The sequence below is a fragment of the Hibiscus syriacus genome, unplaced genomic scaffold (genome assembly GCF_006381635.1).
Source record: "Hibiscus syriacus cultivar Baekdansim isolate YM2019G1 unplaced genomic scaffold, ASM638163v2 tig00111372_pilon, whole genome shotgun sequence".
NCBI lineage: Eukaryota > Viridiplantae > Streptophyta > Magnoliopsida > Malvales > Malvaceae > Hibiscus > Hibiscus syriacus.
The window spans coordinates 233,127-355,022 of record NW_024063072.1 but is presented as its reverse complement, the minus strand read 5'-3'; the positions used below and the strand labels follow the sequence as shown (position 1 = coordinate 355,022).

Sequence of the window (121,896 nt, the reverse complement as noted above, 5' to 3'; positions counted from 1 at the left end):
AATAGTCAGAGTTAACCCTGAATGAGAAAATACTTAGAGGATTCGTACTTAACTCGATTAAGTATGGATTTGATTGTTAAAATCCTGACTTAGTGCAGGAAAATTCCTGATGTTCCGTTTGTAAAATCTGAGAAGACACTTGACCCGGAAATATCCGAGTTATGAGTAAATACCTGAAGAACAATTTGTCGGGGGTGTTCTGTTGTCAGAATTGTTCAAAAGGACTGAAATAAATGATAAGATTGACTTTAATAGTAAGATCAGACGAAAGGAAATGATTAAAGTACACTGAATCTGTCCAATGACCAAAATACCCATGTAATGAAAATGACCCAAGAATATCACCAATCTCAGGAATGATTGGATATCCTCGAGCTCTGAAATAAATAGAATAAAACTAAACACCAAAATTACCAAAATAACCTTATGGCATAAACTAAGTAAATACCCTGAATTAATTAAGGAATCCAAATAAGCATAGGTATTGGACTACCTTTAAAAGTTATGGAACATAACTTAAGTGAGCCGATCAACCTTAATAATATTTCAGTACCTGAACGATATAGATATTACTTGAATGCATGTTCGTCTACTCAAGTTTAGCTCAATGATAATTTTTGAAGTATTCAGCCCAGCTCAACTCTAGATCGCATTCAATACTAAGAATTGGACATTTGTTTGACAAATCAACCACGAAGACCAAATTGAATAGAACAAAAATAAAATATGTATATGAAATTCAGGAATGTTTGAATTACTCTGGAAAATCCCTAAGTAACTGGAATGGACATGACTGTTAAATGAACTAGGTAACTTCAATGATTGAGGATTTAGTAAGTGATTTGGATAAGTCTGAAAACTCTGATGAGTTTACATAGTGTATAATTACAATGGGTTATGAACAAATTAATCAAGTACGTCAGTATTACATGATATTGTGGAAGCGTGGAAATGAAATTAAAAGCATTGGAATATTTTTTAGTCTCCTTAAGATCTGTTCAGTGATGACTCAGAAGATGATCTATGGATAATAATATTTGGTATTAAAGAGTAAATACCATGGAAGGTTAATGAATTGACAAGTTGATAAGTATTGTTTTTGGGAGCTATTCATTTGGAGTTGTTCGATAAATTGATTAATCAAAATAGATTGTAAATGTCTTGAACCTTCATTTATTCCTTATCAGCTCAAGTCATATTCTGAATAATTAATGATTTTGTTAGTTATTGAACTCTTTCATTAGTGATTCTGAATTCCGATATTCTATCAGTATACTGAAGATCTGTATTTTTCTGTTTGATAAGATTATCCAGTACCTCTGAATAATGTCTGTAAACTCTGGTGTGTTCCCTGATTATATAAATATTTTATCTGATTTCTGACTTGAATTCTGTTCTGATACATTACCTGAATTCTTTTCTGATTTCTTATATGGATTCTGTTCTGATATCTGATCTGAATTCTGTTTTGATTTCTGATATCTCTGTTTACCGACGGAGAAATATTTTATCTGGGGGTTTATTGTTGGAGGAAGATTATCTGCAGGCTTCTCGGCTGTGTGCTCAGGGCCTTACTGGTCGTGCGGGGTGTATGGTTCCGGGGAACCTACACAAACAGATTGTGAAATGATGGGGGTGTATATATATATATATATGTTTTAAAATAAAAATCTGTATCTTTTTACTGGTTTTATGGGAACACACTAGATAACCTATTCTGATCTCCTAAACTCAGACATTCGAAATATTTGTCTAAATTGAAAGCTCATTGTCCGTTACCACCTGAAATATCAGTAGGATCTCTGCTCAGTATAAAAATCTATAAATGTTCAGAAACAATAAGGAATTATATATTTATCTGTATCTACACGTTCATCAGCATCATCTGGTAGTTCTGTATTACTGAGCTTTTCAAAGCTCACTCTATTACTCACATTTTCAGGTTAAAAGAATTGTACCAGTGCAGCTATCGACTTCAGTAAGGGAGTTCTTCTGGTGTTGCAGAGTATGGTACATGTGATTAGGGGGCATGTAATTGTATTTTGATTTATATACGAGTTTGGAAATATGTTTTATTTTTAAATAGTGACAACTGATTTTATAAGTTATACGTTTCAATTAAAGTTTTAAATTTTCCGCTATTTTTACAGTGGGTCGCTCCGGTGGCCCTAATGTGACACCCCGGATCGAATCGGGTTACCCGCATCGGTCTGTGGGGGTTCCATTTAGTGGTATCAGAGCTATGGTTTGAGTCAAAATTTTTCAAGATAGACCGGCCGGTCGAATGTCAAAATATTTCTGATCAGTACATGCCCCTAGACTGCAATCGTACCTCTCTGAGCCGGAACTCTAGGGCTGAGTCCCTATCTATAACGAGTAATCTAAAATTTCTATCCGTTAAAGCTATACTTGTACAAAAAGGAATGGCAGTAACATCTATCTAAACACTGTGAAGTACCTCACGAGCTATGTGAGAGTTATTCATCTGAGAAATTCTGACTCGACTCTGGAAATGAAAGTGGGATATGCTGCTGCTCTATGAGCCTATTCACATAACCAATGCTGAATTGATTTCACAAGGATAAAGTTGTTTTGATTATTTACTTGGACTGAGAGAGAATTCTGATGAGAATGTATACTCAGCTGGTTAAGGATTAGTGGAGAATCCGTACTTTTGTAAAAGCTACTTAAAGATATGAGAGAACTGATGAAAGTTTTATTTCTGCAATTATTTGACATGAATGAATTTCGAGGACGAAATTCTTTTTAAGGAGGGGAGAATTGTAACACCCCATTTTAGGGGCTAAATTTAAGAAATTATAAAGTGGTGAATTTAATTGGAATTTTGGAAGAAATTGAGGATTAAATTGAATAATTTCAAAGTTGGTAGATCGTTTTAAGAAGTGAAGAAAATTCAGTGGCTAAACCCAAGATTTAACCATTTTTTATATATGTTGAATTATAAATCTCTTCCCCCGTCAGTTTCCAGAATGATTTTTCCAGTTTTTCCCTCTCCAACAACACTTCTTTCAACTCCGATTAACTCACCGTCCGACGTCCGATCGACGAGCCAAAACCACCATCGTGTTCATTGTCAACCAAGGAACAAAACCCCTCAAACCTTTCGTCGTGAATCGTCGCCGTTCGTCGTTAATTTCAGTCGGAAGTATCGTCGGTAATAACTCGATTTTAGTTGGTTTTTCATCGATTCACGACGATCGGGTCATCCGTTTACGACATCTCCCGCACCATCGTGTTCATTGCATCGTTCCGAGTTCGCCGGTGTCATCCTTGGTCTTCGTCGACGGCGGCGCGTAAGGAGGTGAAGCGGTCAAAGTTTTCGATTTGTTGAAATCGAGCTATCCGCCGTTCAAAATTGTGAACCGAGCTTTGTAAGTATCTTGAAATCGCTCAAAATAATTTTTAAGAATTTTTTCGTGATTTTTAGGTAGCTGTAAAGGGCCCCACGCGCCGCCACTGCGCGTGGGGATGGTCCAAATGACCGGTTTGACCGGTCATAACCCGACCCGACCCGACCCGACCCGTTTACCCGACCTGCTGACTAGACCCGTTGATTGTTGACTCGTTGACTATTGACCGACGTTGACCATCGTTGACCAAAACTTTGACCGACTTTGACCGGGCATTAAACGACCTTTGACTTCGACCGAGTATACATATCCTGACATTTTTCGACGTTCCAAATCTGATTCCGCTGTCCGTTTTTCGAAATTCAAACCCGGTGACTTTGATTTTGACAGAAAATTTCAAATTTCCGAAAAGTCATATTTTATACTTTCAACGTCTTGAATCTGAATCCGAAGTCCGTTTCGCCAAATTCGAACCCGGTAAGCTATCTTTCACTGATTTATCACCTGATTCGATCCATTTATCGCAATTAAGCTTCGTTTATGATATAATTTATGTTGATATGTATCTGAGGAATTATTGGAAGTTGAATTGAAGATCAAAGGCGTTCGAATGTAATTTTTATGGTCGATCAGTATTGCACGAAAATCGAGGTAATACTTTACTACCTCTTTATGCTTTTTGGAACATGTGAATATTGGTAAATGCATGATTAAGATAATGCTGGTCTCATTTGTGTAGTTAATTAGTTTCTACACTCGATATGAATGTGGTAGAAATTCAGTATCTGAATACGGATCGAATTATTAATATAAGAGATTGAAAGATTGTTAGAATTAAATTACAAGTTTGTGATTAGTGATAAAGAAATCAGACATGGATTTGTAAATTATATTTTATATCATCAAAGGTTAAATGTTAAAGGTACTTGGATGGGAAATTATGAGAATACTTCGGTAGGGTAAAAATACGAAATTACCCTTATATTGGAAAATGATAAGAATTGTCCCTGGAAGTGGATTAATAAATCTGAAAAGACATATTGATCTGATAAATATATTGATGTGCATTAGAAATGTTAGTTGTACTTGGAAACTATGGATAACCGGTTTTTAACCCCAAGAGGGCTTATGCAAGATACTAGAAGTCTGTTCAGCGAGTTATTTCAAGATCAGAGAGTGTTCAAGAAAGCAATTAATCATAGGATCTCTAAATTATATTATTTTCGTTAAGAGATAATATCGAAATTATATGGTTAAGAAATTACGGAAATGCCTTAAGAGGTAGAATAGTCAGAGTTAACCCTGAATGAGAAAATACTTAGAGGATTCGTACTTTTCTCGATTAAGTACATATTTGATTGTTAAAATCCTGACTTAGTACAGGAAAATTCCTGATGTTCCGTTTGTAAAATATGAGAAGGCACTTGACCCGAAAATATCCTAGTTATGAGTAAATACCTGAAGAACAATTTGTCGGGGGTGTTCTGTTATCAGAATTGTTCGAAATGACTGAAATAAATGATAAGATTGACTTTAATAGTAAGATCAGACGAAAGGAAATGATTAAAGTACACTGAATCTATATAATGACCAAAATACCCCTGTAATGGAAATGACCCAAGAATATCACCAAGCTCAGGAATGATTGGATATCCTCGAGCTATAAAATAAATGGAATAAAACTGAACACCAAAATTACCAAAATAACCTTATGGCCTAAACTAAGTAAATACCCTGGATTAATTAAGGAATCCAAATAAGCATAGGTATTGGACTACCTTTAAAAGTTATGGAACATAACTTAAGTGAGCCGATCAACCTTAATAATATGTCAGTACCTGAACGACATAGATATTACTTGAATACATGTTCGTCTACTCAAGTTTAGCTCAATGATAATTTTTGAAGTATTCAGCCCAGCTCAACTCTAGATCGCATTCAGTACTAAGAATTTGACATTTGTTCAACAAATCAACCACGAAGACCAAATTAAATAGAACGAAAATACGATATGTATATGAAATTCAGGAACGTTTGAATTACTCTGGAAAATCCCGAAGTAACTGGAATGGACATGACTGCTAAATGAACTAGGTAACTTCAATGATTGAGGATTTAGTAAGTGATTTGGATAAGTCTGAAAACTCTGATGAGTTTACATAGTGTATAATTACAATGGTTTATGAACAAATTAATCAAGTACGTCAGTATTACATGATATTGTGGAAGCGTGGAAATAAAATTAAAAGCATTAGAATATTTTTTTAGCCTCCTTAAGATCTGTTCAGTGATGACTCAGAAGATGATCTATGGATAATAATATTTGGTATTAAAGAGTAAATACCATGGAAGGTTAATGAATTGACAAGTTGATAAGTATTGTTTTTGGGAGCTATTCATTTGGAGTTGTTCGATAAATTGATTAATCGACATAGATTGTAAATGTCCTGAACCTTCATTTCTTCCTTACCAGCTCAAGTCATATTCTGAATAATTGATGATTTTGTCAGTTATTGAACTCTTCCAATAGTGATTCTGAATTCTGATATTCTATCAGTATACTGAAGATCTGTGTTTTTCTGTTTGATAAGATTATCCAGTACCTCTGAATAATGTCTGTAAACTCTGGTGTGTTCCCTAATTATATAAATATTTTATCTGATTTCCGACTTGAATTCTGTTCTGATACATTACCTGAATTTTGTTCTGATTTCTGATCTGGATTCTGTTCTGATATCTTATCTGAATTCTATTTTGATTTATGATATCTTCGTTTACCGACGGAGAAATGTTTTATCTGGGAGGTTTATTGTTGGAGGAAGATTATCTGCAGGCTTCTCGGCTGTGTGCTCAAGGCCTTACTGGTTGTACAGGGTGTATGGTTCCGGGGAACCTACACAAACATATTGTGAAAGGATGGGGGTGTATATATATATGTTTTAAAATAAAAATCTGTATCTTTTTACTGGTTTTATGGGAACACACTAGATAACCTATTCTGATCTCCTGAACTCAGTCATCCGAAATATTTGTCTAAACTGAAAGCTCATTGTCTGTTACCACCTGAAATATCAGTAGGATCTCTACTCAGTATAAAAATCTATAAATGTTCGGAAACAATAAGGAATTATATATTTATCTGTATCTACACGTTCATCAGCATCATCTGGTAGTTATGTATTACTTGTCGAAACGATTTTTTCTTAAAGGTGAAAAGGTGATATTTTAAAAACCACATTAATTTTTAATTTACCTCTTTCAACTGATTTTTAATTTAAAAACAAATGCGATTTAAAAACCTCTCGTTTCGAAAAATTTTGGATTTCCTTTACGATCGAAAAAAATACAGTTCAAAGAGTCGCCACCAATCTTTGATTAGGGTGTGATTGAGCACCCAAAATTGTTTGTTATTTTAAATAAAAATTAATTTTTATTAAAATAACAAATTAAGGTCTGCGTTACCAAAATCCGAGTTCGGGAGTCGGTTATGTGCAGGGAAGGATTAGCACCCCCACAACGCCCTAAAACGGTACCTAGTCGATTAATTAACGTCTTTGCAATGAACTTTACAAATTCGAATTTATTTTGATTTTTGATCCCATAAAATAAAAATGTAAATTTAAAACATTCAAAAGAACTCAAATAAATTAAATTAAAATTACCGAGTCATTTTAGAAAGATAAAGAATGTTCGATTATTTACAAATATCGAGACCAGATCTTAAAAGATATAACAACCTTTTCTCGATAAATTTAAATAACCGAACATTTCTTTTTCTTCCATTCCCAAATTTTAGGTGAATAATCGATTTTTAGGTTTCACTTTCGGGATACACTTTTAACTTAAAATGGTCATAAGGGCCCTCTAATCAGTTAAGACAGGCCACTCAAGACAATTTTAAATTAAAAGGGTATTACCCTTAGTCCGATTATGTAATAGGTCGAGTTATGCACGTGAATGTATCATACAAATTGTGCAAAAAATGGATGACATGCCAAAATTAATTATACAAAATTAAAAATATCACACAACGTGACATACAAAAAAAATTACGTATATTTTAATTAAAGATCGTAAACCATGCATATTAACTTATAATATACAAATGTGGCTCAAATATAAAAACAAAAACATAAAATGCAATGTTAAATTTGACCTATATAATGATAAAAAGAAACCGTGCATATATGCACATATAAACTATAATGGTCTCGAATGTAAATGTAAAACATGGTAAATCAAAATACAATTAACTTAGACTAACATATTTAATAAACTATAGACTAAACTAAAAGAAATCTAAGTTCAATGACTAAATCTAAAAAATAAAATAGTCTAAACTAGGATTAAGATATTTAATGGTCAAAAGAAAAATATTACAAAAGAAAGAACCTTAGACAAGCAAATAACCCAACAAGAATGGCAGTACATTTGTGTTTTACTAAGCGTGGTTTAAGCTTTTAAAAAGAAAAAGAAGAAACCTAAAGCAACAGTATATTAACTCATCTCTCGGCCATTTACTCTTTCTCGCCTCTATCCTTTTATTATTTGAGAGAAACAAACAAAAACCCAAAATTATTCATGACCATCATCTCTTTTGAACTCTGATGAAGAGCTTACCACCTTCAAACACCCTCCTTTAACCTTCATAAAGCATGGAACGAGAACTTAAATCACATATATCCCTCCTAATCACGAACCCGAAAATAAAGCTCGCTAAATCGACCTCTAGAAGACAAAAAACGGTCCTTATGCCTCTCGAAACCAAACCACCATCGCTCCACTCTAGACACTCTGACTCGCACTTCGCCGGTGACCTACGACAAGGAATCAACGAGACCCTCTTTGCATTCTAACAGCCCAGGTAAATCCCCAAATTATTCTATTATTATTAATTTCGAATGAAAACCTAAAGTTATGATTCATAAGAAACTTTTTAGACATGTAAAATGTAATTTATTTACTAATTTATTCAAAAAAAACATAAAAATTGAAAATTGGCGAAGGAAATGCTAATGTACATAATGATAAAGAAAATAAACCTTGGAAGAATTTGCTTTGAATTGCCTTGGTTCGTTGAAACGAGTGAATTATGTTTCTTTTGATCTCCAAAATAGAAGTAAAATCCAGTACAATGCTCTTTCTGTTTTTCTATTTTCTGAAAAGGTAAACAAAAATAGAGGTCCTTTTTTTTCCTTCTCTTGTGTAAAAAATAAAAAATGCCAAAGACCCCCCACAATTTCCAGTAGTTAATCCCTTAAAACTGACCCCTTTCCTCCACTTTGCTTTGGTTAACTCCCGATAACCGCCTTTTTAATTGTTTAGGATTTCACGTGAACTGGGCTTGATCATTGGATTGGGCCTCCAACTGCTCTGCTTCGGGTCTGCTCCGACTTAGCCCCGGACAAAATCGAGCATCTACAGCTGCCCCTCTTTCCTCATTATCGTATAACGAGAATAGAGCAAAGATCAAAAGATGATCGAGTTTGTCCGGTCATGAGAACTTCAAAAGATTAAACCACTCACTGTTACTTCAGGATAAATGAAACTTGAAAAATCTTCAAATGATAAGTCTGCTCCCTATTTCTTCAGAGAGTATAAGACTTGATCTTCAACAAACGTGTCCGCTCTCTATTGCTTCAGAGAGTATGGAACTCAAACGTCTTCTTCTTACGGGTTCGCTCCCTCTTTCTCTAGGGAGTATGGAACTCGAACATCTTCTTCTTACGGGTTCGCTCCCTCTTTCTCTAGAGAGTATGGAACTCGAACATCTTCTTCTTACGGGTTCGCTCCCTCTTTCTCTAGGGAGTATGGAACTCGAACATCTTCTTCTTACGGGTTCGCTCCCTCTTTCTCTAGGGAGTATGGAACTCGAACATCTTCTTCTTACTGGTTCGCTCCCTCTTTATCTAGGGAGTATGAAACTCAAACATATTCTACTTACATGTTCGCTCCCTCTTTCTCTAGGGAGTATAGAACTTGAATATCTTCTTCTTACGGGTTCGCTCCCTCTTTATCTAGGGAGTATGGAACTCGAACATGTTCTTCTGCTTTACTACTTTCTTGTGAAGACTTCTAGATGATTTGCTTCACTACTCTCTCGTGAAGACTTAAGTTTGATTTGCTTCGAAGGTCGAACCTGAAAATCAAACATTATCAATCATTAATGTGTGCTTGAAATTGAAAATCATTATACTCAAAAATTTAGAATTTAAGAGAATCTTTTCGAATTCATTTCTCTTGTGAGAACTCGTCTCGCCACAACTAAATGCGAGAGTCTTCATTGACTTGACTGTCATTTGAACCCCTCCCTTCCTGGGACATTGAATCGGTTAATAACTCCTCGCGCGCGTTTCCTTTGCTTTGTACGCGAGAAATTTTGCTTTTTCTCCTACATCTGATAGTCTGATGGTTTGCTCCAACACTCTTCCGAGAAGGTTTAAAAAGGATATGCTTCACTACTCTTCGATGAAGGCTTAAGATGGTTTGCTTCACTACTCTTTAGTGAAGGCTCAAAATGGATTTGCTTCACTACTCTTTTGTGAAGACTTGGCTTTGCCCCAATCTTCTGTGTTCAAGTCACTTTAATCGAGTGATTTATCTTTTCATACGTGAACATCTATGTTTTTCTTCTATATCTAATGGTTATCACTTTAGAGTATTGCTTCTTCTGTGGATTAGACCTCTCAATTCTTCAGGGTATACCTTTCTAAACGTGATTTCTTGCATTTGAGGTTTGAAATCTTCCTTTCGACTTGTCGGGCTTCTGACATCATGCATCTTCTCTTTTCACTGGAAGATCTGTCAAAGCCATGTGTTTATGCATGAAACACGAACACAAATGCAATTAAATGTATTAGTGTAATGCATTTTATTTTATGCAAATGATGTTCTCATGAATGCATAAATTCTGATTCCATCTTCATTTGACTTCAAAGTGGTGAACTTAGTCTTCTTATACTTGATCATTCCTTTCCAGGATCTGCTTTATATACCCGTGTAGCAACTCATAGTTTCCAACTTGCATTTTTGACGAGCCCTCTGATATTCTTCTATCTCATTGTCGTCTTTATTATCTATCTTTATTTCGGAGAAAATGTTTTCTCTCTCAACTTCTTGCTATGGTCAGAAGCATGATTGTATTGCCCCGTTTTTGGAGACTATGTACATGACTACGCCAAACTCCACAAAGGTCAATGCGATAGTTGCATCTATTCTGCTTTAACTCATATCACAAGGAGGATTTATCCCAATTTTTCATGTCACCACATCATTTTTCATTTTAACCTTGGAGTTGCGTATGACAACCTTCATCTCGGATAATGGAAACAAAACATGATCGCAACATTGATTCAGCATCATATTTACTGGTTCGTAAATCATTTGTCAACACATTCATCTTTTCTTGTGGCTTCTGCCTATATCTTTTAACCAGGGAAGTTCTTTGCATAACGTCCAGAGTTTTTGTATGGGATTACAAGAATACCAAAACTCAATGAAGATTAAAGTGGGATGTTTTGGCTCGCCAACATTGATGCATGTGACATCACCGGAATAATGCAACTGATGATGGACAAAATTATCATATATGGTAAACTCCACTGTCACTGTTTCACCATTTTCATTCTTCATACATTTTTATCCCCTTGGAACCATTTTTCAATTCAATGATCGTTCCACAGGTCTTCATTGGCTTCTAAAGATGCCCCACAATAATATCATTAGCTAGAATAAGCCTTCAAAATGCCCCAACATTTCAAGTTGTAAGACTCACTCTCAACGTCCTCTTGGTCTGAATCTTGTCATTTCATCATGATGTGGGTTCAGTCATGCCCCAATATTATCTTTTACTGGTACGGGTCTTCAAAATGCCCCAAAACCTCAAATTGTAAGGCTTATTCTCAATGCCTTCTTCGTCCGAATCATGTCATCTCAAAATGATGGGGGTTCAGTCATGCCCCAATGTGGGTATTCACGGCTCCATTCGTACCAAAATCTCTTGACTTTGAATGCTCAAATTCTAGTGCCGCTACACAACAGTATAGCCGAATATCTTGAGGGATTCTCTTCATTTTGCCCTAAACACTTAATAAGTGATCAATTTTTCTAAAAAAATGTCTTGTGCTTTTATACAAGTCGTAAAATGTGCCTATTCTGAATGATGATATCATCTTCTTCTTGATGGGTTACTGACAACGTCACAAGGAAACACTACAAGCTCCATTCCTTACTCCTTCTGATTTCTCAGACTATTTGCTTTCAATACTGTGGAATGCTTCATGTTCTGGCATCGCTTATTCTTTCTTCAATGGAGGCAAAAAGAGCCTCGTCAACCTCAAGGACCTTTCACATTTAAGACTATCCTGTTTGAAAATATATTTCCCTTTTCTCTTATTTTAGGGATCAAAGAATGAAATAATTTTGTAAAACACTGCCCCTTAATTCAGGCTCACAATTGAATCAAATCATAAACAAGAGTTCACAGAATATCAAAAGAATCAATAGCTCTTTAATATTTTCAGGGTTATAGCTCTTTGACAAGTGTCAAAATTGAGGGGTTGGCTTACTATTTTCTAAAGTTTCAACCACCGAAATATCATTTCCTTCTCAGTCATCGTGAATATTGCAACATGCCCTTCTTTTTTTTTGGCTTGGTATTTTAATCGGATGCGGACAAAATGACGCAACTAGCATAATCCATTACTAGACTTTCTAGAACACTTCCATTTTAGTTCTCTGAAATCTTTCATTTGTTCAAGCCTTGTAGACTCCTCTAACCAAGGCAATGCAGAAATATCGATCTAAAAATGAAATTTCTGAGTGCACGTGTGAAATTGACTATAACAGGTGTTCCTTATCTCCCTTAGTCCATTTTTGCCGTCACTCCTTATTTATAAAATTGATTTAATTTGCCATTGTCTGGCTAGCTGAAATCAGCTTTATTGTAATTTGCCTTTATCGGGCTAGCTGAAGGATTCATCTCATCACAAAGTCTTTGACTTGACAATCACAGTGGAGCATACACCGAATTGCCAAGTACCCGATTAAGGTCATGGTTTGAATATAATCTATTCATAAAGCCAGGGCTTTCGAGTTTCCTCTATAACCAATTGCTTTAGCGGAATAGCTCAGCTTTATTGTATACATATAATATAATCATCTTTATCAGGGTAGCTGAATTCTATCCATAAAGCCGAGGCTTTTAACCAATTGCTCTAGAGGGACAGCTCAAGCTTATATATACATATACTATTATATCTGGGTATACGAATCCAATTTCTTAAGCTTGTCAAGAAGAACCTGTCATAGTCTAGGTGTTGTTGAAAGTCAGAAAATTTCATCGTTAGAGTTCAATTCCCAAGCAACTGACCTAAACTAGACTCATCTACTCGACTATTCCATCCGTAAAGATCATAATCATCATCAAACGTCGTCAACAAAAGTATGGTCTAGATAGTTTTGTAATGTCATACGCAAAAGATGCCCCATGTTGTCCGCTCCTATGCATATCTGAATACTAAGCCTATGGTTCATTCTATTATGATAGAAAAAGGCTATATCGGTCCCTGCAATAAAAAGGTATGGTGTTCAATTGTATCTTATGGGGATAAGGTCAAGGTCCTTGTTTTATCATGTTTCAACCTTGCCATTTTGTCAAAAACTTATAACTCTAACCATTAAAGAGCTTTTAATTCAATTGATATTCGAAGAATTTCAAATCATGGATTTGATTCAATGATCACCATTCTTAAAAAAAACATGAGTTCATTTAAATATCATTATATATATATAAAAAACTGAGAAATGATGAAAAACAAGTTCAAACATAATGTTGCAAATGGGAAATGCGATTGTGGTGGAGCACAACCTTCACTTGTTCAACCAAAAGGCCCTACTTTCCCTAGAATGGCAGGTGCCCCATTGGATTAGGGTTTTTATCCGCATTCTCTCCCCATATCTTGATCATTTCTTGTGTCAGGACTCCTTTATCAACGAGATTTTCTATATCTTCCATCAATGGTATGCACTTGTCAGTGGGATGACCTAATGCCCCCATATGAAAATCACAAGCACTATTTGGGTCGTAGCCATAAGCGGATGGGCTAGTCTTCATTCTTAATGGCCTTGGAGTGAGGTACTGATTCTTGATTAAAGGGGATAACAAGTCAGAAATGGGCACTTGAAAAACCTTGAGGGTCGTATTTTCCCAAGACATCTTCTGCGGCCAGTCTCGGACTACCCCCTCCTTTAACTTTCTTCTTGTTATTTCCCACTTCTATCTTCTTTTTTAGCATCAAAGAGGTCTCAAGAGTTGAGTCCTTTATCTCTGCTTCACATATCTCACTTTCCTTGATTTTATTTTTCTCCTTTTCAACACTCTCTTTGGCATGTACTTCACTTGTTTCAACCCCATCAACTTCATTCTGGCGATTAATTTTCAACTGCTGAGCATCCACCTCTATAACTCCATGAGCCAAAAGATCTCGAACCTGTCGCTTGAAGATGCTACAATTCTCGATGGAGTGTCCTCGGGCTCCAGTATGATATTCACAAGTAACATCCTCATTATACCAACTCGGATAAGGGGGTAGCAAAGGCTTGGCCAGACGTGGGACAATCAGTTGGGCTTGGAGCAACTTTGGATATATCTGGCTATATGAAAACTCTTTTGATCCCACTTTCTTCTTGCCGTTATTATGATCATATTGAAGACCTTGTGACTGACCACTGGAACATTCGCTTTGAAGGTTTAACGTTTGACCAACATCTTGGGAGAGACATTGATTTGCAAATCTCCCTTCATCGATAAGTTTTGAACTTCCGGGGAGCTTAGGTTTTCCATTTTCAAAGCATAACAACCTTTCCGTGATGAAGTTTTGAACTTTAAATCTCAGGATCGTACAATCTTCTGTAGAGTGGCTAAACTCATGAGAATGATAACCACATGATTTCTTGACACCTTACCAGTCTGGACGCAAATAAGTATTGTACCTCGGAGGAAAAGGCTTTAGAAGCCCACTTTCAAAGAGAAATAGTAACAAGTCTGAATATGAGATCGGAACCATAAGTGTCCTCTTCTTCTTCTTTCTATTATTTTTGGCCTTCTTTACTGACACTTGAACCTCCTCTATGCCTCTTTTCTTTGAGTCCGGTTCTACTTTCGTATTAGAAGTTTCACCCTTAACTTCTGCTTTTCCCAGTATGATCTCCGTAGCATCTTCTGGAATCTTACTTAATTTTTGGAGTTGACTTGAATTACCAAATCCCCTAACAGGTTCTTGATCAGTTGCTATCATCACATTGGTTGCACCACTAACATTCAGATTCTCACTCGAAGTCTTCATCTGTTTTTGCTCATTTGCTATCATCACATTGACTGCACCACTAACATTCAGATTCTCACCCGAAATCTTCATATTTTCTTGTGTAATAGGGTCATCTGATGATTTATCCCCATATATCACTGTAATCATCATGCTCATCAACTTGGACATCTGTCCCCTGGATTCAACTTGGAACTTCCTTGCTTCATCAATCATTTCTTGTTGGGTCCTTACGAGCTGTTCTTGAATTCTCTCGATCTTACTAACTCGTGCTAAGATCTCATTCATTGTTGTCTATCTTTCCATAAACACGTCTCAGGGTAACTTCAATTTAATTTCAGAGCTTCTGCCACATCATCCTTCACGAGTTACTCTCATATTTTCATGATTTATGCATGTAAAAATGCTTAAATTAAAGCGATGTGAATGCAAATGTGGATGCAAAAATGCAAATGCAAAAGGTGTTAATCCCAAAAGTGACCACTATAGAACAACCTTCATTTAGACAACAAGATTTCATTACACCATGTAATCAAAATACAATTGTGATTCTTCATTTCCTTGAATCATACTCTTCATGGAATCTGGCATTGCATCTCCAAAATGGTCGGCGTATTTTATCACATTTGATGAAATCAATTGTCCTTGAATTGAATCTTGGGATCTCCATCTCCACTTTCAATGGAAAGTGCTCTTCACGTCTTTATGAAGGGTCTTTTCGTCCTTGGCATTACTGCATCTATCTCCTGAGGGAAGATCTTCATGATGTCTTTCTTTGTGGATCAGTCTTCAATCAGTTTCAAATTTCTTCATTCATCGGATGCCCTTCTTCATGAATCATCTGAACGCCTCTGGATCTCCCGATTTTGATTACATGATTAAGAATTTCTTGTCTCATTATGACCAGTCTTCTTATTAGTCAATCACTTGCGAATTAACACCTTTGGTTGACATGAAGATGCAAATGCAATAAAATCAAAATAAAATAGACATATAACAAAATGGGTTAGTACACATAATATAAACAACAAAATAATAAGTATCAAAGTCATTAAATAAAACCTACCCTCACATGCTGGCTACCTAATCATGCTTTAGCAAATCCTACCCAACATGATATCTACCCCCATGCCTTGTCATTCACAAAAAAAATCCTAACCGCATGATATCTAATTTGCATGCTTGCTCGAGAAAAATAAACCTAGCCGCATGATTTCTAGTTCGCATACATGCTCAAAAAAATAAACCTAACCGCATGATTTCTAGTTCGCATACATTTATTCAAAAAACAAAATTAAATGACTCAAAAAGCTTTTCCTTGTGTTCCCTCCTCACGGGACTCTTAAGGTTTAGGTTAGGCTCGACCTAAATTTGGGCTCTATGTTCACTATATGCTGAGTTCGGTTCTAAAATAATAGGTTCTCGAATTTTCCTTGCTGGTGCCCTCTTGGGCTGCCGAACCCTCAATCCTGGCCCATCACAAGCTTTAGGGGATTAAGTTCAATTTCGAGGGAACACACCTCCTTATGTCCATGCGGAGGTGAATACCATCACGAGGACCATAAGGCATGAGCTCCAGGAGCGATCCACTATCCCATGCGGAGGTGAAAACCACACGAGGGCATAGTCTCTCACTCCTACTTAAATAGGACGGAGCGGGGTTTTAGCTCATGTTATGATAATGCAACTGTGCAGTGTGTGAGGAAAAGCGAAAAAACACATAATAAAAGAACTCAAAAATCAATTATCAATTCACAAATAATCTGAAACCATTAGCAAATAGATCAGTACAACTATTTAATTGTTAATCGAATTAAATCAAAATACAAACAAAACTTATTAAAAACCAAACAAGGGATAAAAAACCAAATTAAAACAAATTTATAACTTTCAATTGCAAAGACATTTAATTAATCGGCTATCGGCCTGACTCTCTAAACAAAAGTCCCCAGCGGAGTCGCCAAGCTGTCGAAACGATTTTTTCTTAAAGGTGAAAAGGTGATATTTTAAAAACCACATTAATTTTTAATTTACCTCTTTCAACTGATTTTTAATTTAAAAACAAATGCGATTTAAAAACCTCTCGTTTCGAAAAATTTTGGATTTCCTTTACGATCGAAAAAAAAATACAGTTCAAAGAGTCGCCACCAATCTTTGATTAGGGTGTGATTGGGCACCCAAAATTGTTTGTTATTTTAAATAAAAATTAATTTTTATTAAAACAACAAATTAAGGTCTGCGTTACCAAAATCCGAGTTCGGGAGTCGGTTACTTGCAGGGAAGGATTAGCACCCCCACAACGCCCTAAAACGGTACCTAGTCGATTAATTAACGTCTTTGCAATGAACTTTACAAATTCGAATTTATTTTGATTTTTGATCCCATAAAATAAAAATGTAAATTTAAAACATTCAAAAGCGCTCAAATAAATTAAATTAAAATTACCGAGTCATTTTAGAAAGATAAAGAATGTTCGATTATTTACAAATATCGAGACCAGATCTTAAAAGATATAACAACCTTTTCTCGATAAATTTAAATAACCGAACATTTCTTTTTCTTCCATTCCCAAATTTTAGGTGAAGAATCGATTTTTAGGTTTCACTTTCGGGATACACTTTTAACTTAAAATGGTCATAAGGGCCCTCTAATCAGTTAAGACAGGCCACTCAAGACAATTTTAAATTAAAAGGGTATTACCCTTAGTCCGATTATGTAATAGGTCGAGTTATGCACGTGAATGTATCATACAAATTGTGCAAAAAATGGATGACATGCCAAAATTAATTATACAAAATTAAAAATATCACACAACGTGACATACAAAAAAAATTACGTATATTTTAATTAAAGATCGTAAACCATGCATATTAACTTATAATATACAAATGTGGCTCAAATATAAAAACAAAAACATAAAATGCAACGTTAAATTTGACCTATATAATGATAAAAAGAAACCGTGCATATATGCACATATAAACTATAATGGTCTCGAATGTAAATGTAAAACATGGTAAATCAAAATACAATTAACTTAGACTAATCATATTTAATAAACTATAGACTAAACTAAAAGAAATCTAAGTTCAATGACTAAATCTAAAAAATAAAATAGTCTAAACTAGGATTAAGATATTTAATGGTCAAAAGAAAAATATTACAAAAGAAAGAACCTTAGACAAGCAAATAACCCAACAAGAATGGCAGTACATTTGTGTTTTACTAAGCGTGGTTTAAGCTTTTAAAAAGAAAAAGAATAAACCTAAAGCAACAGTATGTTAACTCCTCTCTCGGCCATTTACTCTTTCTCGCCTCTATCCTTTTATTATTTGAGAGAAACAAAACAAAAACCCAAAATTATTCATGACCATCATCTCTTTTGAACTCTGATGAAGAGCTTACCACCTTCAAACACCCTCCTTTAACCTTCATAAAGCATGGAACGAGAACTTAAATCACATATATCCCTCCTAATCACGAACCCAAAAATAAAGCTCGCTAAATCGACCTCTAGAAGACAAAAAACAGTCCCTATGCCTCTCGAAACCAAACCACCATCGCTCCCCTCTAGACACTCTGACTCGCACTTCGCCGGTGACCTACGACAAGGAATCAACAAGACCCTCTTTGCATTCTAACAGCCCAAGTAAATCCCTAAATTATTCTATTATTATTTATTTCGAATGAAAACCTAAAGTTATGATTCATAAGAAACTTTTTAGACATGTAAAATGTAATTTATTTACTGATTTATTCAACAACAAAAAAACATAAAAATTGAAAATTGGCGAAGGAAATGCTAATGTACATAATGATAAAGAAAATAAACCTTGGAAGAATTTGCTTTGAATTGCCTTGGTTCGTTGAAACGAGTGAATTCTGTTTCTTTTGATCTCCAAAATAGAAGTAAAATCCAGTACAATGCTCTTTCTGTTTTTCTATTTTCTGAAAAGGTAAACAAAAATGGAGGTCCTTTTTTTCCCTTCTCTTGTGTAAAAAATAAAAAATGCCAAAGACCCCCCCCCCCACAATTTCCAGTAGTTAATCCCTTAAACTGACCTCTTTCCTCCACTTTACTTTGGTTAACTCCCGATAACCGCCTTTTTAATTGTTTAGGATTTCACGTGGACTGGGCTTGATCATTGGATTGGGCCTCCAACTGCTCTGCTTCGGGTCTGCTCCGACTTAGCCCCGGACAAAAACGAGCATCTACATTACTGAGCTTTTCAAAGCTCACTCTATTACTCACATTTTCAAGTTAAAAGAATTGTATCAGTGTAGCTATCGACTTCAGTAAGGGAGTTCTTCTGGCGTTGCAGAGTATGGTACATGTGATTAGGGGGCATGTAATTGTATTTTGATTTATATACGAGTCTGGAAATCTGTTTTATTTTTAAATAGTGACAACTGATTTTATAAGTTACACGTTTCAATAAAAGTTTTAAATTTTCCGCTATTTTTACAGTGGGTCACTCCGGTGGCCCTAATGTGACACCCCGGATCTGATCGGGTTACCCGCATCGGTCTGTGGGGGTTACAGATATAATTATGAGCAAGGTTGACACTTATAATAATCTTATCGATGTAAAGACTAAGTTATCTCGTGTAATCAAGTTTGGACTAGGGGTGTAAACGAGCCGAGTCGAGCTCGAGTATTGCTGAGCTCGACTCGACTCGAAAACTTTGAAATGAAGCTCGACTCGACTCGAAAACTAGCGAGCTTAAAATTTTCAAGCTCGACTCGAACTCAAAATCCTAAACTGAAGCTCGTGAGCAGCTCGAAAAGGCTCGAAATGAAAAAAAATTATTAAACTTAACTCGATTGAAGCCTCAAACTCAAACTCGAACATGAACCTTAAATACAAGAAATCTTACTATATTTTTTTTTATAAAAAATCAATACATAAATATTAATATTATTAATAATTTATTTCTAAAAAATAAAATCTTAATATATTATATTTTCGAGCTGCTCACGAGCTTTTCGAGTTGATTATCGAGTAGCTCGTTTCCATTCGATCCGAGTATTTATCGAGCTTTGATCGAGTCAATCTCGAGTAGCTCGCGATATGTCTCGTCTCATTTATAGCCCTAGTTTGGACAAAGCTTGAATTACTTGACAATCATTATTGAATGATACCCCTTTAAGGGGTTTCATAAAAGAAATGGAGAATATATGTTCTCAAGATAACTTATTCGTCGAGGTGAAGAATTGATTTTTTTAATTCAAAGTATTTCATTGAATTTGATATTTTATCTTAAATTCATCTCACTTTTAGAATATGCAATAAGATGGAGATTATTAAAGATTAATCCGAATTTGATCTACTTAGTTCGAAGCAGGGTTTTAAATCACAGTCGTATTTTCGGTCATTTCGGGTTTATCGTGGTTGCAGTCATTGCGGGAGCTATTACGGCCATCGCGGGCGCTATTGCGGGTAACTTGGACGGCGGCAAAATCGCTATTTCACAGGCGTTGTCACATTTTCAGACTGTGATTTGAAACCCTGGTTCGAAGTAAAGAGATTATTCTATTTTATGTTAAAAAATGAAGATGGTGTGACTATGGATAGGGGTTTGCAAACGAGATATAGATGGCAGGGTGAAGATTATAATAATGGATTCGTTCAATCTTTACATGAGGCTGTTAGGGGTTTTTTAGCTATCAATCGTAACAATTAAAAGTTGAATGACAAAAGTCTGAAGAAATGAAACAAAAAGGACATGTGCTATAGTTTATCCTTTAAATAATGGGGACAAGCATTAGGGATGGCAATGGATCGGGTCGGGTCGGGTTTTTGGGCCACCCGACCTGATCCGAGAAGAAAGGGTTTTTCACCCGTGACCCGACCCGACCCGACGAAATTAAGGTTTCACTCGACCCGACCCGACCTGAATATATGACTTAGAAACCCAACCCGACCCGAAATAATAAAAAAAAAAATTTTATTCAATGAAAACAGTGACTTAATTGAAAAAAATTATATATTGAGGGACATTATTGTAATTATCCATAAATATATATGATAAAATTATATATATTTTTCGAGTCGGGTCGGGTCGAATTTTTTTCACCCTAAACCCGACCCGACCCGAACCCGAAATTTTTTTAAAAAAATCCGATCCGATCGAGTCGAATCAGATCGAAACCCGTCAGATTCGGGTTGAGTTGCCATCTCTAACCGTACATTTCAACCCTTGTTTTTTTTTGGCCTTATAATTTCTGTCTCAATGATCATTTCCCCGAAAACCTAAACTTTTATTTTTCTGAGAAAACGGTCCAAAGAAAAGAGGCTATTCCGAGTTTCTTTTTCTACCGGTGGCGCGTATACTGCACCCGCCACAATGGGCCAATCTCCTGCCGCCGCTTTAAACAGGGAAAACTCCTTCAGCGATCGCTTTGGCTTTTTTTCTTCTTCTGGTTTTGTTTGCAGGGACGTATTTTCCGATGAGTTCATGGAGAATCAGGATTACACCGCTGGGATTCCCGACAAGTGTTTAGCTTATGTTTTTCAATTCCTTGGACCTGGCGATCGGAACCGTTGTTCGCTCGTCTGCAAGCGGTGGCTGTGCGTTGACGGTTGGAGCCGCCACCGTTTGTCTCTCAACGCCCAATCCGAGATCTTCTTCTCTTCGCCTTCTCTCTTTACGCGCTTCGATTCCGTAACGAAGCTCACTCTGCGTTGTAGCCGTAAATCGGTCAGCTTAAACGATGACGCTTTGGTGATGATCTCAATCCGTTGCCGAAACCTCGAACGGTTAAAGCCCCGCGGCTGCCGCGAAATCAGCAATGAAGGAATGTTGGCTTTTGCTCAGAATTCTAAGAATCCGAGGAAGCTTTCTTGCGGGTCTTGTATGTTCGGCGCCAAAGCTTTAAACGCCGTCCTTGATTATTGCACGAATTTAGAAGAGTTGTCGGTGAAAAGGCTCAGAGGGATCCACGACGGAGCTGAGGCGATCAGGCCAGGAGCGGCGGCTTCTTCACTGAAAACGATTTGCTTGAAAGAGCTTGTTAACGGTCAGTCGTTTGAACCGCTTGTTGTTGGAGCTAAAAACCTTAAATCTTTGAAAATTATTCATTGTTTGGGTGATTGGGACAGAATCCTTCAATTACTTGGGAATCAAGATCGATACCGAAAAGAAAATCTATATGTTAATAACAATGAAAGCAATGGTAACAGTAATCCTTTGATGGAAATTCACCTTGAGAGGCTTCAAGTAAGTGATATAGGCCTATCTGCTATTTCCAAATGCACCAAAATTGAGAATTTGCATATTCCGGACTGTTCGAATTATGGGCTTGTTTGTATAGCTGAGCATTGTAAGTTGTTAAAGAAGCTTCATGTTGATGGATGGAGAACTAATAGAATTGGAGACGAGGGCTTGGCGGCTGTAGCCAAACACTGTCTTAATTTAGAAGAACTCGTTTTGGTTGGTGTTAATGCTACTTATTTAAGCTTGGAAGCCATTGCTTCTAATTGCTCGAAACTCGAGAGATTAGCACTTTGCGGAAGCGGGACTATCGGTAATACTGAGATTGCATACTTTGCAGCCAAATGTAAGGCTTTGAAGAAACTTTGCATCAAGGGATGTCCTATATCGGATATTGCCATTGAAGCCCTGGGCTCTGGTTGTCCCAGTTTGATGAAAATTAAGTTGAGGAAATGTAGAGGAGTGAGTTGCGAGGCCGGCGAATGGTTGCGCGATCAAAGGGAATCACTAGTGATCAATATGGATGCTTGTGAGGTAGATGGTGGTTTCGAGGCTAGTGTCAGCAACGGTGGAATTCTTGAAGTCGGGTTGGATTATCTGCAGGTGGTTGGCCAAGTAACCGGCGGAGATGCTTCGACGAGCAGCAATGGCAGGTTAGCATTGTTAAGGTCCAAGTTTGGGGTTTTTGCTAATAGGAATTTAGTGGCATGCACATTTAGAAGGTGGTCTAACGGTGATGATAGTTTCAGTAGCAACTTGTGAATGATCTTTTAAAGAGTTGGAAACAATACTCTTTTCTCTGATCATAATGCAACCTTGTAAGTTTGTGAGATGAATCATTTTTTAATGCATTATGTGTATTGTATCTCCCCTTTCTTTTCTGAAATTGGAAATTTTTTTTAGCAGTGTGTATTGTATTTTATCCCCACTTTTAAATGCTACTTTGCCGTAGAGATTTCAAGAATGTTATATGTATGAAAATGAACGAAAAATAGTACTAATAAATTGGGAATATGAAGTCAACTACCAATTGATGTCCCGGAAGATGGCACGGTAGGTCCTTTAACAAGGTATTATAATGTTCTAAATGGAATAATTTTTTTTATTAATTTGAGGTAATTACAAGGTAATATTAATTTTCTTAGTTAATTGATAACAAACTTATACACATCTTGTTAGGCCTGTAAACGAATCGAACCAACACGATTGATAGTATGTTCATGTTCGTTTGCTTAACTTCAACTGAACAAACGAATGAACAGGACTAACTAAACGAATAAAATTTCTTGTTCGTGTTCGTTTGTTAAGGAATATAATTTGTTCGTGTCCGTTCGTTAAAATGAAAACATAAAATTAATTGAGTTTATATTTGAGAAGAATTTTATTATTTCTAAAGAATTTTAGGGTTTATATTTTCTTTAATTGATTTGGATGTTTTTTAAGGCGTGTTTGGTTCAAGGATGGGAATCCCACATTCCCATGTTCAGTTAGCCGGGAATCTCATTCCCGGTAATATTTTATTACCAATAGTAGATTTTTTGGGGTGTATTACCAGGAATGTCATTACCTCACTTCCCTTAGGTATTGTAACATTACCAGCGTTTTTGACTAAAATGCCCTTAAATTTTTATTTTTTTTTCAAAATATCATTCTTCTGTCATTGAATAATAAAAATTCTACGAATGTTAAATTACAAATTTATCCTTCAATTATTTTAGATTTACAAAAAAATATATATAATTAAAATTTTATATGAAGTTCAGGGGTTAAAATTTTTTTTACCCTTTCATTAAACCTTTTTTATATTTTTAATTTTGTAAAAAAATTATATAAATATTATGAATTTAATTTTTTAAAGAAAATATATAAATATTTTACAACTTGTAATATTATACAAATATATAATAAGGACAATTTGGTTAAATATACATTCTAATAATCTTTTATTCCTTTAACCAAACACGGTAATCTTACATTCCTGCTAAACCAACCAAACACAAAATACAACATTCCCAGCAATCCTATTCCCTGGTAATCTTTTATTCCCACTTGTAATCTTACATTTTGTGAACCAAACGCACCCTTGGAGTTTAAAATTAATTGGGTTTAAAAATATTAATGGGTTTAAAGCTAAAATTTATCATGTCTTAATATTTTAAATAGGTCTAGAGATTGGGTTGAATATGAACGACAGAACATAAACGAACGAACATAAAAGAACAGACTATCGAACGTTCACGAACGTAAATGAAAGAACAAACATTTTGTTCTTTCATTCATTCAATCAAACGAACATAAAATATTGTTCATATTTGTTTAAACAAATATAAATGAACTTCTCGCCGAATGATTCACGAACTTTTCGTTGAACATTCGGTTTGTTTACAAACATCCATCATTTAAATATAATTGTTCGAATCTAGAACTTTTAGGCCATATAACCGCCTTTAGATCGGATGGATTTCATTCTTACCCAACTTTACAGAGACCTCAATTGCTAAAGTATGATACAGTTTAGTTATGCTAAATACTTACCAAAACCCTAAAGAGTCTCTACTAATATAATTCCAGTGAGTTCAATGCACAAGTAGATAAAACAGGATAGTCTAAGGAAAATTTATTTGATAAAAGTCTGTTATTTTTGGTTGAGGGACCTTATTTAGGGTTTAAGGTATATATGATTTAAAATGTAAGGTCTAAGTTTAGAATTTAGAATTTAGAATTTTATGAATTAAGGTTTATGATTTAGAATTAAAATATACAAGTCGTGTAGCCTATGTATTAAACAACCACCCTAGGATAGTTTATATGTTTTAATTTTATTAAATTAAGTATCTATATTATATTTTAGTTTAAAATTTTACTCTCCTTTAATTTCTATCTTTAATCGTCATTTGGCAGTTGTAAAAAGAGAAAAATATTCTCTTAGTTACTTTTATTTATTTATTTATCTATCTATCAATTTGGTCCTTAAAATGATTTAAAAAATATTCTCTATTTATTTATTTATCAATTTAATCTCTATTATTTATTTATTTAAGCTTCATCAGTGCATTTGCAGACATTATGAAGTCAAATGTACAATCAGAGAATGGAAAGTTCAACCTCAAACTCCTACATAACGAAGTTTGTTTGTACTTTGCTAACTAAATGTTCGCCGTAAACAGCTTTTTCGAGCTTCCGAGTTCCGCCACTCTTCTGTACACAGACTTCCAAAGGTTCCACTGCTGCATCGTAATTTGGCTGTGTAACACCCCCAACCCGTATTCGATCCGGATACGAATTTGAGGTGTCACATTGACCAGTCAAAGCATGTTCTTTTATAAAAACCATAGAAAATTTAAAATTTCTTTTCTATAAAGTTAATATTTTACATAAACAAGTTTAAAACATTATCAAACTCCATCAGTGCGTTCATTCATAATAACTTGGTTTACATGCCAACATACTAATTTACTAACAGAACATACTTTACAAATATTTCTGATCTGAACTTTGAGCGGAGATATGCTGCTCTACTGATTCGAAGCTTGATCTTCTGACTTATCTACACCTACGTGTAAGACACTTACACACTAAGTCATAGACTTAGTGAGACGTGAAAACCATGTAATATTACTCTACTCATGTCAATGCATAAACAATTAATATTATCATATCATATAAAAAGCATATATCATTTCATATGACCAATACACACATATACATATATTATTAACATGCTTATCATTACTATTTTATTATCATTAATTCCTTTTTATCATATAATCATATACTTAACATAAACATATTATATAATCTCTAAATCACCTCAATCCATGAATAATTACTATGATCATATCATACACAAACACATTGCATCTCATATCACAATTATACATATGCACTTATTATCCTATGATCCTAACTTATCACTTATACATGTCATATATCACATATACCATTTCATGAGAAACACACATATCATCATATCAAATTATTTATTCTTTTTAAAGCCCATGCACACTTCTGAGAACTTAAGGTATGTGAGTACAATATAGGTTGTGCACTATGCTGTCACCACATCTCGTATAATTCCTACTAGGGGCATGTAGAATGTCCCGTAGGACCACTATCTCCTGAAGGACCACTTATAACACATATCACATATGTCGGGAAGGACCACGTAGAACCCTCGACTCTTGGCATGCCAACTATACCCCTAGCTCTCATACATATAACATGGACATTATAATTATATTATCACATTTTCACATATTCATATCATATACACATATAAACTCAAGGCTTCTTATCACATATATCATGTAATACTCACTTGGAGTTTCATATCTTCTTATCACCTATCACATAGCTTTTTACTTTTACTTGTATTCTTTTCCACATATTTCATAGTCATGATTCTTATATCATAACGTATATTCACAAATATACATGTTCTCATACAACCCCTTCATTCAATTATAACATTTAATCTAGCTTATTACACTAACATGTATTCACATCACTCATTTAATATACATAGCATATCATGTACATTCTAATAAAAGCACATATGAGTCATATCACTTTCACATATATTTTATCCTATATCTTATCTATTATTATCACATAACCTATTAACACACACATACATGCATTTACATAGTTCACATATAAAGATGCATTCAACAATTAGACATATGCGTTTACTCATATACAATACATCTATCACCATATCATTACATGTTTATGCTTCAATACTCATATCACATAATATCGAAATTAGACTCATCGCAAGTCTTAATTCCCTAATATAACGTACACTTAATATCATGTACTCACCTGGTCACAATGAACACTACCAAGTTCTTGTTCTTTCTTGCGAATCTTACTCTGACGACTTATCCGAACTTTACTTTCGATCGATGTCTACACAATCATGTATTGATACTTATCAGTATCCAATTGATATACTTTAATCTATTATTCTTAGACTAAAAGAAATATCCATTTCTATTTTCCCCTTAGAAGTGTATCGATACACACTATATGTACCTTCGATATTTTGAGGGTATCGATACACTCCTCAATATACCGATACACGCTCATACTAATACACATGTTCAACTCATGAGGTATCGCTACACTCCTTAGTGTACCGATACACTAGGCCCTGAATGGCCATTTTCAACCCAAAAATTTAACACTTTACCCCTAAATTTTACTTGTTAAGACCTTCTTATGCCTTAAAACTTATCTATACATATTTAAACCTTCTTATAACCCTATAACACTTCACTAATTCTCATAACTAACCATAATTATCGAATCAAAGATTTTAATCAATTTCCATGTGTTCTAAATTCATTTCTATCACCTATAACTTCTTAATTATACCATTGACTTAGAAGAGTTGTCGGTGAAAAGGCTCAGAGGGATCCACGACGGAGCTGAGGCGATCAGGCCAGGAGCGGCGGCTTCTTCACTGAAAACGATTTGCTTGAAAGAGCTTGTTAACGGTCAGTCGTTTGAACCGCTTGTTGTTGGAGCTAAAAACCTTAAATCTTTGAAAATTATTCATTGTTTGGGTGATTGGGACAGAATCCTTCAATTACTTGGGAATCAAGATCGATACCGAAAAGAAAATCTATATGTTAATAACAATGAAAGCAATGGTAACAGTAATCCTTTGATGGAAATTCACCTGAGAGGCTTCAAGTAAGTGATATAGGCCTATCTGCTATTTCCAAATGCACCAAAATTGAGAATTTGCATATTCCGGACTGTTCGAATTATGGGCTTGTTTGTATAGCTGAGCATTGTAAGTTGTTAAAGAAGCTTCATGTTGATGGATGGAGAACTAATAGAATTGGAGACGAGGGCTTGGCGGCTGTAGCCAAACACTGTCTTAATTTAGAAGAACTCGTTTTGGTTGGTGTTAATGCTACTTATTTAAGCTTGGAAGCCATTGCTTCTAATTGCTCGAAACTCGAGAGATTAGCACTTTGCGGAAGCGGGACTATCGGTAATACTGAGATTGCATACTTTGCAGCCAAATGTAAGGCTTTGAAGAAACTTTGCATCAAGGGATGTCCTATATCGGATATTGCCATTGAAGCCCTGGGCTCTGGTTGTCCCAGTTTGATGAAAATTAAGTTGAGGAAATGTAGAGGAGTGAGTTGCGAGGCCGGCGAATGGTTGCGCGATCAAAGGGAATCACTAGTGATCAATATGGATGCTTGTGAGGTAGATGGTGGTTTCGAGGCTAGTGTCAGCAACGGTGGAATTCTTGAAGTCGGGTTGGATTATCTGCAGGTGGTTGGCCAAGTAACCGGCGGAGATGCTTCGACGAGCAGCAATGGCAGGTTAGCATTGTTAAGGTCCAAGTTTGGGGTTTTTGCTAATAGGAATTTAGTGGCATGCACATTTAGAAGGTGGTCTAACGGTGATGATAGTTTCAGTAGCAACTTGTGAATGATCTTTTAAAGAGTTGGAAACAATACTCTTTTCTCTGATCATAATGCAACCTTGTAAGTTTGTGAGATGAATCATTTTTTAATGCATTATGTGTATTGTATCTCCCCTTTCTTTTCTGAAATTGGAAATTTTTTTTAGCAGTGTGTATTGTATTTTATCCCCACTTTTAAATGCTACTTTGCCGTAGAGATTTCAAGAATGTTATATGTATGAAATGAACGAAAATAGTACTAATAAATTGGGAATATGAAGTCAACTACCAATTGATGTCCCGGAAGATGGCACGGTAGGTCCTTTAACAAGGTATTATAATGTTCTAAATGGAATAATTTTTTTTATTAATTTGAGGTAATTACAAGGTAATATTAATTTTCTTAGTTAATTGATAACAAACTTATACACATCTTGTTAGGCCTGTAAACGAATCGAACCAACACGATTGATAGTATGTTCATGTTCGTTTGCTTAACTTCAACTGAACAAACGAATGAACAGGACTAACTAAACGAATAAAATTTCTTGTTCGTGTTCGTTTGTTAAGGAATATAATTTGTTCGTGTCCGTTCGTTAAAATGAAAACATAAAATTAATTGAGTTTATATTTGAGAAGAATTTTATTATTTCTAAAGAATTTTAGGGTTTATATTTTCTTTAATTGATTTGGATGTTTTTTAAGGCGTGTTTGGTTCAAGGATGGGAATCCCACATTCCCATGTTCAGTTAGCCGGGAATCTCATTCCCGGTAATATTTTATTACCATAGTAGATTTTTTGGGGTGTATTACCAGGAATGTCATTACCTCACTTCCCTTAGGTATTGTAACATTACCAGCGTTTTTGACTAAAATGCCCTTAAATTTTTATTTTTTTTTCAAAATCATTCTTCTGTCATTGAATAATAAAAATTCTACGAATGTTAAATTACAAATTTATCCTTCAATTATTTTAGATTTACAAAAAATATATATAATTAAAATTTTATATGAAGTTCAGGGGTTAAAATTTTTTTACCCTTTCATTAAACCTTTTTTATTTTTAATTTTGTAAAAAAATTATATAAATATTATGAATTTAATTTTTTAAAGAAATATATAAATATTTACAACTTGTAATATTATACAAATATATAATAAGGACAATTTGGTTAAATACATTCTAATAATCTTTTATTCCTTTAACCAAACACGGTAATCTTACATTCCTGCTAAACCAACCAAACACAAAATACAACATTCCCAGCAATCCTATTCCCTGGTAATCTTTTATTCCCACTTGTAATCTTACATTTTGTGAACCAAACGCACCCTTGGAGTTTAAAATTAATTGGGTTTAAAAATATTAATGGGTTTAAAGCTAAAATTTATCATGTCTTAATATTTTAAATAGGTCTAGAGATTGGGTTGAATATGAACGACAGAACATAAACGAACGAACATAAAAGAACAGACTATCGAACGTTCACGAACGTAAATGAAAGAACAAACATTTTGTTCTTTCATTCATTCAATCAAACGAACATAAAATATTGTTCATATTTGTTTAAACAAATATAAATGAACTTCTCGCCGAATGATTCACGAACTTTTCGTTGAACATTCGGTTTGTTTACAAACATCCATCATTTAAATATAATTGTTCGAATCTAGAACTTTTAGGCCATATAACCGCCTTTAGATCGGATGGATTTCATTCTTACCCAACTTTACAGAGACCTCAATTGCTAAAGTATGATACAGTTTAGTTATGCTAAATACTTACCAAAACCCTAAAGAGTCTCTACTAATATAATTCCAGTGAGTTCAATGCACAAGTAGATAAAACAGGATAGTTCTAAGGAAAATTTATTTGATAAAAGTCTGTTTATTTTTGGTTGAGGGACCTTATTTAGGGTTTAAGGTATATATGATTTAAAATGTAAGGTCTAAGTTTAGAATTTAGAATTTAGAATTTTATGAATTAAGGTTTATGATTTAGAATTAAAATATACAAGTCGTGTAGCCTATGTATTAAACAACCACCCTAGGATAGTTTATATGTTTTAATTTTATTAAATTAAGTATCTATATTATATTTTAGTTTAAAATTTTACTCTCCTTTAATTTCTATCTTTAATCGTCATTTGGCAGTTGTAAAAAGAGAAAAATATTCTCTTAGTTACTTTTATTTATTTATTTATCTATCTATCAATTTGGTCCTTAAAAATGATTTAAAAAATATTCTCTATTTATTTATTTATCAATTTAATCTCTATTATTTATTTATTTAAGCTTCATCAGTGCATTTGCAGACATTATGAAGTCAAATGTACAATCAGAGAATGGAAAGTTCAACCTCAAACTCCTACATAACGAAGTTTGTTTGTACTTTGCTAACTAAATGTTCGCCGTAAACAGCTTTTTCGAGCTTCCGAGTTCCGCCACTCTTCTGTACACAGACTTCCAAGGTTCCACTGCTGCATCGTAATTTGGCTGTGTAACACCCCCAACCCGTATTCGATCCGGATACGAATTTGAGGTGTCACATTGACCAGTCAAAGCATGTTCTTTTATAAAAACCATAGAAAATTTAAAATTTCTTTTCTATAAAGTTAATATTTTACATAAACAAGTTTAAAACATTATCAAACTCCATCAGTGCGTTCATTCATAATAACTTGGTTTACATGCCAACATACTAATTTACTAACAGAACATACTTTACAAATATTTCTGATCTGAACTTTGAGCGGAGATATGTGCTCTACTGATTCGAAGCTTGATCTTCTGACTTATCTACACCTACGTGTAAGACACTTACACACTAAGTCATAGACTTAGTGAGACGTGAAAACCATGTAATATTACTCTACTCATGTCAATGCATAAACAATTATATTATCATATCATATAAAAGCATATATCATTTCATATGACCAATACACACATATACATATATTATTAACATGCTTATCATTACTATTTTATTATCATTAATTCCTTTTTATCATATAATCTATACTTAACATAAACATATTATATAATCTCTAAATCACCTCAATCCATGAATAATTACTATGATCATATCATACACAAACACATTGCATCTCATATCACAATTATACATATGCACTTATTATCCTATGATCCTAACTTATCACTTATACATGTCATATCACATATACCATTTCATGAGAACACACATATCATCATATCAAATTATTTATTCTTTTTAAAGCCCATGCACACTTCTGAGAACTTAAGGTATGTGAGTACATATAGGTTGTGCACTATGCTGTCACCACATCTCGTATAATTCCTACTAGGGGCATGTAGAATGTCCCGTAGGACCACTATCTCCTGAAGGACCACTTATAACACATATCACATATGTCGGGAAGGACCACGTAGAACCCTCGACTCTTGGCATGCCAACTATACCCCTAGCTCTCATACATATAACATGGACATTATAATTATATTATCACATTTTCACATATTCATATCATATACACATATAAACTCAAGGCTTCTTATCACATATATCATGTAATACTCACTTGGAGTTTCATATCTTCTTATCACCTATCACATAGCTTTTTACTTTTACTTGTATTCTTTTCCACATATTTCATAGTCATGATTCTTATATCATAACGTATATTCACAAATATACATGTTCTCATACAACCCCTTCATTCAATTATAACATTTAATCTAGCTTATTACACTAACATGTATTCACATCACTCATTTAATATACATAGCATATCATGTACATTCTAATAAAAGCACATATGAGTCATATCACTTTCACAATATTTTATCCTATATCTTATCTATTATTATCACAAACCTATTAACACATACATGCATTTACATAGTTCACATATAAAGATGCATTCAACAATTAGACATATGCGTTTACTCATATACAATACATCTATCACCATATCATTACATGTTTATGCTTCAATACTCATATCACATAATATCGAAATTAGACTCATCGCAAGTCTTAATTCCCTAATATAACGTACACTTAATATCATGTACTCACCTGGTCACAATGAACACTACCAAGTTCTTGTTCTTTCTTGCGAATCTTACTCTGACGACTTATCCGAACTTTACTTTCGATCGATGTCTACACAATCATGTATTGATACTTATCAGTATCCAATTGATATACTTTAATCTATTATTCTTAGACTAAAAGAAATATCCATTTCTATTTTCCCCTTAGAAGTGTATCGATACACACTATATGTACCTTCGATATTTTGAGGGTATCGATACACTCCTCAATATACCGATACACGCTCATACTAATACACATGTTCAACTCATGAGGTATCGCTACACTCCTTAGTGTACCGATACACTAGGCCCTGAATGGCCATTTTCAACCCAAAAATTTAACACTTACCCCTAAATTTTACTTGTTAAGACCTTCTTATGCCTTAAAACTTATCTATACATATTTAAACCTTCTTATAACCCTATAACACTTCACTAATTCTCATAACTAACCATAATTATCGAATCAAAGATTTTAATCAAATTTTCCATGTGTTCTAAATTCATTTCTATCACCTATAACTTCTTAATTATACCATTGACTTAGAAGAGTTGTCGGTGAAAAGGCTCAGAGGGATCCACGACGGAGCTGAGGCGATCAGGCCAGGAGCGGCGGCTTCTTCACTGAAAACGATTTGCTTGAAAGAGCTTGTTAACGGTCAGTCGTTTGAACCGCTTGTTGTTGGAGCTAAAAACCTTAAATCTTTGAAAATTATTCATTGTTTGGGTGATTGGGACAGAATCCTTCAATTACTTGGGAATCAAGATCGATACCGAAAAGAAAATCTATATGTTAATAACAATGAAAGCAATGGTAACAGTAATCCTTTGATGGAAATTCACCTTGAGAGGCTTCAAGTAAGTGATATAGGCCTATCTGCTATTTCCAAATGCACCAAAATTGAGAATTTGCATATTCCGGACTGTTCGAATTATGGGCTTGTTTGTATAGCTGAGCATTGTAAGTTGTTAAAGAAGCTTCATGTTGATGGATGGAGAACTAATAGAATTGGAGACGAGGGCTTGGCGGCTGTAGCCAAACACTGTCTTAATTTAGAAGAACTCGTTTTGGTTGGTGTTAATGCTACTTATTTAAGCTTGGAAGCCATTGCTTCTAATTGCTCGAAACTCGAGAGATTAGCACTTTGCGGAAGCGGGACTATCGGTAATACTGAGATTGCATACTTTGCAGCCAAATGTAAGGCTTTGAAGAAACTTTGCATCAAGGGATGTCCTATATCGGATATTGCCATTGAAGCCCTGGGCTCTGGTTGTCCCAGTTTGATGAAAATTAAGTTGAGGAAATGTAGAGGAGTGAGTTGCGAGGCCGGCGAATGGTTGCGCGATCAAAGGGAATCACTAGTGATCAATATGGATGCTTGTGAGGTAGATGGTGGTTTCGAGGCTAGTGTCAGCAACGGTGGAATTCTTGAAGTCGGGTTGGATTATCTGCAGGTGGTTGGCCAAGTAACCGGCGGAGATGCTTCGACGAGCAGCAATGGCAGGTTAGCATTGTTAAGGTCCAAGTTTGGGGTTTTTGCTAATAGGAATTTAGTGGCATGCACATTTAGAAGGTGGTCTAACGGTGATGATAGTTTCAGTAGCAACTTGTGAATGATCTTTTAAAGAGTTGGAAACAATACTCTTTTCTCTGATCATAATGCAACCTTGTAAGTTTGTGAGATGAATCATTTTTTAATGCATTATGTGTATTGTATCTCCCCTTTCTTTTCTGAAATTGGAAATTTTTTTTAGCAGTGTGTATTGTATTTTATCCCACTTTTAAATGCTACTTTGCCGTAGAGATTTCAAGAATGTTATATGTATGAAAATGAACGAAAAATAGTACTAATAAATTGGGAATATGAAGTCAACTACCAATTGATGTCCCGGAAGATGGCACGGTAGGTCCTTTAACAAGGTATTATAATGTTCTAAATGGAATAATTTTTTTTATTAATTTGAGGTAATTACAAGGTAATATTAATTTTCTTAGTTAATTGATAACAAACTTATACACATCTTGTTAGGCCTGTAAACGAATCGAACCAACACGATTGATAGTATGTTCATGTTCGTTTGCTTAACTTAACTGAACAACGAATGAACGGACTAACTAAACGAATAAAATTTCTTGTTCGTGTTCGTTTGTTAAGGAATATAATTTGTTCGTGTCCGTTCGTTAAAATGAAAACATAAAATTAATTGAGTTTATATTTGAGAAGAATTTTATTATTTCTAAAGAATTTTAGGGTTTATATTTCTTTAATTGATTTGGATGTTTTTTAAGGCGTGTTTGGTTCAAGGATGGGAATCCCCATTCCCATGTTCAGTTAGCCGGGAATCTCATTCCCGGTAATATTTTATTACCAATAGTAGATTTTTTGGGGTGTATTACCAGGAATGTCATTACCTCACTTCCCTTAGGTATTGTAACATTACCAGCGTTTTTGACTAAAATGCCCTTAAATTTTTATTTTTTTTCAAAATATCATTCTTCTGTCATTGAATAATAAAAATTCTACGAATGTTAAATTACAAATTTATCCTTCAATTATTTTAGATTTACAAAAAATATATATAATTAAAATTTATATGAAGTTCAGGGGTTAAAATTTTTTTACCCTTCATTAAACCTTTTTATATTTTTAATTTTGTAAAAAAATTATATAAATATTATGAATTTAATTTTTTAAAGAAAATATATAAATATTTTACAACTTGTAATATTATACAAATATATAATAAGGACAATTTGGTTAATATACATTCTAATAATCTTTTATTCCTTTAACCAACACGGTAATCTTACATTCCTGCTAAACCAACCAAACACAAAATACAAATTCCCAGCAATCCTATTCCCTGGTAATCTTTTATTCCCACTTGTAATCTTACATTTTGTGAACCAAACGCACCCTTGGAGTTTAAAATTAATTGGGTTTAAAAATATTAATGGGTTTAAGCTAAAATTTATCATGTCTTAATATTTTAAATAGGTCTAGAGATTGGGTTGAATATGAACGACAGAACATAAACGACGAACATAAAAGAACAGACTATCGAACGTTCACGAACGTAAATGAAAGAACAAACATTTTGTTCTTTCATTCATTCAATCAAACGAACATAAATATTGTTCATATTTGTTTAAACAAATATAAATGAACTTCTCGCCGAATGATTCACGAACTTTTCGTTGAACATTCGGTTTGTTTACAAACATCCATCATTTAAATATAATTGTTCGAATCTAGAACTTTTAGGCCATATAACCGCCTTTAGATCGGATGGATTTCATTCTTACCAACTTTACAGAGACCTCAATTGCTAAAGTATGATACAGTTTAGTTATGCTAAATACTTACCAAAACCCTAAAGAGTCTCTACTAATATAATTCCAGTGAGTTCAATGCACAAGTAGATAAAACAGGATAGTTCTAAGGAAAATTTATTTGATAAAAGTCTGTTTATTTTTGGTTGAGGGACCTTATTTAGGGTTTAAGGTATATATGATTTAAAATGTAAGGTCTAAGTTTAGAATTTAGAATTTAGAATTTTATGAATTAAGGTTTATGATTTAGAATTAAAATATACAAGTCGTGTAGCCTATGTATTAAACAACCACCCTAGGATAGTTTATATGTTTTAATTTATTAAATTAAGTATCTATATATATTTTAGTTTAAAATTTTACTCTCCTTTAATTTCTATCTTTAATCGTCATTTGGCAGTTGTAAAAAGAGAAAAATATTCTCTTAGTTACTTTTATTTATTTATTTATCTATCTATCAATTTGGTCCTTAAAAATGATTTAAAAAATATTCTCTATTTATTTATTTATCAATTTAATCTCTATTATTTATTTATTTAAGCTTCATCAGTGCATTTGCAGACATTATGAAGTCAAATGTACAATCAGAGAATGGAAAGTTCAACCTCAAACTCCTACATAACGAAGTTTGTTTGTACTTTGCTAACTAAATGTTCGCCGTAAACAGCTTTTTCGAGCTTCCGAGTTCCGCCACTCTTCTGTACACAGACTTCCAAAGGTTCCACTGCTGCATCGTAATTTGGCTGTGTAACACCCCCAACCCGTATTCGATCCGGATACGAATTTGAGGTGTCACATTGACCAGTCAAAGCATGTTCTTTTATAAAAACCATAGAAAATTTAAAATTTCTTTTCTATAAAGTTAATATTTTACATAAACAAGTTTAAAACATTATCAAACTCCATCAGTGCGTTCATTCATAATAACTTGGTTTACATGCCAACATACTAATTTACTAACAGAACATACTTTACAAATATTTCTGATCTGAACTTTGAGCGGAGATATGCTGCTCTACTGATTCGAAGCTTGATCTTCTGACTTATCTACACCTACGTGTAAGACACTTACACACTAAGTCATAGACTTAGTGAGACATGAAAACCATGTAATATTACTCTACTCATGTCAATGCATAAACAATTAATATTATCATATCATATAAAAAGCATATATCATTTCATATGACCAATACACACATATACATATATTATTAACATGCTTATCATTACTATTTTATTATCATTAATTCCTTTTTATCATATAATCATATACTTAACATAAACATATTATATAATCTCTAAATCACCTCAATCCATGAATAATTACTATGATCATATCATACACAAACACATTGCATCTCATATCACAATTATACATATGCACTTATTATCCTATGATCCTAACTTATCACTTATACATGTCATATATCACATATACCATTTCATGAGAAACACACATATCATCATATCAAATTATTTATTCTTTTTAAAGCCCATGCACACTTCTGAGAACTTAAGGTATGTGAGTACATATAGGTTGTGCACTATGCTGTCACCACATCTCGTATAATTCCTACTAGGGGCATGTAGAATGTCCCGTAGGACCACTATGTCCTGAAGGACCACTTATAACACATATCACATATGTCGGGAAGGACCACGTAGAACCCTCGACTCTTGGCATGCCAACTATACCCCTAGCTCTCATACATATACATGGACATTATAATTATATTATCACATTTTCACATATTCATATCATATACACATATAAACTCAAGGCTTCTTATCACATATATCATGTAATACTCACTTGGAGTTCATATCTTCTTTCACCTATCACATAGCTTTTTACTTTTACTTGTATTCTTTTCCACATATTTCATAGTCATGATTCTTATATCATAACGTATATTCACAAATATACATGTTCTCATACAACCCCTTCATTCAATTATAACATTTAATCTAGCTTATTACACTAACATGTATTCACATCACTCATTTAATATACATAGCATATCATGTACTTCTAATAAAAGCACATATGAGTCATATCACTTTCACATATATTTTATCCTATATCTTATCTATTATTATCACATAACCTATTAACACACATACATGCATCTACATAGTTCACATATAAAGATGCATTCGACAATTAGACATATGCGTTTACTCATATACCAATACATCTATCACCATATCATTCATGTTTATGCTTAAATACTCAATCACATAATATCGAAATTAGACTCATCGCAAGTCTTAATTCCCTAATATAACGTACACTTAATATCATGTACTCACCTGGTCACAATGAACACTACCAAGTTCTGTTCTTTCTTGCGAATCTTACTCTGACGACTTATCCGAACTTTACTTTCGATCGATGTCTACACAATCATGTATTGATACTTATCAGTATCCAATTGATATACTTTAATCTATTATTCTTAGACTAAAAGAAATATCCATTTCTATTTTCCCCTTAGAAGTGTATCGATACACACTATATGTACCTTCGATATTTTGAGGGTATCGATACACTCCTCAATATACCGATACACACTCATACTAATACACATGTTCAACTCATGAGGTATCGCTACACTCCTTAGTGTACCGATACACTAGGCCCTGAATGGCCATTTTCAAACCCCTGAATGGCCATTTCACCCAAAATTTAACACTTTACCCCTAAATTTTACTGTAAGACCTTCTTATGCCTTAAAACTTATCTATACATATTTAAACCTTCTTATAACCCTATAACACTTCACTAATTCCATAACTAACCATAATTATCGAATCAAAGATTTTAATCAAATTTTCCATGTGTTCTAAATTCATTTCTATCACCTCTAACTCCTTAATTATACCATTGACAAGTCAAATTCATCAATAAAACTTCAAAAACCTCTTTACATCAAGAATTCATTTCTAAACCCTTAATCAATTTTCCTCTCTAATTCTCTTTTCTTAATGTTTTAAGCTTATATAAGTTTTCCTTAAGCTTATATAACCCACAAAGACTCAAAACCAATTTAAAAATTCAAGAAATCACCAGCTAAAATCAAACTTACCTTTAAAATGGAAGCCAACGTGAAGAAGGAAGAAGAAGAAGAAATAAGTTTTCTAGATAACTCTCCCATCCCCACGTGTTATCTCCCTAAATAAGGGAGATAAAAATATCCTCCAAGCTAAATTAACATAATACCCTTATAATCCTTTCATATTTACCCTTTTATCCAATATTGAAATATTTCTATTTAAATCCTTGAACTTTTCAATTTTCCTAAATTGATCCCAAATTTCAAAAATTCTCATTCTAGTCACTGACTCGGATTTCAAGATGTTACAGGCTGCTCGGGAAAACATGAATATTCAGGACAAAACCGAAAAAAGATAGGAGGGAACTTGTAATTTGTAAATATTAACCTCGTAAAAGTATGCGACACAGAAGCGATATGTCGGAGATGTGTTGATAACTCGGTGAAGTGTTGAGTCGTATAAACCATTGGATAGTATCTGCGGTTACACCCAACATTTTAGCAGGATATAATAAGAAAAATGGAACTACAGACATTTGAAACCACTCTTAGCGTTGTGTTAATGTACCTTCAACATATCACCAATGTTGCATACAAATGTTCCGGGAACCGGATGAGCTGAGATCCACTCACAAGATCGGTTTCTCACCTGCATAACTTGTTTAGATAAGCTGTCATTGAAAGTTAAAGCGGTGGGATTTAAAACTGCAATATAATAGAAAACATAGACTAGGTGAAAACCGGAAGCCGGAAGTTGAGAAAATGTGAATCCATCCACCATGAACTATTGGGTATCGAGAAAGAAAGGAATAACCCCAAGACAATAAAAGGTTCTCAGTTCTCACATTTGATGGGTTATTTTCTTAGATAAAATTAATAATTTCTACAAACGTTAGAGAAACTAAATAATCCAAAGAAAAAAACTTTAAACACTAAACTGAAAAACAAGTCATTATTAACGGTAAATAGATCAGTCATTATTAACGGCAAATAGATCAGTCATTATTAACGGCAAATGATCTATAAGCCATCTAGAAATAAGGAAGGAGAAAAGCAAAGAGAAAGCTAAAAACTTCAACCCGAAAGAGATATGACTTATTCATTTCATTTCGTTAGCCATTATTGATATAAAAACCTGCCCAACAAGAGACAATATCCCTTAACTCAAACAATCCACCTCTCCCCTTCATAGCTTCTAGCTTTAGCTAACTCTTAAACCCAACCCCTTCATTCATTTATTTTTAGCTTTATGTACAGAAAGAGGAAGTAAGAGCTTTTTAGCTCCCTCTCACTTTGTATTCTTTCGTCTTCTTTTTTGGCTATTGAGAAGATGGTGGTGATCATGATTGTTTTTGTCTTGAATTATGTATCGTTTTGGTTGAGAGAATTTGAAAAAAAGGATGTGGGATCTTAATGACTGTCCTTATAAGCCAAGGGCGATGAATCCGAAGGATGTTCATGGCGGAAAACATCCAACGACGGAGATGAAAACATGGGTAAACGAGTCGGATGTCGAATTCGAGCTCTCAGCTGTGGTGCGAGGATGATCCGGAGAAGAAGAGTGTGAAGAATTAAAACAACTTTGAACATGAATCAAGATTTTGGTTCTCGATGCTCATCGTGAAGAAGAAGAAGAGGAGGAGGAGGAGGAGTTCATGGAAAGCGGTGATCCACTCCGGTAACCCGGCAGTTGTTCCACTCGAAGAAGTAGACTCGGAAATGGAGAGCGCCACTTCGGGCGGAACCGAACCGGGTTTCCCTGGGGCTCACTGGGTGGGTGTCAATTCTGTCAACCGGAGACCCATATCTCAGGCGGAAAAATCCTTGAATCTTCACGGCCGATGAAGAAAGCCGGCGAGGACCGAGGTCGAGAAGCTCTCAGTATCGAGGCGTTACCTTTTATAGAAGAACCGGCCGATGGGAGTCTCATATTTGGTTAGTTTCTGATTATTTTCTCATTTTTTTATACAAAGAATTTAAGGTTGTTTTTCTGTTTCGTCATTACAGGGATTGTGGAAAACAAATTTATCTAGGTATGAATGACTATAACTTTTATTTAATTTTCAGACAATTTTTTTTTATATTTTTCAAAAATTATTATTAATTATTTTTATTTTCTGATGGAACAGGTGGATTCGACGCAGCACATGCAGCATTCGGTAAAAAAAAACATTGCAAAATAATAAAAGAAAATAGTATTAAACAAGTTTTTATTTATTTATAAATATTTGCCCTTTTTCTAATTTCTTTTCAGAGCACATAGAGCAGCTATAAAGTTTCGGGGAGCTGAAGCCGACATAATTTTAGTATTAGAGATTATGAGGAAGACATAAAACGAGAATTTCTGAAAGTAAACTCGTAAGCCATGTTAGAGGTTTAAGTTATGAATACTGTAAATTATGTTGGAAGAGGTTGTCCTTATAATAAATCTATATAGTATTCGATTCAGTTTAATCGATTGATAAATCAAATACAAATAAATACAATATTATGGTTGTTGTTGTTGTATAACAGATGAAAAATCTAACAAAGGAAGAATTTGTGCACGTACTTCGCCAACGGAGAACTGGATTTCCTAGAGGAAGCTCCAAATACAGAGGAGTCACCTTGCACAAATGTGGAAGATGGGAAGCTAGATTCGGCCAATTTATAGGCAAAAAGTACATTATACGAACTCGGAATTATTAGATATCAAACGAGTTCTTCTTTCTTTATCCATAAGGTTTAATTTTCTTTTAGAGGTACGTCTACTTAGGCTTGTTCGACGCAGAGATCGAAGCAGCAAGGTGTGTGCTTTTACATTCTGTGGTCTTGTTTTAGTTTTGATTTTTAAAATTTTGGTCCCTTATTTTTTTGCAGGGCTTACGACAAAGCTGCGATTAAGTACAATGGCAAAGATGCCGTCACCAACTTTGATCCCAGCATTTACGACAATGAGCTCAACAAAGGTGGTCGATAAATTTTGCCCATTCTTCATATTCCTTTTTCAGAGTTTCCATAACTTCTCGAGTATTATTGTTGTTTAGAGACTCCTGGCAATGGTGGAGATCACAATCTTGATTGAGCCTGGGGAATTCGATCCCGAACCCAAATTTCGTCCTCCACACGTTGTCAATACATCAACTTATCCGGTTTGTGTTTAATTATAAGAGAATTTAAAATTTTCAGAAACGAAAAAGTTGACAACTCGCATTAATAAATTTCAGCTAAATGAACTTTGTGTAAATATTTTAGAATCAATTTGCAGGCAACGGCGACAGAGTTCGAATTGGGAGCGATCTTTCGCTTTCGACGATGCTCAACAACGGCAACCGGGTCCTTGCAGATGGATTGCAACACAGCGGCATCATCAGGATTCCATCGCAGATTAAACCAACTCACCGAACATGGCAGCTGAGAAATGGGGTTCATTCGTTCACGAGACCCTTCCGGTATATCTAAAATAGTTATAGATCTTCGTTAATTAAAACCTCTTTTAGTCATAGACGAAATGTCGAACTTTAGGCTACTTGCCATTTTTTATATTGTTTTACCTTCCTTTCAATGCTTTAGCTTCTATTTTATGTTATGGGTAAAATACACAAATTACATTCCCAAATAAGACATTATTTTATTGTTTACTAATTAAAAAAAAGTTAAAAATTAGTGTCATGATTATAAGATGTTGTTTTGTTAGGTCATTCGACATTAAAAGATACAAAAAATCACTCATTTTTTCGTATGTTATAAATTAACTAGTTCTTTCTTATTAAAAGATTGACAAAAGTCTAAGCTAGACATTTGTTTGTAATTCTGGCATATTCCAGTTATACGCCCGTGGCATTTTCTTTTCTTCGGGGACTTTTTCTTCTTCTTTTTCTTCTTCAGGATTATATGAATTACAGAATGGATGTTCAACATGTTCATCACAGTCGTAACTTCCTCCTCATTATCATCAACATTACATTCTTCGGCAACGGCTGTTTCATCATCAAAATTCGGGTATTGACCAATATCAATATCATTACACGCATGGTCTGTTTCTTCTTCTGAAACATCATCAAATCCGTGTATTGACCAATATCAAAGTCCGGATATTGACCAAGACCAAATTTCGAATACTGACTAGTACTCACAATTTTTTCTGTTGGCTCATCGTCTAACTGGTCAATACGAAAACCGGAATTTGGTGCTGAAAGTTGATTGGGATTTGGATTAGAGAAAGGTTGTGGGTTTTGAGAAAAACTTAGTTGATTACTACCCGCTACTGACCCAACAATACTACTTCTAGGTTCAACACATACAATGTAACATCATCTTGTGAAACACTAATGTAAGCAATGAATCGTTCAACATCTTCATTGTCGGTTAACAAATAAACTTTACCATTTCTCTGATAGATAGCCTAAATCCACTTAGGGGCTCTAAATTCAATTTATTTGAAACACGTAGCATTAGAGTTTCATAAGTTAACTTTTGTAAAGACAATTTTAGTTGAAGATTCATGGGTAAAGGCATATTTGTAAAACACCATGAACATTATCCCATGACCCTCCAAAACACAAATCTATCCAAACATGATCAACATTAGATGATTCATGGTTGTAAATTAATTTACTAACAGACGAGCTGCGAAACTAAACTGTTGCCGATTGGGAAGGATGTCGTTGGATATAGGAAGGATGTCGCCGGAGAGAGTGATAGATGGAGATGGAATGAGTTGCGATTTAGGGATTTAGTTTATGATTTCAGTGTTATATACCCAAAATTTAAGTGTTGTGATTTACAGATTCTCGTTGCGATTTACGGATTATCGTTGCGATTTACAGATTCTCGTTGCGATTACGGATTATCGTTTGCGATTTACGGATACGCGTTGCGATTTACGGATTATCGTTGCGATTTACGGATACGCGTTGCGATTTACGGATACGCATTGCGATTTACGATACGCGTTGCGATTTACGGATACACGTTGCAGTTTACGGATACGCGTTGCGATTTACGGATACGCGTTGCGATATACGGATACGCATTGCGATTTACCCATACGCGTTTGCGATTTACGGATACACGTTGCGATTTACGGATACGCGTTGCGATTTATGTGTTCGCGTTGCGATTTTCATTCGCGTTGCGATTATGGAAAATCGCAATGCGAATTTGTACTATCGCATCGCGATTTTCAAGAATCGCGTTGCGATTTTGGAAACTGATTTGCGATTCTGGGGATCGCGTTGCGTTTTTATTTTCGCGTTGCGATTTTGTGGTCATTTTGGGCAAATCCAAAAAAGTTGGTTAAAATCGTATATTTAACTTTTTTTTGGTCACTGAGGCGATTCTCTCTTATTAATATATGTGTGTTCATCCTAAAAAAATATTTCTATATTCATCATTGTCAGTATACATAATTAAAATATAATTTTATTATATCTTAATCAATAAGTTAACATCTAACTTAGAATACCATCAATTTTTTTAACAGAAACATATGAGTTTATAACACATAAATAGTTGATGACAATTTTATAATTTTTAATAGTTAGGAGAGGATTTCCTAACTTTTTATAATCGAATGACTCAATAAAATATTATCTTTAATAAGAGAGCAATATATATTTTACCCTTATATTATTCGGATTTGGAATTTAAAAGAACGATGAACAGTGAAATAAACTAAAGAGAAGTAAATTTTTTTTTGAAGAAAAGAGTGAACCGACAGAAGATTTGGGAAAATGACCTAAAAATATTGGAAATATGAACGGTCACACCATTTGATATCGATCTAAAAATGTTGGAAGTTTAGATAGTCACACCATTTTATTATTTTTGTCGAACCAAAATCAATCAGTAGGATGGGCTATAATTGCGAGTGAGACTTCTTATATTCATCATTGCTTTCAAAAAAATATTTAATCATTATATTTATAATATAAAATTCGTTCATTTTATATATATTTAAAATCAAATAAATAAAAAAACGATCGACATTAATTGCACAAATAACTTAAATCAAGCATTTGGCATTTAAACTCTTTTTTACCCAATAACTACGAGCTAGATTATGCAATAACTTGATTAATTTTTTTGGAATAAAAGAAAAAAACTTGAAAATAAAAATATCTTATTTTCATCCTTATTTTAATATTTACAGCAACCTAGGAAAAAAAAGGGGGGAAAAAAACTCTGACCGATATAGCTTTTGCTAGGATCTACAGTACGTAATTCAAACCGGAGTGCCACGTTTCTTTCCCACCAAAATTTTATTTTATCTTTTGTCCAATTAAAATTAGGAAATTAAAATAGAAAAAAAGGAAATTAAAATAGGAAAAAAGGACCCTACGAGACCACGAGAGAGGGAAAGAGATTTATTACAATTAGGGTTTGAAGATCGACCCGCCAAATCTTCTCCGCCAGAAAGACCTAGTTTTTCTTGTTTTGCTCCTCCTTTTCCGGCATTGTCTTCTTATGAATCGGATCCCGATCCGGATCTTCCAACCTACTTTTTCGGACTCTATCCGGTTCTCTTTCCGACTATGGCAGCGAAACCTTGCCATCTAATTCGCCGGATAGATCGGAACCTCTTAAGGATTCCTCGGTAACTCTCGCACTTCTCGATTTCGCTTCTTCTCTCTGACATGAGTCAAACGAATAATTTATTTTAGTTATGATTCCCATTTGAACTTTTATTTTTTTGGTTTTGTCTCGATTTTGGAATTTTGATTGTAGGAGCTGGCAGCATTTTGTTTCAGTTTGGCTTATCTTATGGATTATTACGTCATTTAAATTTAGCGTACAATTGACAATTTATAAGCTGAAAATGTGACTAAGCTATATTCATTTTAGTCTTTGCTTTTGAGGTCAATTTGTTCTTATTTTCATTTTGTTTTGTTAATTTTGAAAGTACTTGTTCAACATTCTTTTGGTGCATATAACATATTTCTCTTATGAATTTTGTATACTTGATAATAACTAATAAGCCTGGATTGTGTTTTTCACTTTTACACAGATGACACAAGTAGAAGAAAAAACCGTGAGTTCTAAGGAGATATTATCATAATCGATTCATTAAAGAAGCAAGTTTCAGCTGATCGATCTCTTTCTGTAAAGGTGAATTCCTGGCTGATTATTTGGCAGCTTAAATGAAGGTCAAACATACTAATCTATTTCAGTTCATTTATTTCCAGAAAAGGCTGGAAGAAAACAAGAAAAAATTAGGTGGTATAACAAGCCGTCTTTATAAATTGTCAAATGAACGAAGAAGCGATTGGATTGGTGATACCGATAGTGCTTCTGATCTATTGACAAAGAGGCAAAAAGATGCTATTGGTATGCAAAATGGCATTGACATAAGTGATGGGGATAAAGATGGTTATAGCTATCAAGAACCTTCTACAGCAGTCTTATGGGGTCTAGTATTCCTGTTAAGAATGCTGTTCGTCCTATTAAGCTTACAGAAGTGAAAAAGCTGCCACCTTATACGACATGGATATTTCTAGACAGGTTGTGAGCTTAACTAGAATTTTCTAATTTTCTAATATTATCTTATGCTCTTTCTTTATTATATATAGAGTGCTAGTCAAAAAGAGAGTTTCAATCACGTTTCTAGGATAATTATTGTGTTTATCCATTTAGAAAATTAATAGGAGAAGTTAAAGGATATGCTATTAAGTACTAAAATGCCCCTCCCCCTTTTAATTCTATGAAAGGATAAACTAAATTCATTTATTTTCCGTAGAAATCAAAGAATGACAGAGGATCAATCAGTGGTGGGTCGAAGGAGAATATACTATGATCAAATGGTGGTGAAGCACTTATCTGCAGTGACAGTGAGGAGGAAATAATTGAGGAAGATGAAGAAAAAAAAAGATTTTGTTGAATCTGAAGACTTCATTCTCGGTTGGTGTAGTCATATTATCTTTGTGATCATCATGTTATGTTCTCTTTGTTTTATTTTTCTATCTCTCTACTATTCAGTTTGCCTAGATTTGTGAATGTTCTTCTGCTTTAGGAGTTCTTTGCACCTTTTGAATGTTTGATCGCAGAATTGCTGCTATTTACTTCATATCCCTATAAGCTATCTTTGCATGATGTTTCATAACGTGTTATGTGAAATTTAATTCAGATTGTACTACAGGTTTGTGTATCTTCTTGTTCTATTATTATTTGTATCGACTTATGGACCAGTAATATATAACATATCTTACAGAGATTGTTAAGATTGATGTCTGAACTCAATCTAATTATAGCTAATGTTTCACACTATAAAATTGACAGAATGACTATCAAGGAAGTTGGTTTGTCTGATCGGGTGCTGGAATTGCTAGCACAATGTTTGTCTAGAAGTCCTTCTGAAGTCAAGGTATGCACCCTTGTTGGAAACTGCAGTGTTGGCCTTTGATTTTATTTTGAAGTAATAGCGACCTTTTTCCTTTCATTTTTGGCAGCTAAAATTCTTCTTGATGGGATAGTTTTTTCCCTCTGTTTTTTTATAAACTGGTCATAGACTCGTACTGTAAACTTAGATCCAGCTGTTCCCTATTTTTTTTCTGCTGGCTTTACAGAGATATGAAACACAATCAAACATTTTATACAGGCAAGATACGAAACTCTTATGGAGGAGAAGGATGTTGGACCCTCTAAGAATAGGGATACCGAAGCACAAAATTGGAATTCCTTTCTTGAAAAGGATCTTGAAGCAGCACTTGATTCTTTTGACAATTTATTTTGCAGACGGTGCCTTGTAAGCATTTTTCTTGCTCTTTATCATATTCTGTGTTGTTTTGTAGTCTTCTTTAATTTTATCCATTTTTTCTTGTATTTGGCAGGTCTTTGATTGCAGATTACATGGATGTTCTCAGGACCTAATCTTTCCTGTGAGTTGTTCATGCAATTCTAAATGTTTAATATTGTCAGAATATGTTGCTACGCTCCTAGATTCTTATGTTCGCTGGACATTATAATTTTCAGGCAGATAGACAAAATCCATGGAACCATCCAGATGAAGAGAATGCACCTTGTGGTCTGCATTGCTATCGATTGGTATATATTTTGCTGATCTCTTATCTCTTTATATATTGAATTCCTTATACTTATATGGGATTGATTTTTTTAATGGTAGCTGCTTAAGTCAGAAAGAAATGACACAGTTAGGTCTGCAATGAATCCTGAAGACAAGTCAAATTCTTCTTCTGATGGTGTTGCAACAAAAATATCATCTAGTAAGAAATCTGCTAGGAGGAAGGCAAAGTCGAGCCAAAGTGAAAGTGCTTCATCCAATGCTAGAAATCTTTCAGAAAGTAGCGACTCTGAGATTAGACCTGGGCACGAAGAATCCTCCCCTATTCCTCAGTTATCACCTTCTAAAAATAAAATTGCCAGAAAATCTGGCATTCTTAAGAGAATAGCAAGCGAGTTGCTGAACGTGTTTAATTGCATGCGCAAGAGGCAGAAGAAGATGGCAGCTTCTGAATCTGATTCTCTTGTGAGCGGATGTGTTTCACCTACAGATATGAAACACAGGTCTAGTCCACGAAAGCAAATGAAGATGCAACGTCTTCTTCTCATGAGGATGTAAAATCTTCAAACATAGGAAGCTCTAGGAGGAAAGACTGGCCGTTAAAAGGAGTGCAAGGAGAAGTTCCCTCTAGTGAGACTATTAATGATCTTGCTTTGACTAGTAGTAACGATTGCCCGAGAAAAGAAGAGTTTGTGGATGAAAATTTACGTAAACAAGAACTAAGTGATGACAAATGTTGGAAAGCTATTGAAAAAGGTCTTTTTGAGAAAGGTGTGGAGATTTTTGGCAGGAACAGGTAAGTTTAAGGACTTTACTACTTTGCATTTTAATGAACTGCTTTTGTCACTGACTTAGATAGACAATTGTTTTTAAAAGTTGCAGTTATGATGTTCATTCTTCCTCCATTTTCTCAAAATTCAGACAATAATCCAGATTCACACTCTAACAGTTACTTTATGTAGTTCGTGGATCACCCTCTCTCTTTGCAATTAACCCATTTTTTGCATTTTGTTTGCAATAAGAGCTTTTGGGTTTCCTTCCTGTAAATTAATGGTGTCTACTTAGTACTTATACTTTACTCTGTCATCCAGCTGTTTGATTGCCAAATCTTTTAAACGGATTGAAGACATGTTGGGAGGTTTTCCGATACATGACGGTTCTAACAATAAACTGGCTTGCCATGCAGCCGATGGTGTTCTATCTCTTGAAGGGTGTTCTAAATATGACCTTAATGGAGCTATGGTTAGTAATTTTATTTATCTGGTTTTGACATGAGAACCTTTTTTCTTGTAAGCTTCAAATAATGAGAGAGTAATTTTTTTCTTGTATGATTGACATCAATTGTATAGGTATATATACATGTGTAGAGTCCCTATACTGGATAACATATTATTCTATTTTAATTAGTATTTTAATATAAGATTTAGCCTATTACTTAGTAACACTCCCCCTCAAGCTAGAGCATAGATAATAATCATGCCCAATTTTTTACATTGATAATCAATTCGAACCCGTTAAGAGCCTTGTGAACATATCACCTAATCGTTTTCCAGTTTTCACACCTGTAGTAATCAAATCATGCTGAATCTTTTCACTAGTGAAATGACAATCAACCTCAATATGCTTTTCGTTCATTTATAAAAGACTGGATTAGAAGTGATGTGAAGTGCAACTTGATTATAATACCATAGCTTTGTAGGTACCGACACTTAAATTCCTACTTCATTGAGGAACTAATATATTCAAATGATTCACATACAGATTGGGCCATAGCTCTATATTCAGCTTCCACACTTGATCGTGAGGCTACATTCTATTTCTTACTCTTTCACAAAACTAAATTTCCCCAACAAAACAAAATATTCTAAAGTAGATTTCCCATCTTCCTTACATCTTGCCCAATCCGAATCTGAAAAACATTCAATCCTGGTATCACCATGATTGTCATATAGATTCCACGTCCAAGAACACTTTCTAAATAATGTAGAATTTTTCTACTTCCTTCTAGTGATCAATAGTTGGTGATGACATATATTGGCCCAGCATACTCATCGAATAAGTAATATCAAGACGTGTTACAATAAGATAATTCAACTTTTTCATAAGTCTTCTGTACTTAGGATTTGCAAAATTCACTTTCTTTGGTAAATTTTAAGTTTGGAAAAATTGGAGCATTATATGGTGTAGCGCCCAATTTTTTTTACCTCTACATTAAATCAAGGGCATACTTTTGAGATCGGAAGATTCCTTTCTTACTCCTGATTACTTCAACTCCCTATAAATACTTTAATATCCCAAAATTTTTGGTATGGAACTGTGTATGGAGAAAGGACTTCAAAGATAAAATTCCTATATAATCACTACCCATGATTACAATATGATCCACATATACAACCAATAGAATAATGTCGCTTTTAGACTGTTTATAAAAAACAAATGACCTGACTTGCTCTTCTAAATCCCAAACTTCTCAATAGTCTAACCAAATTTCCCAAACCAAGTCCGACTGTTTCAAGCCATATAGTGATTTTTATAGGCGACATACTTTCGCATACTCCTTCTGAGCAACAAAACCAGATGGTTGCTCCATATATATCTCCTCTTGAAGAAAATATTCTTAGTCAAACTGATGCATAGGTAAGTCAAAGGTTAATGCGAGAGAGACAATACAACCTGATAGAAGTAAGTTTAGAAACAGGAGAAAAAGTGTCATAATAGTCTATTCCATATGTCTAAGAATATCCTTTAGCAAAAAACATAGCTTTCAACCAAGAAGTGGAACCATCATGGTTAATTTTGACAGTAAACACCCATTTATATCTAATAGCTTGTTTACTAACAAGTAAGGTAACCAAAGTTCATATATCATTAACATTTAGAGCATCCATTTCTCAATCATAGTCGTACGCCATCTTGGATGAGTTAATGCCTCTCGAATAATTTCATGGTTAATTTTGACAGTAAACACCATTTATATCTAATAGCTTGTTTACTAACAAGTAAGGTAACCAAAGTTCATATATCATTAACATTTAGAGCATCATTTCTCAATCATAGTCGTACGCCATCTTGGATGAGTTAATGCCTCTCGAATAATTTTAGGTTATAGAAGCAATATCTAGGGATGTAAGAAAGAACAAGAAGAGGAAGATAAACGGTTATAGGAAACAACGGAGGATATTGGATACATACATGTATGTTTATATCTCTAAGAGTAATAGGAAGATCAAGATCATCTCTGGTAGTCAGATTTGATAACGAAGATACTGGTCATTAAGACATTTGGAGTCCTAGAACTAGCAGACATGGCAACACGAATGTGTGTATTTGATGGGAGGTTGAACAAATGTAGGGAATGACGGACCTAAATCTGAGACAACATGATAAATTAACAAGTCATCCTCCCCTGACTCACAGAATCTGAATGGAAGCTAATGATATTTGTTCCTAACAGATCATGTCGACATACACAAGATACCTACCAAGGCTTGAACATAATAACGATACCTTTTTTGAACATGAAAATACCCAAAAAAATATACACTTTGTAATTTGAGGACGAATATCTTGAACAAAACAAGTATAACGGAATATCTTTGGTGCAATAGGAAACATTTTTTATTTGGAAAGAGCGTATGGAAAGGGGTATTACTGGACAAAACATAGAAAGCGAAGACCCAAACGACAATGTTTTTTTTAAAGTAACGATACTGATAAAGGCAGTAATTTTTTGTTTTTGGGTATCAAACGTAGAAACCATCAAACTCATGTCTCTTAGCAATAATCTCTTTATTGAGATCCTGAATCAAGCAATAACTAGGAAAAAAATGAGGAAACGATAAAGGTCACTAGTAAGTTTACTAACATAAATTAGATTGAATAGAGTTGTGGTAGACTTAGAACAAATGATAAATGAAGGGATGAGGTAAGATTAGCGGTTCCAGACCCATCAGCTAAAGTAACAAAAGTGATAAACTTATGTGGCTGAAAATTAGAAAGTAAACTGAGATTAATTGTCATGTGAATTATAGCACCGGAACCAATAACCTATTTTGAAAAAGCGGAAACAAGACATGAATTGGGTTTATTTGACTCAACAAGAGCGGAAATAAGATCAGATGCTATTTCATGGTTTCTTGAAGTGGAATCAATTTGGCATACTCATTCGTAGATATGGTAACAGACTTTGCAGAGGTTTCAGAATAAGATGAAAAATATAAGACAACAAATTACCCACTATAGAGTCAAACCTTTTACAGCCATGTACCACACCAAAATCGATGTCAATCCAAAAGCAGGTAAACAAATAGCAACAGAGGCAAGTCAACACTTAAGTCTGAAATTGAATTTTTAATTTTTTAAGAACTGGAATGTAGAAAAACCAGCATGTAAACAAGAAGCCTCGCATTGAACAACTAGTGCAGCCTCAATCCTCAACTTTTCCCCCCGATGCAACCCTTTCAAGTGATCAGTACCATAAGCGTGTGGCCGGAAACAAAAGTCGACATCAGAGGAAGAAAACGGCACTGGAAAACCCTCCAATGCGCACTCACGTGCCGTCGCATGGAGAATCGACGAGATTTTCTAGCGGTGCTTGTGGCTCGCGTGTGGATTCTAATGATCAGACTTCAGGTTCTGATCGAAAGATTAACCTCCAAAGCCTGCCATTTGAGATTCAACAATAGCTTCCCCACCCAACAACCCAGACTCTGTTTGTGACAGACGAACGAGAAAAAAACTAAGCTGAGGGTATCTGATACCATGTAAGCATCAGATACTGAGAGAATCATTTTCGTTTGGTATTATTTACATCAATTGTATAGGTATATATACAAGTGTAGAGTGAGAGCAACTTAAGCTCTGTCCCAAGTTTCCAAATCACCAAGGTGAAAGATTATAAACAATCCAAGGAAAGATGAGTGAGAGAGACAAAGACGTAGAGAGAGAAAAGTTGAAAGGAAAGTATACTTTCGAGAAAGTATGGAAGGTGTTCGTTGATAATCTAAGCAGGAGAGCGTCTCGACGAGAGTTAAGGGAATTGTTTTCAATCCAGGGTCCTGTAGAAAGAGTGTTCATTCCTAAAGAAATAAGGAATTCGAAATACAAACTCTCCACATTCGCCTTTGTGCAATTCGGTAATGAGGCAAGTCTGAAAAAGGCTATAGACAACCTGAATGGCTCACTGATTGATGGTAGGAGAATTACAGTTAGAATTGCAAGATACAAGGAAGCTCGTTTAAGGTCAGTAAGGAAGAACAGTTCATTGGCGATGACTTCAAAGCCGAAACAGAAGATACATCAAGGTCAAAAGAGAAAGATGTTATTAACAAGAGTTTAAGGGATGATAGATCTTATAAGGATGCCGTACTGTCAAATAGATTGAAGAGCAATGTATTGGATCATAGGGAAATGTCAAATGAAGGTTTTCACAGGAGAAAAGGAATGAAAACATTTGGGAAATGCATATTCCTTCTGAGAGTTCTAGTTGGGTTAAGAGGTCATTAACGGGGATCATTAAACACTTTTTCGAGTTAGAATTAGTCCAGAAGGCTCTAGTTAATGAAGGTTATGATGTCCCAATTGCCAGATGGGGTTATGTTTGGAATTCATATGTATAAACTTTTAAGTCGACCGAAATGATGATGGAGGCTTGGTTGAAGAAAAAATATGAATTATTTTTCTTGTTTGATAGGTTGGCACCATTGTTGAATGATGATGGTATTCCAATGGCTTTTTGCCTTGTAGAGTTATTTGGGGTTCCACTGTTATGTTGGCAGAAATCTTTTCTGGAACGATTAGCAGGGCGATGGGGAATGGTGGAAGACATTCATGATGCTACAAAGAACAGGGAAGACCTCTCGGTGGTGAAGGTTCTGATCAGGGTGGCGATCCCTTATGATGTCTCGGAGGTGATCACACTTGGATCTTATCGAAGGTCTTTTAAAGTTACTATTAAGCTGGGCTCGATGCTTGAGAATTCCTCGGTTTTTACTAGCAAGTCGCAGGTGGGAGGTTCCGATGAAACATAAATGGTGAGAAGATTTCTGAAGAGGAAGATGACAGGGGATTGTCAGAAAGTATGGAAAGTTCTGAACGATCAGAGAACAACACAAAAGGTAGACACCTGGTTTGACCAGGGCGCCTACATGGGTTTGGTTGGAGTTGTTGGGGAAAATCACTTTCCAATGCTTAACAAAGATGGGAAAGGCATTAATTGTGAGGTGTTAGAATTTCAGGATTTTGGAGAGAAATATGGGGGAGCATGCGGGGTTGGGTTGTAGATTTCAAAATTTTCGGCTGATGGGTCTATAGCCCAGTCAGCTGGAAATGGGCAACCTGGTTCTACAATTCTAAAGATTGTTCCAACTGGGCCAGCAATTAAGCTAAATAGGTTTGGGAAAATAGACCAGAATCAAATTTTGGTTGAATCAGCCAACAAAGAGGAAGGTGATAATGGAGGACTGTCTCATACCTGTTCGATAGAGCACAATGGAGATGTGGATTTAACAATAGATTTAAAGTTGATTGGGCCTAATGTAGATTCTGAAAAAAGGATTTCTAGGGGAAGATCGTTTTATCGGTCTAACTCTACATTATCTACAAAGAGTGAGCCGATGGAGAGGAGAAGAATTTGTAGTTATAAAAGGGTGTATAAAAGATCCAGGGAGAGAAGACACTGGTTCGGGAATGACCAATTTGTAATTCCTGGAGAAGAGGGAGCTTTAGATAGGCTCAAGGAGAAGGATTTGGCTTTAAATTCAGCTCTTCCAGTCAATGCAGTAGCAGAAGTTAACATGGAAGGCTGTGTGGAGTCTACTTTGGAGAGACAAATTTCTGACAGAAGTTTGGATGTGTGTGAAGGGTGGCTTTCAGAAGGAGACAAATTTGATTTCAATTCAAAGACTTTCAATAGAAAAGCTAAAAGATTATTGCTAAGGGATGCATTAGATCAAGTTAACACTGCAACAATTTCTTCTTTAGTTTTTTCGGTTCTCTTGGAGGAAGCACTAGCTACTTGGGAAATTAGTAAGCTATTGGGGGTGTCTTTCAAGGATGGGAAGTCAACCTTTCTGGAAAAAATTATAAATTTGGAGAAAGATTTGAGGCTGGTCTGAGGTTTTGTTATTTCGGGGTGTTCTGGTATTTTATTTATTAATGACGAAAACTCAATTAGCCATTATTACATGGAACGTCAGGGGATTGGGAAAAAAGGAAAAATAGAGAGTTGTTCAAAATTTGGTTTTAAAGAAACTCCCTATATTTTCTATCAAAAAAAAAAAAAGAACTCCCTATAATACTTCTGCTGTAAGAAACCAAATTGGAGAAGGTTCAGAGACATTTTTTAAGGAGTGGATTGAATACCCTTCAAGGGTTTGTAAAATCTTCAGCAGTGGGTTCTTTTGGAGGTCTATTGAGCTGTTGGGATGAGAGTACGTTTGAATTGGAAGATCATGTTATAAACAGAAAATTTATTGCCATTTTTGGGAAATTTCGAACTAACCAATTTAGGTGCGGTTTCATTAATGTTTATGGGCATGTTGTTGAAGATGAAAAAGCCAAATTTTTTGAAGAGCTAGCTGATTTCCTTTTTGGACAGAGTATCCCTCTATGTGTGGGAGGAGATTTTAACGTGTATTTATCAGAAGAAGAGAAGGTTGGGAGAGCTCAAAACAGAAATTCAATGGGGATTTTCAGTCATTTTGTTAATAGACAGGATTAATTGATTTACCTTTAAATGGGGATAGGTTCACATGGTGTAACAATCAGGATATCCCCACCTTTGTTAGATTGGACAAGTTCTTAGTTGATGTTCATTTCCTCGAAGCATTTCTTGAAACTGTACAAACTTTGCTACCTAGGTTTGTGTCAGATCATAATGCCATTTTTCATGAGAATGGTGGAGTTAGTTGGGGCAAAAAACCATTCAAACTTTTTAATTATTTGATGGATGAGAAAGGTTTTGAGAAATTAGTTGATTCTATTGTTCAAGACTAAGAGTAAACAGAACAGAGCTGAAATTTTGACTATCATGAAAACAACGAAACTGGTGATCAAAAATTGGGCGAAGAAGAGAGACCAATTTCCAGCTGTAGAGATTGTTGAATTAAAAAGGAAAATCCACATGGCAGAGGAAAATTTCCAACAGTTGCAAGATTTAAATGGAAGAGAAAAAGGAGCAGAATTGTCTTCTATGAGATTAGAATTATGGAGGCTTTATAAAATTGAAGAACAAATATGGTTTCAAAAATTGATATCAAAATGGGTGGATAGGGGATTAATACAAGATTTTTCACACATGTGCTTTTGTTAGGAGGAAGATGAATTTCATGAGTGCTCTGAATGTTAATGGTGAGATTACTCAAGATCTGACTATCAACAAAGCTAGTGTTCTCAAGGTTTTCTTTTGGAAAAAGAATTTACGGAGGAAGAAATTTGGGAGACTTTAAAATCGTGTGATAGCAACAAAGCTCCCGGGCCAGATGGTTTAAATATGGTTTTTTTTTAAAAGATTTTGGTCTGTTCTCAAGGTTGATATTCTGAAATTCTTTCATAACTTTTATTTGGGGAAAGATTGAGAACATGGAATAAATCATACTTTCATTACTCTTATTCCGAAGGTGTCCAATATTGGTGGATTAGATGATTATAGACCTATAAGCCTTGTAGGAGGGTTGTACAAGATCCTTTCAAAATGTCTTTCGAGGAGATTAAGGAATTGCATTAGTGATATAATCAGTCCTACGCAGTTTGCCTTCATTCAAGGTCGTCAAATATTGGATTGTTCTCTTGTAGCTAATGAGGGGGTAGACTTTTGGAGGAAAAGAGGACTTAAAGGTTGCGTGTTTAAAGTGGATTTTTGGAAGGCCTATGATACAGTGGATTAGCCTATTCTTATTTCAAGTTATGGAGAAAATAGGATCCGACATCAAATGGAGTTGGATTATACAGTGTGTTATAACAACTTCGATTTCAGTTTTGGTCAATGGGGTCCCTTCTGAGGAATTTCTAAGGGCAAACGGTCTTCGTCAGGGTTGTTCTCTATCTCCATTGCTTTTCAACTTAGTTGGGGAACTTCTAAATCTACTGCTTCTAAAGGCAGTCTCTGAGGGGCTATTTTGTGGACTGCAGATTGGTAGGAATGATACTGCTGTTGATTTATCTCATTTGCAATTTGCAGATGATCTGATTATTTTCTGTGGGGCTTCGAAGAAACAAATTTTAAATGCTATGAGGGTTCTAAGTTTTTGAAGTCATGTCTGGTCTTCAATTGAACCTAAAGAAAAGCAGGTTATTTAGTGTCAATACGGCTCAAAAAGAGGTTGAGGAGTGGGCATCCACTATTGGTTGTGCACTTGGGTGTAGGGGTGTAAACGAGCCGAGTCGAGCTCGAGTATTGCTGAGCTCGACTCGAAAACTCTGAAATGGAGCTCGACTCGACTTGAAAACTCGTGAGCTTAAAATTTTTAAGCTCGACTCGAACTCGAAATCCTGAACTGAAGCTCGTGAGCAGCTCGAAATAAAAAAAAATCTTAAACTTAACAAGATTGAATCCTTAAACTCAAACTCGAACCTGAATCTTAAATACATGAAAGCCTTATTGTATTTAAAAAAAATCAACACAAATATTAATATTATTAATAATTTATTTTTTAAAAAAAAATTCTTAATATATTATATTTTCGAGTTGTTCACGAGCTTTTCGAGTCGAGTATCAAGTAGCTCGTTAAGAAATCGAGTCGAGCTCGAGTTCGAGTCGAGTCCATTTGATCCGAGTATTTATCGAGCCTTGACCGAGTCGATCTCGAGTAGCTCGTGATTTGTCTCGTCTCATTTACAGCCCTACTTGCGTGTTTTCCTTCTGATTACCTAAAAAGTTTAACTAAATATTTCACAAAGTCTCTTGCCGAAATCCATTTCCTATCATAATCCGATTCTGTTGGAGGATACTAGTCTAAATTAGGGCCCCAAACCATTTAGATTTTTTAACTACCTGTTAGAGGAAAAAGGTTTTGATGAAGTGGTTGAAGCATCTCTAGCAGTTGAGAAGAAGATTAATAGAGGGGGAATTTTCAGAATGCTACAGACTACAAAAAAGAATATTAGAAAATGGCCTGACAGTTGTCATTTAGGGCTAGCAGACTCTATCTCATTGCTGGAAACTAAAATAAATGAAGTACAGATAAAGTCACAAGGAGGAATCCTTTCTACAGGGTAGTGGGATCAGTTGATAGAATCCAAAAAGGAATTATGGAGGCGGTTTAGGATCGAGTAAAGTATTTGGTTTCAGAAGTCTAGATCGAGATGGATCAAAGATGGAGATAAAAATACGAGGTTCTTCCACATTAGTGCAATGAAAAGGATTAGAGTAAATTTTATTCAATCCTTGAAATTCGAAGGGGAAGTAATTTCGGATCCAGAGAAGCTTAAAGCTTGTGTTCAATTTCTTCAAGGATGCTTATAATACAAATCAACGCTGGAAGTAGAGGGCATCAATTTTATTTTGCAACTGACTCAAAGTGCTTTCCTTGAGGAGGAATTCTCCGAGCAAGAAGTGTGACAAACAATTTCAACCTCTGAAAGTTCAAAAGCTCCAGCTCCGGATGGTTTTACTATGGGTTTTTTTCAAGAAATACTGAAAGAGTTTGAAGGAGCAAATTATGATTTTTTTTCCAGAATTCTATAATGGAAAGAAGTGGGATCATGGGGTTAACCATGCCTTTATTACCCTGATTCCAAAGAAAGGTAATCCGGAGAGCCTTGAAGACTATAGACCTATTAGTCTTGTTGACAGCCTTTATAAAATACTGTCTAAAAGAGATTGGCTTCTTGTGTCAAAGATATTGTTAGCCCAACTCAGTTTGCTTTTATCCCGGGGAGGCAGTTGTTGGATTGTGCATACTTAGCTAATGAAGGCATTGATTTTTGGAGGAAACAAGGGCTTAAAGGGGTTGTATTTAAAGTGGACTTTAGTAGAGCATATGATATTGTGGAATGGCCGATTCTATTCAGAATAATGGAAGAGATGGGCTTCGTTGAGAGATGGTGTTCATGGATTTCACATTGTATTTCTTCAGCTTCAATCTCGGTTTTAGTGAATGGGTCTCCTATGGAAGAGTTTCTATTGCTAAAGGCTTAAGACAAGGTTGTAGCCTTTCTCCCCTTTTGTTCAATATGGTTGGTGAATTGCTTCATTTGATGTTGACTAAAGTTGAATTGGGGTTATTTCACGGGTTTTCTTTTGGTAAAACTCAAAATTCTTTTACTCTGTCTATAGTTTGCAGACGATTTAATTATTTTCTATCAAGCTTCTATTGCTCAGATTAAAAATGTAAGAAGAGTTGAGAATTTTCAGCTTAACGACGAGGCTACATCTTAATTTAGCTAAGAGCAAACTCTATGGTATTAATGTAGAGAATGGCATCCTACAAGATTGGGCTAAGGCAATTGGGGTTCTGTTGGTTCTTTTCCTTCGGTCTATTTAGGCCTACCTCTCGGCGAAAAAGAATTTGGAGAAATTGGGAACCGATCATTGAGAATTTTAATAAGAAATTGGCAGGGTGAAAAGCTTCTTCACTATCTATGGCTTGTAGATTGGTGTTTCTAAAGTCAGTTTTGTCATCATTACCATTTTTTTCCTATCTATTTTCAAGATGCCGTAAAGTAAGCCAAAAGATAAATTCCTTGATGGCGAATTTTTATGGGTGGTGGTAGGGTTGAAAAGAAAAGAATTCATTGGGTGAGTTAAAAGAATATTTGCAAACCGTTGAGAAGTGGAGGATTGGGAGTTGCTGATATGAACCTTACCAATTGTTCTTTGTTAGGTAAATGGGTGTGGAAGTTTGCCAATGAAAAGAATTCGTTGTGGAAAAAAATATTATAGCAAACACAATGTTAGTTGTTATACCATGGACATCAACAAGGTTATCATCTGGATTGGATATGGAGAGGAATTGTCAATTTCTTGAAGGATTATTCAGTGGGTGGTTGTCTTAGATCTCATGCAAAGATACAAGTGGGGAATGGTAAATTTATCTCTTTTTGGAATGATATTTGGATTGGGGATTTTCCTTTGAAGATTCTTTTTCCTAGGATTTATGCCCTTTCTCCAAATAAGTGGGGTAAAGTGGCTGACTTGTGGAAGATTTGATTTGAATGGATGGGAGTGGAACATTAAAACTAGGAGGAATTTATGCGATTGGGAAATTGGACAGCTGGTGGATTTACTGGAGAGGCTCAATAACATTAAAATGGTGGATACAATTGATGATTTTTTATTGTGGAATGGAAGGGGTGATGGATTGTTTTCAGTTAAAGCTTGCAGTTGTCACTTTCTTCTCTTAAAGATCTCTTTTTGTGGAAAAAATGGGTTTGGTTGGGGTTAGTTCCTCCAAGGGTTGAAACATTCCTTTGGCAAGTTTGTCGAAGAGTAGTTGTGAGAGTGGAGTTGAAGAAAAGGAGGGTTCCCCTAGGTGCCAGTCTCTGCCTTCTTTGTCAGTATGAAGAAGAAACAGCATCTATTATTTCATGCGCTGTTTCGTGGGATCTTTGGAACAAACTAATACGCTATTAGGGTCTTGTTTTAGCTCTGCCTAACGATCCTACATCCCTTTTCCTACATCCCTTTTCAGCTCCTGGTTTGAGTTGAGGGCTAATTCACTTATTTGGATGTTTATTCCGGAGGCAATCTTTTGGTCAATTTGGAAGTTGAGGAATAACATTGTTTTTGAAAAGAGGAAGTTGGACATATCCTCCTTGTTTTTCATTGTTAAATTCATATTAGCCAAATGGTTTCTAGCAAAGTATCCTCTTGTACCCATTCAGGTGGATTTGTTAATTGGAGACCTTTCTTTGGCTGACAAACTTACTGGTTTTAAGGATCAGAAAAGGCCTGTTCAATGCTGGAGTCATCCTCCAGTTCATTTTTTTAAGATGAATGTGTTTGGAGCTGTGAGTAGTGTTGGAATGATAGGTGGAATAAGGGGTATTCTTAGAGATTGGAATGGGTATGTTCTTATTTCTTTTTTAGAGAATATTGGTTCTAGCCCTCCTCCTATTGCAGAATTGAAAGCCATAAAGAAAGGCATCGACATCTTTGTCTCTTCAGAATGGGTGTTGAAGGGTAGGCTGATTATTGAGAGTGATTGTAAATCAGCAATGGATTGGATTAAAGCTCTTTCTTCGGTTCCTATTTTTCTTACAAATCTAGTCAAAGAGATTGTGTCTATTGTTTCAGATAAAGAGGTGATTGTAAGGTTGATACCTAGGTGTTGTAATTGCGAGGCTGATAAGCTAGCAAAGGAGGGGATTGGGTATGTATGTTCTGTTTGTAGTTGTTTAGTTGTTTTGTGTGTTTTAGAGAGCAGTTGTAAAAGGGGATGGTTTAAGTCTTATGTAATTGGTTTATCAATAATATATTGAGGTGCTCTTTTCCTCCTTCCTTTAGAAGGTTCTTGCCTAAGGGTAAAGGACTTCTATGAGGGAGGTTTTTAATAAGGCCTACTATTTCTATAAAAAAAAAACTTTTACAAGAAACTTGCTGGTTGGAAAGCTTCCACTCTTTCATTGGTAGGGAGGTTAGTCTTGATTCTTCCAACTTATTACTTGTCTCTATTTAAAATTCCCTCGGTCAATTCTAAACTTAATTCCATTATGTCTAAGTTCTTATGGGAAGGTGTAATAGAGAGAAACAAGATTCATTGGGTTAATTGGCCCATTGTGTCAAATCCAAGAATGAGGGAGGTTTGGGAGTGTTGAATCTTATAATTATGAACAGAGCCCTTCTGGGGAAATGGTATTGGAGGTTAGCTAATGATAGGAATGTTGTTTGGAGGAGGTTGATATGCTCTAAATACAACCTTGATCCTTATTCATAAGCTTCTTGGATTTGGAGTTCAGTGGTTAATAATCATTTTAAAGAAGACTTATTTGGCCAAAGTTTCGTAGTATGTGCAAAATTCAAGATGGTAGTGGTCAGTTGATTCGGTTTTGGCAAGACCACTGGGCGATGGATGCCCACTCAAGGTTTCTTTCCGAGGCTGTTTTCTATTTCTTCTAATAAGAGTGGCAAGTAATTGAGTTCGGCAGAGTCTAGTTCTATGAGATGGATTGAGAATATTTAGTTGAGGAGTTTGGCAGATTGGGAATTGAACAGTGGGATAATATGATTTCTACCATTTCTAATTTCTGCCAATCTAAAGAGGCCTACGATGGACTGATCTGGAAAGTGAATGGGGCTGGTGTTTACTCTGTTAGTTTATGTGTGAAGGTTTGTTCCTCGGCTTTCCAGGAGAATCTTTTTGGAAGAACATTTTGTGGAAAGGATTGGTGCCGCCAAGAGTAGAGTATTTTATGTGGCAGGTGGTCCTTCAAAAGCTGGCAATAAAGACAGAATTGGTTAAAAGAGGGGTTATGGGTATTGTAGATATTTCTTGTCCTCTCTGTAAATGGTGGATGAATCTCCTTCTCATTTATTTTCTCTTGTTCTGTCGTGTGGTCACTTTGGATCAAATTCTGCAGTATTGGAGTCTTTGTTCGGTTTTTCAAGTCGATGCTCAGAGCTTCTCCTAGCTTGGGATGAACTGAATTTTAATTCTGCTATTTGGAATTTTATTCCGAGTGTTGTTATTTGGACTGTTTGGAAAGTTAGGAATGCCATTGTCTTCGAAGGGGGAAGTTAGACCAGACTAACTTATTTTTTAGCAAGAATAGGCTTGCATCTTGGTTCTTAGCTAAGTTTAAAGATTCTGATATTCAATGAACTCTTATCAGTGACCCCCCCTAGGGGATTCATGTTTCCCCACAACAAATCGATTTTCTCAACGATCCCTTGGCCCCCCCTCCTAAGGGCTTGTCAAATTGAACGTGGATGCAACTACCAGTTGTGATTGGAAGAGAAGTGGAATTGGGGTATTCTAAGAGATGATGCAGGATTGTTTTAGGTTCTTTTAAGGAGGGCTTCTGGTTTTGGTCCACCTATTTTGATGGAGTTAAAGGTTGTTCAGAAGGGGTTATACTTTTTGATTCCTTGCGAGGAGGTATTAAGGTTCGGTTGATTATCGAATCAGATTGTAAATGGCAGTGGAATGGGTTAAGAATGGTGTTATTGTCCTGATTTGTATGCCTTAATTGTCAGGGATATAGCGGATAGGCTTAAAGAATTGGAGGGTGTTATTAGATGGGTTGCTAGGACAGCTAGTATAGAGGCTGATGGGCTGGCTAAGTCTGGTATTGGCTAATTTCAGTGTGATTTTTAGGAGTATCTTATTTTGGGTTTTTTGTAAGGGTTTATCTTGATGTATAAATCTTATGTATCTTATTATTAATGAAGTATAAGTCACTCTTTTCCTCCTTCCTCTGATCAAGGAAATCATTTGAGTTCCTTAATCATGAAGGGGTTTTTATTGAGGCCTTCAATTCTTATAAAAAAAAAAAAGTGTAGAGTCCCTATACTAGGATCATATACTGTAGAAACTGAGTATTTGACAGAGATCATGATGAATCTATGTTCATTCCTTTTCGACGAGAGTTAAGTCCTTTAGGTAAACTAAATACATAGAGTTACAGTACAAGTAAAATACTCTAGATGGAATCCTAGCCTACTAAGAGATAAGAGTTATAGGATATCTAAACTACTTAGTTATTAACAGTAAATTTAACTCTATTATCGTCTACATATACAAGATTATATTTTAATTAGTATTCTAATAACTAAAATTTGGTTTATAAATTAGTACAATTTCTAACTATATAAATTCTACCGTTTTCGTCACATATTTCCAACTGTTTTTTTTAATACCTCCAGGGAAATAATGAAGTAAGACGGAGATCAAGATTCCTACGTAGAAGGGGTAGAGTCCGTCGTTTGAAATATACCTGGAAATCAGCAGCATATCACTCAATCAGGAAAAGGATTACTGAGAGGAAGATCAGCCATGCCGGCAGTATAATCCATGTAGTTGCCAAACAGCTTGCGGAAAGCAATGTTCTTGCTTTTAAATGGAACATGCTGTGAAAAATACTGCGGGTGAGCTATATTTTTCAAACTGTAGTGTCCTAAAATATGTCATCAATACATTCCTATATCCTAAATCAGTTTTTGATTTTTTGGATTTCTTAGATCTTGATGTAGATTTATGGTTATGAGTGTGCATTGATGATATCCTGATGTTGATGCATTTTCCTGTGTACTAATATTGCTTGTTTATATAGATGTCCTAAGAGTTGCAAGAACGGTTTAGAGGTTGTCATTGTGCTAAAAGTCAATGCCGAAGCCGTCAGTGTCCATGTTTTGCTGCAGACAGGGAATGTGATCCCGATGTTTGTAGAAATTGTTGGGTCAGGTGAGCTATGACTTTGATTTTTCCTTTTTTCTTGTTGTGCCGGGGGGGGGGGGTCTGTGACTTAGTAGCCTTCAATTGGATGCACACCTGCACCTAAAGCTATAATAAAGTAGCATTTAAAAAGGATACTAGTTTATTAGGCACCTTGGTGCTAATTGTGTATGTTGCATCTTCTGTCCTGGGAAAGGTTTAACTTTGCCTGTGATATAATCCCGATGTTGTAGAAATTGTTGGGTCAGGTGAGCTATGACTTTGATTTTTCCTTTTTTTTGTTGTGCCGGGGTGGGGGGTCTGTGACTTAGTAGCCTTCAATTGGATGCACACCTGCACCTAAAGCTATAAAGTAGCATTTAAAAGGATACTAGTTTTATTAGGCACCTTGGTGCTAATTGTGTATGTTGCATCTTCTGTCCTGGGAAAGGTTTAACTTGCCTGTGATATAAGCTTCATCTGCTATTCCACTCGCTTGGGATATGCCTTCCCCAATCCCCATGTTATTTATTAATTTGTTTTATGTTTTATTTACAATTAGTTCATTATTACCATCTCTTAAAAGGTTTAAGGGTGCATGAAGCCCTCAAACTTTTTTTTGGGGGGGGGAATCAATAACCCTTGAATTTTTTTTTGCACTCGATTGAATCCCAAAACGATAAATTAATTCAATTAAGCCTTTTAACCAATTTTGACGTAAGTCTAATAGTTTTTTTCTGAGATATATCTGAATCAGATCAACACTTGTAAAAATCAACGAGCTCCTTTTATTTGTGATATTTTTTGTTTTCAAGTTTGAAGTTTTTATATTGCTCTTGCATCTGATCTTTTTGAAATTGACATCTGCAGTTGTGGTGATGGCACTGGTAGTCTCGGGGTTCCTCCACAAAGAGGTGACAATTATGAATGCAGAATATGAAGCTTCTTCTAAAACAACAACAAAGGGTAATGGTGTTTCTACTCTGCATTTAATTAAGTGCATATGTATGGGGTCTAAATATGCTTCAAACTATATTTGGGAAACATTTTATCAAGCACTGTTCCTTGGTTTTGAAATAGCTTTTTGTATGTATTAAATTGCTTAACATTTTGTTCACTACCACACGTGCATAGAGATTTTTTTAAATATAAAAGCCTATAGATTTTATACTTATTTCGTGTGCAGTAGAGTAATTCTAACCGACCAGAAGATATGGTAGCAAATATTCTATCTTTTGCTGATAAGGCTTTCGATGCATGTACAGGTCTTGCTTGGAAGATCAGATGTTTCTGGATGGGGAGCTTTTCTCAAGGTAACTTAAGAACTATCTGTTTGATTGTTCTTTTTCTGTTTTCAACTTAGTGTTCAAGTTTTGGGCACCCTTCAGAATAATGTCGGGAAGCATGAGTACTCGGTGAGTACAGGAGAGCTGATTTCCCATAGGGAAGCAGATAAGCGTGGAAGATATATGACCGTGAAAATTCTTCATTTCTCTTCAATCTGAATGATCAGGCATGGCCTCTCATCTTTCTTTTGGAAGATATAACTTCTTTTTATGTTCCTAGCAAATTTTGATTCCATGATTGCCATTTTCAGTTGTTCTTGATGCATACCGAAAGGGTGACAAATTGAAGTTCGCCAACCATTCTCCCGAGCCTAATTGTTACGCCAAGGTACCTTAGACGCCTTACATGCGAGAAAGACTGTTTTATTGATATCGTTGGAGTTCCACATGGTTGTTTTTGCCATTTTTTTCATTCTCGATCTGAACCACTGTCTGGCAGGTGATTATGGTGCAGGTGATCACCGTGTGGGTATATTTGCCAAAGAACGAATTAATGCAGGAGAGGAATTATTCTATGACTACCGTTCGAGCCAGACAGAGCTCCTGCCTGGGCTAAACCTGAGGCATCTGGGTCCAAAAAAGATGACGGTGCTCCTTCGTCGGACGACTAAGAAACTTGCCTAACCTTACTATTTCTTACATCCTACATTGAATTTTTTGGCCATTCTTTCACAAGTGAAACTTAGATCATTCTCATTTGGTATTGATAGACGATGGGAAAAATGAATGTTGTCATTTTGTTGTTGGGGATGCCATTATTGTCATCTCCACTGGGTCATTTGATTATTGCGTTCTAATTCATGCTTTATTCCAGACTTAAAAGACTCGTGTTCACGTACATTGTAAAAAAACTCACTATTTAACATTTTAAATTTCAATGAATCACATATGTCCTCATCTGACATGACATCAAAACTTGTCTTGCAATTGGCAGCAATTTTTTTTAACCTCATTTATGATGAATCAAAATCATTTTCATATCTGTGCTTGAATGCCATTTAACCAAAAGGGTTTGATGAACACCTAAATTTGTCGGGATTAAATTATTTTTCAGATTATGGAATACAGATCTTGTACTATGTGCTATTTTATTTGGGATCTCAAACCAAGTTTTTGGCAAATCAAAATTAGTTTTTAATTAATTATTTTGTAAATGTGAAGAGTTTGTAATAAGTGGGCACATGGTTGAAATTCAATTAATGTTTTTTCAATTTCTATTTTATAATGGAGAGAGGTAACAATGCCACAATTTAAACATGGATATTTTAAATAATTTAACAATTCAAAATTTTATATTAATACTTTAATTGTGGGTAAATTACTGGTATTTCATTTTTATATTTTTGTTTTAATCATTAATTATATTTCGATAAAACCGTACCAAGTGTTACATTTTGTTTTTGTTTTGGTCACTGACCGTTGATGTAAATTTTTCCCCAACTTTCACATCAACAAAAGGTTAAGAAACATATCAACCTCATGGTATATAGATCAATTATAATTAGTATAATATTCTATACTCGCACAATCTCATTGAAGACCAACTAGCAATATAAGCAGCTGAAAAAAAATGGAAACTTGTAATGATTTTCATTTTCTTTGATCAGTTCAAAGACACAAATGTCTCCAACTTTCAAGTTATTATGTGCAGCAGGAATGCTCTCTAGTTGTTTATAAGAAATTTGGCACTTGTTACTTTCCTGTTATAGTTCATAATCCAAGTCCTCTCGTCTGCAATCTGGTCTTGTAGGCATCATCGCCATCTCATACATGGTTGCTAGAGAAATAAAAAAAAGTAATATTAAAATTGATAATCACAAAGTAAAAGTCACGGAATAAATAATGTCATTACTAATTTTTCTATGATCGGTTTAATTATAAATTTTGATAAAAAGTTAATAAGTCTTCCTAAAAAAGTGACCCAGGACCAAAATAGAAATAAAACCTAATGTTTATATATGATTTTCTTAAAAACATATAATTGAGTGATCAAAACAGAAAATACAAAAATAGATAGCTACCAAATAGATAGTTTACCCTGTAATTTTTTTTAAAGAAATATGTACAAGTCCCAACTCAGTTCCTTATTGGTTGGGCTGCCTTGTCCCAGAGTCAACCTGGGTATTCCACTCGACGTGGAAACAAGCATAAGTTTGAGTTCACACTCTCCATAAATATGAATCAAAGTCAAAGTAGTTGAAACTAACAACTCTAATGAGAATAATACAACACACGGTTTGGTGAACTGAAATGGTTTAGCTTACCACTCTCAAACATTAGATCAAAACTTCACCCACCTTTGTTATTTCTCAACTAAAAGATCATTAGATATTTGATTTGATACCTAATTCAACTCAAAATGCCTCCTCTTCTAATGATTTGGTACGAATTATTCACAAATGTATCGAGTCGAATTAATTTTTATTTCATTTGATTTGTTAAAATTTCAAGTTAAATTCAAATTAAATATTAATTAAATTTTAAAATCGAATTTAACTATTCGCCAGGTACATTGATTGAATTTCAGTTTGAAAATATTTTCTGAGAAATGAAATGTACAAGAATAAATAAAGAATGGGTTGTACAATCACAACTCCTCATCACCAAAAAGTCAGTCCACTTCAATGTTTTCTAATCAATGTTACATATGAAAAAACGTCTGATTTTGATTCTGATTAAGGCAAAATACCATCTCCTTCTACCTCAAGCCGATCCAGCTGCCGCAAACCAATTAGTGCTCGTCCAAAGCCAATTCTCGAATCCGATCCAAAGCCGACGAAACACTGCTTGAATTTTCTGGGAAACCGATTCACACTCGAAACCCGATCTGGAAAATCGAAAGGACATCTCGGAGATTCCGAGAATTTCAAACAACATTGTGAAGGCGTTGATGGAAATGGATCAGTAGTTTCATCGTCGTCGGCGGCCATGAAAGGATGGTCCAGGAGCATCTCAGCCGTCCATCTCTTGTTTGGATCCTTGGAAAACACTTCCCCAGAAAATCTTTTCCTTCCTCCGACAACTCCCGGGGAATCCCAGGCAATTCATCGCTCACCCCGATTTTAATCAACAAATCCGCCTTGTTTTTTCCTGGTTCTAAATCCCAAGCCGTTTTCCCAGTAAACATCTAAACGAAAACGCATCCGACTGCCCATATATCCACCGGGAAATCATAAACGTTTCCATTGATTGACTCCGGCGACATATTCGAAGGTGTTCCCCTGATTTCGAACCTCCTCTGTTTTTCACCGTTTCTCTTCGCCAATCCAAAATCAGCCAACTTGACATCGCCGTTACCGAACAAAAGAACATTTTGAAGCTTAACATCACAATGAACAAACCCTTTGGAATGAACGAAGTTCAGCCCTCTAAGTATCGATTTAACGAATCTTTTAACATCGGATTCCATCAATCTCCCGCCGTTTCGCTTAACGTGATCGGCCAAGCTTCCTTCATCAGCATACTCCAAGAACAGATTGTAGAACTTCCCACGATTCTCAACACTATAATCGTCGCCGAACGGATGATTTGTGGGCAAGAACCGAGTTGATCCAGCACTTGCTTCTCGTTCTTAAGAGAAGTCGAGTTACCATTTTCACAGCACTTGACAGCCATTAATGGAAATTTCGGAAATCCTGTTTTTGGCAACACCAAATTCACAGTGCCGAAAGTTCCATATCCAATTGTTTCTCCTCGAACCCACTCCATAAATCCACTTCAAGAATCTGGGTTTTTGAAGAAATCCAAGCCTTTTTAATGATTTGATTCTTTGAGATGAAAAAAAAAAACAACGCAAATGAGAGCAAACATAGGTGACATAGTTATGGTGGCTCTAAGTGTTTATATATAAATGTGGGATTTTTTAAAAAAAAAATAAAAGATATTAATTCGGTAGGCGTTCAACTGTAGTGTACGCTATGAAATTTCCTATATTAGCACGTGATGGGAAGGATATTTCATTTGTAATTAATTTATTTGTTTTTAGAGTTAATTGAATCACATGTCCTCAAAGTATAATCTTTATTTTAAATTGATCTCCAAAACTTTTAAATATTCCAATGTAATCTCTAAACTATGATTTTCATTCTAAATTAGTACTCAAACTTTTGAATATTCCAATTTCATCCGCAAACGATGACATTCTTTCTAAATTGGTCCCCCAAACTTTTTGAATATTATAATTTCATCCCATACTATACGTATATAGTAATCACATCCATTGTTAATAAAATCATTAGACCAAATTATATTATTATATGTTTGACATTTTTTTAGGATAAACTATGGTTGAAACTAATTACATATTTGGATGAATTTGGCGATGAAATTAGAATATTCAAAAGTTTAAGGACTAATTTAGAACGAGAGTCATAGGTTTGGGATGAAATTGGAATATTCAAAAGTTTAAGGACCAATTTAAAATAAGAGTTATAGTTTAAGGACATATGATACAATTAACTCTTGTTTTTAATGAAATTTTCTTCTTCTTCCAAATTTAGATATTTATATTTCTTGTATAATATTTATATTATTAGTTTGATTAAATTTCAAATTCTCACACTTTGACGTTGGATATTTCGTGATTTTTCTTTTAAAGCACTCTTAATTAAGCATACCAATCTAAAAATGAAGCATCACCTTAACAAAAAGAATCCATCACGTTACAAATTCAAAAGAATAGGGTAAACTACATATTTGGTCATCCACATTATTATTTTTTAAAATCGTACTTAACATTATGTTTTGGTTCTGTTTTGGTCACTCATCGTTAAAAAAATAATAGTGATGCTCACATGTCGTCATAAGATAATGTTACGTTAGTGTTGAAAAATAATAAAGTTTCTGTATCAACATCATAATTATTTTTTAACGATGAGTGACCAAAACATAGCCAAAATATAACATTAAGTATGATTTAAAAAAAAATAGTTGAGTAACAAAATAAAAACTAAGTAATAGGTGAGTGAACAAATAGATAGTTATATAGAAGGAAAGGGATGTAAATTGTATAACATAGACAAATTTTTTTAAATAGTCTGAACATTTATTACCCTTATAATCATACAACCTATTTAAAAAAAAAAAATTTTTCTCTGAATTTTTTCTCGTCGCGAGAGTCTTTTTTCGAGTTAAATATTATCATCTTTGAGTCAATTTTGTTGTGATTTGTGAGGGGTGTTTTTAAGGTTAGTATGGAGGGTAGGGTTGATAATAGTGCAAGGAAGAATGTTATGATAGAGGGAGGACGATGGGATAAAGAAGCAAAAAATGGCGAGATGAATGTTAGTAATCTTAATGAGAATAGGGGTGTTTTGCTTTCTTGTTTGTTTTGTATTTGTTGTTGTTGTTGTTGATATGTATATATCGTTGTCTTTTGAAGAAATAAATAGTCAAATTGAGTTGTCCCACGTTCAATTATCAATTTCTTTTTTTTTTTGTTTAGTAAAAAAAATGAATACTTTTATTTATTATTAATAATAATATTTTAATCTAAACCCACGAATTGGGAAAAATTGTTGGGATTAAATTTCGAAAAAAAAAACTTGTATGGGTATTGAAAACATATTCGTAAGAATCAAATCATAATAAATATGAAAACAATATGGATTTAATCATATCAAATTATCAAGAATAGAGTATTAAATATGAAATTGTATATGAAATAATTGATGGCTTTATATCTTTAAATATTTCTTTGCCTGTGATCTTTCCAAGAAGATAAGTTTTCTCTTGTCGTGTTTCTTTGATGATATAAGAGTAAGAGTGTTTATCGAGCGAGTCGATCGCGAGTTGGATAGTGCTCGACTCGTGCTCGTTAAAAAATTTTGTTGCTCAACTCGACTTGTTGTTCATTAAGCTCCTTAATTTTTTGCTCGACTCTTGCTCGTTAAAAAAACTTGTTACTCGACTCATTGCTCGTTAAGCTCACCGAAATTTTTACTTTATTTTCTTAATTATAGGTAAAATCTACTAATACTATACAGAGCTTAATATAAACATAAATTAATAAATTTAACAAAAAATAATCAAAAGAGTGTATGAAACAATTTCAAAGTCTAAACTCCAAAGTAACGATTCACAAATACATTAAAATAATAAATATGGTTTGATTTTTTAGTGTAGTAAAATACTAATTAATAATTTAGTATTTTTTATGGTTTATTAGAAAATTAATAGATTAGTAATTTATCATCTTTTCTGTTATCTATTAGTAAATTAGTATTTTTTGAATGAAATAATTTTTTAAAATAATTACCTCAAAAATTATATAAAAAAAATTAACGAACTTTGACCGAGTCTAGTTCGAACTGCTCAACTCATTAAGCACCGCTAGATAAGAGTAATACAAGTTAACCTATTTTTTGGGATCACAACCTCTTTAATGAAATTAGGTCAATATATTAAGTATTATAATTATGCTCGTCATCAAATTATAAATATAACTTATCGTATATAGACTTTAATTTCATGACATTTTAATACATATGACACATTAATATAATTGGTCAATTAGTGTGTCATACTTTACGATAACAATATAAATTATATATATATATATAATATATATATATATAATATATATATATATATAATATAATTATAGATTTTAATCCAACATTATATTCTCAAATAGGGTGAAATGAACAGTACAAGAAAAAATCGGCTGGAGCTAGCGTTTTCAAGAATTTGATCGGAGCAATTATTGCTTTCAGAAAGTTATCGGAGTACTTGACGTGTTCATGTATAGAGTGTGGGTTCTTTATGAATTTGAAAACACTGATTGCAAAACAAAGAAAACCGGATTCTGAGAGAGCAGAAGCGAAGAGGAGGCAAATAATGAGCAAATCTTTATTGGGCATTTCGATTATATCATACTCCTTATCGGTGGAGATGAAGAGCTTAAAAAATAAGGTGCTCTGAATATTTCGAAGATATCAATTTTTTCTGTAAACTTCTCCTTATATATTCATTACACCTTATCTAAAAAAATAATTTTTTTTATTATCTCATATAAACTTTTTTTTTTCTTTTCAAATCATTATCCTAATACTTTTGCAATGCGATGACTGTCAAACATGAATTGCCTAGGAAAAAACTAAAAAAGAGAGGTTTTGTCAGTTATTAGATAAGACGAAGCCGACGTAAGTCAAGATACACCAACCCGTGGCTGAAAGCTGACGGTGCCCCGAGTTCTACCCAAAAAAAGTTGCACCATGAAATGCATCATGTGGAGTTTAAGAGAAAGAAGAAGAACCAAAAACTCATGATATTTTAGCTAGTTTTTAACACTAAAATCTTGCAGCATTTCAGCGATTTTACCATTTTTCACGATCATCTCCGGCAACGAGTGATCCTGGAACAACCCTAGGTAAGGATGGACAGGCCCATGTTGAAAACAGTTGTGCGTACATAAGAAGCTTGCTGAGAAGTGAGAAGAGGAAGAAGAAAGAAGCCATTGTTGAGAAAGGTGAAGGGTTTGGGAGGAATTATGAAAGACATACATTGCTTGTAAGATAAAAAGAAGGAATTTTTAGGGCTGAAGCAAGGAAATAAAGGAATGCATTAGAGATTTCAACAGGTTCAGTCAGTATGCAAATGAGAAGATTCCGAATGAAAGGGTCAATGTACCAAGTTTGAGAGTAGCTTGAATCAAGATTTGATGATCCCAGTGGATGGTTCAAGGATCAAGTTATTTAAGAAACAGTAGATCGTCCCAAGGCAATTGAAGGGCCAAAGGATCATGAAGAAAGCTAAAGAAAATTGCCCACTTCCACCATCTCTAAACGTGTGAGTTATGAGATCAGCCCAATTCATTTCTTTGCACACCCCAAGTGCTTAGGGTCTTAACCCCCCAAAAAAGAACTTCGCTATTCAAAGAAAAAAAAACAATTAAAGAGAAATAATAAAATACTCGATAAAGGAATTTTTAGGATCAAATTAATAAGGTTTATAAATTTAGAAGATTAAATTTATTAATATTATTTTTTGAAAAGGATTTGTATGGTGTTAATATAAAACACATACAAAATAAAACAAATACATGAACTTCATTAAAAAACCTCCTCTACTATAGTTGGAGGAAAAAGAGTGCACCTGAAATGTCAAAAGATACCATATACATACATAATGTAACCCACACTTATCCAACAACCACCACTCTAACCCCAAACAAACATTTGAAAAGCTGCAGGGAACCAAATAACTTGCAACAACGCATAATCCAACACTCCCATGGTATGGTTACCAACTAGCTACACAGAACAGCAGATTAAACCAAAAGCAATGCTAAATTAGGTCAAAACCCATCAGCAACGTGGCCAATCAGCACGTGGCCAAATAGGTAAACAAGAACCCCAATCTAAGGAAACCTCCTGCAACTCCCAAAGCCTTATGCCACCTCGCCCACAATTGACCAGCAACACAGCATCAGCATGCACTCAGTACAACCATTGCAGAACGCTCGACAATGGATGAAACCGCAGCAGCACAGGAACAACCACCGGGAATGCACCATCGTTTCTGCACTACAGCGTTGCAATACAAATTAACAAAACATACACCAGGACTCATACATCCAACAACCATTGCTGACACCAACATAACATAGGCATACAGTGAGAAGAATCCTCATATTCCAAAAACAACAAAACGGAGGCAAAATGCCAATGCAAGGCACCCATACCGATCCAAACAGCTACCTGCCTTGTCATCACAACCGCTGTAAGTGAGGCCACCGACAGAACTCCTCTACACTGAAAATTACTTTAGGCCACTTGAATTTACACCACGATCCAACCCTGCGTAAAGCTAGATCAAAAAGCTGATTTCAAGACAGGGTTTTCCATTAAACTAATCCCATTCCTATGTAAACAAAAAGTCCAAATAAACCCGTAATAAGCCATTTTTCAGATGGGTTTCGAAACCCTCTTTAACGGATTATTCGCCCACGCACAAAGGAGGTCTTTGAGACTCTTCGGGACGACAAAATCAATCGACAATTGTAAGCATCACCTCTGCCATACCTTCCAAGTCACTCTACAGTGGAAAAATAGATGATTATTGTCTCTAATTCTTCTCGCGACATAAGACACAAGGAGGGACTCCATGCTGTTAACGCCCCGCTTAGCTAGCCCGAAAGTGTTGGAACCCTTGAAACACTAGTCTCCAAAACTAAGGGTTTACAAAATTACCCGACCCGGATAAAAAAGGGTGATTTTTTTCTGACCCAACACTTTCTGGGTCGGGCCCAGGACACAAAAATTGATTTTTCCGGTACTCGATTAATTTTTTTTTTAGATTATATTTTCTAGATTCTATGCATTCAATTATCGTTTCTAGTTCTTATCTTCAACAATTTTGCAGTCTTTTAAGGAAAATGATGATAGCTTGCGTCCGTTAACTACAGTCCCAAGAATTTAAGATGTGCCTAACATCTTTGTGTCTTGCTTTTCATTCTGTTTGGATAAAGCAAGAAATCATTGGCCCCTTGAAGTCATGATATTTTTCTATGGACTATTATTTGGCAGTGACAAAGTGAATACCTTAAAGATATTATATTTATCTTCCTTCTAGAAATTTTGAGTTGTTCCTTCCTGTTAGTTAGTGAGCTTGCATATTAATGAGACAGGTGTTATCGCTTTTTTACTTACTATCTCGGGGGATTTGTTGGCATGTCAATATATCAGAAAGCTCATTTTATCCATGCGATTTGTGTTCTTGTATTATAGCACTGTTTGCATGCAAAAGAACCTCTTTCATGCATATCTGTTTTATGCTTTTGTCTTGAATTGCTGCTTTTTCTTGATAAGGCTTCTACAAAACTACAATTTAAGCTGATAAAATATGAATACCTATTGATTTTCAAGTGATTATAGTCTTCAAATTTGTGTGTGTTTTTTATTTAATAATTTGAAGAAAAAAATTCGGGTATCCGAGTACTTGACATACGGGTACCCGATTACCGGGTACCCGGAACATCCGGGTCGGGACACGAGCCGAGAAATCACAGACCCGGATGTTCTGGGTACCCGGTAATCGGGTACCCGGATTTACACATCCCTACTCCAAACGAATGTTGGGACCGTCGGCGCACACCACGGCATAGCGGAAACAAAATTCGACGGTCTCACCAACGATCCATGTACGTAAATCCGAAACTGGGAGGAAGGGATGCGAATACTTACAACGGATTCCTTGAAAAACAACAAGAATGGCAGGGAATACTGGTGGTGTAGATTGGTTCGAATCATAAGCCTCCATGAAATCACGTCTCGGCCTCTACTCAGTTCACCCGATTGAGAGCAATATTTGTTTTCCTTAAAACTATTTTGAGAGAAAACGGCTGAAGGTTTATGTGTGTGTGTTTTTAAAAACGGCTGTTAGACCTAACACACCCTTTTATATCTATTACCCTAATATCTTAGGGTTTTCAAAGTTATTTCGAATTAACAATAAAATATTATTTAATAAATTCAATTAAATATACATTAAAGACTTATAATCTGAATTATAATTTTACTGTTTATTTAAAAACTTATTTAATTATCCGAATTATATATACCAATTAAAAGAGTGTAATCTAAATTACATTTTTAATGCTTACTTACTATATTCGGGATAATTAAAATCATATGTATATCAAATATATATATCATAACTCTAGATATATTTTAGTAACATACAACAAATTGTACATTTTTGCTCATTTCAATCCTAGGGTGTGACCCTGTAGGTTTTTGTAACGTTAGAAGTAATTATTAGAACAATTCTAATATTACATACAATGAGTGACATCTAGCAATATATCATTGTCACCTAAGTTACAATAAATTATGATTCGACATATCATCTTCATGATTAACTCTTTTATGTATTACATTTTTTTCCTTTATATCTAGAATAGACACAAGTCTTAGAATAGTCACACTTGTATAGTTCATCTATTGTTTCTTGATATCTAAAGTAGACTATAATTAATGAATATGATATCACATATCAACTTATTCGAGCATGGACATGCATTTCTAGTATCACTCAATCTAGTGGCCTGTGATATATTTCCTATTATGTAGGAAGGACAAATCCTATCTTAACCATATACACCCCACTACATATATCGAAATATATTCAATAACAGTCTTTATAGTGTAACCAGTTACGGAGCATGTTTAACTGTATCAAAACATACAACAATATATATTGGGATGACATTGATCTCAAGTCTTAGGATCATACATATAGTCATCACCATGAGCAATGTTATGACCGTTACATAATAATCCAAGACATATGCTCATGATGAGTCAATCCAATACATTGTTCTCTAACAATATAATCATGTATCAATTCTGACATCTCTATGTCAATGACAATTCCTTGTCATCAATCAATACCATGTTAGTCTTAAACATATTATTATTGTCCATGCCCATAATAATACTTGACTATGGATCTTTTAATAAAGTTATTTTATGGACTTTATTATCTTTCAGTTTATGTTAACACAAACACATAACTGAAAATAATAGTGACAATGTCTTTATTCAATAAAATCGATAAATAAATATATTATTACAATCATCATATGATTGTTTTTTGGGCATATTCTAACAACGAAGGCCTCCACCTTGGGTGGAGTAAGCTTTGCCCAACCCTGTTTCCAAATAGTCTTTTTCCAGCCCTTCGCTCGTGATGCTATTAGAGAAACTCCTAGACGAATACATGCCATTGACCGATCTATTATAAACTAGGTGATCTGAACTCACAGCGCCTCCTCCCCTAACATTTATCACGCACATAAATTCTTCCCAAATGGGGATTTCCCATTCGAATAATGGTCTGATCAATTCAATGTTCCAACGCCACACTCTATTCTCTTTAGAACCGAACGTATTTATCTTACCCGATTTCCTTGTCGCAACTGCGAAGACCCGAGGAACGTCGTTTTCAGAGACTGCACTTCAGTCCAACAATCATCCCAGAATTCCACAAGACTGCCATCATCAACGGTGCATCGGGTACTCTCAAAAAACACTTCAGCATCCGAAAACAGCGGATTGAAGATATTCCTACACATCCTAGATAACTTCCTCACATTCACCGGCCTTGGAAATAAGGAGTAATGATCAACCCCGTACTTGGCTTCAATAACCAATCTCCACAAGCTTGTGAAATCCGACCCAAAACTCCAAAGCCACTTTTTCAACAGAGACCAATTCTTCAACTTCAGGTCAAATAGCCCTAATGTTGACGAAAACGGGTAAAGAAAACGAAAGAACACGAGAATTTTACGAGGTTCGGCAATGTGCTTACGTCCTCGGTGCCTAGGCGGCGCTAGAAGTTTTATTCAATGATCTCTTTTTAGGTTTAGGTTACATCTCTATTTATAATAGAAAACCCTGGTACATAATTACAAAATCAACCCTGTACCGTACCGCGGGGGCTGCGCCCCCACACCCCCAACCCACATAATTCGTAACCCCACAACGAGACTTTTTATGAGCCATACATAACAATTCTCCACCTTGGCGAATATCCTGCCCCTTGGAAACTTCAATGTGGGTTGGGTTACCTTGCTTCTTTAACAACTCGAAACATTCAACAAGTCCAAGCAATGCTTGAACTTGTCTGTCGTAACTGGCTTGGTGAACATATCAGCGGCATTCTCATCAGTATGTACCTTCTGAAACAAAACCTCTCCAGATGCAACCAACTCTCTGATCTTGTGGAACCTTACATCAATATGTTTAGTTCTAGCACGATACACCTGATTCTTAGCCAAGTGAATAGCACTTTGATTATCACAAAGCAACTGAACTCCACCTTGTTGAACACCCAACTCCTTCACTAAACCAGTAAGCCATAAAGCTTCTTTTGCAGCTTCAGCCGCTGCCATGTATTCAGCTTCAGTTGTAGATAGTGCCACGACAGATTGAACAGTAGACTTCCAGCAAATAGGTCCTCCACCAAGAGTAAACACATACCCCTGTCGTAGATCTTCTATTATCCAAGTCACCTGCATAGTCTGAATCCACATATCCTACAACCAAAGGATTATCCCGCTGACTCCCAAAAACAATTCCATGTCCCACAATACCCTTTAAGTACCGAAAGATCCACTTGACTGCATCCCAATGTTGCTTACCAGGTTTAGACATGTACTTACAAACTTGACTAACAGCATGAGCTAAATCAGGACGAGTACATACCATCGCATACATCAAGCAGCCAACAACATTAGAATACAGAACCTTTGCCATATTTTCAGCTTCCTTATCTGTCTTAGGGCACTGTTCTGATGAGAGCTTAAAGTGATTCGCCAATGGAGTGCTAACTGGTTTCGCGCTGCTCATCGCAAACCTTTCTAGCATTTTCTCAACATAACCCCGTTGAGATAGCCGCAGTTTCCTTGAGTCTCTGTCCCTGCAATTTCCATTCCAAGAATTTTTTGCAGCACCTAAATCTTTCATATCAAATTCCTGACTCAATAAAGTTTTCAAACCGATAACTCATCCATGTTCTTCGCAGCAATCAACATATCATCAACATACAGTAATAGAAAATAAAAGAACCATCATCAAGGCTCTTAACATAGACACAATCATACTCACATCGGTTGTAGCCAATCTTGATCATATAGGAGTCAAACCGTTTATACCACTGTCTCGGAGACTGTTTTAACCACAAAGATTTCTTCAATCTGCAAACTAAATGCTCGTTTCCAGGTTGAGTGAAACCTTCAGGTTGCCGCATGTAGATCTGCTCCTCTAAATCACCATGCAAAAAGCAGTTTTAACATCCATCTGCTCTAAATGCAAATCCCAACTAGCCACCAATGCAAGTACTGCTCGGATTGAAGTGTGCCTGACCACAGGAGAAAGATTTCATCATAATCAACTCCTTTCTGCTGTGAAAAACCCTTCGCTACCAAACGAGCCTTGAACTTCTCCCCTCTTTTTTTCTGTTATTGCTGGTTTCTTCTTATACACCCATTTGCAACCAATCGGCTTCTTACCCTCAGGAAGGGGAACTAACTCCCATGTGCGATTGTGATTCAAAGACTCCATCTCCTCAACCATGGCTGCCATCCACTTGTCGTTTTCCTGACTAGTAACGGCATCATGAAAAGTAACTGGATCATCACTGCTAACAGTAAGTGCAAAAGATACCAAGTCTTCAAAACCCAATCTGTTCGGAGGCTTTATATTCGTCCGTCTCACCTGTCTCTGGCGAGACTATAATCCTGCAAATCATCCGTAGTGGAACCACCAGAAGTCGGTTGAGAAGTTTCTGGTTTCTCAACTGGAAACTGCTCGAAATCTACCACTGTCGTGTCTGCTTCTGCTGCAACATAGACTGTTCATCAAAACGACATCTCTACTAATCACAACTTTCTTCGCAACTGGATCCCAGAACTTGAATCCTTTGACACCTTTCTTGTAACCCAGAAAAATGCACTCCTTCGATTTACATCAAGTTTGGATCTCTCATTAGCAGGTACATGCAACATAAGCAGGACAACCAAAAATCCGTAAGTTATCAAAACTAACATGACCAGTCCATACCTCTTCTGCAACTTTCCCAGCCAGCGATGCCCTTGGCGATCTGTTGATAAGGTAACACGCCATGTTAACAGCCTCAGCCCAGAAGTGTTTGGGAAGCCCCGCATTCAACCGCAAACATCTGGCTCTTTCATTCAACGACCTATTCATTCGTTCCGCAACACCATTCTGTTGTGGTGTCTTGCGCACTGTAAAATGCCTCTGAATCCCATGCTCCTTACAGAATTGTAGGAACTGTGAATCTGTGTACTCCGTACCATTATCAGACCGCAAACACTTGATTTTTCGTCCTGTTTGGTTTTCTACCTCAGCTTTCCACAACTTGAACTTCTCAAAAACTTCAGATTTCTGTTTCAAAAAATACACCCAAACTTTCCGTGAAAAATCATCAATAAAAGTAACATAGTACCTAGATCCACCCAAAGACGATGTCGTGGAAGGCCCCCATACATCAGAATGCACATAATCAAGATCCCTTGAGTTGTGTGCTTCGCAGTCTTGAAACGGACTTAGTCTGTTTACCAAGAACACAATACTTGCAAAATCGAGCTTACAGCTTTTGACACCATGCAACAAGTTTCTCTTGTGTAATTCCCATACCACGTTCACTAAGATGAGCAAGGCGCATATGCCACAATTTTGTCGTATCATCACAGGACTCAACAGAGTGAACTCCACCTGCAACGGTACTCCCTAACAATCTGTAGATATTCCCTGCAGTCATCTTGCCTTTCATCACAGTCAATGCTCCTTTAACAATCCGAATGGCTTCCCTATCCTCGTCAGCCTTAGGGATAAAACCATTCTTGTGCAAAGTGCCCAAGGAAATCAAATTCTTCTTCAAGTCTGGGATATGTCGAACACCACTCAACGTCCGAACGGAGCCATCGTGCATCTTAATTCTGATATCACCAATACCAACAATATTGCAACATCGATCATCACCCAAATAAACCGAACCAGAATTAATCGGCCTGTATGTCGAAAACCATTCCCTATTTGGCGTGATGTGATAAGAACATCCAGAATCAAGAATCCAAGCATCCGTCAATTGTGTCGTTGAATAGAAAGCATATCACCCTCACTGCAATCAGAAGTATCATCCTCGACCACGTTCACAGACTTGGATGAGCCATCACGCTTCTCATCGGTCTGCTTTTTCAACTTCGGATAGTCTCGCTTCATATGTCCCGCCTCCTTGCACTTGTAACAATGAATCGTCTTCTTATCCCTGGATTTGGATATGGAATTCCGCTTCCCGGACCCTGCCTTCTCTGGCTTCCGTCCACGATCTCGATTACCCTTGACATATAAGCTATCGGCTTGAGAGCTTTCCCCTGCATTCTGCTTCCGCTGGTTGTGAGCCAACAAGGCTGCAGTAATCTCCTCAACGTTGATAGTCTCTTTCCCATATGTAAGAGTAGTCACCATGTGTTCGTAAGAGGAAGGCAACGAACACAACAGAATCATCGCTCTGTCTTCATCCTCAATTTTCACATCAAGCCGAGCCAGATCAGAAACGATTTGATTGAAGACATTCACGTGTTGCGCCAAATCGTGATCGTCCTGCTTCTTCAGCCCATACAGCCGCTGCTTCAGATACAGTTTTGTCGTTAAGGATTTGGACATAAATTGACTTTCCAACTTCCTCCAAATTTCGTCTGGAGACGATAGATGCATGACGTGATACATGACCTCGTCCGCCAAGCATAATCGTATGGTTCCTGCCGCTCGCTGCTGCAATTCTTCCCAATCTTCCTCATCCATCGACGCCGGCTTTGTAGGTCGCAAAGCCTTCAAGATCCCTTGCTGCGCCAATAGATCCTTCACCCTCGTTTGCCATAATCCGAAGTTACCCTGACCATCGAATTTCGCGACTTCGAATTTTGCTCCTGACATCTGATACCAATTGTTGACGAAAACGGGTAAAGAAAACGAAAGAACACGAGAATTTTACGAGGTTCGGCAATGTGCTTACGTCCTCGGTGCCTAGGCGGCGCTAGAAGTTTTATTCAATGATCTTTTTAGGTCTAGGTTACATCTCTATTTATAATAGAAAACCCTGGTACATAATTACAAAATCAACCCTGTACCGTACCGCGGGGCTGCGCCCCCACACCCCCAACCCACATAATTCGTAACCCCACAACGAGACTTTTTTTGAGCCATACATAACACCTAACCCACCAAATTCCTTAGGCTTGTTCACATTATCCCATTTCACCCAGTGGATAGCCCTTTCCGAGTTCAAGCCCCATAAAAACCTCGCGATCAGTTTATTGAGTTTCGAAGCTATAGAACAAGGCATCTGAAATAAGGACAAATAGTATACCGGCAGGTTAGAAAGAACGGACTTAATTAAGGTTATACAGCTGCCGGACGATAGGAGATTTCTCTTCCAACCACCAAGTCTGGATTGAAACTTTTTCAATATCGGATTCCATAACTCAGTAGAATTGCGACGAAATCCCAACGGGAGCCCAAATATTTAGTGGGGAAAGAATCCATATCACAATTTATTGACGTTGCCCACTCCGAGCATTGTGAATCATCAACTCCTATTCCGTACACTTTCGACTTCGACATATCGAGCGAGAGTCCAGAAGATATCTCAAACACTAAGCACCTTTTTAATGTTTTTGGCCATCTTATTGAAAAGCTTTGCACTTTCGGTGCATTGAAAATAGTAACATAATTGGACGGCAAATGTGGTCAAAATTTGGTCATCAAATTTTGAATTTATGTAATGGGTAAATGATAAATTTAGTCATTGTAATTTAGGGTATTTATAAGATTAGTTCTTAAGGCTTTAACTATAAATACACTACCTCATTTAGCTTCAAAACCATCCCAAAACATTCTAACTTTCTTCCAATACTAGAGAGAATTCAGAGAGTTTCTTGAGAGTTGTTTTCTCCTTTTTATCAAGAGAAAATTATCATTGTTTTCTCCTTGGTAGATCGAGAGAGGTTGTAATCCCTATTTTCTCATAGTGAAATTCTTCTACCGTTGCCCGTGGTTTTTACCCTATATTATTTAGGGGTTTTTCACGTAAATTTTGTGTCTTCTTTATCTTCATTTTTATTTTCTCAAATTATCAGTTACGATTTTGCTCTATCCGATAGCAGTCTTCCGCAACAATTAGTATCCGAGCCAGATTAGAGTGTGTAATATCTGTTTATTGTCTTTGTGGTTGCCACCAAAGGTGGATCCTCCAACATAAGAAAGTAAGAAGTTATTACCCATTCTTTGAAGGTTCCAGAGAACTATTCACGATAGTGAAATAGTGGGAGCTATCCGTAAACGAAGCAATGGCAATGAAATTTGATATTGAAAAGTTCAATGGGAGAAATTTTCTCATTGTGGAAATTGAAGATGAAGGCCATCATGAGGAAAGACGGTTGTCTAGCAGCTATCAGCGAAAGGCCAGTAGATTTCACAGACGACAACAAATGGATCGAAATGGACGAAAATGCTATGGAAAACTTTCATCTAGCATTAGCAGATGAAGTATTGTCAAGTATCGAGGAGAAGAAGACAGCTAAGGAGATATGAGATCATCTCACCAAACTGTACGAGGCCACATCGCTGCACAATAAAATTTTCCTTAAGAGAAAATTGTACACTCTCCGTATGCCAAAACTACTTCAGTGACGGAACACTTAAATACACTGAACACTTTATTTTCTCAGCTTACATCCTTAAGCTGTAAAATAGGAGAACAAGAACGTGTTGAACTTCTACTTCAAAGTCTACCAGATTCGTATGATCAACTCATCATCAACTTGACAAACAGTAATGTCACTAGTCTAGTCTTCGATGACGTTGCAACTGCTGTTCTACAAGAAGAAAATCGGCGCAAGAACAAGGAAGACATACAAGTAAATATGCAACAAGCAGAAGCATTGAAAACGATGACAACGATGAGAGGGAGATCAACAGAACGTGACCAAAGCAGCAGTCACAAACATGGTAGATCGAATTCGAGGAGCAAGAAGAATTTAAAGTGCTACAATTGTGGAAAGAAGGGTCACTTAAAGAAGGGTCACTTAAAGAAGGATTGTTGGAGTTTAAATAAAAACTCCAATCCACAAGGCAATACCGCAAACACTTCAGATGATGGAGATGCTCTATGCTGTGAAGCGTCAACCACCGTGGAAGGTAGAAAACGATTTGCAGATATATGACTCATTGATTCGGGAGCAACATATCACATGACCTCAAGAAGAGAATGGTTCCATCATTTTGAACCTGTCTCAGGAGGATCTGTGTATAGTTGCAATGATCATGCCTTAGAGATCGTTGGCGTTGGAACCATCAAATTGAAGATGTATAATGGAACAATTAAAGTTGTTCGAGATGTGCGGCACGTGAAAGGCCTGAAGAAAAATTTATTATCCTACGGATTGTTGGATAATAATGCTAGCAAGATTGAAACACAGAAAGGAATCATGAAGGTGTTCCGTGGAGCGCTTGTGGTGCTGAAAGGCGAAAAGATAACAGTAAACTTGTACATGCTGAAGGGAGAGACTTTGCTAGAAGCAGAAGCCTCTGTTGCCTCATGTAGTTCAGATTCTACAATGCTATGGCATCAAAAACTTGGACACATGTCAGAACAAGGAATGAAAGTCCTTATGGAACAAAAGCTACTTCCCGGCTTAACAAAGGTATCACTTCCTTTGTGTGAGCATTGTATAACAAGTAAGCAGCACCGGTTGAAATTCAACACGTCAAATTCTAGGGGCAAAAGTAAGCGCGGGTGGAACTGATTATGGAAATAAGATCAAGTGTTTCAGAACAATAATGGAGGAGAATACATAAGTGAAGAATTTGATGACTTTTGCAGGAAAGAAGGCATCAAAAGACAGTTCACAGTGGCGAACACTCCTCAACAAAATGGAGTGGCAGAGCGGATGAACAGAATCTTGTTAGAAAGAACAAGAGCAATGTTAAGGGATGCAGGCCTAGAAAAATCATTCTGGGTAGAAGCAGTCAATACCGCCTGTTATTTGGTTAATCGAGCTCCATCAACTGCAATAGAGCTAAAGGCGCCAATGGAGATGTGGATTGGTAAACCAGCTGATTATTCAAACCTCCATGTATTTGGAAATATTGTGCATGTGATGTACAACTCCCAAGAAATTTCAAAGCTGGATCTAAAATCCAGGAAATGCAAATTCTTGGGGTATTCTGATGGTGTAAAGGGGTATCGCTTGTGGGATCCCACTGCCCGCAAAGTGATCATTAGCAGGGATGTTATCTTTGTACAAGATAAATTACAAAAAAAGAAGACGATGATTGCGCTGAAAAGTCAGAGACTACTCAGATATATGTGGAAAAGGAATTTGAACAAGGAGATTCTTCTGAAGCAGAACCAGCACATGATGAACAAGAACCAGAGAGTTCTGAAGCTCCAACAACTCGTTAATCAGATCGTGTGAGAAGACGTCCCAATTGGCACTCAGATTATGTTATAGAAGGAAATGTTGCATACTGTCTTTTAACAGAGGACGATGAGCCATCAACATACCAGGAGGCAATAAACAGTTCATATGTTTCACTGTGGATGATGGTGATGCAAGAAGAAATTGAAGCCCTTCATAAAAATAATGCATGGGACCTTATGCCACTACCACAATGAAGGAAGACAATTGGTAACAAATGGGTTTTCAAAATCAAGCGAAATGGTGACGATCAAGTGGAGAGGTATCGTGCAATACTGATGGTCAAAGGATATGCTCAGAAAGAATGTATTGATTTCAATGAAATTTTTTCTCCTGTGGTTCGACTAACAACAGTTCGAGTATTCTTGGCAATGTGTGCTACATTGAATTTACATCTAGAGCAACTAGATGTTAAAACAACTTTTCTTAATGGAAATCTTGAAGAAGAGATTTACATGCTCCAGCCTAAAGGTTTTGAAGAAAAAGAAAAGAAGAACTGGTTTGCAGGTTGAACAAATCTGTATGGTCTAAAGCAGGCGCCGAGGTATTGGTATAAGAGATTTGATTCCTTCATTATGTGCCTTGGATACAACAGACTTAATGCAAACCCTTGTGCTTATTTCAAAAGGTCTGGTGATAACGATTTTGTTATATTACTGTTGTATGTGGATGACATGTTGGTTGCAGGACCCAACAAAGATCATATTGATGAATTGAAGGAACAACTGGCTAGGTAATTTGAAATGAAGGACTTGGGATCAGCAAACAAGATTCTAGGGATGCAAATTCACCGAGACAGAAGTAATAGGAAGATTTGGCTTTCACAAAAGAATTACTTGAAGAAGATCTTGTCACGTTTCAACATGCAAGATTGTAAGCCAATTTCTACCCCTCTTCCTATTAACTTCAAATTATCCTCCAGTATGAGTCCTAGCAGTGAAGAAGAGAGGATAAAGATGTCTCGAGTACTATATACATCAACAATGAGAAGTTTAATGTTTGTTATATTATGCACAAGACCAGACATTGCACAAGCAGTGGGAGTGGTTAGTCGGTACATGGAGAATCCAGGGAAAGAGCATTGGAATACAGTGAAAAGGATCCTGAGATACATCAAAGGGACCTCAAATGTTTCATTATGTTACGGAGGATCAAACTTATTTATCAATGAGTATGTCGATTCTGATTATGCAAGGGATTTGGATAAAAGCAAATCTACTACAGGATATGTGTTCAAAGTTGCTGGTGGAGCTGTAAGTTGGGTTTCAAAGTTGCAGTCAGTTGTGGCTACATCCACAACAGAGGCAGAATATGTAGCAGCTACACAAGCCAGTAAAGAAGCAATCTGGTTGAAGATGCTATTGGAGGTGCTTGGGCACAATCAAGAGTATGTGTCTCTCTGTTTTGTGACAGTCAAAGCACCTTGCATCTAGCAAGGAATCCAACATTTCATTCAAGGACAAAACACATACGAGTTCAGTACCATTTCATTCGTGAAAAGGTGGAAGAAGGGACGGTAGATATGCAGAAGATCCATACCAAAGACAATATAGCAGATTTCATGACGAAGGCGATCAACGCTGATAAATTTACCTGGTGTCGATCCTCCTGTGGCCTGTCAGAGACGTAAGCAACATAAAGGTAAAAGGTAGAAAGAATGGTGTGAAGATATGATTGTTCCAAATCAAATCTTCAAGTGGGAGATTATTGAAAGTCTTTGCACTTTCGGTGCATTGAAAATAGTAACATAATTGGACGGCAAATGTGGTCAAAATTTGGCCATCAAATTTTGAATTTATGTAATGGGTAAATGACAAATTTAGTCATTGCAATTTAGGGTATTTATAAGATTAGTTCTTAAGGCTTCAACTATAAATACCCTACCTCATTTAGCTTCAAAACCATCCCAAAACATTCTAGCTTTCTTCCAATACTAGAGAGAATTTAGAGAGTTTCTTGAGAGTTGTTTTCTCCTTTTTATCAAGAGAAAATTATCATTGTTTTCTCCTTGGTAGATCGAGAGAGGTTGTAATCCCTATTTTCTCATAGTGAAATTCTTTTACCGTTGCCCGTGGTTTTTACCCTATATTATTTAGGAGTTTTCCACGTAAATTTTGTGTATTCTTTATCTTTATTTTTTATTTTCTCAAATTATCAGTTACGATTTTGCTCTATCCGATAGCAGTCTTCCGCAACACATCTCACCATTCTCCTCCGAAAAAAATGATTACGTCATCAGCAAATTGCAAATGTAACACTCTCAAGTTTGAATGTCCAACTTTTACTCATTGAAATAACTCGAGGTCTTCCGTTTTCTGCAGCACCCCATTCAATGCTTCGCCCACTAAATTGTACAAGAGATGTGACAGCGGGCAGTCTTGTCAGAGATTCCTTTTGCTCCTAAGCTCTTTGAAGGGACACCATTAACTAGCACGGAGATAGAAGCAGACGAAGTACACATTTTGATCTAGCTCTTCCATTTACTGCCAAATCCCATTTTCTTCAAACTTAGATCCAAGAAGCCCCAGTCCACCTAATCGTACACTTTGCGAAAATCGGGTTTGAACACAATAGCTTTTCTCTTACTTCGATGTATATCATCTATAATCTCGTTAGCGATCAGCGAGCAATCCATGATTTGCCTTCCGAGAATGAACACAAACTGGCAGTCACTAACCAATTCACCCATTACACCAAACAATCTTCTGGATAGTACCCGAGCCACGATCTTATATAGACTACTGACTAAGGAAATGAGCTTGAAGTCTTTAATATTCTTCAGGTTGGATTTCTTCAAAATTAACGTAATGAACATTTGATTGAACTCTTACATTCTCTTCCTGCCACAAAAAACTCATCAAAGAGAATTAGCACCTCACCCTTTATAACACGCCAGAACTTTTGGAAGAATGCTAAGTTAAACCCATCCGACCCAGGCGTACGAGAACCATCTGCCGATTTGATTGCTGTTCATATTTCTTCCTCAGAAAATAGAATCTCAAGTATTCTCCGAGAAGCCAAGCTCAATCTCTTCAGAGGCAAGTCCAACCTTTTAACTGGAATAGTATCAACTCTGGTAAAACACCCCTGGAAAAACTCTGCAAAGGCACTAGAAATCTGACTAGCGTCCTCTGGTGTCGCCTCCCCAACACGAACCGTAAAAATCTGATTCCTCATTCCTTTAGCTACTGCAGTGAGATGAAAAAAATTTAGAGTTCTTATCCTCGTCCTTAAACCACCTTAACCGGGACTTCTGCAGCCACTCCCATTCCTCTCTACGATACCTCTCCCAAAGCTTCGCCTTTAAGCCTTGAATGTCGTTTACCAACCCACCGATGTCATTTGAGCAAAGAAGAGCATTTCCCAGAGCTTCTATCTTGCCTTCAAGCTCTGCTATAGACTCCGTTTCTGACTCACACTTCTCTTTGTGCGAAAGTTTAGTGGCAATCTTTACCTCTTCCAACAACGCTCACGCTTCTTTTTTTTTTTTTTGCACGCTAGACTAATAAACTTTATCAGCTTCATATATCCAACGTTGTCCGCCTAATGAGAGAACCATTTAAAGTAACCCTTGCCCCTCGACTCAGCAACCAGTTTCAGCAGAACCGGGTTGTGGTCCGATAAACTTTGCGGCAACGTGCATTGAACTAAAGCTGGAATTTTAGAAACAATTTTAGCGCAACTAAGAATCTGTCCAACCTACACATGGTCGGATGCTCCCCGCCCCTCATCCATGTAAAAGAACTCCCATGAACAGAGATATCAATCAAACCCCTGCTCATTATAAATTCGGCAAAAACAGTCATTGATCTCGCATCATACACGACTCCTACTTTCTCTTTCTCCTTCTTAACAGTATTGAAATCACCTCCGATGATAGTTGGTAACCCCACACCGTCGATAAACTCACAAGTTCTATTAAGAAAGCTTCCCTCTCACTGTAAATGTTTGGGGCATATACATTTACCACCACAACATCCATATTTAAACATGGAAAGAACCCATCTTGTGCCAGAAATCTGCTGTTCAAAGAGATCTTCTTCACGCGAAAGAATTCGCCATCCCATAAACAAATTTACCTACCTACAGATCTCTCGGCTGGGACAACTGAAACTTCACTGAAATTCCTACCTTTAATTCGGTTCAAGCACCTATCGTTAATTCTAGACAATTTCAATTCTTGAATTAGGACCATCTTAGCTTTAGAAACACCGAGTTCATCGGCCTCACTTTCTCAGTTCTACCTATTCTCCTCACATTCCAATACAACAACGAGAAATTCACAATAACAACAGTATACAATGTTGTATGTTGTGAGTATTAATAAATTATACGTAAATGATGTGCAAGTATATACAATCGCAATAAATAGTATAATGATAAATGAATATCATTCTCTAGGATTGGTGGAAATTATGAGTTTGACCACAACACTACACTAATTTATCTAAGTATAGAAATAATATATACACTAATAATGATTCTGCAATGGAGATGTGAGGGTGACTGGAATGATGGTAAAAAAATGTGATTGTGTTGTGGCAAGTGAACAATTTATAATGAGAAATGATGAAAATATCAAGGCAATGTAAACGGTAAAAATATCAATCCTCACACGGGAAACTACTTTGGGAATAAATGGTGGGAGTCATTTAAGGAGCTGGAAACTTATCTTTCTTGCTGATCTAGTCTTCTAATGCTTTACTTATTCGACGGAGTTTGCTAAAAGTGTTCTCGCTATATCTAGTCTAAGAATCTAACAAAATAGAATGCCACGAAATCTCTTCTCAGTCTCAACTATGGAAACCTACGCTATTGAAGACACACTACCCCTCTTAGACGTTAAATCCTAGCTTAGTCTCTCTTAAGTACTAAGATATTAGACTATAATGATTAAATATACCCCATTGCTTATGTTATTCCTTCTTAAGTTTCTCTCAAATACTTAAGAATTAATGACTAGATTTCTCTCGAACATCTAGCTTTCATCTAAGAAATAGACACTCTCATGTCTCCTACAATCTTAGAAGATGAAGCAGACATAAAAAAAACAAGTAAAAACAAAAGATAATCATTTATCAACCATTAAAATAAAATTTCAAGTTTCCATCGAATGAACCCCACCAAATATAGCTTAGTTCATGGTGGGGTTTGAACAGACCATAGAGTATACCCAATCGTTCATTCGACCTTACAACCCAAATTTTTTTTGAAACTTTAGAAATGGAGCAAAGATTGGAGAAGAAAGCATTAGGTGTGCACGACCGACACTTCCTTCAAGCCACCATGAATGGCTATAGCACGAGCTCCTCCTAGATGTTACGCCACTCCCTCCTCCTAGATGCTACGTCACTCCCTCGAGCTTCACCAATAGAGGAACACCAATAAAAATGGAGGAGGAAGAAAAGAAAAAAGTTGTGTGCGTTAATGGAGGTAGAGAAAATGGAGAAGATTATGATGGATTTATTCTTCCCCTTTCTCTCTCTTGTGTGTTGCTCTTTAAATAAAAAAATATCTAAGGGTATTCTTTGGAATTTTGCATTCAAAATACACATCATACCCCCAAATTCAATCCTTGTGCGTGAAGTTTATCTCCATAGGTGGTAATGGACCCCATTCAGACGGTTACCAATAGTAGACACGTGCTTTGAAAACTATCCTCTTGTGAAAATATCTTTGTTTTTCTACACCAGAAATGCCAAGGCATTACAGTCTGCATCAGCAACATGTGATGCCGCGACATTTTTCTCAGTTTGCCCTATGCTCCTTGTTTTCTGTACATCACTAACCAATTACACCTTTCTCGTCATATAGCACCTTAACATAGTAATAATAACACATCTACCACAAATTCAATTACATGAATATAAAATGACCTATATGAACCTTTAGACAAATAATAACTTAAGTAAAAAATACCTTAAAAGTAGCATTTTTACGAAGTTATCAACAACGCACACAAAAATCACACTCCCTGTGTTTAGGAGCCTGTGCCGCTCTCGATCTCTAATCTTCTCACAACCAGCTCTTTCGAAGCTTTAAATTTGAACCCTAAGGCCTTGCCAACGGCAAAAGAAGCGGTTGCTTCCGACGAAGCTTCTTGAAAAATTTCACTTGCTGTATTCTTACCTTTCCTGCCCGTGGATTTAGATTTTTCTTTTGCTCCTTTCCTCCATTTTGCTCAACCCTCCGTTTTCACCCTTACCCAATACTTGATAACCCTTTTCAATATCTGGTGGGCTGCCCATATGACTTAGCCGAAAACACTGCAGATCCCTAGGGAAATTTGTAGTAGGCTGATCCACCATCTCCACTAGGGAGGGGTCAACCCTTGATTGGCCTACAAACTCCACGTTGGAAGGAATTTCCACATCCTCAATAATTTCAATTGCATACGGACTCCTTTAAACGCGTTTTCATCGCACCCAATCCAATCCACTGAGTTAGATAGCCCGATGCCCGAAACCACTGGTACCTCAAACAGCCCATTGCTTTGAAGGCCCAAATTTCAACCGAATTCAGACTTTTTGTATTTTCTGCATGCAAGCTGGCACCGGCGAGGAACCCCGTATTCGCTGCAGTGCACTCCATCTCCTTCCGGAAAGCGTGGACTTCAACACTCTCCCCTCCGATGTACTCAAGTTGCCGTTCTAGGGGGCTAGACTCCTCGTCTCTGTCCTTCATGAACTGCCCGTCATATGGGGACGTTCCATCAATGAATACACGTTGCTCTTCATATTCCTCGGTTGTGATTTTGATCGGTGAGCAGCAACCATTTACGGTAATTGCTATACACTCAGAGATGACGGATCTCTTCTAAACAAGAACTAACACTTTCGCTTCGTCGAACCGATTTCGCTCCCTTGTGTCCTTATCGACCAGTATCACCTCCCCCCCCGCAGACTGGCGACATTTTGAAAAAACTTATCGTTCTACACCAACAGAGGAACGTCGTGTAGCACCCATGGTATTAAATTGCGGCCGTAACGCAGTGTAACGGCCGCATCGTAATAGTTTTGAAGGTCATCTCGACCCAATATTATAGCAACGCAACCACCCGACATGTTAAAAAATCACGCCCGCTACAGCCGCAACATGTTACGTAACGTTCGCAGCATCCGCAACTGCGACACAGCAACCACGACCGCGACAGATGCCGCAACCGCTATTTTATACTATGGTAGCACCACCCAGGTCTTCACTTTTCTCTTTCCATTGAATCCCTGCAGCAGTTCCAACTCCTCGAACCACAAATCAACCATTTCAGCTCTCTTTTTGCAGCACCTATCAAGCTGTTCTTTGCTATCGAACTGCACGACTACCAGCTGTCCTGACCACGGACTGACCTTAGCAGCATAGCCCTCGGCCCTTAAAGCGACCTGGATAATGTCCAGATTGTACATCGTTTTAATTCTTCCCACTAAGCATTGATTTCTCCATGCCTGTTCCGCTTTTGTTATAATAATTGCATCGTCATTGTTTACGCACTGAGCAGTAGTGCTGTTAGGAGCTTTTTCCAACAGGTTGATGGCCACCGCTTCTTTAATGAAACAGCCATTGGAGCCACCCATCACCATCTTATCAGAATATTTCCACTCTGCTGAGTCGTTAGGTTCTAAAAGAGCCTCCTTAAAGGTTCTTCCCGTTTTCACCGTTGAATCTCTCTTCCACACTTTGATAACTCTAGCTGCAATTTTCTGGCCTACGTTGTTTGACATTCTATCTATGAAAACTCAGACACGAAAACCACCTATTACACTTCCATTACCTCTCTCAACGGCACAGTTTACTTCGACCGAGTTACTGAATCCGAAAGTTATCGGCTTATCAACCCTTTTTACATTTTATACGCTATGAAGACGTCTGTCACCTTGCCATATGCACACTGAAAGCATCCTTTAAAAGTGTTCGAGAAACTCCTTTGCAGATATTATCCACAAAAATTGAAAACCCATTGCTGCGACGATCAATGTCTGACCGGACCTTCGGGTGACTTCTGTTGTCCGACGCTGCCATTCCCACTTCTCTGGCCCAAGAACTCCTGATCTCCGACTTTGCCTGTTGCGCTTCTCCTGCTTTCCGACTCTTCTCATTCCAATGTAAGCAATTTAGGATTACTACTAATTTATTTAAAACTAATATTAGATTGATAGACCATTTAAATAATGAAGACGGAATATGTTATCATAAAAATTAAAATACTATCACATCAACAATTTAATTAATCAATTAATGGTTGATTGATATTAAAATGAAACATTTGTATCTTCTTTAAGTTTTTGATCTATTATAATCACCTACAATTTTAATAAATTTTGTATGACTTATGTATTAACATTTATATTGATATATTCTAAATATAATTATAATATGTAAAATAATTGAAAACTAATATAAGTGAAGTGTAATCAAAATGTAAACCAACTAATAATAATAATAAAAAGAACAGGACCTTTTACCCTTTCCTTTTTTTTTTATTTCAGTTTTAAGGTTTTGTCTTGACTAATTCGAATCGACCCGCGTCGCACACCTAATTTTGGTGGGTAAGTCTTGTAGTAGAAATTTTCTATATACACAATGACTCGAACTCAAGACAATGCTTAAGCGATATCAAGATATTTATCACTTGAACCAATCCCAATTAGTTACTTTTCTTCATTCTTCTTGAAGGTCATTACACGTTATGAATTGGAATTATGTTTAAATTTGGACAAACTATTTTTTAACGTCATTTGGTGATTATAAGATAGAGAAAAATTCTACAACGTTTGTCGAGTGCGTAGATGAATACGATTAACGATCATTAAATTAATTTATAAAACATTAAATTATAAAGTACTAAACATATAATTATAAATTAGCTAAAAATCTAAATGTAATTTAATTAAAATACAATATTTATAAAACATGAATTTTTATAATCTTATTTTAATTATAATAAGATCAAATATTAATTTGAGAAATTTATAAACCCTAATTTATTTTCATAGCTTTGAAATTATCGTCGTCACTACTGTTGTCATCACTGTCGCCACCGATGGTATCAACTTTCACCATAGATTTAGTTTTTTTCGTTCGCCGGTGGTGAAAGATGATACCGGTAGCGGCGACGGTGAGAACTTTAAAGCTATGAAAATAAATTAGGGTTTATAAATTTTCTAAATTAATATATGATATAATTATAATTAAAATAAGATTATAAAAACTAGTGTTTTATAAATATTGTATTTTAATTAAATTACATTTAGATTTTTAACTAATTTATAATTATACGTTTAATATTTTATAACTTAACATTTTATAAATTAATTTAATAGTGCTCATCATTAGTAGTGTTTTTTTGTGCTCGTCGAACGTGACAACATCATCCTTGTAAGATAATATATGTTTAAGATATTTTTTTGATATCAATTAACTATTAAATGTTAAAAATTGAATATCTGTCACATGGGCTGCAAAGTTGGTTATGAAAGGAACTTATTACAGGGACACGGTTACAAATCTCAAATAGTTGACTTCATCATGAATCAATATTTAATTAAACTTCATGTCGAATGAATATAATGATTTAATTTGATTAGTTTATGTCATTCTTATTAAAAATTAATATTTAATTTACTGCATTGGACGATAAATATGTGGTGGTCAACTTGACTAAGTCATTTATTTAAAAATATTAATGTTGTCAAAGTTAATATCTGTTCAAGATTATTTTTTTAATTTTGTTTGAGAAGTAGTTTAAGTCTTATCTTAATCTAAGGTAAAGATCTAGATTTGTCTAAGCAAGTCTCTAGTCCATAAGACTAATAGGAAGGCTACTCCTGGATATATACACAGATTATTAAAGTTACATGTGTATGGCTTACGAAAGTTGTTTGTCGAAGAGTTGCATCTCGATTGATTCTTTTCTATTAGGAGATGTTCCACGCTCATTTCATTATTAATTTTTTTATGGTAACATACGAGTTGTAGTGACTATTGGCGGTTTATCTATTTTGATTTGGACGAAGAGTCACACCCGATAGTTAAGCACCGATTGATCAATGTTAAAATTCTCTGTTTTTGTGAGGAAGAAGAGTGGAGGCGAGGATGTTAGGTGTTAGTCTCTTTCTCTTAATCTTAACCTAAAGATTTTATAATGATCCTTACTATTGATATTTAACGTAAGGTCTTAATGACTACTTATAGATTAGCAACTAATAGATACGACATGCTAATAATAAATTTTAGCTGTGATAGATTCACGAACTTGTCAAAAATCACTACTTATTCAAAAATATTCTTTGAAGGTTTTAACTACATAGAGATTTTTACAAGACCTTGAGACGTGGAAATCAATCTTTCAAAGGAAAGAAGAGGTACAAGAAAGTCAATTAAGATTATGTAATAAAATGAAGAGAAAATGTAACATTGAATCACAAAATTAAGAAGAGGTACACTCAACTCATCTTTCAAGACCAAATAAATAAGAGAAAAAGACAAGCCATCCCGAGTCGGATCAACCAATTGCAACCCCCACCACCTTATTAACCCTTCTTCCCGCTTCACTTTCCCACAACATATTACCTCTCTCGGGGGCTACTACCTCTGTCTATGTTCCCACCACCACCCGAACAAAAGCTACCATCAACTGATAATTCACCGCAACTTCCGCTTACGGTGTCGATGATGATGCCACCTTCGGTTCCGCTTCACAAGCACACATCGTGGTCGCCGGACATTTTCCGCGACGAAGCATGGCTCAGGAGGAAAGGGAAAAGCAAGAAGAGGACGAGCAGGAGCGTGACGGACGAAGACCTCGACGAACTCAAGGCTTGTATCGAGTTGGGGTTTGGGTTCGACTCGCCTGAGCTGGATCAACGTTTGTCTGATACTTTACCTGCTTTAGGTCTTTATTATGCTGTTAATAAGAAGTACAACGACACCGTGATCTCCAAGCCTTGCACGTAGTCTCCTTCAGTTGTATCGGATTGTGAGAGTATTCCTTCCCCCGTTGGAAGCCCCCACGCCATTGTTGGCCCTGGTGAGTCCTGAATTTAACTCATGTGATCTCGAGTTTTGTTGGGAACTTGTATTTCTTCTGATTTTCTTCTTTGGTAATCGAAGGTGATAATGCACAGAAGGTGAAGACAAGGCTGCGGCAGTGGGCGCAGGTGGTTGCTTGTTCGGTGAGGCAAAGCTCATGACGATCGATGGATGTATCCGATAACTTGATACGATCAGCAGGGTTTTAAACATCAAATGACAAGAAATCAAAACGAAGAAACCAGAGTTGTTTATCAATGTAAAAAAAAACAAACATCAATGACTTGTGTCAGAAATTCCCAGAAATGGGAAAAAAATCCACCCATTAAATGAACTAAAATATCTGCTAGATTGACTTTTCTTTTGAATTTTTGTATGTATAAAAAATCTTCCTGGATGATAATAATTATAAGAAAATCCTTGGCATTGACGGAATACAGCTTGCTTTGATTCATGGGCAGACAAATTAATCATTTTTGTTTCTTAAAAAGAAAGGCAATTTGGAGTAAAGGTTTTCTTTTTTATGATTATTCCTCAATGCCACACACGGAATTAACATTTATTCTTCTTTACCTTCTTTTCTTTATACATTTAATTTCCACTTTGAATGCTCTATGAACTACTTATGCTAACGTTTGACATTAGTTGACCTATAGTTATAGCTATATGTTGATTGGCTGTTACAAGATTTATAAGAAAGCTAATTAAGCTAAGTCCAAAATTCTCTTACATAAATCGACCAATTGTATTAAACGGATTAAATTCTGCCATTAATCTTTGTATTATATTTTATATATAGATTTACTTTTTGTATTTAATTTTGATTAATTTTAGTCTCAATACTTTTTCATTTTTTAAATTTCAGTCTTTACTTGAACGATATAATGTTACTATGATTAAATTATAAGGACTTAAAAAGATCAAGTTGAATAATATAAATTAAATCGACAACCTATGCATAATACAATTCAAATTTTATTTCACAATTATAGTTTAGACTAGGGTAGAAATTTTAAATTTTTAAAAAATATAAATACTGAAAACAATCAAATTAAAATAGGATTAAATTCATAATACATTTTTGGTTAAATTTTTTAATCATAATTTTTTTAAGTAATCGTTCGAATATTTTACCCTTCAAATTTTAAACAATATGAAAGACAATACATTGATGGGTAAACGATTTTCGGGCCCAAAAGAAATATAAATTCATGATTAGGGTCTTGGCTTCTCATATCATCTCTACTTCTGAACCATCACCAAAAGAACACTTTCCAGTTTTGACTAATGAATTTCGACCCTAATTTTTTTATAGTATCTAACTACTCATTACAAGTGTATATATATATATATATATATATATACACACACCAATTAAGACCACTTGCACAATATAAAACTTTTTAGTCTTACATAGATTTAGGATCGTTGAATGAGTAAAAATAGATGTTGAGATTTACTTATTATTTTTTTCACCAATTAATATATTTTCATTTCCTATTGTTAATCTCAGTCATCTATTTTTACTTATTCAACGGTTTTAAATCTATGTAAAATTAAATAAGTTTTACATAATATAATATGATCATATATATATATATTCCATCAATTATATTGTTTGCATTATTTCCCTTAGACATATTGACGGATGCAAAATTTTATATTTAGAGAACGAACTTATAAAATTTTAAGAGACTATGAATTTATAAAATTTTAAAGAATGAAAATATATCAATAAAAATACAATACAAAATCTAAAATATATATAAAAATTAAAAAATTTAGGAGACAATGACCTCGTCCATCCCACGTCAGTTCATCCCTGCTCACATATGCCCCACGTGTGCCAAAAATACAAATCACCATAAGTACGATTTAGGGAAAGGTTGCAAATATCGACAACCCGCAAAGACAACAATGAATTGACATAAAAAACATATCAATGTGTCGAACATTTCGTCCTTACGTCGGAGAGTGTAAATAGTATATCTCAAATGGTATAATTAGTCTCAAAAAAAGTGTTTATCTTCTTTGAATCAGATGAAACACTAAATTGTAAAGTCACTATCAATCTTTTTATTTAGTGAGATTGATCACCAAAATGTCATATTATTCTAATAAAATTTCTAAGAATAATATTAAAATAATACAACTCGGGTCTGCTTACCAGAAAAATGAGTTCGGGAGTCGGTTACATATGGGGAAGGATTAACACCCCATAACGCCCAAAATTAGTACCAATATTTATTAATTAGTATCTTTGCAGTAAATAGTAAACTTGTTTTCTAGATTTAAATTTACAAATAATAAATGATTACTAAATAATATTATTAATCCTATTATAATATTATATTATAACTATATTATAAATTACATATAATAATTCTAAAAATACTAATAATAATTAATCATATAATAATAATTAATATTTAAAACATAAAATATTAAAATTAATTCTCTTAATTCGAAATAATACTAGAGTTGTTTACTAATTATGTAATTTACCCTAAATTACTAATATAGGATCAAAATAAAATTTATTAATATTTAAAGGACTAAATAGATATTTAACCAAAATATACATGTATGCATGGCAATGATCAAAATGAAAATTAATAAAACTTGAAGATTAAATTAAAATATACGAAAACATACTTTCAGTGATTAAATTGAATGCTTGCAAAATTACATGGACCCCGGGTAAAATTTGTGCATACCCGTATTTACGCACAAGTCCCTCCCCAAAACGACGCCATTCGGGGAGGGATATAAATAGGCCTTATTTAGGCCTAATGAGGTCTTAAACCTCATTTTGCTCTCATCTCTTCTCTCTCTAACTGAGAGATATCTCTCGGTTCTCTCTAGCTTCCTCGCCTCAGGAACATCAGCTGCCAGTCAGCGGTCGTGCACCGCCGATCGCCACCACCGCCGGCCACCACCCACGGTGGCCGAAAAACATATAATACCCCCAAAATTTCCTCTTTTCCCCTAAAGCCTAAAACAAACTCTATTTTCCCTAAATAGCCTTCAATCAAAGTAGATATAAGGTTTACACCTTCGATGGTTCGTCTTCTCCGGCGGTGCGTGGAGGTGCGTAGGTGCTCCGATGATGGTAAGGCTTCGCTTCTTTCACTCTCTTTTATTTTCTAATTTTTTGTATACTGGATGCTTGTTGTGTTTGCGTTGGCTTGCTTGTTCTCTTCTTTGTAGGTGCATCCATATTTATAGGGGTTTCGATGCTCCCTTTGGACCGGTTAATGGAGTGTACCCCGGTGAGTCACCGTAGCTACGGTGGTGATTCACCCTAGGGGTGGTGAGCTGTGCGGTGGAGAGACTGGGTGTAACATCCTCCATACCGGGTTAGTGATCAAATTGTGGAATTTTAAAATTTAGTGACCAAAGTAGATAAATTGAATAGTTAAAAGATTTAATGGGAATATTTCATGTAGGATGGACAAGCAAAGAAGGGAAAGTAAGAGGGCAAATGAGTCTTTTAACAAGGAAAATAAATAAATCTTAGTTGGTGATATTTATTTCCACGTGGAAGCTATTGGAGAGAACCAAAGTTTCCAGATTTCTCTTCTTCTTCTTCACCGTGAAGACAAAGCTAAAAGGTGAGTTTTCTTGTTAATCAAATTCTTGATGAATTTAAGGTTGCTTATTGATCATTAGATGATAACTAAGCTTAAGGAAAACTTATGTTATCTTAAAGCCATAAGATGATGGGGTTAGGAAGGATTAAAGAAAGGAAGTAGAAAAGTAAAATCTTAGATTAGAGTTCATAATAAGATTTAGAAGTGAGATTTGACTTGTCATCAAGCTAATTAAAGGATATGAAGTGTCAGAATTCGATTTAGAACATGTTGGAAATTGAGTGAAATTCTTAAATTTTATATGGAGAATTGGATTTCTAAGTTTTAAAGGTATCGAATGGATAATAATTAGTTTAAGTAAGTGTATGCAAGTTAGGGATATAAAAGGAGGAGAAATATAAAGTGTAGAGAATATTATAAAGAGATTTTCGTGCTTAAAATGACATTTCTGGGCTATGTGCATCGATGCACATTGAATGTGCACCGATGCATCAAGGATAAATCCCAGAAATTGTTCAAGGTGTATCGATGCACATGAAGTGCATCGATGCACTCTTTTAAAATACAAACATCGAATTCCATCAGTGCATTGATGCATAAGGAGTGCATCGATGCACCCCCTTAAATATAAACATCGAATATGATTTATGCAACTATGCATGGTGTGGTGTATCGATGCATACCTTCATTAAAAGATGAAAATGGCTTTTCTTTTAGCACAAGAAATGATAGTTTAGAATACATTAATTAGTATACTGATTAGCATCAATGAATTACTCTGTAGATACCGAGCCTAAACAAGTTCCAGAATAATTGCCTCGTAAGATAGATCGAGGAAAAGCAAGGAAATATAGGTGAGTGCATATGCATAGCATGAATATAGTATTCTATTCAGTTCTAGACTTGTGATAAGTCTAGATTCAATATTTTGATACATGATCGCATTTCATATTATGATACATGACATGAATTCATATTATATGCATTAAGTGACATGAATATACATGAAAGGTTATATAAGCTATGTGATACAATGATGGTACATGATATGTTTATGTGATAAAGGTATGGAAATTATATGTCTATACAATATAAATTATGGGAATGGTGAAAGCCCATGTTATGTAGATGAGAACTATAGGTATAGTTGGCATGCCAAGAGTAGAGGGTCTACGCGGTCCTTCGGGACATATATGTATTCTTTGGAACATGTGTGAGGTATTTTAAGACACAAACTTGATCCTTGGCATATGTATATGATTCTTAAGGAAATTTTCTATGTGGTCGCGGCACTTCGGTGCAATTCTACGTGGCACTTCGGTGCATTTAGACGAGCTGTGGTGACAACATAGTGCAAAACCTCACAATACTCACATACCTTAGGTTCTCATTATGGTATCATGGGCCAATAATCTTATTAATATGAATTCATGAATGTTAATATATTATTCTTACAGGTAAACAACATGGTGATATAAACTGCATGGTTAATCATTTGATTTCATCTCATTTCATTTAATTATGGCATTTCCATTACATTTCTTTGTTATCATTATTATTATATTGCCTCACTAAGTCGATGACTTAGCGTGTGAGTGTTTCACACGTAGGATCCGAGAAAGTAGACAATCAAGGTTAAGCAGCTGGACAACATTATTCCTGCAACTATCATATCAGAAGCAACTTAATAGTATGTCATTTTGTTATGTAAATCAATGTTGGCATGTAATAGAATGTTAAGTTGTGTATGCTCTGAGTATTTTGATAAACTTGTATTAACATATGTATATTATTGTATTTTAATAATACAAGTTCAAATGTTTTATCGGTTTTTTTAAGAGTATGGTTTTGTTTAGTCAATGTGACATCCTAGACTCGTATCAGGGTCGGGTATGAGTTGAGGGTGTTACATTTAATGGTATAAGAGCTATGGTTTAGCCGATTCTAGGCATAAACCAGAGTCTATAGAGTATTTAAATGGAATACATGCCAATATATAGTGAGAACTTCTGATCTGGTATAATATGAGTATGTTATTTTGCTAATAGAATAATATGTTTATTTTATTAGATGTCCGGACATAATAGCTCCCGAAGTGAAGCGGGAGAAGATAGGCCTGCTGAAAGCAGTAATTCACATGCCCTGGCCAGGCAAGGTGAAGGACAGGCATCTCAGGGAGTGCCTGTACAAGATCAAGACACTTTCTTCAGGACGTATGACGCTATTCTGACGCGTCTTCAACCTCCTGCCCCACCAACTCAAGGAATGAATGTAGCAAAAGAGTTGAGAGGTTTAGGAGCTCTCGAATTTAAGGGAGAAGCTGAGGAAGGTCATGTTACGACAGATCTTTGGCTAAATGATTTGAAAATCATGTTGGATGGTCTCCACTGATCTGAAGTGAAGAAGCTAGATGGAGCTGTCTCTTTACTGAGGGGTCAGGCGAGGATATGGTGGACGAACGTCACCATGAGGATGTCAAGTAACCAATTGACTTGGTCTTTGTTCTTAGATGAATTTAAAAAACAAGTACATTGGAGATTAATTTATTCGGCAAATGAAGCAGGAGTTTATGAACTTGAAACAGATGAACCGCTCTGTATATGAGTATGAATGTGAGTTCAAAAACCTGAGTAGGTTTGCATCTGAGCTTGTGCCTACTGAAAAAGAGGCTTGTGAATGGTTTGTGGAGGGCTTACGCCCTAGATTGAAAGAGATGCTACTAGTATTAAATTTGTCCTCGTTCCAAGAGGTGATCAATCGTGCCAAAGCTCTTGAAAGAGCTCAGAATGAGAGATTTTGGGACTCAAGAGTTCAATCATCAAAGAGGACGGGTGCTTCTTCTAGCTCAGCACCACCAAAAAGAGGAAGAGACTTAGGATTTCGATCACAAGCTAGATCAGAATCAGTTGCATCATCTGCTAGGGGAGTAAGTCAGGCAAGACCTAGACAGACACAGTCAGTGGGATCTGGTGCTGGGAGATCTAATCAGGGTCAAGCAAGACAGTGTCAGTATTGTGGGAAAACTATTTTGGGGCTTGTCGGATGCTGCTGGGACTTGTTTCCGATGCAGAGATGTCAGACATTTTATCCGGGATTGTCCGTTGATGGTTGGTGAGCCTGTACCATATGAAAGAGTTGGTTCTACCTCACAGAGAGGATGAGGAAGAGGTAGATGAAGGAACCAGTTTGAATCCTCTGCTCAACCTGAAGTTCGGTCAACCGCACGAGTGTACAATTTAAAGACAAGTGAAGATCGTGATAACCCTGATATTATAGCAGGTACTTTTCAGCTGTATGATAAATTGGTAATGGTACTAATGGATCCAGGATCTAATTATTCTTACATTACAAGTAAGTTAGTAACAGAATTGAGGATTCCCTTAGAAGCTACGAGTAATGAGATTATAGTAACTAATCCTTTAGGCCATAGTGCTCGGGTGAACAAAGTCTGTAAGGGGTGTCCCATAAAGATTCAGGGAATTGAATTCCCTGCTAATATGATGGAATTACCCTTTGATGAGTTTGAAGTGATTTTGGGAATGGATTGGTTGTTCCATTACTATGGAGATGTTAATTGCATATCGAAAAAGATAACCCTGAAGAGTCCAGGAGGAACAAAAATAAGTGTGATCAGTGAAAGATTTAATCCTTTAGCAAATGTAATATCAGTAATGTCTGCTAAGAAGCTATTGTTATAAGGATGTTAGGGTTTTCTTGCAAATGTGATAGATACAAGAACTAAAGAAAAAGGATTTGATGAGATTCCAATAGTTCGTGAATTCCCTGATGTTTTCCCTACTGAGTTGCCAGGATTACCTCCAGATAGAGAGGTAGAATTTCAAATTGAAGTAATGCCGGGAACAACTCCGATTTCAATGACACCTTATCGGATGGCTCCGAAAGAATTGCAAGAGTTAAAGAATCAATTGCAAGAGTTGTTAGAAAATGGATTTATTCGACCAAATGTGTCACCTTGTGGAGCTCCAGTGTTATTTGTTAAGAAGAAGGATGAATCAATGCGTCTCTGTATTGATTATCGATATCTTAATAAGGTGACCATTAAGAATAAGTATCCCCTTTCGCGCATTGATGACTTGTTTGATCAGCTAAAAGGAGCTTCGGTATTTTCGAAGATTGATCTATGTTCGGGTTATCACCAATTGAAGATTCAGGAGAAAGATATTCCGAAGACGGCTTTCAGAACAAGATATGGTCATTATGAATTCATTGTAATGCCATTCGGAGTAACAAATGCACCTGCTACTTTCATGGATCTCATGAACAGGATTTTTCAGCCCTATTTGAACCAGTTTGTTGTTGTCTTTATTGATTACATATTGGTGTATTCGAAATCCATTGAAGAGCACATCACACATTTGAGGATAGTTTTGTAAATTCTCAGGGATAAGAAGCTTTATGCGAAATTGTCTAAATGTGAATTTTGGCTAAATGAAGTAATTTTCTTGGGGCATGTGATCTCGGCAGATGGGATTAGAGTGGACCCTCAAAAGGTTAAAGCTATAATGGACTGGAAAGTTCCCAAGAATGTATCCTAAGTTTGGAGTTTCCTGGGACTTGTCGGTTATTATCGAAGATTTGTTAAGAATTTTTCGATGATAGTTCTGCCTTTAACGAAGCTGATGAGAAAGAATGTACCATTTGTTTGGACTTCTGAATGTCAAGAAAGTTTTGAAGCTTTAAAGAGGATTCTGACAGAAACTCTTATATTGGTTCAACCGGAATTTGGAAAGAATTTTTTCGTATACAGTGATGCGTCCCATAACGGGTTGGGGTGTGTATTAATGCAAGAAGGGAAGGTGGTAGCGTATGTATCGAGGCAGTTGAAACCACATGAAAAGAATTACCCCACCCATGATTTAGAAATGGCTGCAGTGGTGTTCGCTCTCAAGATTTGGCGTCATTATCTGTATGGAGAATGATGTTATTTGTATACGGATCATAAGAGCTTGAAATACCTGATAACTCAAAAAGAGCTTTATTTGAGACAAAGGAGATGGGTTGAGTTTTTGAGAGATTATGACATAATAATTGACTATCATCCCGGAAAGGCTAACGTGGTAGCAAATGCTTTGAGTAGAAAGAACGTTTATAACTTTTTGAGCTATGGATGCAAGGTTATCTTTAACTGGAGACAGTGGTCTATGTGCAGAGTTAAAACTTAAACCAGCATGGTTGGAACGAATAAGAGAATGGCAAAGTAAAGATGAAACGTGTTTGAAAAGAATTGATCAAGTAAAGAGTAAAGAGATTAAAGACTTTGAGGTTAAGTCGGATGGAAATTTGTATTATAAAGAAAGAATTGTGATACCAGATTATGAAGAGTTGAAGAAAGATTTATTGACATAGGCTCATTGCAGTCCATTGACGATGCACCCGGGTGAAACTAAGATGTATATGGATTTAAAAGATCGGTATTGGTGGCCAGGGATGAAACGAAGCATTACTGAATTTGTGTCCAAGTGCTTAACATGTCAACAAGTCAAAGTTGAACATCAAGTTTCGTCTGGATTGTTGCAACCACTTTCTATTCCACAATGGAAGTGGGAAAATGTAACGATGGATTTTGTTTCGAGGTTACCCTTGACTCCAAACAAAAGAGATTCAATTTGGGTAATTGTTGACCGATTGACCAAGTCAGCATATTTTATTCCTGTCAGAACATATTTCTCTATGGAAAAGTATTCGGAGCTGTATATTGGAGAAATTATTAGATTGCATGGAGTACCTGTTTCTGTAGTTTCTGATCGAGATCCTCGATTCACCTCAAGATTCTGGAAATCCTTACATGGAACGTTGGGGACTCGTTTAAATTTTAGCACAGCTTTTCACCCTCAGACAGACGGACAATCAGAAAGGACAATTCAAATATTAGAAGATATGTTGTGAGCATGTATCATTGAGTTTAAAGGGTCGTGGGAGAAATACTTACCATTGACGGAGTTCGCTTACAACAATAGTTATCAGTCCAGTATTAAAATGGCACCCTATGAGGCGTTATATGGGAGGAAGTGTTGTACGCCATTAAACTGGTATGAGCTCAAAGATCGAAGTGTACTTGGTCCATATTTGATTCAAGATATGGAAGAGAAAGTTCGAGAAATTTAGTATAACCTAAAAGTGGCATTTGATCGGCAAGAGTCCTATTCGGACCTTAAAAGAAAGGAGATTGAATTTGAAGTTAAGGATAAAGTATTTTTGAAGGTATCTCTATGGAAAAAAGTATTACGATTTGGTTGGAAAGGAAAGCTAAGTCCTAGATTCATCGGGCCATATGAAGTTGTTAAAAGAATAGGACCAAGAACATATAAGTTATCTTTGCCACCAGAAATGGAGAAAATCCATAATATTTTCCATGTATCCATGTTACGAAGATACATGTCTGATCCTTCTCATGTTGTTGCACCAGAACAAGTAGAAGTTCAACTTGATTTGACCTATGAAGAGGAACCAATACAAATTTTGGCTCACGAAGTTAAACAATTGAGAAATAAATCAGTTCTGTTGGTCAAAGTTCTTTGCAGGAATCACAAAGTAGAGGAAGCCACGTGGGAACGTGAAGAAGATATGCGATTTCAATATCCTCATATATTCGTGCAATGAAAATTTGAGGATGAATTTTCTTAAGGGATGGAGATTTGTATCATCCTCCATACTGGGTTAGTGATCAAATTGTGGAGTTTTAAAATTTAGTGATCAAAGTAGATAAATTGAATAATTGAAAGATTTAATGGGAATGTTTCATATAGGATGGATAAGCAAAGAAGGAAAATTAAGAGGACAAATGAGTCTTTTAATAAGGAAAATAAATAAATCTTAGTTGGTGATATTTATTTCCACGTGGAAGCTATTGGAGAGAACCAAAGTTTCCAGATTTCTCTTCTTCTTCTTTCTTATTCTTCACCGTGAAGACAAAACTAAAGGTGAGTTTTCTTGTTAATCAAATTCTTAATGAATTTAACGTTGCTTATTGATCATTAGATGATAACTAAGCTTAAGGAAAGCTTAGGTTATCTTAAAACCATAAGATGATGGGGTTAGGAAGGATTAAAGAAAGGACGTAAAAAAGTAAAATCTTGGATTAGAGTTCATAATAAGAATTAGAAGTGGGATTTGACTTGTCATCAAGCTAATTAAAGGATATGAAGTGTAAGAATGGATAATAATTAGTTTAAGTAAGTGTATGCAAGTTAGGGATATAAAAGGAAGTGAAATATAAAGTGTAGAGAAGATTATAAAGAGATTTTCGTGCTTAAAATGACATTTCTGGGCTATGTGCATCGGTGCACATTGATGTGCACCGATGCATCAAGGATAAATCCCAGAAATTGTTCAAAGCACTCTTTTAAAATACAAACATCGAATGCCATCAGTGCATCGATGCACCCCCTTAAATATAAACATCGAATAGGATTTATGCATCGATGCATGGTGTGGTGCATCGATGCATACCTTCATTAAAAAGATGAAAATGGCTTTTGTTTTAGCCCAAGAAATGATAGTTTAGAATATATTAATTAGTATACTGATTAGCATCAATGAATTACTCTGTAGATACCGAGCCTAAACAAGTTCCAGAAAAATTGCCTCGTAAGATCGATCGAGGAAAAATTAAGGAAATATAGGTGAGTGCATATGCATAGCATGAATATAGTATTCTATTCAGTTCTAGACTTGTGATAAGTCTAGATTCAATATTTTGATACATGATCGCATTTCATATTATGATACATGACATGAATTCATATTATATGCATTGAGTGACATGAATATGCAGGAAATGTTATATAATCTATGTGATACAATGATGGAACATGATATGTTTATGTGATAAAGGTATGGAAATTATATGTCTATACAATATAAATTATGGGAATGGTGAAAGCCCATGTTATGTAGATGAGAACTATAGGTATAGTTGGCATGCCAAGAGTAGATGGTCTACGCGGTCCTTCGGGATATATATATGTATTCTTTGGAACATGTATGAGGTCTTTTAAGACACATACTTGGTCCTTGGCATATGTATATGATTCTTAAGTAAATTTTCTACGTGGTCTTTAGGGACAAGCTTATATGGCACTACGGTGCAATTCTACGCGGCACTTAGGTGCATTTATACGAGCTGTGGTGACATCATAGTGCACAAACTCACAATACTCACATACCTTAGGTTCTCAGTATGGTATCATGGGCCAATAATCTTATTAATATGAATTCATGAATGTTAATATATTATGCTTACAGATAAAGAATATGGTGATATAAACTGCATGGTTAAGCATTTGATTTCATCTCATTCCATTTAATTATGGCATTTTCATTACATTTCTTTGTTATCATTATTATTATATTGCATCACTAAGTCGATGACTTAGCGTGTGAGTGTTTCACACGTAGGATCCGAGAAAGTAGACGATCAAGGTTAAGCAGCTGGACAACATTACTCCTGCAACTATCAGATCAGAAGCAACTTAATAGTATTTCATTTTGTTATGTAAATCAATGTTGGCATGTAATAGAATGTTAAGTTGTGTATGCTCTGAGTATTTTGATAAACTTGTATTAACATATGTATATTATTGTATTTTAATAATATAAGTTCAAATGTTTTATCGGTTTTTAAGAGTATGGTTTTGTTTAGTCAATGTGACATCCTAGACTCGTATCCGGGTCAGGTATGAGTTGAGGATGTTACACTGGGTGCATTAAATGCACCCATATCTTGCTTTGATCTAAGATGATATGGCACGCTTCGGTTGGAGAGTTCGTCATCGGAGGCATCATCATCTCTATGGCGATGCCGAAATAGCCCTAGGGTTTCAATGAGTACCCTAGGGTTTTGCTGGTTCATTGCTACCCTTTGGACCTGCCTCTGATTCGATGGTGGAAACAAGTTGGCGGCCGCTGCTAAGGTAAAATCCCTAACTGATAAAAGATTTGGGCCTTCCATCTTTGTCTTGATCGAACGGTTGAGGAAGCTGGCGGTACTGGAGAACAATGTGTAAAACCCTAACTGAGTTGGGTTCACTTCTTGGGCTTGTTGGGCTATTCAGGTCCAATTTGGGCCTAATTTGAGTCTGGTTTGTAATATGGATTTTGGAATCTGCTTGTAATTGGGCCTTCGGGCTTTGTAAATGTTTTACATTTGAGGCCTGTAAAATTATAACTATTAGGAATAATAATATAATTATAATATAATAATATTTATTATAATATTTATAACATATATATATAATAAATGTCACTCGGACGAAAACTAATGTCGACACAATGTAAGAAAAAAAGGTATAATTCATGATATATATATTCGTGCTCACTACATCTTCCCACATACAAACCAACGACTTAATGATTCACACTATTTAACTTATTACCTCATTGAATGACGATAAAGTTTCAGATACAAACATGAGTCCATTTTAGGAACATGATGATAGATGTATATTTTTCCAGTGAGTTTATGACAGTCGCTTCACCATTATTTCCCACTCATTAACTTTCCAAACATTTTGAAAGGAAAATATTGGGCTTTGGTGAGATTAACTTCAACCAATGCTTTTTTACTTCATAACACTAGACATTGAAACTCATAATACTGGGTTTATTATTGTATCTTTATAATTAAGAAACTATTAATGAATAAGTAAATCATATTTTTAATGTAACATCCTAAAATCAGGGCTAGTGATCAAAATGCAAGTTTTCAAACTTTGAGGAATGATTTCAAAAGATTGAAAAGTTCAAGGACTTATTTTGTAACATCCCAAAACATGGCTAGTGACTAAAATATAAATTCTAAAAACTTTGTGTTTAATTTCAAAATAAGTTAAAAGTTCAGGGACTTAATTGAAAATATTTTATGAATGATGGTTTAGTAAAGATTAAAAGAAAGAAGGGTAAAATGGTCTTTTGATAAGAAAGATTTTTATCTTTCTTTTGTAGGCTATATAACATGTGGGAGATGAGGAATGAAGGAAAAAAAAGTTTTCAGAGTTCTCTTCTTCTCCTTTCTTCTTCATACGTGAAGGACCAAGAAAAGGTGAGTTTTCTATATGGTTAATTTCTTGTTGACTTTTTGAGTTGGTTATGATCATTAGATAATACTTAAGCTTAAAGAAAGCTTAAGTCAACTTTAATTCAAAGGGTACCGATACCTTAAGGATTGTATCGATACCCCCCTTGAAACGAAAAGTTATCGAATGTAATTTGGGTATTGATACCTTAGTGAAAGGATGTATCGATACCCTTGCAAGAGAAAGTTGGGATTTACTCTTTCTTATAGCTTAAGAAATCAAGGATCGAATCATAATATTGGGAATACTAATATGTATTAATGTTTGATTATGTAGATATATCAATCGAGAGCAAGTCCAGATCAGTCGACAAGTATTGGGCATCGAAGAAAAGATAAGAGAACGATATTGACTAGTGAGGCCAGATGAGTGCATACTAGTTATATGATGTGTAATGGAAATAAGACTTGCAACGAGTCTATTTCCTATATTAGAGTGCATGAATTAAGGAGTATAAGCATGTGTTTGATATGAGTATATGCGTGCTATATGTTATGGTATGTGTTACATGATATGTGTAAATACATGTTAGTGTAATAAATCATGTGAATCGATATAAATAATTCATATAATTATATACGAATGTGATATAAGTTACGTGATCATGAATTATGTAGATAATAAAGACATAAGTAATAACAAGAGGAAGTAGTATAAGCTTTGTGATATAAATACCAATAATTATATGGACATGTAATATAGGTTAGATACTGAGGATTTATGTGTCTATATGACTAGGATAAGAGATAAGAACAATAGGTAAACTATGGAATAAGAATTTAAGTATTTATGTGTTATCATCTTAAGTACTTATGTGAATACATGATAAGTGAACACGAAACATAGGGAATGTTCTAAGTTTAAGGGAACTATATAACATATAGTATATTGTATGATAATGATTTAGGGAAATATGATAACTAAGTAATATTTATATATATTAGATCCATGTGAGCTAATATGATGAACTTATGTGATTAAATGAAGATTGAGATAAGTTTAGTAGCATTGATATATATATATGATAATAAAATGAGAAACAAATGTAAACTAGGAAATAATGGCATAAGTTATTATACTAATATGTAATATTAGTTGTATGGTAATTATATAGGAAAATATATGAGAATATATGCGTAGGTAACAAAAGATGTGAATCTGAGCTAAGTGAATATAGGAAACTAGTATAAACTTTATGTGATATAGATGATTATGAAAATCTGTAAGATAATATATATTGTATTAATATACATATTATAATAAGATATGTATAAGAGTACTTGCTTAAATTATATGGTTATAAGTTATGTTAATACATTTTGCTTGTATTACATGTTATGTGAGTATGATATGAACCATGTGACTAGAGAAATATATGTGAACAAGATATGACATATATGTTTATATGGGCACATTAATAAGTGATATAAGCTATGTGACAAATGAATAGGAAATCATATGAAAAGTGACATGAACTACGAGAAAAGAAGCTACGTGATTACATGTATATGTGTATAAATGTGATAATGAACTATGTGAAATAAACTATGAGATTATATGCTTATGTAATGTGAATATGTGATAAAGTTAATAATAATGCCCATGTTATGTGTTATGAGAGCTAGGGGTATAGTTGGCATGCCAAGAGTCAAGGGTTCTACGTGGTCATTCAGGATATATATGTAATTCTTTATAACATATATGTGGTACTTCGGTACACTTATTTGGTCCATTGTATTATGTATATGATTCTTAAGGAGTGGTCCTCCGGGACATATGTGATATGTGGTCCTTCGGGACATTTCTACACGGTCCTTCGGGACATTTCTACACGGTCCTTCGGGACAAAGTCTAAGTGCCCCTAGTGGGATTTTATATGAGCTGTGGTGACAGCATATGTGCACAACCTCTATAGACTCACATATCTGTAGTTCTCACATGTGTACATGGGCTAATAAAGAGATAAAAATAAATAAATCTGGTATAATGATATGTTTGCTTCTTTGTGCAGTGATATATGTGTTATATGATGTTAATGTGTATATATGGTAAGTAAAGAGTTATATGATAAAATAGAATAATGATAATCCTAAGAATAATAATAATAAGAATAATGAAATGATATGTATATGTATGTATTTATGTTTTGACGCATAATGCATTCTATAAATTATTATGATTACATGAAATGTGCATAGTATGAATTAGTAATGATATGTCATAATACGTTTAGTTATGCCTTACTAAGTCATCGACTTAGCGTGTGAGTGTTTCACACGTAGGTTTCGAGAAGCAAGAAGAGGAGTAAAACAAGGGTAGGCAATGCAAGATAGGTCAGCTTCTTCTTCCCGATTATCAGATCATAAAAGTATTGTATTAATAGGTATTTTGCTATCTGAAATTGTAGTTGGCATGTAAGATAAATGATTTGAATTGTATATGCTCTGATAAGTTTGTAAAAACTTTTATTTTGAAATAATATGAAGTTTTTTTTATATAGCGGGAAATTTTCATTATTTTGAACAAGTAAAGGTTTTAAAATTTGATGTGACATCTCGGACTCGGATCCAGGTCGGATACGGGTTGAAGGTGTTACATATTTGGAAATATTTTGTGAAGGATTGTTAGTAATTAATTATTAAATGAAGTAAAGGGAAAAATGATCATTTGATAAGAAAGATTTTTATTTTCCCTTTATAAGAGAATGAACCACGTGGAAAAGGGGGAGAAGGGAAAGAAAACTCTAGAGACTTGTTATCTTCTTCCTCTCGTGGCTTTGGTAAGGTGAGTGGGATTCAATTTGATTGTTTCTTTAATTTTAAGATTTCTTTTGATTCTTAGAGTGATAAGAAAGCTTAAGGGAAGTTTTAAATGGTTTAAAACTCAAAGATGAATAAGTTATGAGAAATTAAGTAGCAAGAGTTTTTAAGTGAATTATTAAAAAAGGGTTAGTAAATAAATTTTGAAGTGAAATTTGATTTATCAATGGTATAATTAAGAAGTTATAAATAATAGAAGTAAATTAAGAACACGTTGAAAATGTTGTGAGATTCTTTGTTTCAAGAATTTAAATGAGATATTGAAGATAATGATGTTTAATATGGATATAAGATGGTTTTAAAAAGTATATTTGAGTTTGGTAGTATGAAAGGAGTTTAATATGGAAGATATATGTAAATATGGAAGAAATTTCAAGCTAAAAAGATAAATTATGGGCATGGGGTATCAGTACTGTTAATCTAGTACCAATACTTTAAGAAGAAAATGGTCAATATTTGAGGGAGGGTATTGGTACTTTGTGAATCAGTATCGATACCCTAAGCAAAAAACTTGATAAGATATTCAAGGGGTATCGATACCCAGAAGGGTAGTATCGATACCAAGGGTACCGATACCATAAGGATAGTATCGGTACCATTGTTGAAACAAGGATTTCGAATGCAAAAATCTAGTACCAATACTTAAGAAGAAAATGGTCATATTTGAGGGAGGGTATTGGTACTTTGTGAATCAGTATCGATACCCTAAGCAAAAAACTTGATAAGATATTCAAGGGGTATCGATACCCAGAAGGGTAGTATCGATACCAAGGGTACCGATACCATAAGGATAGTATCGGTACCATTGTTGAAACAAGGATTTCGAATGCAAAAAAGGTATCAATACCCAGGCTTGGCATCGATACCACATCTAGGGAAGTATCGATACCCTACAGGGGTACCGATACTATTTAAGTAGAAAATGGAATTAAGCCTTTCTTTTGGTCTAAGAAATTAAGGATTGAATCATGATATTGGAATGTTGATATGCATATCAAATGTATGATCGTGTAGATATTGGTCAGAAGCGAGTATTTGATGAGTCAACGAAATAAGATCAAGCAAAGAAGAAGTAAGGGATCGGTATTGACTAGTGAGGCCAGGTCAGTGCTAGTTATTATGTATAAGATGTTTTATGGAAATAAGACTTGCGATGAGTCTATTTTCACTATTAGATTGTATGAGTTCATGAATGCAATTGTCGCATTGATATGATTTCTTTGGGACATTAATACATGGTGTCCTGATATGTGTTATGTGCATGACATGTAAATGATATAAGTTAAGTTATGTGATACTAAACTATGAAACTATATGAAATGTTATATGAGCATGTAAAATATGTCATAAGATCACGAATCATATAAAATAGTAAATGACTTATGATAACACATAAAGATATGAGTTAAGTGATTATAAACAGGTAGATATATGTTTAGATGAAGATATGATAACAAGACATAAATTATATGAGTTAAGTTTAGAGGAAACTAGCATAATAGACTTATTGTATTAAAGGAAAAGTGATGGAAGACCAAGAGAACAAATATAAATCATAACTAATGAATTATGAGACTATATGAAAATAGTATAAATTAGGGGACATGAACGAAATGGTAATACAAACTATAAGACAAGCCTTATAGGAAAGTATATATATTTAAAGGAAATTATGATAGGAGTTATAGAATGAAGAACTATAAATCCTATGATAGGTTATAGGTGTTATATGATTGAGCAGGAAATGGACATAAGATATAGTCAGGAGAAAATATTATGTGATATAAGTATATGACATTACTATATGGATTATATGAAAGAATATATATGAATACATATGTAAGCTTATATAGTATTGATATGACATATAAGATTATATGCATGCATGATAATATGAGAAAGTGAACTAAGTTAAATGATATTGAATTATGTGAATAAAAGAGATTAAAACATAGACTGTATGAAAGGATATAAGCCATATTATATGACATTGGTGAACATATGAGAAAGGATAAGAGATATATGTGTGTTATATGATATATGTGAGATATGGGAAGCATATGTGAACAAGATATGGCAATGACTGACATGTTTGTAGGAACACATGAGAAGTGCTATAAGCCATGTGACATATGAATATGAAATCATATGAAAAGTGACATGTACATGTGAATATGTGAAATAATATATATAATAATAATGCCCATGTTATGTGTCATGAGGGTTAGAGGTATAGTTGGCATGCCAAGTTGAGGGTTACCTATGTCCTTCGGGACATATGGACAGGTCCTTCGGGACATAGATGACGTCCTTCAGGACATAGATTTCATATGCCACTCAGTGGGAATTATATGAGTTGTGGTGACAACATAGGTGCATAACCTCAATGTACTCACATATCTTTAGTTCTCACATATGTACATAGGCTAAGACAGAGATAACAAGAAATACCTTATATATGTGTTGTATATGCTTATGTGATATGAGATGAATTATAGAAACTGTATGATGATATGTTTGATTCTTTTTGAATTGATTTACGTGATATATGATGTGCACACATAGTAAATAAAGGATCATATGATAAAAAGGATTAATAAAATGTGAGTAGAAGAGATGATATGTGCATGTGTACTTGTTTATGAAAGGATATATGTTTGTGCATGATATAATCGTATTAAGTGTTTATGCATTGTTAGGAATTTGAGTTTCTATTGTTAGTAATGCTCAATCCCACATAGTATTGGAAACACTATTGGGAATGTGTATTTATGGTTTGGATTTTCCACTTCCTTGTTGAGTGAAAGAGAATAAAGGGGACTCTCGCGCAACGCCGCTGCCGCCGTCCGTCTCAGCTTGGCTCGACACGACGCGGAATGGCTCGGCTCGGATACTATCTTTTTAAAGAAAATTCTTGACGAATTTCTCTTTAAAAGAAACAAATGGAAAATGCTGAGGACGGTTAATTCAAATGATACAGTTGGTTTATGAGTTATAATTAAATAGCTTTTTCCTAAATTAACAAAACGTTAAGGTGTATCTTGATTGATTTCTAGCTTTGTACATAGGAGACAAGCGTTATCAGGAGTTACAGGATTATTTATTAATTTCAAGAGTTACATGATATAATTTCAGGATTTATAACAGCTGAATAATGGTGCAGTAAACCTGGACCATTTCTGAGTCAGGTTCATCTAGATGTTTCAGCTGTTACAAGGAATGATTTTAATCCTGATTTTTTATATGGACGATTTTAACCCTATTTCTAGCCTATAAATAGAGAGTTAAATTCATCTTCTCAACTCACTCTCAACATTTCAGAATTCACTCTCCAAGTGTTTTCTAGATATTCTCTCTGTGTGTTTTCCGATAAGAAGAGCAATACCACCAATAGTCCACTCCGGTTTCGGGTGTACGGAATTCGGAGCGATCGTGTTAACCTCGGGGGACGGTCCGCCTACTGCAGCAATTACCATAAGAAATTAGATTCTACCCCATATGAATTGTGGGGGGAAACCATTTTATCGGCAACTCATATCTTGAACCAAGTTCCTCATAAGAAATTAGATTCTACCCCATATTAATTATGAAAAGGATACGCTCCTAATTTATAATACCTGAAAGTGTTGGGGTGTCTGGCCAAAGTGAGTTTGCCAGACTTTAAGAAGTTCACAATCGGACCTAAAACCGTTGATGCAGTGTTTATAAGGTATGCTACAATTAGTGTTGCATACAGATTCATGCTTTTACAAGTTTATTCGATTTGTGAGTCAAGAGATTCTGTTTTCTTTGAAAATACTTTTCCTTTAAAGGAACCGAGAATAAATATCGAAACACAAATAGAATATACTCCATCCACTTCTTCTAGTATTCCTGATAGGTCTTCTCAACAAAATGATTTCAAGCCTAAAAGAAGTAAAAGGCAAATAGTTGAATCCTCTTTTAGACCAGACTTTATTACTTCCTTTATTTATAAGATAAATGATTTAGACTCCATTTTAGATCCTATACCTCCAATTTTTTTGTTAGATAAGGATCCTAAAACTTTTGAAGAAGCTATAAGATCTATCGATGCTAGTTTCTAGAAAAATGCTATTAATGATGAACTAGAATCGATAATGTCTAATCATACTTGGGAATTAGTTGACTTGCCCAAGGGATTCAAACCAATCTGCAATAAATGGGTCTTCCAGAAGAAACTGAGGCCAAATGGTTCGATTCAGTCATACAAGGCAAGGTTAGTCGTCAAAGGGTTCACTCAAAGGTTTGGTTTAGACTAATTTGATACATACTCTCCCGTTACGAAAATCTCAACGATTCGTGCATTATTTACGCTAGCCTCTATTCATGAGTTGCTGGTACATCAAATGGATGTTAAGATTACTTTTTTGAATGGGGATCTGGATGAGGAGATATACATGGAGCAGCCACTAGGTTTTGAAGCACCTGGTATGGAAGGTAAAGTCTGTAGACTTAAAAAGTCACTTTATGGACTTAAGCAGGCTCCTAAACAGTGGTATGAGAAATTCCATAAAACTATTCTTAGTTTTGGTTTTTTTGTGAATGGTTCGGATGCTTGTGTGTATTTGAAGATGTTTGGAACTAAATGTGTCATCATAAGCTTGTATGTTGATGACATGTTGATTTTCAGTTATAACATTAAGTCCATTAACAAAGTTAAGAGTTTCTTCTCCACAAAGTTTGAGATGAAGGATTTGGGAGAAGTAGATGTAATCTTAGGAGTCAAAGTTACCAAAACTGAAAATGGATTTTCTTTAAGTCAAACACATTATATAGAGAAAGTGCTAAAGAAATTTGATAGTTTTGATGTCGTTCGTGTTCGAACTCCTTATGACCCTAGCATACATCTTGTTAAGAATAAAGGAAGTAGCGTTTCCCAAACTGAATATGCTAAATTAATTGGAAGCTTAATGTTCTTAATGAACTATACTCAGCCTGATATTGCTTATGCTGTGAGTAGACTGAGTAGATATACTCATAATCCGAGTGGTGAACACTGGATTGCTCTTAAACGCTTACTGAAGTATCTTAAGGGTACTTTGGATTGGAAACTTGAGTTTGTTGGCTTTCCTGCGGTACTAGAAGGATATGTGATGCGGGTATGTTTTTACTTTGGGTGTAGAATCAATCTCGTGGAAATCATCAAAGCAGACTTGTATTGCTCGTTCTACTATGGAGTCAGAGTTTATAGCTCTTGATTTAGCTGGGCAAGAAGTCGAGTGGCTCAGAAGCTTGTTAGCAAATATTCCGTTGTGGGGAAGATCGACTCCTCCAGTTTCATTGTTGTGTGATTCACAAGCTGCGATATGTGTGGCTAAGAACCAAGCTTACAATGGTAAGAAAAGACACATCGCATAGACATGAATCAGTTAGACCTTAATAAAGAATGGAGTGCTCTCTTTAGAGTATGTGAAGTCAGAAAGGAACCTAGCAGATCCACTTACCAAAGGGTTAAGTCGGAACTGGTCCTAGATTCGTCGAGGGGATGGGCCTCAAGCCCATTGGTTGAGGAATTCATGGTGGATACCCAACTTAGTTATCTAAGTTCCATGTGGTCAAACGAAACCATGGAAAAACTCATAGTGCACATTCCTACTGCCTATCTCTATGACGAATAATGTGCATTCCCAGGGTGAGCTTAAGTGCTCTTAATAAATTCATTGCCCAAGCTTTGGGTGGTCTTAGTGAGAAAGACTTGATGAATTTATCGATTTTGGCTGAATATCTATTCTTAATAAGTTCATAACTCAGAGTGAGTGGGTATCCTAAGTGAGAAAGAAATAATGAACTTACCGACAGAAATGTTGAGTTTGTTAACTCTTATAATTTAAATCCAAGTATTTGGATGGTTCTAGTGAGAATGACTTATTGAATTTATCGATAAATGTGGTTGAATATTTATTCTTAATGACTTCTTATCCCAAAGTTTGGGTGGTTCATTAAGAATGAACTTGAAGAAAGTCAACATACCCTTTGTGAGGTTGAGCTATTATAAAAGCTCTTAATTATTTCATATCCCTTTTAAGGGTGGTTTATGTCGAGATAAACTTGATGAAATAACCTATGTAACTGAGAAGGGTTAGCCGCATTCTATGAAAAATGTTGGGCCATTTTTCTAGCACACTTACTAGAATCCTGAGGTAATATGGCCAAATATATACTTTTGTATATATATATCTTACACGAGGACTCAGGTGGATGAAGGGGTTAGTTGTGTGTTATGAGTTTACCCCCATCTTAGAAAATTCCAGACTAGTTTCACTTATCTAAGAGAATGATTGCTCATCATCACTATGTACTAGTTCCAGATACGTTTACTAGTGCTTAAGCAACTAATCTCGCTATTGCTCTTCTGGAAAGTTTTTTTCGAGTTTCAGAAGAATTATTTTGCAATATTGGGGGAATGTTGGTAATGATCAATCCCACATAGTATTGGAAACACTATTGGGAATGTATATTTATGGTTTCGATTTCCCACTTCCTAGTTGAGTGAAAGAGAACAAGAGGGACTCTCGCGCACCGCTGTCGTCGCCGTCCGTCTCGGCTTGTAGTCGTGGTCGTGGTAATACGTGTCTTCGACACGTCCGCACAGATACTATCTTTTTAGAGAAAATTCTTGAGGAATTTCTCTTTGAAAGAAAAAAATGGAAAATGTGAAAGATTTCAACTGATATTTATAGGATGTTGAGGATTGGTTAAATTCAAATGATAACAGCTAGTTTATGAGTTATCAGAAATTAAATAGCTTTTTCCTAAATTAAATCAAAAACGTTAAGATGTATCTGGACCGATTTCCAGCTTTTTACAGAGGAGACAAGCTGTTAATATCAGGAGTTACAGGAGATATATGATTTAATTTCAGGAGTTACATGATATAATTTCAGGAGTTATAACAGCTGAATAATGGTGCAATGAACCTGGACTATTTCTGAGTCAGGTTCATCTAGACGTTTCAGCTGTTACAAAGAATGATTTTAATCCTGATTTTTTATATGGACGATTTTAACCTATTTCTAGCCTATAAATAGAGAACTGAATTCAACTTCTCAACTCACTCTCAATATTTCATAATTCACTCTCCAAGTGTTTTCTAGATATTCTCTCTGTGTGCTTTCCGATAAGAAGAGCAATACTACCAGCAGTTCCACTCCAGTTTCGGGTGTACGAAATTCGGAGCGACCGTGTTAACCTCGGGGGACGGTCCGCCTACTGCAGCGATTACACACATTGGGGCAAATTCGTTTATAAGGCAGTGGTTATACCACGACACAGTTTACGAATCTGTTCCTTTTCAATTATTGTTTATCTTTCCTGTCAGTGCTAACGGTGTGATTTTGCAGTCTATTTTACCAACATCTATTATAAGTTTTATATGCTTCACTAAGTCATCGACTTAGCGTGTGAGTGTTTCACACGTAGGTTCCGGAAAAGCAAGAAGAGAAGCGAAGAGGAGCAAGACAGGTCAGCATATCCTTTACGAAGTTCAGATCAGAAAAGAAATGATTAATATGTATTTTGTTATTTTAAATATAGTTGGCATGTACTAATAGAATTGAGCTGAATATGCTCTAATATGTTTTGTAAAACCAATTGATTTTAAATAAATGAAAAGTAATCATTTTCTTGAATTGTGAAATTAACTTTTAGTCATTTTGTAAAGAAAAAAAATGTTTGAAAAGTCAATGTGACACCTTAGACTCGGATCCGGGTCGGATACGGATTAAGGGTGTTACATTTAATTTATTCCATATCCTTGCATTTATATAATATTAAAGTGTTATGTTTAACAATATGACTCAATCCAACATGTATCATACGAACAAACAAATCATCATATTTATGAAATTCAGGAAAAAAAATTAAATGTTAATATTGAGAAAAGTGGTAGGAAGCATGGTTTTCAGAACCGGATCGGTTAGCGAACCGGTCATGCTACCGATTCACTGGTTCAACCGGTCGAACTGGTCCGACCTGTCGGAAGAACCGGACGACGTCATAATTATTTAAAAAATTAAATAAAAATACCAAAAATATTTAATAAAAAATAATTTTTTATATCACAAGTCATATTCAAAGCAAGTCATAACATATATAAGTTAAAAACCATAAAATCAAGTGAAACAAAATGATTCAAATTAACCACAACATAATATTTAAGGTAAAACATATTAAATAATAAATATAATTATATAACTATAATTAAAAAATAAATTTGGGGTTAAAAAATCATAACAAAATGATATTGTTTGGTTTAATTTTTTTTTAAAAACAATCCCACATGGCTAAGAAACATAGAAGAGCATCCCAAAAGTCTAAAGAGTAAAAATATGAGAACAAAACAATCTCACATTGCTAAGAAACATAGAAGCGCATCACAACTAACTTCTATAAATAATAGAGGTAATTTGGCATTCAAAATCATGGAGTCTTTTGGTGAGCATTGAGTGAACTATTCTTTCACTTCAATCAAGCTCGAATTTTAGGCTTCAATCGAGCTTCTAATTTTTTTTTGAGTTCAAGCCTTTTTGAGTTCAATTTTCAATATTATATTTCGAGTTTGAGTTGAACTTGATAATTTTTAGCTTGTGAGTTTGCGTTGAGTTGAGCTTACTTTTAAAGTTTTCAAGTTCGAAGTCGAGCTCAGCAATACTCGAGTTCGACTTGGCTCGTTTAACAAACGACGTTGTTTGGTTTAATTTTTTTTTTAAAAAAAAAAAACAAAAATCCCGGGTTTTCCCAGTTTTTTCCGATTTTCAGCCGGTCCGGTTCGAACGGTTCAGCGGTTCTGGCCGGTTCACTAATAGCGGTTCAATCGGTTTAGATTGAACCGGACTAAGTAACGGTTCCCGGTTGAACCGGCCAGTCCGGT

General features: G+C 35.3%; 5 protein-coding genes, 1 long non-coding RNA gene and 3 pseudogenes across 6 annotated transcripts; 7 read left to right on the top strand and 2 right to left on the bottom strand.

The window, feature by feature from the left end:
• The first annotated feature begins 20,888 nt into the window (after positions 1-20,888).
• On the top strand, positions 20,889-22,761 carry LOC120159737 (F-box protein SKIP2-like). Its single transcript, XM_039170300.1, has one exon. It carries the CDS (start codon positions 21,044-21,046, stop codon positions 22,670-22,672), a length of 1,629 nt encoding a protein of 542 aa, XP_039026231.1. The 5' UTR covers positions 20,889-21,043; the 3' UTR covers positions 22,673-22,761.
• Positions 22,762-24,976: 2,215 nt separating this feature from the next.
• On the top strand, positions 24,977-28,366 carry LOC120159750 (F-box protein SKIP2-like). Its single transcript, XM_039170314.1, has 4 exons — positions 24,977-25,036; positions 25,078-25,144; positions 27,301-27,567; positions 27,705-28,366. Exons 1-4 carry the CDS (start codon positions 24,977-24,979, stop codon positions 28,364-28,366), a joined length of 1,056 nt encoding a protein of 351 aa, XP_039026245.1.
• A 4,588-nt stretch (positions 28,367-32,954) lies between these two features.
• LOC120159703 (F-box protein SKIP2-like) lies at positions 32,955-34,126 on the top strand (the record flags this gene model as incomplete). Its single annotated transcript, XM_039170268.1, has 1 exon — positions 32,955-34,126. A coding segment is annotated over one exon (1,083 nt), but the record flags the coding sequence as incomplete, so codon positions are not given.
• Positions 34,127-36,315: 2,189 nt separating this feature from the next.
• Positions 36,316-39,629, bottom strand: LOC120159704 (probable 2-oxoglutarate-dependent dioxygenase At3g50210). The gene is made up of 3 exons (XM_039170269.1): positions 39,385-39,629; positions 39,205-39,294; positions 36,316-36,500 (listed from the first exon to the last, which is right to left on the bottom strand). Exons 1-3 carry the CDS (start codon positions 39,595-39,597, stop codon positions 36,372-36,374), a joined length of 432 nt encoding a protein of 143 aa, XP_039026200.1. The 5' UTR covers positions 39,598-39,629; the 3' UTR covers positions 36,316-36,371.
• An 855-nt stretch (positions 39,630-40,484) lies between these two features.
• Positions 40,485-41,143, top strand: LOC120159707. The gene is made up of 4 exons (XR_005519377.1): positions 40,485-40,751; positions 40,824-40,849; positions 40,946-40,975; positions 41,071-41,143. It is a non-coding gene; the product is annotated as an uncharacterized LOC120159707 (long non-coding RNA).
• Positions 41,144-41,330: 187 nt separating this feature from the next.
• Positions 41,331-41,893, top strand: LOC120159705 (floral homeotic protein APETALA 2-like). The gene is made up of 4 exons (XM_039170270.1): positions 41,331-41,476; positions 41,558-41,602; positions 41,676-41,767; positions 41,843-41,893. Exons 1-4 carry the CDS (start codon positions 41,331-41,333, stop codon positions 41,878-41,880), a joined length of 321 nt encoding a protein of 106 aa, XP_039026201.1. The 3' UTR covers positions 41,881-41,893.
• Positions 41,894-42,202: 309 nt separating this feature from the next.
• LOC120159749 lies at positions 42,203-66,447 on the top strand (annotated as a pseudogene).
• Positions 66,448-68,186: 1,739 nt separating this feature from the next.
• LOC120159702 lies at positions 68,187-69,270 on the bottom strand (annotated as a pseudogene).
• Positions 69,271-96,057: 26,787 nt separating this feature from the next.
• LOC120159688 lies at positions 96,058-96,770 on the top strand (annotated as a pseudogene).
• The last annotated feature ends 25,126 nt before the right edge of the window (positions 96,771-121,896 follow it).

Coding starts and splice junctions, on each gene's coding strand:
- LOC120159704 (XM_039170269.1), bottom strand. CDS start 39,597: ATGGTGGATGGATTCACATTTTCTCAACTTCCGGCTTCCGGTTTTCAC. Junction 39,295..39,384: donor ACATTGGTGATATGTTGAAG/GTACATTAACAC, acceptor GTGTAACCGCAG/ATACTATCCAATGGTTTATA. Junction 36,501..39,204: donor GTGTCGCATACTTTTACGAG/GTTAATATTTAC, acceptor GGTGTTACACAG/CCAAATTACGATGCAGCAGT.
- LOC120159750 (XM_039170314.1), top strand. CDS start 24,977: ATGAAGTCAAATGTACAATCAGAGAATGGAAAGTTCAACCTCAAACTC. Junction 25,037..25,077: donor TCAAACTCCTACATAACGAA/GTTTGTTTGTAC, acceptor CGCCGTAAACAG/CTTTTTCGAGCTTCCGAGTT. Junction 27,568..27,704: donor TAATAACAATGAAAGCAATG/GTAACAGTAATC, acceptor TTGTTTGTATAG/CTGAGCATTGTAAGTTGTTA.
- LOC120159737 (XM_039170300.1), top strand. CDS start 21,044: ATGGGCCAATCTCCTGCCGCCGCTTTAAACAGGGAAAACTCCTTCAGC.
- LOC120159705 (XM_039170270.1), top strand. CDS start 41,331: ATGAAAAATCTAACAAAGGAAGAATTTGTGCACGTACTTCGCCAACGG. Junction 41,477..41,557: donor GGCCAATTTATAGGCAAAAA/GTACATTATACG, acceptor TTTCTTTTAGAG/GTACGTCTACTTAGGCTTGT. Junction 41,603..41,675: donor GCAGAGATCGAAGCAGCAAG/GTGTGTGCTTTT, acceptor ATTTTTTTGCAG/GGCTTACGACAAAGCTGCGA.